The 139,416-nt window shown below is 39.0% G+C and overlaps 15 protein-coding genes across 25 annotated transcripts in view; 7 read left to right on the top strand and 8 right to left on the bottom strand.

Moving 5' to 3' along the window:
• Positions 1–2,356, bottom strand: part of LOC116260027 (serine hydroxymethyltransferase, mitochondrial-like) — a 10,379-nt gene extending 8,023 nt beyond the window's left edge. For both annotated transcript variants that reach the window (XM_031638090.2, XM_031638089.2), the window contains exons 1-5: positions 2,199–2,356; positions 1,820–1,870; positions 1,570–1,656; positions 304–425; positions 1–45 (exon numbers count right to left, since the gene is read on the bottom strand). The exon at positions 1–45 is cut by the window's left edge and continues 32 nt beyond it. In XM_031638090.2, the coding sequence (XP_031493950.1) occupies positions 1–45; positions 304–425; positions 1,570–1,656; positions 1,820–1,870; positions 2,199–2,288 (395 nt within the window). In that variant the 5' untranslated portion in view covers positions 2,289–2,356. The remainder of the gene's footprint in view (positions 46–303; positions 426–1,569; positions 1,657–1,819; positions 1,871–2,198) is intronic.
• A 12,488-nt stretch (positions 2,357–14,844) lies between these two features.
• On the bottom strand, positions 14,845–19,985 carry LOC116261206 (uncharacterized). Of its 3 annotated transcripts, none has more exons than XM_031639851.2 (6): positions 19,334–19,985; positions 18,390–19,201; positions 16,744–16,823; positions 16,409–16,673; positions 16,028–16,305; positions 14,845–15,294 (listed from the first exon to the last, which is right to left on the bottom strand). In XM_031639851.2, exons 2-5 carry the CDS (start codon positions 19,177–19,179, stop codon positions 16,040–16,042), a joined length of 1,401 nt encoding a protein of 466 aa, XP_031495711.1. In that variant the 5' UTR covers positions 19,180–19,201; positions 19,334–19,985; the 3' UTR covers positions 14,845–15,294; positions 16,028–16,039. The 3 variants fall into 3 exon arrangements, with proteins under 3 accessions (XP_031495711.1, XP_031495714.1, XP_031495712.1); XM_031639854.2 differs by having other exon boundaries at positions 19,394–19,985; XM_031639852.2 differs by having other exon boundaries at positions 14,845–14,943; positions 18,390–19,985.
• A 3,432-nt stretch (positions 19,986–23,417) lies between these two features.
• LOC116260071 (protein BRICK 1) lies at positions 23,418–26,267 on the top strand. The gene is made up of 3 exons (XM_031638152.2): positions 23,418–23,657; positions 23,925–24,102; positions 25,910–26,267. The coding sequence occupies exons 2-3, from the start codon at positions 23,970–23,972 to the stop codon at positions 26,029–26,031; spliced, it is 255 nt and encodes an 84-aa protein (XP_031494012.1). The 5' UTR covers positions 23,418–23,657; positions 23,925–23,969; the 3' UTR covers positions 26,032–26,267.
• Positions 26,268–27,861: 1,594 nt separating this feature from the next.
• On the bottom strand, positions 27,862–33,237 carry LOC116261193 (heat shock 70 kDa protein, mitochondrial). The gene is made up of 6 exons (XM_031639829.2): positions 32,934–33,237; positions 30,779–30,843; positions 30,612–30,690; positions 29,971–30,537; positions 29,255–29,875; positions 27,862–28,818 (listed from the first exon to the last, which is right to left on the bottom strand). Exons 1-6 carry the CDS (start codon positions 33,018–33,020, stop codon positions 28,198–28,200), a joined length of 2,040 nt encoding a protein of 679 aa, XP_031495689.1. The 5' UTR covers positions 33,021–33,237; the 3' UTR covers positions 27,862–28,197.
• A 1,047-nt stretch (positions 33,238–34,284) lies between these two features.
• On the bottom strand, positions 34,285–47,677 carry LOC116261194 (CBL-interacting serine/threonine-protein kinase 8-like). Of its 2 annotated transcripts, none has more exons than XR_004174250.2 (15): positions 47,334–47,677; positions 46,639–46,701; positions 46,480–46,551; positions 43,517–43,624; positions 43,360–43,434; positions 43,226–43,279; positions 41,795–41,920; positions 41,175–41,264; positions 39,999–40,121; positions 37,739–37,858; positions 35,790–35,906; positions 35,528–35,584; positions 35,378–35,452; positions 34,696–34,847; positions 34,285–34,597 (listed from the first exon to the last, which is right to left on the bottom strand). XR_004174250.2 is itself a non-coding variant. In XM_031639832.2 (15 exons), the coding sequence occupies exons 1-14, from the start codon at positions 47,490–47,492 to the stop codon at positions 34,761–34,763; spliced, it is 1,326 nt and encodes a 441-aa protein (XP_031495692.1). In that variant the 5' UTR covers positions 47,493–47,677; the 3' UTR covers positions 34,285–34,597; positions 34,721–34,760. The 2 variants fall into 2 exon arrangements, 1 of the variants encoding a protein (XP_031495692.1); XM_031639832.2 differs by having other exon boundaries at positions 34,721–34,847.
• Positions 47,678–54,091: 6,414 nt separating this feature from the next.
• LOC116261192 (glycine-rich domain-containing protein 2-like) lies at positions 54,092–68,031 on the top strand. Its single transcript, XM_031639828.2, has 9 exons — positions 54,092–54,349; positions 55,693–55,888; positions 56,199–56,316; positions 56,397–56,651; positions 57,505–57,954; positions 64,287–64,819; positions 65,580–65,796; positions 66,828–66,983; positions 67,096–68,031. The coding sequence occupies exons 2-9, from the start codon at positions 55,731–55,733 to the stop codon at positions 67,675–67,677; spliced, it is 2,469 nt and encodes an 822-aa protein (XP_031495688.1). The 5' UTR covers positions 54,092–54,349; positions 55,693–55,730; the 3' UTR covers positions 67,678–68,031.
• A 2,012-nt stretch (positions 68,032–70,043) lies between these two features.
• LOC116260856 (transcription factor GTE7-like) lies at positions 70,044–72,985 on the top strand. Of its 2 annotated transcripts, none has more exons than XM_031639375.2 (5): positions 70,044–71,877; positions 71,975–72,017; positions 72,115–72,267; positions 72,358–72,542; positions 72,674–72,985. In XM_031639375.2, exons 1-4 carry the CDS (start codon positions 70,267–70,269, stop codon positions 72,447–72,449), a joined length of 1,899 nt encoding a protein of 632 aa, XP_031495235.1. In that variant the 5' UTR covers positions 70,044–70,266; the 3' UTR covers positions 72,450–72,542; positions 72,674–72,985. The 2 variants fall into 2 exon arrangements, with proteins under 2 accessions (XP_031495235.1, XP_031495236.1); XM_031639376.2 differs by having other exon boundaries at positions 70,045–71,877; positions 71,978–72,017.
• Positions 72,986–78,174: 5,189 nt separating this feature from the next.
• On the bottom strand, positions 78,175–80,541 carry LOC116260097 (protein CHROMOSOME TRANSMISSION FIDELITY 7). The gene is made up of 6 exons (XM_031638190.2): positions 80,196–80,541; positions 79,752–80,037; positions 79,562–79,657; positions 79,394–79,468; positions 78,741–79,111; positions 78,175–78,611 (listed from the first exon to the last, which is right to left on the bottom strand). The coding sequence occupies exons 1-6, from the start codon at positions 80,369–80,371 to the stop codon at positions 78,479–78,481; spliced, it is 1,137 nt and encodes a 378-aa protein (XP_031494050.1). The 5' UTR covers positions 80,372–80,541; the 3' UTR covers positions 78,175–78,478.
• Positions 80,542–87,870: 7,329 nt separating this feature from the next.
• Positions 87,871–94,184, top strand: LOC116261153 (uncharacterized). Of its 4 annotated transcripts, none has more exons than XM_050079646.1 (6): positions 87,871–88,061; positions 89,184–89,406; positions 89,978–90,113; positions 91,343–91,434; positions 92,982–93,026; positions 93,912–94,184. In XM_050079646.1, exons 1-6 carry the CDS (start codon positions 87,980–87,982, stop codon positions 93,940–93,942), a joined length of 609 nt encoding a protein of 202 aa, XP_049935603.1. In that variant the 5' UTR covers positions 87,871–87,979; the 3' UTR covers positions 93,943–94,184. The 4 variants fall into 4 exon arrangements, with proteins under 4 accessions (XP_049935603.1, XP_031495643.1, XP_049935602.1 ...); XM_031639783.2 differs by having other exon boundaries at positions 92,903–93,026; positions 93,912–94,181; XM_050079645.1 differs by lacking the exons at positions 92,982–93,026; positions 93,912–94,184 and adding an exon at positions 92,107–92,754.
• Positions 94,185–95,162: 978 nt separating this feature from the next.
• Positions 95,163–100,382, top strand: LOC116260439 (sister chromatid cohesion protein PDS5 homolog E-like). Of its 2 annotated transcripts, XM_031638784.2 has the most exons (4): positions 95,163–95,237; positions 95,377–98,012; positions 99,504–99,595; positions 99,909–100,382. In XM_031638784.2, the coding sequence occupies exon 2, from the start codon at positions 95,472–95,474 to the stop codon at positions 97,998–98,000; it is 2,529 nt and encodes an 842-aa protein (XP_031494644.1). In that variant the 5' UTR covers positions 95,163–95,237; positions 95,377–95,471; the 3' UTR covers positions 98,001–98,012; positions 99,504–99,595; positions 99,909–100,382. The 2 variants fall into 2 exon arrangements, with proteins under 2 accessions (XP_031494644.1, XP_031494643.1); XM_031638783.2 differs by having other exon boundaries at positions 95,187–98,012.
• A 2,988-nt stretch (positions 100,383–103,370) lies between these two features.
• On the top strand, positions 103,371–106,748 carry LOC116260440 (heptahelical transmembrane protein ADIPOR2-like). The gene is made up of 4 exons (XM_031638785.2): positions 103,371–104,074; positions 104,254–104,337; positions 104,418–104,466; positions 105,827–106,748. The coding sequence occupies exons 1-4, from the start codon at positions 103,821–103,823 to the stop codon at positions 106,493–106,495; spliced, it is 1,056 nt and encodes a 351-aa protein (XP_031494645.1). The 5' UTR covers positions 103,371–103,820; the 3' UTR covers positions 106,496–106,748.
• Positions 106,749–108,209: 1,461 nt separating this feature from the next.
• On the bottom strand, positions 108,210–112,094 carry LOC116261018 (tubby-like protein 4). 2 transcript variants are annotated; one of them, XM_050079641.1, is made up of 9 exons: positions 111,539–112,094; positions 111,333–111,444; positions 111,073–111,249; positions 110,913–110,968; positions 110,739–110,838; positions 110,575–110,664; positions 109,159–109,290; positions 108,532–108,599; positions 108,210–108,422 (listed from the first exon to the last, which is right to left on the bottom strand). In XM_050079641.1, exons 1-9 carry the CDS (start codon positions 111,970–111,972, stop codon positions 108,347–108,349), a joined length of 1,245 nt encoding a protein of 414 aa, XP_049935598.1. In that variant the 5' UTR covers positions 111,973–112,094; the 3' UTR covers positions 108,210–108,346. The 2 variants fall into 2 exon arrangements, with proteins under 2 accessions (XP_049935598.1, XP_031495451.1); XM_031639591.2 differs by having other exon boundaries at positions 109,159–109,251.
• A 9,929-nt stretch (positions 112,095–122,023) lies between these two features.
• On the bottom strand, positions 122,024–123,333 carry LOC116259921 (VQ motif-containing protein 33-like). The gene has a single exon (XM_031637921.2). It carries the CDS (start codon positions 123,004–123,006, stop codon positions 122,332–122,334), a length of 675 nt encoding a protein of 224 aa, XP_031493781.1. The 5' UTR covers positions 123,007–123,333; the 3' UTR covers positions 122,024–122,331.
• A 10,952-nt stretch (positions 123,334–134,285) lies between these two features.
• Positions 134,286–136,532, top strand: LOC116260094 (50S ribosomal protein L35, chloroplastic). The gene is made up of 3 exons (XM_031638188.2): positions 134,286–134,659; positions 135,610–135,726; positions 136,162–136,532. The coding sequence occupies exons 1-3, from the start codon at positions 134,366–134,368 to the stop codon at positions 136,234–136,236; spliced, it is 486 nt and encodes a 161-aa protein (XP_031494048.1). The 5' UTR covers positions 134,286–134,365; the 3' UTR covers positions 136,237–136,532.
• Positions 136,533–138,186: 1,654 nt separating this feature from the next.
• LOC116261104 (monogalactosyldiacylglycerol synthase, chloroplastic) overlaps positions 138,187–139,416 on the bottom strand; it is a 5,110-nt gene continuing 3,880 nt past the window's right edge. The window contains exons 6-8 of the mRNA XM_031639719.2: positions 139,142–139,204; positions 138,979–139,053; positions 138,187–138,850 (exon numbers count right to left, since the gene is read on the bottom strand). Coding sequence (XP_031495579.1) covers positions 138,611–138,850; positions 138,979–139,053; positions 139,142–139,204 — 378 coding nt within the window. The 3' untranslated portion in view covers positions 138,187–138,610. The remainder of the gene's footprint in view (positions 138,851–138,978; positions 139,054–139,141; positions 139,205–139,416) is intronic.

The following is a 139,416-nucleotide window of genomic DNA, read 5'->3' as shown; positions in this document are numbered from 1 at the left end:
TCCAAAGCACGTTTTTGACACAATGATTCTGCCATGTCAATATACCTAGAGAAATATAACAACACTGCCATGTCAATATACCTAGAGAAATATAACAACATTGCCATGTCAATAAACCTAGATAAATAAACAACATGTGAAGACCAAAACGGAGGTGTCAAATCGACTCTAACAGAAATTTTACCAAACACTGCCAATGCATAACAGTGGAAAGGGGCAGAGAGAGAGTGTGAGAAGAAGTTTGAATTCATATGCCATCTCAAAAGCAACATAAAAAGGAAAGAAGTTTTTCAGGCTCCTTACTCGTTCCCACCATAATATCTTGCACCAGGATAACCTTCACTGTACTTGTTTGTCATAACAGATCCAACTGCTTGCATAACTGACACTGAAGTGAAATTCTCAGAAGGAATAAGTTCAAACCCCTGAACAGATTGACATGATGTTATCTCTTCAATCATAATATTTCAATTAAAATATTAATTAAATTAAAAAAAAGAGTTTGAATTTTGAAATAGGAAGAGGTGAGAGAGAGAGAGAGAAGTAAATAAATAAAATGAAAGAGGTAAGAATTCTCTCTCCGACCAGAGTAGCATTTTCCTCATCAACTATGCATTATGCAGAACCAGCAAAAAATTACATCCTAACAAGACAATCTATGCAAATATTGCCCAAATGATGCATTAGAAAAACAATTCTTGGATACCAATCAAGTATTTTTCTTTCGTAAACAGTCAAACAGGTTGTGTATGTAGAATATCTATTCCACAACATTTGATTCTTTTGCCCTTGGTTGGTTTAAGAAGTTATTTAAAGAAACACTATGACGTGCATATCCAATACATTAAAATTGGAAAAAAAAGGAGTTCATGACAATAACTACAAAAGAAAAAGTGGGATAAGAGATCAAAACGTCTGATGTACATAAAAGATAATGAGGGAAATTTAATAAATTAATACAAGAGAAGAGCAAGAGGTGAAAAATTGAACGGACAGGTCATGAGATTCTTCGAATGAAAAGCATAAACATGCATTAGAAATGAAACTTGATGAGTCATAGCTGCCCAAGAAAATCTTCAGACCTGTAAATTACTAATGCATGATAGCCATCAGCAGTTTCCAATCACAAGCACCAAAAGATCCACAACAAGGACAACCTTTCATGTTGACGATAGTTTGTCAACCAAAATAGCTAAACCTCATAGTTAATAGAATTCAATCCCAGATAGAGTGCAACTCAAAGAACTTCGACCAACAAGTATCACAAAGCAGTTGGCGGGAGCTCTACCATTGCATTACTCTGTGACGTCAAACATGAAGACAACGCATTCAAGTCCCCAATGAGTTGCAAGAAAAATAAGTTTCAACAAGTAAAACACTGCAAATCAAGAGCTCAAACAACGAATATCTCAAATCAATTTATTGGAGTCCTTCTGTTGCAGTGCACTCTGATCTCAATCATCAAGACGATAGATTCAAGTGTTCATAGTACACGACGGTCACAACAAGAAACTGCAGCATTGGAATTAGATAAGCTGCAGAATGGAAAAAAGTGAACTGTCCAGCCACCTTCCATTGTCTCGCTTTCTCGAGCTCGATAATGTCCGCAATCTCCGGATCTACCTCCTCAAGCGGAGCATTGAGTTGCTTAGTCCACTGCCATTCAATTCGCACAAAACCAAAATTTAAAATAAATAACAAAATTATATCACCTCTCTATCCATTTTAATGAACCAAACGAAGATTCTACCATAAAACAACAGATCAAATGGGAACCTGAAACTGAATTAAAAAAATACAAAAGAAGGATCCTACTAACCGTGATACGAGATTTTTCCTTCTCAAACGCAGCCTGATCGGGAAGAGATGACTGACATAACAAAAAAACGAGTTACCAATCTAACAAAAACTTTCATGTCCCATCGAGCAACACAACGAGAGTGAAGAACCAAAACGGGAGATCTTCACAATCACCAATAAATTGAACAAATCTGTATGTTTCACCGTTCTCGTTTCTGAGGGGAAATTGCATTAAGAAGATGGTGGGAACGAAAAGAGAGCTATAGTCATGTGCACAACACAGAAAACGAAATAAGAGATAATCTTCATCCCTGAGGTGTCTGTGAATAAGAAGAGTAGGATCGGTGAACTGACAAATATTCTTCATAGATGCGGTGGTAACAGTGAGGATGGGATACCAGAGAGTAAACGGAGCCTCCATTGAAGGGTGGCCGACAGTGCTTAGCGGACGTCGATAGCCTGCGGAGAGCGGCCCTCACCATCGCCATTCTCTCTCTCTCTCGCTGGTCTCAAACTCGTGTCAGCTCTGACGCCGAGTGTCGGTCGGGAAAGAAAATGAACAGACAAAAATTTCAATCAAAGCCCGTATTCTATTATGATATTAGAACAGACATTCTTATAGATCTTTTAACACAAGGAAATGTTATATTGACACCTTTCGGACAGTCCCTTATTTTATTTCACTATATGTATGAGTAGGAACACTTCAAGTTGAAAAAATATACTATTAAAAAATAAAAACTTTAGTTTTTTAAAGAAAATGAGAGATTAAGTTGAAGTCCTGTTAACACTTGCAAACAAATCTGACTTAACATGACTTCAAAAACAAAAAAAACTCGCCTATTTAAGGCCACAAAGAAAGGAATTCAAGATGAAGCTGTTTGAAGATTTTTTTTGTTCTAACTTAGTAGAAATTATTAATCTGATTGTCAATAAGTTGACGGATTTCATCTCAATACATGCATGGGAGCAAACTTTGTCATATCTCAAATCTTATTCTTTAAGAGGCGTTTGATTACTTCAGATTTGACAAAGGTCGGCCACCGGCGCGGACTAACACGTCTTCCCCTCTTACAGGCTAACATCTAAACTTCTCTAGTTCAATCTAATTTAAGGGCAGAATCGAACTAGAGATCTTAAATTCACAAATTTATGGTCCCTTTTTTAGTTACATTTGTAAGGCGGCCTTTGGTTGCTCCATTCTTAAATTGAAGCCTCTCATCTTTTGAGGTTCACTAATTTATTTATTATAGTTCTGAGAAATTGTACCTTTGTAATCTATGAACTTAAATATGTTATGAATTCATGGATCTCCGCCGGCATGAGGAGATCCACTTGACATCCAGTACCCCACTTGAGATCCGCCATTTTTACTGCAAGGGATAGAAACTTTGAGATCTAAGATCACCCTCCATCTCAAGCAGATTGCTCTTGTTTTTTTTTTTTTTATTATCAAACGACGGGATCTAGGCTCGGATTCATAGAGGGTGATGAAACATAACTTACATTCCTCATAAAATTTTCGTATCTCACATCTAAGCAATGCAAACATGGTGATGACATTTTTCACCGTTCCGGTTGTCTGTCAAATCTACTTTCCAAAGGGATGATGCATTGCAAATCTCACCATCTCCAACACAAATATGTGCAGTTCTTGGGGACTACGTGGTTACTTTTCGTATTGGTGATTCAACATCATAAAAAGGGAATTAGATTATATGTGTCGGATTTCTTTAATGGTGTAATTTGGCTAATTAAGGGGTCATTTGTGCTTAGTGGAAATCATCTCAGCTTTTGATTATAAGACGTTCAAAATCAAGTCGAAAATACAAAAGCCAAACTATTTTTTGAAGAGACATGAATACTCCCAAAAAGAGAGATGGGGTAGTGTCTAAGGGAAACCTTTCATTATTTAAGACCCATTGTGTTTTTTGTGGGGTATTTCAATCTCTTGTTTTTATTTATTTTTTACTTAATGTCTTCTATATAATTTCCTTATATTCAACAATGCATGCAAGTCTCATTAAGTTTTGATATATAAAGATCTAATGGTCATTAGACCCATTGTGTCTTTTGTGGGGTATTTCAATCTCTTGTTTTTATTTATTTATTTTTTTTACTTAATGTCTTCTAACTTGTTTTTACTTTCTAACTTGTTATTTTTCTGTTATTTTAATATTTTTTTGTGCGTGAGTTTGTTGTTGGCTCAAAACTTAGGCGTTGTTCTGTAATTTTTCAATTTAAAGAAAGGCCTCAGGAACCGATACATACATTTGTCATATGACGCCAATACTACTTTTTACAACATTGCAAAAAGCTAAAAAAATAAGAACAAAAAGAACAGGTAAAGCTTAGCGTCTTGGCTTTAGAATATTGCAATACAAGTGGGCAAGTTATGGGCCATTATCAACTTCCTTTTCATTTAGGCCATGACACTACCTCCCTCCCCCTCTCTCTCTCTCTCTCTCTCTTTCTATATATATATATATATATATATACATATAATATATATATATATATATAATATATATATATATATATATACTTATATATATATATATATATAAATCCTTTGACCATCTTGAGCTCTGTCTGGTCACAGCTGCTTGGCATGGAGGCAAGGAAGGAGAGAAAAAGGTTAGTAGCCATTAGATCTTTATATATCAAAACTTAATGAGACTTGTATGCATTGTTGAATATAAGGAAATTATATATAAGACAATAAGTAAAAAAAAAAAACACATAAAAACAAGAGATTGAAATACCCCACAAAAAACACAATGGGTCTAATGGCCATTAGATCTTTATATATCAAAACTTAATGAGACTTGCATGCATTGTTGAATATAAGGAAATTATATAGAAGACATTAAGTAAAAAATAAATAGAAACAAGACATTGAAATACCCCACAAAAAAAACAAGTGTTGTAGCGGATGCAAATTGGACAAGTGATCCAAATTAGACAAGTGATGCAAATTGGACAAGGACCCAGATCTATGAGCTGTTTATGACCACAATTCGAGCTTAGCTCGAGTTCGAGTTGATCACTAGCTCAAGATCGGCTTAGGTCATACTTAAGATGCTCGAACTGAGATTTAACTTAAGCTTAATTAGCCGTTTATTAAAAAAAATACTTTTTTAGCACGAACCGAGATGACCATATTTAAATTCTTATTAACCACAAAGAAATCCATTGCAACTATTTGTCTTTTGTACAATGCTTTCTACACATTCTTCGGCCACGAGTTTAATTAAGCATGCATGTAATGGCTCGACCCACTCTTGAGCTTAGGCCCATAGTTTGGCATATCTCAACCTGGCCCCATAACAGTTTTAATTTCAGTTAAAAAAAAGCTAAAAACCAAGACAATCAATTACTTTAACAATAGTTGATTAACCTACCCCGTAATCAGAACTTTTCAATCAAGAGAAATCATAGGAGATTAATTAAGTACTCTGACCGCTACTTTAGTTTGCCATTGACCTAGATACTAATGGTTATAGTGTACTTTTTGCAAGCTAACCTTACAGATGTGATGTTACGAATAAATTCTTGGGAAACATGTGTTGAGCCAATCATTTTTTTAATGTAATTATATTTTTATATAAGTAAAATTAAATGGCTTGTATAACATCCAAAATATTCATGATGGTGAAATCTCCATCTTTTATAACAAACAACTTAAGCTAAAGCATGTTTCTTGCCAAATTAGTTTTTATAAACATGTTAGGATGTTTTGTTTTGTTTAAAACTTTTTGTAGCAAAAAAAATAAACGGTCTAGTTTTATCCCTGACCTAATAGTTTGGGATCTACTATATATATATATATATATATATATATATATATATATATATATATATAGAGAGAGAGAGAGAATTCTAATATAAAAATATCAACGTACCCACTTGCGTACATTCATTCTATAGTCTATTTTGATATAAAAAAACTGTTGCTACATAATCTATCGCAATTGCATCTAAATGGCCCAAATGAATCATGCCAGCAAAGAATGTTAATTTTATTTTTTGGCAAAGTATTGAATAACCTCGTGTTATTGCAACGGAACCTTAAGATTTCTGCATCCGACAATTTTTTTTTTATTTTGTTTAAAAAATACCATTAAATGTCTAAGGCTTCGACATGGAAAAGAACAAAATAAATTGAGAAAAATGGAGGAACCGGCATGATGGAAAGGGACAAGGTTTTTGACCAAGTTAATTGCAAGCTTCACATGATCCGAGTTTCGTGCAGTCTTTGCTTTCACATGCATATTGACCGACCTCGCATTCAGCGTGACCGCGATCGTCGCTGAAAATAAGTGATCTTTTGCCACATCAGTGAAAACATGTCAGGTCAATCTATAAATCTAAGGCTACCAAACCTCCCGTGAAGAAAAAGAATCCAGCTCAAGATGGAAAGCATGCAATCAACACAAGTTTTTTCGTTGCAGGAACCAAACTATAATTTCAAAATTTTGTCATCAGCTGAAATAGAAATTTTCAAATCTTTTATTACATTCAACTAAATTTATTTGAAATTTGCATATATCTTTTTTTTTTTTTAACTTTGAGGGAGAACAAGGCCCCTGCCTCCATCCCATAAGCTATATGGGTGTTATTGCCAATGTTAGTAAGCTGAATTTTAAGAAAGGAAATAATTGCTATAAACCTTATAATCTAAAAGATAAGGAAACTAAGGGTTCTACAGGTGTCATTGCCAATATTAACAAGCTGAATTTAGGAAAAGAAATAATTGTTGTGAACCATTGAATCCAAAAGATTAGAAAACTGAGGGAACAAATTGTTGTACACACATAATATATAATAGAACCTCTCGCAAAATAACATAGAATTTGAGAGAGAAAATTTATCCCTGTGGACATAGAGACTCTCTCTCTCTCTCTCTTCTCTCTCTTTCTCGTCGAACCACTTAATTTCTTTCTTGTCTCTCTGGTATCTTTTTATGGTGTCAGAACCTAACACTATGTTTAGATAATAAAAAAAGAGAGAAAGGAATTGATGGAAGAGAAAAAGAATGGAGAGAAAAATGAGAAGAAAGGAAATGAAATGATCATCCCTTATTTTTCCTTCCAATCTCTTCATTTTGAAAGGGTTTGGAATTACATTAAAAACTCATTTTCTTCTCCTTCCTTTCTTTTCCTTTCCCTTGCATCCAAACACAACTATTAGTTCTCACTTCATTTCTCTCTATATTATTTAGCCATCCAAACACAGGAAAGATCATTTTTTCCATTCTTTTTCCTCCCTCTCCCTCCATCCAAACAGGTTGTAAGACTCTTGGGCGCACAGAAGTGTCTACATCATAGTCATAAATAACGTCTCGGAGTTTTAAAGAGCGACATTTTTCTTGCATATAATATGGCGATCTTGAAAAAAAAAATACAGTAAATTTTTAAAAATTTTAAAAAACTAAAAATAAGAGAAAAATAAAATAAGTGAGAAACTAATAACACAAACATCATAAGATAAGTAGATTTGCAACAACTAAAAATAAAAAATGAAAAAAAAATGTTTGGAATTAAAAAAAGTGGAAAAAATACGAAAAACTCTTTAAAAATGTGTTTTTTTTTTCTTTTTTCCTTTTTTTTTAACCACTTCATTAAGGTTTTTGAGATTGTTTTTAATTAAGGCTTTTAACTGCATTTGCAAGCGTTCGACCACTGAAGTTGAAGGTTTTTAATTAAAGTGGTCAAACGGTTGTAAATGCAGTTAAAAACTTTAATTAAAAACAATCTAAAAACCTTCAACCTACTCACCATTCCTGCGGAGCTGTTGTATGTCCAACTAATGCTGGGGCTCACACTCTGTAGACTGCTTTTAGTAGAAAGTGAAAAAATAATTCACGTCACCCAAACATGCCCCTGCTTATCCTTGGTCTTGTTCTCATGAATACCTCTTCTCTTCTTTTTTTAAAACAAGAAATCACCAAGCAATCTGATCTGACTACTTTTTCATTCTGAAGGATGAAAATTCGAGATGGAGACGCAGCTAAATCCCAATCTAATCTGAGTAAAAAACTAGCTCCGGCCTCCATGGACCCTAGAAGTTATCTTTTAGCAATGTTTTGTAATAAGGCAACACCTTTAAGCAAGCACAGTAAAAGGGATCAAAACCAAACAAGTGTTTTGACATGGCGTGGCTGTTTGGTATATGAATCTAATCGTATTACTACTGTTTGGTAATAAAAACGCCGAGCTAAGCTACCGAAGAAAACGCCCCTCTAAACGACGGGCTATATATACATGGTAAAAAACTACATGAAAAATAATAATAGAAAATGGACAATTATAATTAAATGTTTTAGGAATTTATATCTCGTTCATTTAATAAATTCCTGTGTTTCAATTTACATGGCAGTTATTTCAATTTACACACATGTGCTTCTTAAAAATTTTAAAATTATATGGCGAGTGTTTAGAATTATTAGAATTTTATGCTACCAAGTATAGAGACTTGCTGGCCAAATGCACGTAAGGTAAATACTTTTTAAAATTTTTCTTACCGACAAGCAAGCTAATATTAGGCAGCCATGTAATATGATAGTGATTCTATGCTTTTACAAGTTCAAACAGAAACCTTGCTGTTGCTGGCAACAAATAATTGAACAGATGACTGCAGCAATGTCCAAATAGGAAGAAACCGCCATAAAGCAAGGGTTCGGTGCGCGATGACTTACTTGTCTTCTATGTTTAATAAGACGGATACGTAAATGTGATTGGTTGAGTGGCAATCCATTTTTAGGGGTTGTTTCTCCGGGTTATATCCGAATCCAAAATGCAAATGAAGAAAAGTTATATCTGAATCCAAAATCTGATTTCACAATCTGAATTTGATTTAAATGTTAGGGATGGAATTGGGCTGGGAGAAACAACCCCTAAAAATGGATTGCCACTCAACCAACAACCCCAATCACATTTACGTATCCGTCTTATTAAACATAGAAGAAAAGTACGTCATCGCGCACCAAACCCTTGCTTTATGGCGGTTTCTTCCTATTCGGATATTCCACTTTTTGATTTCTTGCAGTCATCTGTTGAATCATTTATTGCCAGCCAGCAAGCAAGGTTAACCTTGCTTGAACTTGTAAACGCATAGAATCACTATCAATTAACATGGCTGCCTTAAATTTTGTTTTATATATATATATATACTACAAATTTAGTTTTGCTCCTCTGACTTAAATTTCACAGTGCCACTTTCTGATGCTCAACAATAACCAAAAGAAGGGAGATAAGTTATTTAACTTTTTTTATATGAATTGTCAAGTTTTTCTCTCTATAAGCATCGAGTGAGAAGAGAAGAGAAAAAAATTATGAATAAAACTTGCTTCCAAAATGTAAAGGGAAATGTAAGCTCAACTGCTGGGCATGAAGCTGCTCACGTTTCGAACCTTGCCGACCCAAGCAAGAAAAGCTTGAGGGAGGCACTGAGCACAACTGGTATATATGTTCGAGGCCCTGAAAACCTCAGCTTAAGAATGCAGCAGAGAATCAACTGTTGAGGAACCTTCAGCCCACCTGATGGAGAATTACATTAACAGAACAGCAAGATCAGAAATTAAGAACTGGGATGGGACGTTCACAAGAGAATGTAAACGAAATTTTCAAAAATATTAATTTGTCCAGTCTGTGGAGGATTAAGGATCACAAGAAAAGGAAGACTGATCATGTCGGACAAGAAGGATTGAGACAGTCGGCTGCCTATATATAGACGCATGTTTTTGCCTTTCCATTCTCCTAGCTCGATTCCTGCAACTCCTTGTTTCCAACGTCCTTACCAAGCATATCGTCGTATACAAACACCACCGGCCATCCTCCCTACTATCTTCCGTCTCATCACTTCCTTCTCAGCATTATCTCCTCGTTTCACCTACCAAGCCGTCCTCTTCAGGAGCCATAGAATAGAGAAACTTACGGGTTGGTTAACAACGATGCTGAGGAAGATGAAGGGGTTGCAACACCTGGTTTGCGTCTTTTTCATCTCTCTCATGGCAATCTGCCATGTCACGTCTTCTTCATCTCTCTCATGGCAATCTGCCATGTCACGAGCGTCGTCGCCCCGGACAAGAAACAAACCTACATCGTGCACGTCCAGCAAGATCTCATGCCAACCAGCTTTTCTAGTCCCGATATGTGGTATCAAACATTGCTTGAATCGGTGTCTGATAAACCAGATAAAAAAACCATCATCTACACCTATCCCACTATCCTGCATGGCTTCTCCACTTCACTGACTGCGACAGAAGCAGAGTTCCTGAGGGAGAAGTCCAGTGTCCTGGCGGTGCTCCCAGAGATGGTATACAAGCCAGACACGACGAGGACACCATCCTTTCTCGGGCTCAACGGTCGAGGCGGCCTGTTGGCAAGATCTACAGAAGGGGAGAACATCATTATTGGGTTGCTTGACACAGGCATTTGGCCGGAGAGCAGGAGCTTCAATGATGGTGGACTCTGCCCGATCCCATCCAAGTGGAAGGGCTCGTGCAAGGCCGGGACAAATTTTAAGGTGAGCAACTGCAACAGGAAGCTGATCGGTGCCCAGTTCTTTTCTGCTGGTTACGAGGCCGAATACGGCCCAATCAATGAGCAGAGCGAATCAAGGTAGCCGCGGGACGACGAAGGCCATGGGACACACACGGCCAGCACGGCCGGTGGTGCTGCTGTCCGGTACGCAAGCATGTTCGGCTATGCGCCTGGGACTGCTAAAGGGATGGCGCTTTTCGTCGGACATACTTGCCGCCATGGACGAGGCCGTCCGCGACGGAATGGACATCCTGTCGCTCTCCCTCGGCGGCCCCCCAAGCAGCTTCTACCGCAACAGCATTACCATCGGTGCCTTTGTTGCCGTGCAACTCGGCATTCTGGTTTCTTGCTCCGCCGGTAATTCCGGTCCCTCGCCCTACTCTGTTGAGAATGTCGCCCCATGGATCACGACCGTCGGAGAAAGCTCCATTGATCGTGACTTTCCATCATATGCGATCTTAGGCAATCGCAACAACTACGTCGGTTAATCACTCTATGGTGGCAAGTCCTTGCCCATCAGGCCAACGTTGCCACTAGGTTATGCTGGGAATGCCAGCAACTATTCGAGCGGCAAATATTGCCTGTGCGGGTCGCTCAGTTCCACAGAGGTTGTCGGGAAGATCGTTCTCTGTGAAAATGGATACGCATCTGTGCTTTAACAAAGGTCTTGCTGTTACGGCCGCAGGTGGCGTTGGGATTATCATGGCCGGCGTAGAGGAAAATGGTTTTCAACTTCTAGCTCGAGCACACTTCCTCCCGACTGTGACAGTCAGCAGCAAAAATGGAGAGGCGATCTTAGATACATCCTCTCCAACCCAAGGCCCACAAGTCTTTGATCTTAATACTCTTCGCCAGGCGTACGTGGGCAATGATATACATGTCCATGCACGTATATATGGCGATTCGTGTACTGCGTTCTCCTTTTCTGCCAACAAAATAAGGATGTGAAATGTAGTAATGGCAATAACGTCCATGAATAAAGAGAGAGCAATTTGAATACTGAATTAGTGCTGAAGAAGTACGGGTAAGATCCAAAGTGACTATGAATTGTTTTCTACATGTCTGCTGCATCTACTTTGCATGCAAAAATCCTTTTCTCTTTCTCTTTGTTATGGAAGTTGGCTACTTTGAAACTTGGTGGAGAAAGACACCGATCAATGAAAATGTTACAAAGTCCAAAAACTAATACATCCAACTGTTGAACCGACTTTCACCGACTCGCTCATCAACTATGCTATTACGGTCCTCAATACTATTTGTCAAATATTGTGGATCCTTGCATTTTTTTTAACACTGTAAAAATTGTAGCCTTTTCTATTCTTTTCAAGATTTTACGTGTTTCTTTAAAGAACTCTTTAAAAGTTCTTTGATTTTCGTGTTTTTTTTTTTTACCAAGTCAAAAAAAAAATACTCAAGTGAAAATATCTGATTGTGTTTTAATGCCTTCTATATAAGCTTTACCTATTCTTTTTGTTCTTCTTTTTTAGCCTTTTGCAATGTTGTAAAAAGTAGTATTGGCGTCATATGACAAATGTATGTATCGGTTCCTGAGGCCTTTCTTTAAATTGAAAAATTACAAAACAGCGCCTAAGCCTTGAGCCAACAACAAACTCACATCATCATCAGGCAAGAGCTGCACCCCTTTGTTCATCCGTACTCTCGATGAAATGTAGGGCCTCCTAATGTTTTTACGTTTCTTTTTGAAAATGCAAGCAATGGTTTCAAGGGCTCATCCATGACCAGAGGCTCAGTATTTTCAACGAGTTCCTTCGTCCATGGAGGAACAAAGCAGATGTTTCTCATTTTGATTGAGTCGACATCGCCGTCGCCAAATTTCTGGCCAAGCTGCTCTTCAAAATGAATTCGGTAGAAGAATTCCGAGCTCAGCAGAAATTGAATGAACCAAAGAAAGAATGTAGACTGAATGTATCGTCGACGGCAAGGTCATGGATTACTGTTATCCGTCCTAGCTTGAACGTCTGTCTAGCGAAGATCGCCACATCCTTTGCATTCTCAAGAACAAATCTCGTGCGCAAGTAGAGCTCACATTTTACATCATTTGGGTGAAGCAGCAAGGACCACCATTTGACAATTGCAGCCCCGTGACGGGAACACCACCTTCTAACCTATTCAGTGAGAAAATGATCCGAAAAATTACAAATGGACACTTAAAGTTTTGTGCCAACTTTTACAGGTGAACAAAGAAGCGCTTAACTTTTAACGTGAACACACAAACTAGGACCTCCATTAACAGAGATGGATGAGAAACGTAGTTATTTTTTCTTATGACAAAATTTCCTCTGCAGCTCTTGTTTCCGATCATTCCTCCTTCCCAGTCAACAGAGCATGCCAGATGGAAGAGCGGTCAGGCCCTCTCTTCTCGTCTCGGGCATGAGGTGAACTATTGGCCCTTTCGGTTAGGCGAAATAGGCGTGGCACGTCCATTATTTGGTGAAGTGCCTTCAAGGAACGTAATATCGTTTACAACAATGACAGACCGCTATGCTAAGAGGCAGTGGTATGATGTATCCGACGTCTTTGTTTGATCAGCTGGGTGAGAAGGATCTGGTCTCTTGGTTTGCTTTAATCGCTGTTCACGTGCATAATGGACAGCCCAATAAGATTGTTGATATCTTCTTCCTGATGCAGTCTAAAAACATAAGACTTGGACAGCCCAATAAGATTGTTGATATCTTCTTCCTGATGCAGTCTAAAAACATAAGACTTGATGAGTTTGTCACGGTGATTTTTGATATCTGCATGTGCTCTACTGGTTAGGTGGTGTTTAGTCAGATGGATTGACTGTTATGCTGTTGAGGGCATATGGATTTGAGGCTCAAGTGATGGCTGGTCTTGTGGATGCATGACCAATGTATGAACATGGACAGGACAGAACATTGCAGTCGTTAGATAAGATTTAGCGGAAAATGCTATGATTATCTTTGCATGGCCAGGGAAAGGAAGCTATTGAACTGTTCTTCCATATGCTAAAGTTGGCATCGTGCCAGATGCTACTGCCTTCACCGTAGTGCTTGCAGCGTGTAGCCATGCTAGGTTGTTCCTGGAGGGTTTCGCTATTTTGAGCGCGAGTAAGGACTACAGTATAACTCCAGCTGTAGATGGTTTTGCGGTGTTCCAACGAATTCAAACGCCCTAAAGGATGCATATGAACTGATAAAATCATGCCTGTAGAGCTACATGCCGATGCCTAGGAGTCACTTTTAGGTGGTTGTACACTGCAAGACGTCTCGTCATTATTAAGCCAAACAATGCAGGGAACAATATTCGTTATCAAATATTTATGTTGCCGCAAGAACAAGGATCGGCTGTACAATGGTGGTTGTTATTTCAACAAACAATTGGAAGGTGTTCGTAGCCTAAAAAAACTTCACAAAACTTCATTCAAACGAACAGGGCAACTTCACAAAGTTCATTGCAAGAGAGTGAAAGACATTGTCTTGCAAGGGATGCACCCACAACTGAGAATATACAAAAGATGAAAAAATGCTCTCAACAAGGATCATTTTCTCAATGGATAGGTTAGAAGGTGGTGTTCCCACCATGGGACTGCAATTGTTTGACCATCTGTATTGGTCAACATTTTGGAAGGGACAAGAAATTGAAAAATAAAAAATAAAAAATATATATTTATTTATGGGAAAGATGGATATTCAAAATATACTTTTAAATAGTAAAAAATTGACACGCGGCACCCGTATTGACCGTTCTGCTAGACAACATTGGGATGGGTGCGGGGAAAGGTATTGCCGTCGGCATCGCATCTCACGGTTCAGTTGCAAGTTGGTGGGTAGCGTGCCCCTGTCTCAGTCGCAGGGCCACTCACATGACTTACAATCTATGGACGTGACGGTTTGGCTCTTCTTTTGTCTGTGATTGCAATGGTAACCACCAAGCTTTTGTATACATGGAATTTGCCATGCACGTTTAACATGTCAGCTTTTTGAGGTTCGTCTGCATAGGACACTCGGATGAAGAAAATGAAACTTATCTAGTCTAAGTATGAAACTTGATATCTTTAGAAAGCTAATAATCCAAATTATTTCTTTATTTTATCTTCCAAGGTTCATCATGAATAATGCGCCTTCACACATTTTAAGTCCTACGGAGGTGATTTTTACACTATCAGTAAATTTTGGAGTTTCTTACCAGTTACCATGTTTCATCTGTTTCAAAGGCTCACTGAAAAGGACATACGTTAGCCAATGAATCGGCCTACTCAGAAATAACACGTTGGTAACCCCAAGGTCCCCAACACCAATATTCTCCTTTCACGAGCTACAGAACATTCTACAGCAGTAAGACATTTTGCTGTGGTGTACTTGCTAAAGCTAAAGTTTACGTTTTGTGAATTTCAGCATCCAGGAAGTAATTTAGAAACTCTCTAAGGGAGCATGATTCTCGTACTGACCTGAATGTCAGACTTTTAAGAGGGATTCATTTCAAACAACAACAATAACAAAAAAAAAAAAAAAATCAATTAAAGCTATGAAGAGATGAATAAATGGTAATTGCTTTACAAATTCAATGTCAGTGTGTCAGCCAGACTTTTCCCCAGCATTTTTGCATTCTGCAGCCTCTGCTATGCAACAAATGTAGTCCCAGTCAGTTCATCAAAATAAGTCTAGGAGCAGAAGGTTTCCTAAGAAATCTGTAGTAGTTTCAGTAACTAATGTGCTTCTGTAGTAGTTTCAGTAACTAATGTGCTTCCATTTGCTTCAACAGTTCAACCATACATATGTTCCAGGAGGTTTCCTAAGAAATCGCCACCAATGATGCAGGAAACAGGGTCTAACATCAGCAATATCAGTTTCAGATAGTTTTCAAGGTCATCCCATAGAGAATGATCGAAACTACTTAGAAATTGGCACAAGTCAATCCATTCTGACAAAGAAAAACCAGCTTTGGAATCAATACTTGTTCTGCAACCCTGCCATAAACCAATGTCAATGCACGTAGCCTACAGTTGTAGTATATGCGCATTAAACCAAACTAGTTAAAAGGCATGATGCAAGTGTGAATGCTGCAGAAACATGGATTGCTTAATAGCAGGAAAATTGCATTGGATGAGTGAGTCACATGAACAGTGATGGATCATGAGTCAAAAAAGTGGTTTGCAAAGTATAACCATGCTTGAAATCTGATATGTGCAAGCTTGTGCTTCCCTTCACGTGTTCTCTATTGCATGATACTATTAGACTACAGAAACTACCAACATTTTGTGTGTAAACAACATCCATGTGTGCACAGACTTGCAATCAGCATTTGCTGAATGTGAAAGCCATGCTAGAACCTAGGTACATCTTTATTGGTGTATCAAGCATGATCCATTTCCGGTTTTCCAGATTATCGGACTCAAAAGTATGGTTTCAATACAACATCAACATTCCAATGATTTCATATTTATACAGGAACCATAACATATGCCCACATGAATCATAAATATTTTAAATATCAATTTGTAACTTTAGTATGGGACCATATATATTCAGTGGATAAATCCTACTTTATGTTATACAACTTGAATTCAAATGCAGATCTTAACAAATTTCGGTGGAATGCTCCCTCACACAACGTGTCAAAACACCTACATGCCTGGTATACCACACAAATATCAGGATTGTTCTATCTTGCAAGAGAGAGAGAGAGAGAGAGAGAGAGACCTTTGAAATACTCTATAGACGAACATAACCACCTCCTTGAAACCCGCCACCAAGAAGTCCTCTCCTTGAGAAGGATCTCCAGTTCATAGACAAGCTCCTTCTGAATGTTCTCTGCCGACTCCAAGAAGCGATGCGTGAATAGAGATATGGAGTAGTGAAGCACAAAAGTAACAGCATAACTAATGCAAGGCAGAGCAACAAAACATTGCGAAACCCATCTTTTATATTGGGGTCTTTCTGCGGCGTCCATGGTACCCCTCCAACATTCATCCCAAAGACTACAAATGCATCAAAAAGAAAAACCAAAATGCTGGCTCATTTTAGTGTACTTAAAAGATTTAAGTTAATGCTAGTACCATATTCTTGGATATAATACCATACCTCCAGTAACCACTGATAAAGGAAGAAATATAAGTGAGAGAAAAGAAAGATAATAAAGCTTTCGGTTGATTTGTTCAGCTTGCCAACTATCAAGGCCTGCCTGAAGAGCCGTAACACGATTAGTTATAAAACCCACGTTTTCTTTTAGCCTCCTGAGTCTGCCAATCAGTTCTTCAAGGGCACTAACATCTTCGCTAGCAAACCAACTTTTTGTAGCACACTTCTCTCTCACACGAGGAAAAACTTGTTCTCCATGAGCAATTACCTAATCCAATCATAGCACACATTAATATTCAAAGAAAAGTTAGGCTAGAACAAACAAAACTGATGAATACCTGTAGTAGACGCTGCAAATTTAAGTGCATTTTAGGAAATCTTCTGTCATCCAACATCTGTTTCTTCAGCGCAAAGCTGCCTGCATAGATGTAGACAACTTATGAGTTAAAAAGAGTACCGTTAACATAACTTAGAAAGATGTCAATCAAGAGAAATGACTCCAGCAGCTTCTATCCTGCATCACTTTCTTTCCATTGAAGAATGATTCTATAGCTTCTTATGCTAGGGATTCATGTAGCCTTATTCATATGCTACAGTCATTCTGATTGTATTTAATTAACAGCCGATCTGAGTATGATTCATAGGTTTCGCAACTATGGCAGACTGAGAAACCTGGATGAACATGTTTTAGGAAGAAAAAAATAAAGTTTGAGCGATTGTTGACAACTGATCTTCACTCTTGATGTTTTAGAGAGACACCATGGCTCAAGAACAAACTAAAAGCAATGCCCAGCTAAGATCGATACATGAAGTAAAATTATAGAGACATGTCATTGTTACATGGTTAGCCTTAAGCTCTCTGAGAACATAAGCAAGGACCCTGCTCCGCAATCCAGCAGCTAGATCCGCAATAAGGATTGTACAAGGAAGATGACCACTAGTAGAAAGAAAAAGATTTGGCAGCACATAACAAAAATAAGATACTCCAACTTATGCACTCTACAGCGTGCTCCATGAAATAGCCATTCTTAGGTGGTTAGCACCATTGGCAAGTATGCCCCTTATACAGATTGTGAAGATGCGATATTGGAAACCATTCAACTGATTAATTTATCCCAACCTTATAAGCAAGTAATCTGGGGCATTTGTAATAGACAAAACAATTCCTTCCACGAACTACTAGCCTCCACAGGCCACACTAACACCGAACTGAAACTGATGACCTTCATTCCAGAAAGGCATGTGCTAAGAAAGCATCTGGTGTGCTAATGCCTCTGGGATAGCCTAATGCAAGAATGGACGTTCAAAAATGCCTTCAGAATTTAGTGGCTCAAGATAGAAAGAATAAGTCACAACAAGAGCTAGATGGTGAGTGGTGAAAAGGTAGGATGTAGTAGTTTTCTTGACTGCTGACATGCTGGGAAGGATTTTGAAAAACCATGAGAGGTGCCCATGCAAGAAAACATCTTTCTTATGGAAACATGATTATAGCAAGAGCTCTTTTCCAATCTCTGACATGGATTTGGAAGGCCAACCTAAAGATAACCAAGAAAAGGATGATGAATTTGCTGCCACATTAGGGAACTAATTTCACATTAGGATCTCGTGAACAAAAATTTAAACATATGAGAAAACCAGATTTACAAGGTAATAAGAAAAACCAATATAACTAAGCTGAGAAAGTTTTATTTGGGACAGAATTAATACACCAGACCCATCTGAGCTCTTAGACAACCAGACCGAACTAACAACCAACAAAAAGTATTAAACACTATGGAGGAATTACGTTTACTGAGTAATAAAAAGCAATCAATGCATTAAAATAAGAGAAACTTGTTTTAGATTCTGCAGCGCTAAGGGACAGCTAAACTCAACCAAAAACAAGAGATCAACCTACGCCTTTACGGAAGCCAAAAGTAACATGTTCAATAAGAGACAACAACAAGATCTGCTTGAAATTCTAATATGACGAGAAGAAATTCACCTTTATCCAATTCGAGCTCCACCGCATCCAACTCCAATTCGAGCGTAGTCACTATATCCTGCAACTGATCCATGTGGGTGTCAACAATATGAACAATAAGGTTCGAGACCGACCTGGGAACCGGATTATCTGCCTCCTCGGAGTGGTTCATTGTCAACAGAAACTCGAGCACATGCTCCTTGATCACTGTTACACTGGATTCTGATTCGAGCCTGCTTTCAGGGACCACAGTAAGGTTCGATCTTCCCTTTATCTCATCATAAATGGAATTGGGATTCTCCACCCTAGGAATCTCATAGAGGAGGGACTTCTCCATCCGTTTGAATCCCAATCTAGGGACACGGCCAAGAGAAACAGTAATGACACAATTCTCCGTCACCCTTGCTGCTAGCCGGTGTGTGAACTTGCTGGTGGCAGGGCCGGCAGAATTAACACGAAAAACCAGCGCGCCGTCGACGTATCCGCAGAAGGGTCCATTACTAACCAATGCAAGGATGTCTTGGAGTTTCAGAGGCGGGCAGAACACGTCGATCAGATATTGTGCGGACAATGCAAGCTTCTGGTTTCCCTTGGGGAGCTCCACATGATACCAACAAAACTCCTTGCCATAACCTTCTGAAAGATCCCATTCCTTGGTGAAGCAATTGCCCAAACCATCGAAATGGTAGGCCTTCTGCCTCACTGCTCCAGGGAAGCTTGTGTGATGGATGCGCGCTTCTCTAACAGGGGACGAGGCACGAGAAGCCTCCATCTCCACCTCCTCCGCATCCCCATTCCTGACGAGCTCCATGGCCGGAAAGAAACTCCAGGTCCTGAGAGGGACAATATCTCAAATGTTGTTTTCTCTTTGATCTAAGCGAAATATCTACTCACAACACATTATTTGACAAAGATCCGGTGCTCGTTTACTCTAATTCAATCGGTGAATAGACAATCTTGCACACCTAAAATCGACCTTCTAGCGCCACCAACGCCAAAACTTTCTGTAATTCCAGGACACCAACCTGCAAATCTTCTGATGAGGAAATAAACAGCACTCAGCCACCAACTTTTAGCATCTCCGAAATCAAAAAATCTCATATAAATCCGAGATGCCAATCCCGAAATTTCCCTCCGTTAATTGGATAACAAAAAACCCATGTCTAATGGGTCAAAAACAACTACGCCCACCATTCAACGAACCGCAAAAGTCATGTTATTCACTCGTTCCAGAGGCTAAGAGCACAAGGATGCTTCTCTCCTTCTCAGGTATGGAAGAGGGGAGGCGTGGAATCATTCAACCTCATATAAGCGTCTAAATGTTGATTTAGAAATCGATGGAGGCTGAGAGATTTAATAAATAAAAGATGAGACAACGACATAAAAAAAAAAAGCCTCCGATCGACGTGAAGACTCTGAATTTTGTATTCTTCCGTTCCCATCCGGGGATGCGCGCCAACTCTGCATCTGCACCGCTGTTTCCTCGCTATTTCATGAATGGAATTCCGGAACGAGTCATGTTCATCCTCAACTGCTCTTTTGGTAAAGAAGGTTCGTTGGATGACTCAATGGTGATGTCTCCCAGCTGTTGGTAAAAGCGAAACGGATGGGCTTTTTTATCTGTTCAATAAAATCCCGTCGTTCGGATAAATGAATCAGCGGCCCTTGCGGAAGTTTCCACTTTCCACCTTCTCTTTCCATTTCTAATCGTTCGTCAAAAAGAGACACCGTTAAAATCTATTTTACAGGTCGACATTTTTTTTATAGTCCTATGTTTCACTATCCTTGAAAACCATTACATATTTCATTTTTATTACTTTTTTAACGAGCTTTCTGAATGTCGTTATTTTTCTCTTATATTTTTATGTTTCTGACATCTTCTATTGTTTCGATTCGAAAAATTTCTCTCATTTCTGATTTTTTGACTGTTGAAAAATGATCCCATTGAAAAACTCATTTTGACTAAGTTGGTCCAAGCTCAAAGGTCACAAATCTCTCTCTTTCTTTCTAATGTCGTTGGAAAGGCAAATCTGTTTGCTGTAAGTTTTTGTATAGCATTATTTTTCATGTCTCCTTTGCTTCAGCGCAATGTCTCATTAAGTAAAAGCAACACAAGTTGAGACCCATTTTCTCAGTTCAGACTATTACCTTTTTAGATGTAAGACAAGCATTAGGATAAGTAGAAAGGGAGCCATGAGGGACCTACCCACTTATAAAATTATCGGATTGAGCATGTCATATTAGGCTTTCAAATGTATCCGATCTGATATAAAGATTTCATCAATCCTTTCCTGTACTGAATAATACGATTTGATGTCATCTCTAACTCTGATGTAGCTAGTCCTCAGCATCCGGAGTTATCCCAGATCATATGATATCCCGGTTCATATTCCAAAAGCCTCGAACAATCTTTACCTTCTATTTTGGTGCCGAATACTTGATGCCCAGAGGCTGTCCCAGAACTACATAGCCATGGATTTATATATTTCAAACGAAATCATCATCACCCTGCTGGATACTTATCGATAGGAGTAGGAGCATTAATTATGTGCTCTTGAATAGGCCTCACCACTTGGTATGAAGTTGGAATATGTCTAGATCTCTTTGAAAGCAATGCTAAGAATAACCAGATCTGCTTTCTTTCATTCTGACTTGGTGAAAGAAAGAAAATGAGCGCAAGTATCAGGTAGACTTCTTCTTTCCGTGTTAAATATCCAAGTACTGAAAAGGAATTTGGAATTTGGACGCAAGGATAGGAAAATCAAATAAAAAGATCAGATGAAAAACTAATGCCCAAAAACTTATTGAGTAGCCAAAATCATCCAGCCATCCGTCGGTCCGTCCATCCTTATCCTTCACACACACAGCCCAATGTCCATAGGAATGATTCAAATGGATGGATGGTTAGAGGAATTCATAACTATATATATATATATATATATGTGTGTGTGACCAATTGTCGAGTGTTGCTAGGTAGATTTTTTTTTTTTTAAATCCGCCGTGAAAATCCAAAAAGCCACTACGAGCCAACAAAAACCGTTCTAAATACACTTATTGCAAAGGTTTTGAGTAACAGAGTTTAGAAAAGGCATCGGTGTCACCACTCGCAGACACCATATTTCAATTTCTCTATGTATGTAGAGTATTCAGATTACTATGGCTAAGTTTGGCTTATCAATCCTACAGTCACCTACACATCTGTCTCGATGTAATTACATTGGTTGCGTGTGATAACACCTACTCAGTAAAATACGTGGGGTTATTAGTGGAAGGATAGTGGGGATCCACTTTCTCTTTCTTCTTTTATATATATATATATATATATATATATATATATAAAAGAAAATTGAATGTTTACCTCAGTTCGATCTATCTTGATTCATCATGATGGACTGTTAAAAGAAAAACAATGAGAAAAATGTGGTGAATATTTTAGTCACTTAGTATTACTTCTCATATTTTTTTTTCATGTTTTTTTTCTCAATCATCTATCCACATTGATTAGATGGTTATGTGACTCTAGATATCAAAGTCACTGTTCACTCAATTACACACATATATATATATATATATATATATATATATATATATATATATATATATATATATATATTATAAGTTATGTGTGATGGCCTGTGGTCCTTGTTTTCTTTTTTTTTTTCTTTTGAAACGCGCATAGGAGGGGGACAGCCCAACGCCCCTGCCCTCAGCGATGTAAGTCAAGGTTCACATTATATATATATATATATATATATATATATATATATATATATATATATATATAGAGAGAGAGAGAGAGAGAGAGAGAGAGAATCCATGACTTCGTTTTATGAAAAAGGCTGACCATGAACAAGAAAGAACTTACATAATTATATACAACTGAGATAGCATTTTGTCTGCCTGCTACGTCACTTTTCTATTTAAGTAGTGACGGTAAGATTCATTATATATAAATTGAGATGCAAAAAGAGTAAACCCTGGCTTAACCACTTGTTAAGGCTATAATGTAGAAGTTTCTTGGAAGAATGGTTGCTGCCTTATCACTATACAGCAGCAAATTCACACTTTCCCTTGCCCTATCGTGTGATAATTTTCATTAAGACCTTACAGAACAACCTTTGAAGGGCCTTTCATGGCTAAGCGAATTCCTTGGAGTAGTTTTTGCTAAAATTTCGTCACCTGCTGTAGGTTTGCACAAAATGCAGATTTTATTTGTTAAAGCAGTAAGCTTTGGCTCTCTTTCTTCAAAGTTTAATACCTGCAACATGTATTTCATACTACTGCGAGTTTTTTTTTTTTACTGTCATGTAGTTAGAAAAGACCAATTTCATAAAGTGTGAGTTCTGAAAATTTTATTTTTAAACTCATCATTTAAGTTATATTCTCCAAATTAACCATTGAATTAGATCACCTGTTCGATACTATAGGAATCAATATCATTATTATAAATGAAAACTTGAAAGATGAACAGATAGACCATCCATTCAAGGCCTCAAAAAATATGACTTATACATATGAAAGAACTTATGTTCTATTCCTAAGTGTCGAATATAAAGGCCACATTCATATAGTTTGTAAAATACAACCCAAAAATATGAGTTTCAATTAGGAAGCTTCAACGATTAAGATTAGTGGATGTTTCCTTCGAACTTCTTACAGTTACTGAACCATGATCAAAATATTAATATGAAATATGACTTATACATATGAAAGAACTTATGTTCTATTCCTAAGTGTCGAATATAAAGGCCACATTCATATAGTTTGTAAAATACAACCCAAAAATATGAGTTTCAATTAGGAAGCTTCAACGATTAAGATTAGTGGATGTTTCCTTCGAACTTCTTACAGTTACTGAACCATGATCAAAATATTAATATGGCACTACTATTTTTTTTTTTTAACTTTGAAAATTTGCAAGAACTACGGTCTACTGGTGCAAAAGACAGAGACCAGTTGGCGGCACCACACAAAAGGGCATCAACTATTTCGTGCTGACCATCTTCCAAACTAATATAATGATTGTGTCTTTAAAAAGGCAGTCAAACCGATTTGTGCGGGTTATTGTCTTCACCGGGGAGGAGTCTTCAAGGCATCACTTGCGGATGGAGTCCCACCACTGAGTAGAAACTGCGAAACCCAGGAGTCATGCCCAAATCACTCCAGCGGAAACACTGGGAAGGAAGGAAGCCGATCTTCTTCTCCTTCTAAGTTAGTTTTCCCGCTGGGGCACATCTCAAGGGAAACTGAGAGGTTCTTTGAAGAATGAACGCCTCAGAATTGGCAAAGGTGAGTCCCCATTGTTTCCCTTAATAGATGCAGTTCCTTTTTTCCGCGTTTCATTTTTCATTGTTTTTCGGGTTTTTCTTTTTGTTGATGTTCTCCTTTTGTGATCAATTTTGTCTCTGCTTCTCTTGCTGGTCTTCTGCTAATTTGCTTCTGCTTCGACTGATTTCGATTTTGGGGTACTTCGTGTGGATCTTCTTGTGGATTTTTTAGTAGAATGGAAATTTCGTTTATGGGTGTTTCTCTAACTTGGTTTTTACGGATCCGAAGGACGATTGAAGAGCGTGACTTGGTTGGGTCGATAGGAAGGGAGAGATGGCTAGAGCTGGGGGGATAACTAATGCCGTTAATGTGGGCATAGCAGTCCAGGCTGATTGGGAAAACAGGGAGTTCATTTCTAATATGTCCCTCAATGTTCGTCGGCTCTTCGAATTTCTTATCCAGTTTGGTGAGTATGATCTTTCTTCTCCCGTTTGTTGTGTAACGGATTATAGTACATATTTGATATTATCTTCTCCTTCTCTGGTTTTGGTGCTTTCACGTCTCTTCTTACAATGGCTTCACCAGGAACTTTGCTTGTTATTTTTTTTTTTCAACAAGAATTTCTGGTTTATATGCACTCAAGGGACGCTTACAGCGATTATTCTGGATTCATCAAGTTGTAGATTTTTTACTCTTTAATCTCTTTGTCTGAGTGCTTCCATTTATGAAATATGCATATGCAGTCTGTCCTTCGCATCTTAAAAATGTTGGAAAATGTAGGGGACATTCAAAGAACCAGTGGATCACCCATTTTATCCCTATCTGAACTCGACCTTCTTGCTTTATAAGCTTCTTCATACTTTGGTTTGTTCGTTCCCTCCATTGCTTGAGTTGCCAAACCAATGTTTTATTTCCTTCCTCATTTATAGCCTTGGAAAACAATGATTCATATGCTAAACCTGAAAAAGGAAGAAGAAGCGAGATGGAATAGATGCGTAAACTCATGTTCGAGTCAACCTTTTTGCCGTGTGGCACGTGATAGCGTAAACAGAAAACGAACATGGCACATGATAGCATAAACAGAAAACGAACATAGTTCTCACATGAAAGAACTGAATTTGTGTAGTCAAGCTAAGGCTACCATTAATGTTTAGGATCAAGTGTGCTATCGCTGCATCTGAGCAATGTTTAGGGTACTTAGGAATGAGTGAGAAAATACAGAATGTTCTAGTTTGATGCAGCTAGGACTAGCGACAAAAATTTTTGACAGGCGACAAATATTTGAAATAATTTCGTGCAGACAGAGATCTTTGCTAGCACATAATTTCATAGTCATACTTATACTAACATGGAATAGTATTGTGTTTAAGGACTTCAATTCTTTTGGAGTCCAGTGAGAAGAAGGTGCAAAAGAATGCAATCCATGAATACTACAGCATTTACTGCCCCAGGTGCTGGGGGTGGATAATGGTGTGGTGCTAGGTCAAGCGTTAGGTAACTCTCAGTAATAATTCATCAGTGCAGATTCATGTGTAGAACATTCTCAGTTACGTATATCCATAGTATTAATCCTGTAATCGATTGAACCAATTAGTTCTGGATTGCATTATCATTTTCTGGAGACATGAATAGCAGGACTAGAATAGCTCCGAATAATCCTACATCTAATATGATTGTGCATTTTGCTACAGTTATAAACTTGTAATCCTAAAACAGATGCAGATGTCCTATCATCGATTAGTATTTTGTAAACCTCTAGTTAATTGAGCTTTTCCTTGAAGACCTAAATAATTTTATGGTTGAACAGAATCTTTGATGTTCACAAACAATAGATAAACATTATTTAGAACTTAGAAGTAACCACTAAAGTAAATATGTATGCATCATTTTAATATCTCAAATAGCTCTCGGTTGTGTTTCTTGTCTGATGGTTTGACATGTTTGAGTGATTGAATTGGCGTAAAAAAACCACCTACCTTCTGAAAGTGAGGATATTTTATTTTAATTTTCCTTTCCATGCTGAGGAGTTAACATGCATTTGGGCATTACAAAATTTTTGTGCTTCTCACAGACGAGTCATCGGTCAATGATGAAATTTAATTAGTTCATGTCATTTAGTACAGGTGCATTATCATTTTCAGTTTGAACAAACGCCTCTTGCCTTCTCATCGCTCCCCCTTGCTACCAGCTCTTGAACCTCAGACCTAGTGATTGCCTGCTCATCCTCACAACGACCAGCTTTTTCTTCTAATCATCAACTTATTGTTTTTCAGAGGCAACAACAAAGAGCAAATTGGCAGCCCTGAATGAGAAGCTTGATGTACTTGAACGGCGTCTTGAAGTGCTTGAGGTCCAAGTGAGCACAGCTTCAGCCAATCCATCTGTTTTCAGCTAATGCATTTAAGATCCCCCATGTCATGATATGGTCACAACCCCTTTGCACTCCAAAAGCCAAAAAGGAAAATGCAGTTTCCCTGTGCCTAGCTTCAGGATTGCATTAACAAAATGTTTGAACGCTTTGAGTACCATGTGTACCTATTTTGATGTTCTGGATAAGTGTTTGAACAGATAGAACACCATGTGTACTTATTATAGATATAGAAGTTCGTATCTGGTTATCTTTTCTTCTTATTCATGAAGTTATTTTGTTCTTCAATATCATGATGAAATAGGGGTTCAATTTATTTCTCCTGATTAAAGGCATCTTTTTTTTTTTTTTTGTCTATCTTTGGATGACCTGAACTAGTGCTTGAGGTACTCGCTCGCGAGTAAGTGCACCTAAAGCATGAAATTAAGATATATTTGAACTTGAGATTTTCAAGTTTAAGGAGGTGAAGATTAACTGCTCCAGTTGCTTCTCTTCGTGGTACTAGTAGGAACCTAGAACGGTTTCATGATTTTTTTTATTTTTGATCGAACAACTTAATTTTGCTGGCTATTCTGTTTAGATCTGCCTGGTGATGACTTGACTTAAAATTTTTCAAGCAAGAATCCGATGATTCGTTGAAGTTCAGTTTCCAAAATCTTTTGCATCAGCATCGTCGATTAGCAATGGCTCCTACGACTCGGTTTGCAACCATGTTTCCTTAGAAGATGCTGTCAATATCGGTATTGGACCCTGTTGTTTAGGGAACAGTATGAATTGGCCCACATTAGCTTATATTGATTGGCACTGATTGCTTCTCTTAAAATTGATCTTTTGCTAAACAAATTCGAAGATTAGATATTTGTAACTATTTCGTTCGAAAATAAGATTATGTGTGCTCAATTAATTGAAGGATATTCGCTCCGTGCACAGACCATTTTAGCCGTTGGTGAATGAAATTACGGAAACGAGTCGGAGAACATGCGATATTCTACAACTCGCCAGTGCCTTGTTGGCTTCCAGCCTGGTGTTGCTTCGAGTGCTTAAGATGCAAAATAGAGTGGCACAAGGTCAAATAAACATGAATGCTTGCTTTTAAGTTAACTGCACCACGTAACAGCCGGAATGTGTTTAAACTGCATCCGAGCCGTTTGCGGGGGTTCGGTGCTTAACTTCACCAACAGGAAGAAACGCTCCTATAATCAAGCGCCGATTTTTGAGAAGGTATGAAGGGGAAAGTCGTGAAAAGCGTGAGCATGCCCTCTAAGCTTTTGCCTGACGTTGTCCCTCCCAATCCCACCCCCGCCACCCTGCACTTTCCATGCTCTCCCCTCAAAAGCCATGGTTGAAGGTTTATCTTAGACCTCCTCCTCAGACTAGTCTGGCCTATCGAGGACGCTCCCCAACCAAAGATTCGAAGAACAATTTAGAGAGAATTATTGAACAACCTTAAGATGATGATACGGATTCAATAAAAGATTGTGGGTAACGATTCAGATAAATATAGGATCCACCACCAAAAGGGAAAAGCATGCACCGCCAAAACCAGGAAACGATCCATGGCAGGGACCCTCTTCAACCATTAATAGTCAAACATCTGTCAACCCGCGCATCGTCCATCTAATTGACACAACCGAGAGTGTCCCCAGCTATAAAGCTTTACCACTTTCAGCTAAAGAGGGTCTTGAGCCTAACCCCCTGGAAGTAAAATGTTCAAAATGGGAAAGCTCCACTTATAACCTCGTCTGTAGAACGCCAAAATGCCAACAAATGAGATGAATTCCTTTACGTGATATGATAAAGGCACAATATCTCCTCTAACTCAAAGCAGCAGCGAGAAAACAGCTATCAAATGCGAACTTCTTTAGAAATTGAAAATGAATTTGGTTATTCAAGTGGACAAGTTCTAAAATTCGCAGAAAGTGTTAATCTGCTTGACGGCAAACTTGGCCTGTTTCATTGCTTTCGTCAAGCACCACGTAATGTAAAAAAGGATCATTATTCTAATTCTCAAAGGGGTATGCTATCCCTATCAAACAGATTTTTCGGGCCTACGGCTCATAACAGCCTTTCCCTACAGAAATACATACAAAATTGCACTGCGAGTCTAGAAACAAGGGGCATTTCGTACTTAAAAATAGATGGAACAACGTCTCAGACCCTAAGCTTGAAGCAGTATGGACAAAAATCATCAACTTACTTCTTGACCTCCTCATATTCTGCCTCTTGTGCATGATCGCCCTGAGCGCCACCAGAAGCAGCACCACTAGATCCACCCGTGTTCATGTGCTGGCCAATCTTAGAGACAGCCTTGTTTGCAGCATCAAGTTTTGCCTTTATATCATCGACATTCTCACCAGCCATAGATTTCCTTAGATCAGCTACTGCAGATTCTATCTCAGATACAACTTCTGCAGGAATCTTGTCTTTGTATTCACTCACACTCTTCTCAATACTGTATATTGCAGTGTCAGCACTGTTCCGTACATCAATCAAAGCTTTTCTCTCCTGATCCTTTTGTGAATGCAACTCTGCTTCCTTGACCATTTTCTCAATCTCGTCTTCTGAGAGGCCTCCTGAGGACCGGATTGTAATGGCCTGCTCCTTTCCAGTAGCCTTGTCCTTTGCAGAAACAGTGACAATCCCATTGGCATCAATGTCAAATGTAACCTCAATCTGGGGCATGCCTCTGGGTGCTGGAGGAATTCCTACAAGCTCAAATTCACCCAAGAGCTTGTTGTCTGCAGCCATTTCACGCTCTCCTTGCAATACCCGCACACCTACCTGAGTCTGGTTGTCTGCAGCGGTGGAGAAGACCTAATAATAAAAGTGCAGATGCATTAGAAACCAACTCTCAGCATACCGAAGCAGAATTATTGACTCACAGGGAGTATGGTTATAATTTTAACATCAAACAGCACTTAGCAAGTTTATGTCATAACCTAGCTACATTATCTAGTGAAACAAAGATATGATGCAGTTCAGCAGGTGTTCGTGAAAAAAAAAACCTAAAAACAAAACAAAAAGGTATGATGCAGTTGAGACACTGCCACTATTTTGGCAATGTGGGAAACAGCTGCAAATAGTAAGTCATCACAAACTCGGTTGAATTACCCTCTTACAAAAGGCTATACCTTCTCGCAGAATTACCCTTAACGACATAAAATGAATGCAAAATCTGTCTTGTTCCATTCCCTACCATATTCATATGAATGTGTGATCTATGAAGTCAAGGTGGTGGTGTCTATATTACCTGACTCTTCTTTGTTGGAATGGTGGTGTTTCTGTTGATCAACCTTGTGAAAATACCACCAAGGGTCTCAATACCAAGTGACAGTGGAGTAACATCCAAGAGAAGCAACTCCTTCACATCACCACGAAGTATGCCTCCCTGAATTGCAGCACCCATTGCCACTGCCTCATCAGGATTAACTCCTTTGCTTGGATTCTTGCCAAAGATCTCTGTGACAGTTTCTTGAACTTTTGGAACTCGTGTCATTCCACCAACCAGAAGAACTTCATCAACATCCTTAGTGGATATGCCCGCGTCCTTCAAGCAATTCTTGCAAGGATTTCTTGTTCGCTCAATTAGGTGATTGACCAAGGTCTCAAACTTAGACCTTGTCAGTGTGATATTCAAATGTTTTGCACCAGATGCATCTGCTGTAATGAATGGCAGATTGATCTCCGTTTGGGCCGTTGATGACAGCTCTATTTTTGCTTTCTCTGCTGCTTCTCGAAGCCTTTGCAAAGCCAATCTGTCTTTTGAAAGATCTATTGCCTCAGTTCTCTTGAACTCACTCACTAGGAACTCCAGCAATGCATTGTCAAAATCTTCCCCACCCAAAAAGGTGTCACCATTTGTTGCTTTGACCTGGAAAAAACGGACAACAATTAGCACAGCAAAATAATTATTAGCAGCTCCAAATTCCAGATAAGACACGATGATTAATCATAAAAAAGAAATACCTCAAATACACCATTGGAGATCTCCAGTATTGAGACATCAAACGTTCCACCACCTAGATCAAAGACAGCAATTAGGCCCTCCTTATTGTTTAATCCATAAGAAAGTGCAGCAGCTGTTGGCTCATTAATAATTCTCTGCACATCAAGTCCTGCAATCCTTCCTGCATCTTTTGTGGCCTGCCTTTGAGCATCATTGAAATAAGCAGGAACAGTGATCACAGCCTTGCTAACAGATTTGCCAAGGTATGACTCTGCAGTTTCCTTCATCTTTGTGAGAACAAAGGCACCAATTTGACTTGGTGAGTACTGCTGTCCATTTGCTTCAACCCATGCATCCCCATTGGGTGCCTTTACAATCTTGTAAGGAACCATCTTCATCTCTTTCTGAGTTTGCGGATCATCAAAACGTCTTCCTATAAGCCGCTTGGTTCCAAAGAGTGTATTTGTTGGATTAGTTACTGCTTGACGCTTAGCTGGAGTTCCCACAAGCAACTCTCCTTTCTGGTTGAAAGCAACAACCGATGGGGTAGTCCGTGCACCTTCAGAGTTTTCTATCACTTTTGCATTCTATATCAAATGCAAGAAAATTAGCATTTTCACAATTCACTTACTGATCAGAAAAAAATAATAACCATAACAACCTTGCCCTCCATAACTGCTACACAAGAATTAGTGGTACCCAGATCAATTCCAATGACATCATTTCCAGCAGGTTTTGAGCTGCAAAAAGACACGGTTTATGTTAGCAGGAATAAAGGAAAAGTTTCAAACGTTAAGGGCCCACAATGTCTGGTAGCTGATTCAATACCTGAAGGCTCTCATCCATCTGTGGTATGAAAAGGAACTTCCATATGAACTGCTTGAGCTGTTAACCTAAACAAGTAACACAGAAGAGCAGCAAGCAATCAAATTAATCCATACATTCCACTAAGCATTATTCTAAGAAAAGTCCTACTACGATCTGTTCCGAGTGCAAATCTCCTGGCTCATTTGAAAAGTATTGCATGCTGTTTAGGTACTAAGATACTCGTTGTAAAATGATCTTAACATTTGCATAGTCAAGATAGGTGCCCAAGGCCCCAAACAGTTGGAAAGAATCCCAGTAGCAGACATAGAGAAGATTCACAAGGAATGTTTCATAAAATTCAGGAAACAAGCATCAAATTTTATTAATAGACCACATGAAAAATAGGTATCAGCATGATCACACTAAAAACTATACTCTCATGGACATCAGATTTACAGAAAATGTAGAACAAAGGCAGGCAGGCAGGCAGGCACCAGTCTGACAGAGAACCTTTTTAACTTCTGTAGGATGTGATCTTCGTTTAAAGAAGAAACGCACCTGCTAAGACCAGCCTATCTCTAAGCTTCTGCAATTAGTTGTCTCTCTCTCTCTCTCTCCCCCTATATATATATATATATATATATATATATATATTATTTAAAGGACAAATAATTTTCTAGCGCATCTCTTTAAATTATGTTACATACCATTGTCAATCTTTTATCCTTCATCATGTTTCCTACTATAGATATTAGAAACAACTTTTTTTCCATTCTGAAAAGAAAAAAAAGACACTGGCACATTGATATGCTACCTGAGATGAGTTCCCGGACGAAGGAACCATTATGACATTATGTGGATTGAATTCAAATGTCACAAGGATGATGACATACATAAACAATAATATTCACAGCCATATGGGATGTTATACTGGAACTGAGATTTCTTTCTAATTCTTTCAGATATCCAGTTTCTTTCATCAAAGTCAACGGTTACTTAAAACTTAAGAAACATAGCCTCCATGTAAGCATGTCAGTCCTTTGTAAAGAGATAAAATAGCCCGTGTAGACTTGCAAATATCCTCGCCATAGAGTATGAGAAAGAAAACGACACTACTAAAGAACTTGAGGACTAGACCTGATGTATCTAAAATAAAGAAGTTAGCAGTGTTCCAGAAGTATTTTTGATGATGATGCATAAAGGAATAACAGGTCAAACTTTAAGAAATGTTGGGTAGAAGAATAAGGTGCATCAAGACGGAAATTCAGTATGTTAACGTAGATAACATAAAATTTGCACGCCCGAACGATTTAGTGCAGAAATAGTTTCTGTTGCATCAGAATCACTTATGTGCTATATCTACAGTCTTCATGCATGGTATTGCCGCTCCAACACCAGAAAGTGAACATCCTTAGGAGATGAGGATTTCCGATATAAGAGATCGAGGGATGGCTTTCATTTAGCTAATCCTGAAGCTTTCCCATTCACTTCTTTCTCACCAAGGCAAGGGCGGTGGGCTTATAGCACCACCGTCTCGCGGGATCCACACCCATGCGCTTGTTTCTGGCGGAGAATAAGTATTACTCTTGGAAATGCAGATACCCTCTAAGAGTGAAAATCCAAGAGCAACTGTGAGTAGTAAGCAAGGGAGAGCGAAGAACTTCACTTTTGATCTTACCAGACAGGGCTAGGATTGCTTGGAATTGGAAGGAAAGAAAGATTTTCTACCCTTAAGCATAATTGATCTCATGTTGTCTTGGTTACTTTCTTTTCCATACCATAGGCAAGACAAATAGTTTGTCACTTGATGATAAATTGCTTAGGTCATATCCCAGATGAAGTAGATCGGCTAGAACGACACAAAATAGACTAAAACCACCAACAACCAATAACCCCAAATTTAAAACCCGTATTGAAGCCAAACTAACACGAATTTCATCACCCTATCGCCGAACAAAGGATAACGAGAGCACTAATAACATATCAATCTCTTACCCACCGATTCCGGAGTTCAGCCTCATCCACAACTCGGATCACGGCAACTAATTCCAGCAGAGCAAATGAACCAAAATCCCAAAGCAGAAATACAAAAAAAAAAAAAAAAAGAAACCAAAAACCAGATGAAGTGCGGAAAAGAAGAAACCCAGCCGTAAAACGAAAAAAGATAGAGGCTTACGGAGCGGCAAAGGTAGCCGAGAGATGGAGAAGAACGAAGAGGGAGCGCACGCCTCCTTATCGCCCCAAGCATCGCAGAAGCCGCCATCGCCTTCTCGCGACTTCCCGCGGGAGCAGAGTAGCAGAACACGCAAGAGAGAGAGGGAGAGAGACTTTGCTTTTAGGTTTTTTGTTTGCCCTAGAAATGAGGTCGAACCAGTGCCAACACTTACAGTGGTCGCCTTTTATAGGAAAGTAAGCGTTCGCCACTCGTTTCGGGCTTCTTCGGTTGATGCGATTGGTGAGCTCAGGTTATCCCCAAACCCAGCGTAACCCCAGAGTGAGCGAGGTTTCTTAATAGCAGCCAAATCGTACTCTTAAATAGATCACAGAATCCTCGTCCTCCATCTTCCTCAAAAACGGTCGCCGTCTTCCCCCCAACCAAATAAAGCAAAACACAATAGTTTTTAAATTGAAAAAATACTATATAAAAATCCTTCTTAAAAATTTATGATAATAAATATGTTGCTTAAAGTTAAGCGAATCGAAGTTAATTAGAATCACTGAATATTTAAAACGATAAACGAATTTTCCACCCTAAAGACAAGGGAAAGAGATGGAAACTTGGGCTTTGCGCGCTAAATTGGTAGTTTCCATTATTATATTGCATCATTTCTTTATGGATTAATCAAATCAGCCGAAGGTGGTCGATTTTAATGAGACTGATCAGCAAAGTAACAGAATGACAGTGTTCACTTCAGTTATGGTTGAAATTGGCAGACACCGCATCGTTACCTGACCAGAATCAGGACTCTCTAGATCATTTATAGGGAGATCTGTAAAATATTTTTTTGATTGGCAAACGAGATCGGCCCAAAATAATAATATTTTCAGATGTTCACTGCAAAGGAAAATTTGTAAGCCTTGACTGGAAGACAGCTCGGGTTGAATCTCTTAATCCGGTTTGACTCATGCCCCCCATATACCAACCTCGAATACATTAATCAGATCTATTCAACCCGTAAACTGCTGGATGAAGTAAGACCTGTGATCCAAAACATGCTTACGCTGTTCACATTATAATTACAAGTTAATGGCAACGATTTGATTTGGATCTATACGTCATCAAGCTGCAGCTTATGCTGCGTTTATTTCTTGAGTTAGATCTGATGGCGAATCTATGCTTTCCCGTTCCTTCACTGAAATATGCACCACGCTTTGCAACATGTGCATGGGAATCCATGGCCAACATCCACATGATTTCCGCAGCAGCCACTATGTAACTTTAACCATTCAATAGACAAAGTCTTGCTTGGCTAACATATTTGCCTCCACACACACAATTCTTGAAGGAAAAAAATCAAGAAAATGTATTTGCTAACTGAATACACATTCCATTTAAATTAAGAATTAGCATGTCGGAAAAAATAAACTTCAATATAGAAATGTACATAAAATTTGGCAAACCATTCTGTGATAAGATACAACCTAATACTGCTGAGGAATCATAATACCATGTTACAACATGTCGTAATTCACAAGATCTAGCTAAAGCCAAGAACAGAACCATTTGCGTGATGCTCTTGACAGTAAATTCAAAAATAGGTTGCTCAATAGTAAGCTGTACCCTTCTACCACAACAGGCACATCAAACGCCAGAAAAATATACAGCGAAGTCCATGGTACCTGAGAACAACAAAAAAATTGCCTGTGAATTTCTATACAAGGCAAAGAAGAAATTGAAGAAGGCCAACACAGATCGAAAAAGAAGAACAATAACCAACATTGAGTATATGGGAAATACTACACCCGGGTAAGAGAGAATGTAGTATCTTTCACTGTGAATTTTTTACTGCCACCAAAATCTCTGGCCGTTTCCTTCTTCGGGTGGTTTCCATATAATATCTTCTAAGTTGCTGCAGAAATTCTTATAGAACTGAAAATCCAAAGAGTAAAAGAAAATCAATTTGATCAGATTGACTCATCGAGACATTGAACTACTGACAAGAAAGACTTATGGCTCGTCCAGGACTAAGTTAAGGATCAAGTATTCTAAATCTCGTGTTAAACTACTTTTGAAAAATAATGCAAGTGTGTTCTCTTTCTTGATTGAATGTAGGAAATTCATTTAACCAGACCTGTTTTAAAACAGGAAGATAAATCTTCAATTTCTCTTTGGAGAATTTATATCACCAGCAATTTCTTAAATCAAGCAAACACTCAACCGAGAAAGAACAAATCTATGGACCAATACAGGTATCATAAACACTTCATTGACATCACTGAACATGAAATAATATTGGACATTCATACTGTGAAAACATCAAAAATCAAAAGGATATTAGGTTGTCAACACAATCAAAAGGAGGTAATCAACATCCAAGTGATGCCAGCCTACCCAAGCAACTTCCAATTAATTAAAACAAAAGTGCCTCAAACTAATATTGTTGAAAGAAAGAGCAGAACCTTGTGGTATTCAGCAGTGTCGCCTGCAGCTTTCTGAACATCTACCATGAAAAATGTAGGAGCAACTTCAAATACCTGATGAATTTCAGTTAATATATAGGAAAACTAAATATATCTAGTTGCAAATTGACAACCTAAAGCATAGGTTACCTCCAAAATCACAGAAAACTGCCACAATTTATTAGCAGAAAGTCCTTCAATTCTCATCTGCAAAATATAAAAGAAGCTACCAAGTCACATAAGATGGAAATACATCCTTTTCCTTGCATTCCTATACAGAAAGAACAGAGCGGCATATCTTGGACGCAATTGGTTCTGTGCTACATGACACAAAGAAGAACAAAACACCCAAAGCAATAAAATACCAAAGGTACTAAAGAAGACAAACACTCTGTCAAGCGCAAACATTCACCTTGAAATTACGGATATGTGTCTTGAAACTCATTGACTGTGCCACAATTTCCATGCTTGAAAGAACAACTTGTGGAGGTTTCTGGGTCACAAAGCGGGTTTGATGCATCACGTCATCCTTTTACCAGAGCGGGAAGCATGGATTAGGATGTTGCCAACAGATAAAATAAGCTATCCAGATATTGAATGCCAGAGTAAATAGTTAACGCTAATGGGAAGAAAAGGAGAGAATGCTGAAAAGTTTGAACGCATCATCAGAAAAAATACATCCTATATTTATACATTGTGAAAAATGGAAAAGTTTTTAGTTGAATGTTAACAAGCATCAGAAAGCAGAAGAAAATACTGGTGAAAATAACTATACTTCAACATCTTCCATATCATGCCAATTACCATTCACCTATATAAAACTAAAGTGAACAACCAAACTTTTTCAATTGGTATTCACGCCTTCCTAGAAGTAAATGTGGGAAATATACCACATTCAGATCAAAGCCAGGCAAATGGCATTATGTAAAAACAGATGAAATGACAGATTTTGCAACAAAGAGACCAAACCAACCAAGATCTTGTTATTAATGTACATATGCATTTCAGGCATCGAGCTGAGACTACTCAAACCATTTTATTACAATAAGAAACCTGTAGGTTCTTGGGATGTAAAACCTATCAAAAGAGCATGACAATGCCAATGAACCATATAGATCTAGAAAGCATGGAAAGGTTGAAAGTTGAAAGAGAAAATGAATGAAAGATTTAAGGTCTGAATAACAGGAACTTGGGCAGCTTAAGGCTTTGAGATAGCTGTTTCTGGTTAGTACTCTAACTCTTCTTCCACTTCTTTGAGTGTATACCTATGGGGTTAGGCCCATTGTGCAATTAACTTGTGTATATTAGCAGACTATATCCCTTTTCTTATGTGTTGTGCTTAAAGAGTGACTTCTAGTGACTATATTTGTGTGTCTGCTTTGTGTGATCTAAGGCATCTTTTGCAGCAAACTTGTGACAATAGAAGGGTACATGATTGCATCTTTTGCATCAATCTTGTGACAATAGAAGGGTACATGATTGCATCCTTAGAAGCACCAAAGAAAACAGGAACTTGTGGTGAAGAAAACAGTTTAGAAATGCTCCAGCAGCAGGAATAAAAGCAAGTGGACCTGATACCAGGCTTGACTGTCAAGCAACAGACTAGTCTGCCCAACTAGGTAGTCAACAGTCTGTCGGGTTGTGTGTGTGTGCACAAAGTTTCGTTTTTAGACCTGACTGATTTTAATTTAGTCAACTGACTTGGACCAACTCAGACAGTCAGTCCCGACTAGTCCCTTATGGCATTGGTCTGACTTCCAGTTTTGACATCTTCAGGATGCACTGGAGAAATCAACATTGAGGTGAGCCATTTGTACATTGTCATGGTGCCAGCTAGTGTTTTACTGAAAAGTTCTCATATTCCAGCTAATTTCAGAACTTATTTTTTTCATCAAACGTATTCTGCAAAAGGAAAACGAGAATGAGAAACTTTAGAATTTATAACTCTGCTATGAGTTCTCAGGTGATAATTTTGGATGATAAATTAAAAGGTTTCTCCCAAAGATGGAACACAGGATTCACCCTCTCATATCATGCAGGATAAAAACTCAAGGGAAAGACAAAAAACCAACGAATACTGATATGGCAATGCTGCACAAATTCCTAAAACAACTTATCTTGCTTTACCACTTGCAGATTATAAAACCAGATAGTGATAGTTTCACTACTGGCCTATCACTGATTCATATGTTACGGTTCATGTTATCGAAATGGAGATAATATGAACAAAACATTGCATTCCAAGTGTGAAGAATTGACCACCCAGATTAGCATACCAGCTACCATAATAAGCACAGGGTATGCACACTTTTAAATTCAAAAGCAATATCAGGACTGGCTCTTTTGGAAGAAAGTATGCACCTGACTCTTATCAAACAAAGTTGAGAGATTTAGTCCCTGTGAGAGAATAATCAAGTCAAATGCATTCAGAACTAGAGGACCTGCATTTTTATTGGTCGGTTGCTCAGAAAAGTCTTGAACCTGCGGACATTAAGAGAAAATCATTGGCACTCATCACATATAGAGAAAAAGCATTGAAAGAACAAGTCACAGAGGACAAAGAACAGACACATGAGATCTACAGCCATTCTAATAAAAAAATATACAACATATGAAACTAGAAAGGAATCTTCCTTCAGGTTGAAACCCCACTTGTAAGACATCAATGTTTTACATATACAGGTACCATGACAACACTAAGATTCAGCATCGGATTGGCCAATATAAAGTGGTGACAGGGGCAGGGGCAAGTTATGATTCTTTAATTATTTATTAAAAATTGATAAGATGTGTCTTTTTTACATAAAAAATAAAAACATATATGTATGTAACCACATAAAATAGTAATATGTAAAATAAAAGTGTGTGTGTGTGTGTGTGTGTGTATATATATATATATATATATATATATATATATATCATGATATAATAAGGAAAACGACAAAAAAAGGAAATTTGTGATATTTTCAAAAAAAGGGACAAATATTTATCTCTTTATATTTTCATGATTTTTCATTTTTCTATTTTTTAGCATTGATATTATCACATATTCAAATATAAACTTAAACTAAATAGTTTTCATCATTTTTATTACCATTAAAACATTCCTTTTATCACCGTTATATAGTTTTATTTATGCTTTCCTATTAGTTTTTCATGTACTTCATTTATACCTCATTTTTTTATGTTTTTAAATTTTTCGAGTTTTTTTCTAAAAAACAATTTTGCAATTAAAAAACCCGAGAACGATATTTGTGACACTGATATATATATATCTATATATATATATCTATATATATATATATATATATATATATATATTGGAATTGAAATCAGTCGGCTACCTCTCAGGCTGGGGAGCTTTTTCTATTTGTTGCTAAAACCATTGCAAAAGATGTATTAACGATGGTCAGTTGCTTGGCCACGGTTTTTAGCAACGGAGCGTATCTTTTCCGATGGTGTCTAGCAACATAAGATTAAAAGAACAAAAACCATCCAAACACAAAAGTAGCTGGCTGATTTCAATTTTTCTATACAGGTAGCTACCAGATCCTTATTATACCAGCATTTGATGGGAGTCATCTTGGCCATCGATTCTAAGGTCATCAGATGGTGAAGATTAAGTTGCAAATATAGAAGTCAGACTATTTTTTCAATAATTCAAAATACCCTTTAAAAGAGGAGGGAAACAAACAAGTTTCCATAAAAGAAAACCTTTTCCCCTTTGAGGGTTACTTTGTACTCTTGAAAAACTTGGCTTCAATATTTGCAACTTAATCTTCATCCTCTGATCTCCTTAGAATTGATGGCCTAAATGATTCCCATGAAATGTGTTACATGAGAGGTTGGTAAACTACCTGTTTTGTGGAACTGTATACAAGGTTCTTCACATACCAAGAACTACAAATTGCTCTAAAATGGAAAGGGAGCATAGGGAGCATATCATTCAACCATTTTTCTCATGTTGGACAAGCTTGTTCGTGGTCAAATGAACTTAGAGCAATATATGGGCCAACTCAAGCAAGTCAACTCATGACTCGCCTATGCTTGCCACCCATGTTCACGAGGAGTCTAGCTCACAAGTGAGGCGAAGCGGACAGACAAATATCAGTGATCTTGCAAAGGTACCTCAGCAAACATCTGATAAAGAAACTTACTAATACCTTCAGCTAGACTGAAATTGAGCAAAGCACCACTTTTTACTTGTCTAACAAGATTGTTATTCTGCACAAGCAATGGATGCATCCATAGTCTTTGTTTGATTAAAAACAAAAAGTATTTTGCCATGGAATTAAAAGAGAGAGAGAGATTCTAAACCCAATCGCATAGAATGGCTTCCACATGAACTTAACATAACAATTCTTCCCTTCTGGTGAACATGGATGCCATATTTGGAATGTAAATGTTTGCATGATGGAAACAATGATCCGAAGTCATAAAGCAGATAGACTGGGACTAACCAAGGAGAACAAGAAATCATCACAATAAGTTTTCTACTTCAGGTAACCTAAGCTCTCAGAAAAATACTCTAAGTTCAAATAAGAATGCAAAGTTAGGCACTGTAAATATACAACTTCATCAGCAATTTGTAAAAATACATAATGATCAAAGAATGGCAAACCTCAGGATCAGTAAAAGCAGCAAAAACATCATCCAGATTAACATCCTCGCATTCAAAGTTCTTTACTGGTGTATAATTTCTTGCAAACCATTCATCGTTCCTGATATCTTCAATCCTAATGCGCTGCAAAAGCAAGCAAGTCAAACTGTGGAGACCCCAACTCATAGAAATAGAACATAACAAACATGGAAGTAGATAACATTATGGTAATACAAACTGCTGTGCATTCATAAGAAATAGGATGGTTCTAGAGAATAACATATCTTGCCTCAATGCCAACCATAGTTCTTTGTTCTTTTTAAGAAATTAATGAAAGAAAAATCTGATAGTAGATATTGGCTTGCTGTAATTTACGTTTGAATTGGCAGAACTTTCTATAAGAGAGTATCTGTATATAACTATATATTGATCAAGCAATAAACAAGAAACTCATTAAGTTCCACATAAATACTCCCACATAAACAAGTTGCAAACTCTTGAAAAAAACTTAGTCTGGAAACAAACACAAAAATAACTGGCTGAATAACAAAAGTTGTTGGAGGTGGGATGAGATAGGGGCCTATGCTCAAGATCGGTGATCATGACACAGGCATCTGACCTACCTCCTTATCACCATTCCCCAAATTGTACACACCTTATGAATTTAGGCAGCTTATTAAAACATACATGATGATCCAGGATCACCTCTTCTGTTCTCTCTTTTCCCATTTTTTCCCATCAAAGATCAGATAAAAGTTAAATTTGATTTTTGTGCAGAACTTAGGAATAAGATAACGACAAAATGACCACAGTTAGCAATTATGAATGTTGAAATAATACGATTAGAAAAGAAACCAGAGAACATCAACTCAATCAATATTGGCCTTCGCCTATTGGTCATGCACTATGACAAAGTTTCACCGTAGTCATAGGCTCCAGGTTAGCAATCAGGATGTCCATCATGAAGCCAATAGGTAAAGTTTAAGGCCTGACAAGAAGGGGATAAAATTTAATTACTAATAAACTGCGTTATGCACATAAACCAGGTCTTTGGCATGATTGTCAATGTTCAGATGTCATAAACCCCACTTAATGAGAATTTTTCAAGAAAAAAGTGGTCTGCACAATTTCCAGTTGGACTTGTAAGTTAGTAAAACAAAGCAATGTGAACAGAGAAAAAGGCAAGTCCATACATACAGTATCAGGGTTTGGGTCCAAAATTTTGCATATTAATGCTTTTGCCCCAACAGGGAACCAGGATGGACAAGAAAATTCTGCCTTTTCAATCTGCATTGACGCCAGATATTGGATGTCAAATCATATGCAATTACAAAAACAAATTACATGCCAAGACTATCATATAGCAGAATCTAACAATAGTATGTCCCAGTTCTGGATGCCAAAGATCTCTACATTACCACCTATAGTTAATCTAAAGTGTACATGTCTTTATAGCTAACTACATGTAAAAGAATAATTAACAAAGTAACTAAAATGAAGAAAAATCGAAGGAGCCTAACATTACCTAATTAGAAGATATTATCATCAAATTTGAATTATGATAATACAAGAAAAATAATTAACTTCTTGAGTATGCAAAGTTACTTGTATCCTTATAGGCCAAGCCATGCTTTCCACCTTATACTTGTTTGATTAGTTACTTAAATTTAACAAAATGCTCCAATAGGCATTCCTATTTTCTAAAAGAAAATACTAATTTGGCTTATAAAATAAGAGGCCCTCTCAATGCAGGCCAAAAAAATTATCAATCATGTGATAATATATAACAAAAACCAACAGCACAGAGACCATCATACTTTGCCATATAGAGTAGAAAGATCAATCTCATCAAATGGAAGATAACCAGCCAGTAATACATAAAGGATCACTCCACAAGACCACACATCTGCCACAGAACCATGATAACCTTTGTGGCTGAGTACCTGCAGAAGTGCAGAAATTAATATCAGAAGTTGGATAGAAACAGCATACATAATTTTCATGTGTCAAATTTTGCTAGAAGTAATTAGATGATAGAATAAATTAAATGACAGGGATAGAAAATTAAACACAAAGGACATGGATTTCTATGTTTGCCTACATAAATGGAACCAAGTATTTGTCAAAGAGATCTAACCATTTCTTAAAATTTCTTCCATAGTACAGCACCAATTATTCATCACATCAGTTTTAGCTTGTGTCAAAAATCAATAAATTTAAAATATGGTATTCTAGTCTGTTCCAAATTCCAACCATCAAAGATGTTTAAAATTTTATTCTGAAACAAGGATCAAAGTGTGTCATGGGGTCTTGCAACTTCATCCCAGCATCTTAAAATTGAATATGCAGAAACTTGATGTTGCAATGAATATTCCTAGAAACCGCAGGCTGCAATTCTCATGCTTCAAGATCGCTTTTGGATTGCTCAAACAACTTGTTTGGATCACAGTCTTAACTATCTGAAATTGGTAATCTACCTAAGATCAGCTTCCAGGGGACTGATTAGGATGTATAAACAAAGGAAATATGTATTTCTTTCTGCCTTTGTGATTCATAGCAACTGCAGTGTCCTCAACTACAGCATCAGCCCCTGTTAAAGAATATTTAGTCCTTGCAAAAATTTAAACAGCCCAATTCTCAAAAAACCACATTGACTTGATCATACAAGGACTACAACAAAAAATGAGTTTATTTCTCTCATTTTAGAATATAAGAAACAGTTCATGTTTTATTTAAAATATTAAACTTTAGCTATTATTACTGATGAACAAAACACTACGGATATATATGTGGCCACATGACGTGAAAAGATTTCGTAAGCAACTGGAAAAATAACACAAAACAAAATTAAAAGAAATAAAAAAAATCAACAATTTATAAATCAAAATAAGACTAGCAAATAGTAATCATAAGGAAATAACTGCATAAATAAACATTGTCACACGATTTCCTGCTGGCAAATACAAACATTTGGGAGATTATTTCTATGAACTCCTTTATCCTTCATGTTAGTACATTGATGTACTTGATTGCATGGAAACAGAACAGAGTGTGTCCTCAACTGTCGAGACTAAAGTAGCTAAAACCGTAAAAGGCACATAAGAAGCATACTGGCATGTTTCAAACAGCTATGGATAGCATTACATATTTTTCTATGCAATTACAGAGAGATGCCTGCAAACTATGATACCAACACAAAATTTGATGACTTTTAGGAACTTCAGATACTAAAGTTCAAAAGCAAGTACCTCAGGGGCTACATAATTTGGAGTTCCACAAGTGGTATGAAGGAGATCAGCACCCTGAAGAGCATTGAAACAGTCATTCCTGGTTCACATTCCCATTAACTCAAGAAACTACCAGAGAGAAGCAGCAGACATACATGTTGTGGCAAAGCACTGAGGCCAAAGTCAGAAATTTTCAGATTCCCTTGAGAATCGAGTAGAAGATTTTCAGGCTGCACATTGAAATCAAATATTATCAGGACTTTATAACATAATATGCTGAATATTTCTAAAAGAATACTAGCCTTACAACACCTTCAAATCCCTATGATAGACTCCCTTACTATGGCAATAATCCACCCCATCAATAAGCTGCTGAAAATATCTCCTCGATTCATTTTCACTAAGTCGCCCCTGACGGACCTAAGCCAAATAAAGGCTATCAACTTAAAAAGCCAATAAAGAAATAATCTATGAATAAACAAAACCCAAATTCAGGGCAGTAGATTTAATTACATCAACTTGTTTTCCAACAGGACAAGGTAATATGACATACATATACATGGCTGTGCAATGAATACCAGTAAATAACTTGGAAACTTGTATATGTGCTCTTGTTACACAGGCATGACATTTTAGAAACATGATCAAGATAAGGAACCAACATTTACCACTATGTAGAGCTTCATTTTTTCCCAATTGTTTAATTATAAACCCTTTTGATCCATTTCAACTAATGCTGAAACTATTTCTCATACTATCCCAGGACCTCGTGTGCAATTTCCAAGTTTGGGGACAAATAGATCATGGGACTCATGGCACAGTTATGGCCAATGGCATATGCCAGATTTTCTTTTCCTGTCCATGATTATTCATAACTAAGTTAGGTTTAAACTTTAGACTCACTTTAGAGCAAAATCATCCTTTTTACAAGATCAATGAACACAAAGCAAACAATAATTTGATGAAATAATAAATTTAGTACATGCCACCAGAATGAATCAAAACCTACAATCTAAACTAGACTTTTACAATTTCGAATCAAAAGCCCAAGATTCTAAACTCAATATGAGATCCCACTTTTCCTTGTGATAGGCATAGGATATTTTCTTCAAATGAACCAAGCGAGGGAAACGAATGTAGCTGTTCTCTCCTAATATATAGCAATAGCAATGTTCCCATGCAGTTTCTTTTTCTTTCCTGGTGAAAGCAGTTACAGTTGATATGTATAATTGTTGAAAGGTGTACAAAAACCATAACTTGAAGGGACAACTCTAAGACTTACTGAACTTAGATCAATTAAAAACAGGTAAGACAGATGCATTGTGCATCAACTCGTCTATGAAGACTCCTCATTAGGGTCATCCACCTGCTCCCAAAGGTGCAAATCATCCAACCAATGTTGTAAAAAGCGTATCGTAAGCCGTATCGGTTTGGCTTTAAGATACGCTGTATCGTAAAATATCATAACGTATCGTAACCATATCGTATTTTTTTAAATTAAATCAGAAAAAAATATAAAAAATCAGTAAAAAACAAAAATAATATGTTCTTCATAAAAAACATGTTTTACAGAATGATAGACTTATTATTGCTATAAAGTTTCATCATTTGATTCTCATATAAAATTTCTAGTTACCCATATGCTTTATATTTCTTAACAATATATCTTTAACGTTATTAGCTTGTAAAAAAATGAGTAATATTTTAAAAAAGAAAAAGTCTTTTACCGCGATACTAGCATGTGTCTAATTGCCAGTCTATTCATTTGGCACTACGTGCCTACAATATCGTAGATACAGGACTCAGGCGGCCGGAAAGGATGAAGGCCTCAGTGAAGGGGAAGTACGAGTCCCACAGGCGGCTGGTATCTGCCACGCTCGCCGTCAACGTGAGCAATGTGAAGCTCAAGGCCAGCATCACAGACGCCACATTCATCAGCGGCCTCAACTTCAAAGGCTTCTCTCTCTCCGTCTAGAAGCCCAACACCTTCATTATCAACTACGACGTCCCTATGAAGGTTAAGCCCTTCCCTCCGATCTCTCTTCCCTCTACCCTTTCCTCCTCAGCCTCCTCTTTTTATTTTGATTCTTGAATTGAGTTTTTCCCTAATTTTGGGGGGTTCCTTTCGTCTTTCTTGTTTCCGGCGATTGAGGGGAGTTAAACGTAGTGGAAGGGGGCTTTTTAAGCATTAAAAACCTAAAACATCCCGTATCATACGATACGGTACCTATATCGCACAATACGTGCAATACAAGTACGATACACCTCCTTTTTACGATACAGGGGGTGTATCGTATCGTATTTTACAAACGATACGTACAACACTACATCCAACCAATCCTAAAGACTTTGAAGAAAAAAGAAGTGCCCACAGACAGCTAAATTGGAATGGTGAATGCATTGGATGGAACAGCATTACATCAAATAGGAAAAGAAAATTTACTACACTTATGACTTCTGAGATACGAGACAATCATATCAAAGCATGTCAACCATGAGAAAACAAAGGCAATGACATGCTTAAAAACTAAAATCATGTAAACCAAAAATGCTCACAGTTTTAGAATAATAAAAAAATGGTAAAAAATGACCTGCATTAACGTTCATAGGAAAGGAAAAACATCTTGGCAAAAGAAAATAAGCATGCATGTGAAAACATATGGTAATAAAGTTAACAATAAGAATTATACAACTCAAACATGAATGAAAATGATCCCAAACAACAGATAATGAATAAGGAAGGCACCAGGATAGATCCAAAACTGGTCCTACCCATATCATGAAGTACAAGTACCAGAACTCAAGTCATGCCAATTTGACATTTATGGCACCCTTCGAGAGGTACCCATGTCATCCATTCATCTTAGTAGGCCTGCACCAAATGCCTTTCCCTTTAAGAAGAAAACCCACATATATAACCATCAACAAGAAACATCGCTGTCTAAAAACTAAGAAGGCTGATAAGTGGTAATAGAAACTTGAAATTTTGCACGATTAGTTAATACAAGCTACCACACACTAACGTCTAAGAGAGCTGACTCATAAATTCTCCGGAGCACAGTCAGACAGTAAACACCTTTACCATCTAAGTAAATGTGAAAATATGAAAAAATGCATAAAAATGATACTCAGATTAATATTAGGTCGGAAGCAGTAAGCAGAGACTGGAAACTGATTCTGGCAACACATACTCACAGGAGAAATATGGAAATAAACTAAACTTTAAGAATTGTCAGTAAAGAGAAAAAAATCAAGTAGAAACCACAAATCCTTACTATTTTATCAAATAATTCGCCGCCCGTAATGAATTCCAAAATTATATAGATCTTTGTGCGACTGGCCAAAACCTAAAAAAGCCAAAACTTTCAAGCTCGTAAAGGGTTAATAACATAAGATATAATAAACAATGTCCAAACGTTGAGAATAATACATGCCTCGTGCAGACGTACAACATAAGGGTGCCTGACAAGTTTCATAATAGAAATCTCCCGCTTAATCTAACAAAAGGAAACATGAAATTTAGAACCGATAAAGGGGAATCAATGTAATTTTGTCATTAAGAGAAACTCCAACGCTTCAAGAATCAAATCTCACGAGAAATCAACGGAAAATATGATAGTCATTTGTTCTTCTTTTTTTTTTTCTTCTTCTTCAACACTGAGATGGGGTAGTCCCAGGTAACTAGTGGGATCTGAAACCACCTTCGCCATTCTAATCAGTGCACAACTCCATTTCTCTCAATCTAATTTTAATGCTTATGGGATGTCGATGGGGATCGTAACGCAATTTTCCTGGGAAGCATTTATAAGGAACGAAGTTCACAGCAGAAAATGGGGACTAACTAACAAGATCAAAATTGATGGTCACTATTATCGCGCTATGTAAAACGCACTCAACATGGTAACTAAAATTCCACGGACTCCCCAAACAACGAGATTGAAACCATACAGAGTTCCTTGCTTATGACAGGGAAAATAAAGAGAATGAAGGGGTCGGAGATTAGAAATTTAGAACCAGCAGAAAACCACGGACCGACTCCCTCCTACCGGAAATATTCGCCGAATTATCACAAATCCTGCCGATACCAGTGGCGGTCAGTGGAGGTAAAGAGGAGAGAAAAGAAGCGCACCTGATCGACCATCTTATGCTTGAGTATGGTGGCGCGATCGAGGATCTTCATGGCTACGCTCTCGCCTGTCTCGGTGTTCTGCGCGAACTTCACCTTGGCGAAGGTGCCTTCGCCGATCGTGCGCCCGATCTCGTAGCGCCCAACCTTCCGGACAACCATCGCCTCTCTCCGACGGAGTCTCGATAGTCAGTTCGCCGGCCGGCCGACCTCTAGCCGCTGCCTACGGCCGTTGGGATCCAAGAGGACGAGAGTAAATTGATCGGATGTCACTTGTCAGTCAGTTGGAAGCAGATGAAAAGGAAAAGCAGGGAGAGGAGGAAAATGGCGGGTTCCCTTCAAACGGATTAACGGAGCATCTTTCCTTTTTGCTTTTCCATTCTTGTTCCAATAATATCCCCGATTTTCAATCAATTTACCAAATTGCCATTCATAGAACGGGTCGGATTTCATCTACCATTCTCTCCAAGTCCCACTCTTAGAATGCTGAATTTGGATTTGCTTAGCCAGTGTATTTAGATATATAAACTGACAGTATGTTGGTTTTACTTATCATCAGAATTCGCTATATACGATTAATATGTGTTATTTGAGAAAAAATCAATCCTAAAACCGGCAAAAACCCATTGTTTTAATTTCTCCAGCAAAAAACTTCTTTCAAGACGAGACCAAGTAAGTTACTTTTGATGGCCTTTAATCTAAGCGCAGATCTAACATCTGTTCATGTCTAACATTGCAAAAATTATATATCTCAAAATCTGTCCAAGATGTTACAGTAGATATCTCGATTAATCATTTTGAATCTTGAATCTAAAGCTATCGAACTCAACCTCAACAAAGTCTATAGATTACATCTAGTCATTATAATCCTCTTACGTCGCAATTTTGCAATTGCTCCCTCTCTCTATAGATGTAAGGAGATCAATGTTTACATAGATACCAACCTGTTAGATGGAAAAACACAACACATGCATATGCACTTAAAACAAAGTTCAAATGCCGATTCTTATCAAGCCAACTGTGTAAACCACATGAGCTCAATGAAAAAGATTGAGATGCATAAACGCGTGTTTGGCATCAGGAATATTGCATCATTGGAAACATAATATTTTATGCATGTATTCTAAAAATATGATATATTCATGAAATAGAACATATTGTTTCTTATAAAGAACTTATTGATGTGCAAGTTGAAGTATAACAGAGGTGTTCTTGTAAGACACATAGAGGATGAAGGTTTCAGTTCTCTCGTTGAACACAGAGAAGATGAAAGTTTCAGTTCTCTCGTTGAACAGTATGATAAAATACTCTTATTATTCACCCAAGTACGGCGGCATTTGGTATAAGTAATATCTAGAATGGTGCAGGGAATCGGATCCTATCTGCTTTTATCATGCACCAGATCCAAATCCAAAAACAATTGTGTAAATAATCTCCACAAAAGGGGTGTTTCCACAGGAAAGTGCAGCTTTATTGGCACTGTCGGGAGAAGGCGGTTGCTTTCTGATGCGGAAGATATTGGCTACGGAACGGTCGGTCGTGGAGGGTTGAAGTTGAAGCCACACCGTTATTATATATGAAAATGGCGCACTTTAGAACGCTGATGTAGACGGCCAACTGCTGCCCATTATCGTGACATCTGAGAACGCCACGAACACGTTTTTCTTCTCTTTTGTTGATTTTTTTAATTAAGTTTAATTTGTTTAGAATGTTCTAAAACAATTAAAAGCTATAAGAATATGGGCTGCTACGTAAAAATTTTTATCAACCGATGCGAAAATGATACATGATGTTTACAACATTGCTTTTTGGTCGTTAAAAGTAATAAACGCGACATTCAAGTTGAATGATACATGATTATAATGCGACATTCAAGATTATGAAAGGTGGACTTTCTCATAGAATAGAAAAAAAAAGATCTTTAAATGACAGAACGCAAAATAAGAAAGTTAGGATTCGGCCATATGACATGGTTTCTAAACTTGATTTTAACTTTATTAAGATGTTAAAATTAAAAAGAAAAAGAAAAATATTGTTATCTTTCGGTGGTCCGGCTAAAGTCACCATCTTTAGCGATCTTACAGACTCATTTTCGCTATCAGCCAGACACCGTGGTGGCCAGTTTCCAGCACCTGGTCGAATGAGAAAGCGGGGCCTTTCTTTTTAATGAACACTTTTGAATGAGCTATGACTACTAAACGTCTAGAAGCCAAAGCACGAGCTATTTCTAGACTCTTGTGCTCTAACCATAGTCGGTAAACTTATTACTTGAATTTCGATCCAGTTAACAAGTTGACTCATCGATTCGGTCAAGTATTAAAAATAACCATAATGTAAATCACTGCAGTTGGATCGGATGAACTAGGACAAGTCAAGCCCAATCATGGGTGAGTTTGGCCGAGTTAGGGTCAGTTAAGGGCAAGTCATAGCTGGATTTTTTTAGCGAGTAAGCATATATATATATATATATATATATATATATATATATATATATATATATATATATATATATATATATATATATATAAAGGCGCTTTGCAATATTATAAGAAGAAAAAGTTGTTCTACTGATTCTCTTTCCAACTCATAAGAGGTGGGTTCATAGATCGACTCCTCTTGTCCTTGCCACATGAAAAATATTATTTTAATAAATAAAAGCTGAGCTAAGCTCAAGTCGAATGTATGGGTATGGCCTTGAGGATGTCAGCTGATCATATTTGTATCATATTTGATTTATCATATAGTGACCATGTTTGATTTATCGGATGTTTACATGTCCACATTCAATATTCAAACGTGAACTAAGAAATGATTAAACAGTACCCGGACCTCAAATTTTAAATTCAGAATCCAAATTCGATCCAAATGAAACTTTTAAATTAAAACTGAATATGAATTACACTGTTGACATGACAAAAAATGACTCAAAATACATGCATGCTGGATAAGGAAACTTGTGTTTGTATTAATGACTCGGATTTGAACTTTGTAAATCATGCTATAAGCAATCATTTATTCCTGATTATCAAATTAATTCACATATATGATTCTTTTTCTTTTAACCATTGATTACTCCGGATGGTTTAAATAACCTCACTAATACACGATTTCAATAAGTTCAACTAGCGACTAATATTCAACACATTATTGCTATTGTTGTTGAGTCTTTTTTCATTTTCATTTTTAACCACTTCAAAGCAATTTATGTAAAACTAATGAGTAAGACGATGGGTGTGTTTGTGTTATATGTCCTGTCGTTTTATGGATTGAAGGAAGTTTTTCATCATGAGCAAAGGAGTATTTCATCATATCCCCCACTATACTTCAATTTGCATGTCAGTGACCCTATTTAAAACAAAACAACGCAAGAATTTGACACTATGGGAAATTGAAATGGAGATCGGCCTTCCATGAGTAAAAAATTTAACCAAGGATCACATTTCTAAAGAAACAACTGCCTGTGAATTTTTCTTGGAAGAGAAATAGTCGTCTTAAAAACTTTCATGCGCAACTTTTCCCGATTGTCATTCCTAGCTTCTCTGTTTACTTCTCTTTGTCCATTCCAATCATCGGCTTCAGTGGTCTGACCCCACACAAGGCCACCATGTGCCCTTCTCATGGGTGTTCCATTTTGTCATTTGTTTGCCACTATACTGTGTTTAAACATTTTGATCATTCGACGGTTAATTGTTGAATCTATTTCATATAAATAAACTGATTGCCATTAAGTTTCAAACTACTTTAGTGTGAGACTGCAATAGTAAAGATAAGCTCGTGCTTGCATTTAAGTTGAAGAATGCACTGTTCTGTCGCTGACACCGACGCAGGTCAGAAAATAGCACAAAATGCATCACTAGCGTGACACTGAAGCCTGCCACTTAAGTTTCAAACTTTAGTGTGAGATTGCAATAATAAAGATAAGCTCATGCTTGCATTCAAGTTGAAGAATGCATCGTTCTATCGCTGACATGAACGCAGTTCAGAAAATAGCGCAAAATGCATCACAGCGTGACACTCAAGCCTGCCAGCAAACTACACCCATCGAGCGAGTTAAAGATCAGAATGAAAGGGCCACTTTTTCAGAAATGGGTAGAGATCAGGCACCTATGCAGACACATACAGAATACATGGGAGCCAGTTTTCTGCTGGAATTATTAGTCTTGGACCTGTTACTCTCCTTGGGAACTGTGAAGATTCTTCCACATAAAATGCAAAGTCACAAACTGCCAAACTTAGACGATAAGAAGACAAAGCATACTGAGCCTTGTACTGTGCGTACTGCCAGTCTGTGATGACTCTGTCCTTCTTCATCAGCACAGAAGAAAATAACTCTTTCCCTCCTGCGATGACTCTATCCTTCTTGATCTGTTACTCCTTAACTTGCTTACTCTATGAATTTCTTTCACTTAAACAAACCCTGTTTGGCCTTTTCCCATCTTTAAAAAGCTGGTAACATCTGACCGTCCATAAAGTGGTTCCACGTTCATCTTGGCCATACCGCCTCTGCACTCTGCACCCTACATTTCATCTTCCTGCAGAAAAGACTCTCCAGTCTCTATCATATGATGTCACAGCAAATATTTAGAGTATCCTGTTCGTTTCATCTCACCTAACACCTGCACCGCTTTTATGCTTCCAGAATCATTCCTTGTCTATCACTAACACTCCACATATATATATATATATATATATATAGGATAGCTGCTCAATGAAATGTATTGTGACTAAACACAGAGACTCAAAGCAATACGCTAGGAGTTCAGATTTGAGTGAGTTCAACCGTTTGCCCAATCAAATGCGATTCAATCGGACCCTATGGAATCTTAATTTAATTATATTCTAATTTGGTTAAGGCAGTGGTGGAGCCATAAATTTTTTTTGTTATGGGATACTGTTATAAAAATTCTCATTTTTGAAGGGGCACGTAAATAATTATAAGAAATCTATGTAGAAATAAATAAAAATTTTATTGCTCGCGTGGGCAACTGCCCACGCCACTCTAATGTAGCTGCGCTACTGGGTTCAAATCTTACTATATAGGATGTACTTCGGATCCGAATAACATAAAAACCCAACATTTGTATGCATTTGGGCATCTCTTTATTGGATCCCGCTCAAATATCATACTCAAATCCAGATTCAGCTAAAGAACAACACCTCAAATCTGAATTAACCGATTAGTAAATGATTCTGAATTTGAGTAATGAATCTAACTAAACGGATCCGAAACTGGTTACAAGCAATCCATCTAATTCTGTAAGTGACGAAGCAATCTGTTGCCCACTTTTCCCACAATATCTCATATTTCTGGATATGTGGATATATCTAGATAACAGGAGTTACAACTGATCCCAATGGTCTTCTTTCAGATAAGACAAAGTTGCCAACCAATTGTTCTTTGGGGGCACTTTGATGCCGTGGGATTTAATTTAGTGGTTAGTGCCCAACAACCTTAGGGTCCGCTGCATCGCACCATATGGACATGGATTCAGTTGCAATTAAATGCTAGTGCTTGTTCTAAAATATCAGATATAATTTAAAGAACACAATAAATTAGTTTTCCCCATTTATTTTGTAATTTTTGTTGTTGGTAATTTATATTGGTTTTCTCTGTGCTTGCTTTCGCTAGGGTTGTGGAATTTATTAAGTTTGACGTGATTAACAAAAAATTTGATATCCAACAAAATTAATTTTAAATCAGTAACAACTATGCTTTGACCCTTCTAAAATTTCATGAACGTACATAACTTTATTAACACAGATCGCTTTCCTCGAAGAACTTCAAGTCACACACACATATATATATATATACACCAAGTTTTGCAAAAACACTTACTCATAATTGGCGAATTAGTAAGTTTAATTCTTGCTGGATGCACGCAAATTGACTAAAACTAGGCTAGTTTTTGAGTTTAAATTTATGCCCAGAATGTTAAACTAGTCGAGTTTGAGCTACAAGATTCCGATTCCTTTAAACTCAACTCTCATTGACTACATAAATGTGTCATGAATGAGAGATTTTCTGTTGTTAAGTTTTCATTTGAGGGATGTTTAGATGTAAAATATTTGTTTCTTTTTTTTTTTTTTTGGATTTTTGTTAGATAGTCATTTGTAGTTGAATTAGTTAAAAGAAACCATTTAAATGAGTTAAAACAAGAGATCGATTAAGTTAACAAAAACAAGTTAAGCAGGTCGAGCTCAACATTATATGGTCAAGTGGAACTCTAGTTTGTTACTTTGTTATATGAATCTCCACTAGACTTTGAGCTGAACTCTAATTCAAGCTTTAATTTTCTTAAGTGGACTTAGAGTTGGCCCCGCTTGACTTGGCATGTATACAGTCTACAAGTAAGGCTAGAATTTTTTTGTTGTATAAGTCAAATTATAATTATATATATATATATATATAAATACATATAAGTACTAAAAACAAATTAAAAATATTAAATTAATACAAAAAAAAAATCTCTCCGCTAATGGCTTTTGGCGATGCCGATTGATTGTTCTATTAGCACACAACATACACTCTTTTATATATATATATATTTATATATGGCTTTTGGCGATGTCAATTGATTGTTCGATTAGCACGCAACACACACTCTTTATATATATATATTATTTAGAGAATGGACGAAGAGAATCTTATAATGGTAGTTGGGTTCTAGCGAGAAAAAAAAGGAAGCATCTGGGTACCTAAAATTTTGTACCGTTATGAGGTGACTGTAAATAATAGTCTAGGCTTGCCTGCAGGGTTATTGCTGACGGCAGGAAGAATAGTTTTTATCGCCGTTCTCAGTTCACCGAGAAGAGGCTGAAGAGGAGTAATTTTAAGAGGAAGCCGATGACGAAGAAGTCGTCATGGATAACTTCGGCTTCGAGGCTGACAGAGACATTGGTGTGTGGACTATAAATAGCTGCCCCGCTCCAATTGTGATGGAAAGGCAAGCCAGGAAGTAATCGGGGAGGTGCAAACTTGAAGTTTCAGGAGTGCCGGAAACTCGACGGGAGGTTGGATCGTGAGTTTACTTCTCCCTCGCTAGGAATGGAGAAACCTGTGATAGGGGAAAGAATTCTTGCGGCTTTTTTTTTTTTTTTTTTTTGCTCTTTTGCTTCTCCGTACTTCGTCGCTATCGTTGAGTTGACCCGCCGTTCTGGAAGCTCGCCGGAAAATTCTCTTATGGCCCGTTCTCATCTTCGAAGTTTAGAGAATGATAATTACTGAAGAGACTGCTAACGTGGTTTGCAATTTCTTTGTCTCTTCTTACTCTTATAATAGCACTGAGCTTGGTTCTGACTTGCAAAGGTGATCATTCGTGCAGCCGGAAGATCTCACCGCGATCCGGAATTTTGATCTAATCTCAATGATTTTAATGATCTTTTGTTGTTGTTATAGTTTTCGGAAGGTACTCTGTCTTTGACCTTTCTGATGGCGAATATTTATAGATCTTCTCGTCCCGGATTCCTGTGTCACTAAATGGTGATTTTTGGATGTTAGTTTGAGGGGAATCTTGAAGTCATTTCCAAGATTTCTGAAACTATATAAGCATAGATGTATATTGTTGAAGTTTGCTTCCAGAATCTCGGCGGTTTTGATGGAAGAGCGCGGTAAGTATGAAAAAATCGAGACCGTGAAGCAAGGTTTGCAGGTAAAAGAGAAAGGAAATGTAGTGATAGGAATTCCAGTAAACCGGCGAAGTATTTTCTGAAGAGACGATAATTAGATTGGACCAAAAATTCCAAGAAGTGGAGTAAGCACACAAAGATAACTATGGGACGAGAAATATAAAAGCTGGGGAAAAATAAGTTACCCCTCAAATGTGAAAGGGGAAAAGAGAAAAAATAAACTAAGAGACAGCTGCTACAGTGACTATTAGTGTCCCGTTTTGCCTCTGCATGTGTACTTGCTATTTTTTATAGGCAACCTGATTGAATTTCCAATTGTTTTGACTTCCTGAAATTTCTAGGAGAGAACGATAGCACAATTATGCAGATGGTTCATTTTTGCAGTATAATCTTCCATGATTTGTTCTCTTCGTTTCTTCAAATATGAGATAATATAATTAATAGTTTTTTCCATCCATGAATCAAATATTTAAAGTTTCATGTAACCTTCCTATGAATTGGTTTTATTTCTTCCTGTTTTAACTTTTAACGGTAGTCATTGCTTTGAAGAAGTATTATAGTATCTTTCATTTTTATACTTCGTTGAACTTTGCTACACCAAGCCGATGAAGTAATTACTTCCCAAAGTCACGGGATCCTATTATAATCATACGTGGTTTAACATGTATCAATCTTTCTTTTTATTACAAATTTATTGAAAGCGACTATTAAGTATTGGTATAACCTCTTATGGCAGGAGGTGGGCTCTTTCTTTATTTATTTGGAGTTATAAAAATGGATGAAGCACAAGAATTAGAGTGGCTTGAAGCTCAAAATATCGTAATTAGTCGAGATCTGGTTGCAATCGCCAAAGAACAACTGCTGTTTCTCGAGGCAGTCGATAGAAATCGGTGTCTCTATGATGGTCCTGTTTTGGAGAGAGCCATCCACAGGTAGTTGGCCTTATTTCAATCTGTCATCATGCTGTGATTTTTTTGGTATGTTGCCCTCAAGTACGTTTTCCTTCACAGACAATACCTACAGGCTACATGTGCTTGGAGTTGTTTTGGCAGATATTTTGCTCATACCTGCATGAGAACATCATATCAATTGTAGGATGCTATATTCAGGCATTGAGGCAGTCAATTACAGGAGACCTTGTCTCTATTGCTCTGACTCTTCTTCTGCAGCTTTTGGCCAAATACAAGCTAGTTGACAAAATTACCTTTCTGAATTCTGATTTTTAAGAACACTGAATTCCAGGTACAAGAATTACTGGCTTCCATTGCTTGCGAAGCATAATCAGTCCAAGCTCACGGGAGGCCCATTAGTTGTTCCTCTTGATTGTGAATGGGTTTGGCACTGTCACAGGCTTAATCCAGTAAGCTCTTCAATGAGTTACATCATGCAATGCTTTCATTTTGATGATGTGGTAAGGACGTGACAGCAGGTATTTTTCAGGTGCGTTACAAATCCGACTGTGAACGATTCTATGGAAGTATCCTTGACAATCATGATGTACTGTCCACTGTAAAAGGGACTTCCAAACAAGAAACTGCAGTGCTTTGGAACAATTTGTATCCAAATGAACCATATGAGCTTGATTTCTGCTACAAGTCCACAGAAGATAATGCTGAAGCAGTTCCTGCTGCTGTTGCTTCCATTACGTATGATCTTGTTTCTGCTGTTAAGAGGCAGAGCACTTTTGGATATCAGGTAACTGATGTTTCTTTCATTTAATTATCTTCTTTTTATATTTGTCTCCCCTGTGGTTATTTACTTTAGAATCCCGTGGTCATCCTCAGAGTGTGTAGTGAGTACTAACTACTGAGCATCTTAATATAGATCAGATGACATCTGGACCTTAAAGTTGGTAGATGCATACATTGAGGAGTTTTTTCCTTCAGAGAATTCCCACTTGGCTAATTCTCCCTATTTAAGAAATTCCATGAAATGCATGCAATTTAAATTTGTCTAGTACCCTGATAACTCGATCTTTATCCTGTTTGCTTCCATAAGTGTCAACATCATATTGTGCATGTGCATATGTATGTGACGAGAGTTTCTTAACTATTTGCATTCCAGGCTGGTTGGCCTGATCTGCATAGCCATTGCAGTGCTAAGGGTGAATGAACCTTGAGTCCTTGATTTTTTTTTTACATGAGATTGACATGCAACATTGTAGGATCTCTCTCTCTCTCTCTCTCTCTGTCTATGTGGAAGCTATAGCATGTTCTATATGAATTGGATTCAAACTCCTATTCACAACACATGAATGCCGATGCTGTTACAAACATCTGAAACCTACTCATGATCTATGAGTGTAGAAAACTATTAGCATATATGCATCAGATTCCATAAGAACCAATGTATGTACTTTTACCAGCCAGTTTGCTTCCAAAATCTGGTTAAGCACTATGATTTTTTTTTTTTTTTTCTGTGGCTTTTCTCCATAACCCCTTTTATTTTCCTAATAATTTTCTGAAAGTTCTTTGTGATGATATCTGCCTCCAGTTTTTTGTTAGTGTCTATCTGGTTAGAACATTTTCATGCCTGTTTTGGTGGATAGGTAACTAGACCTTGCATGCATGATGTCCGATTTCTTCAAGAAGCTGTAGCCAGGTACAAGGGTTTTCTGCATCTGATTAAGAGAAACAAGGAAAGGTCTATCCAGCAGTTCTGTGTACCAACTTATGATATTGATTTGATATGGCATTCACACCAACTTCAGCCAGCTTGTTACAACAAAGACCTGATTCAAGTGGTTGGGAGGGTGTTGGAACATGATGATACAGATTCTGATCGGTCCAAAGGCAAGAAACTTGATGTTGGGTTTTCTAGTACCACTAAGCAGTGGGAAGAGACATTTGGCAGGAGGTATTGGAGGGCTGGTGCAATGCACAGAGGCAATTCTCCATCTCCAGTGGTAGTCAATCCTATATCGCATGCTGATGAAAAAGTGCTTGTATCTTGCAAACATGACAAAGTCTTTGATCTTACAAGGGTTGAAACTATTCAGGTATGCTTTCAAAATTTCATTTTTCAACTGTGTTGCCATCTTTCTAGTTTCTCTTTCTTTTGAGACTTGACGTTTAAGTGTTATCATTGTGTTGGAAAGTGCTCGTACTGCAGGAAGGTGCATGTCTAGATCATTCTTCAGTTCATACATAAATTTGATGCAGTGATTAGCATGCGTTACTCTTATCCCCATGGGAAAAGCACCAGAAAGCATAAAACGAAGGAAAAATCACGTTAAAAAGGAGGGAATTCAATAACAAAAGGAAAATTAGGGTTTTTCTAAAAATCAGTCAGGCTAAAACAAAAGAAAAGAGGTGCTTAAGGGGCTTAAGCCCTATATCTGAATGGGTTCTTAGACCCACTAAACAAAAGGATCCAAACCCTAAAGATCTTCAACGATAAATAAAACCAAATCCAAAGTCTAATTGGATCTGAATCTGGGATCCAGTCTGCCACTAACCACACTGCGTCAAAATTGAACAAGGTATTTCCCATTGTAGAAACACGAACCACAAGGAGAGAGCAGAGAAAGAACACACAATATACGTGGAAAACCTCAGAAAGAGGTGAAAAACCACGGGGAAGCTCTGACCTAGGGGCAAACCGCAACCCTAGGAGAGAGAAAAATAATATTCACTTAACTCAACAATTACATGTAAGTGAAGAATATATAGGAGGGAGAGAAAGAGTGCCGCCTAGGGTACCGAGTCCGCCTCGGTATCCGTGCCCATAGGACCGGGTCCATATATGGACCCGGTTCCCAATACAATATATTCTAACACTCCCCCTCAAGCTTGGCATACATGTCAAACATGCCAAGCTTGCTAACATTTTTCTCAAATTGAGATGTACATAAAGACTTAGTTAAGACATCTGCAACTTGATCTTCAGACTTCATATAGGGCAGAATCAACTCCTTTGAATCTATGCGTTCCCGTATGAAGTGACGATCGATCTCCACATGTTTGGTCCTGTCGTGCATGACCGGATTGTTTGCCAAGTTAATCGCAGACTTGTTGTCACAATACATCCTCATCTTCTCTTCCATTTTAACCCCAATATCTGCTAAAAGAATTTTGAGCCATAACATCTCTGTAACCCCCATAGCAACCGCCCTGTATTCAGCCTCAGCACTGGACCTGGAACAAACTTCTTGACGTTTACTTCTCCATACCACAAGGTTACCTCCAAGAAATATGCAGTATCCTGTGGTAGACCTCCTAGTATCTGTGCATCCTGCCCAGTCGGCGTCAGAGTATCCTTCAATGCTTAGTTGATCTTGCCGAGTGTAGAGTAGTCCTTTCCCTGGGTCATTCTTTAAGTATCCCAATACTCTTTCAGCACTTTTCCAATGACAATCAGTAGGAGCATGCATAAACTGACTTAACACACCCACAGCATACGTAATATCTGGGCGAGTAAGAGTGAGATAAATAAGTTTACCAACCAGACGCTGATACCTCCCTTTTCCTTCCTCATCCAAGATAGTCCCAGTTTTGATACTTATCCTTGTGCCAGACTCCATTGGGGTAAGAAAGGGCCTGCATCCCAGTTTACCTGTCTCTTTTAGAAGATCCAACGTGTATTTTCTTTGGCTCATAACAAGCCCAGTCTCAGATCGCGCGATCTCAATCCCCAAGAAATACCTTAGTTTACCCAGATCTTTGAGATCGAATTCTGCAGCTAACGTTTCTTTCATCTTCCTTTTCTCCCCCTCGTCGTCGCCTGTGACAATCATATCATCAACATATACAAGTAAAAGGCTCACCAGACCATTTCTCTGCTTGATGAAGAGGGTGTGATCACCATTTCCCTGTTTATACCCATTAGTCTTCATTACAACCCTTAGTCTTTCAAACCAAGCTCTAGGGGATTGCTTGAGACCATACAAAGCTTTCTTGAGATAGCAACACTTCCCGTTCCGAGCATACCCAGGCGGCATGCTCATATAGACTTCTTCCTCAAGGTGACCATTCAAGAAGGCGTTCTTTACATCAAGTTGGTCCATTCTCCACTTCTTTTGCACTGCAAGAGCTAAGATGACCCTTACGGTCTTCAGTTTCGCCACGGGAGCAAACGTCTCAAGATAGTCAATCCCATATTTCTGGCTAAACCCTTTAGCAACAAGACGAGCTTTATAGCGTTCTACAGTGCCATCAGGTTTGTACTTCACATTAAACACCCACTTGGAGCCAACTAAGTGAGTTCCCTTGGGGATATCAACAACCTCCCACGTATTGTTCTTTTCCAGGGCGTCCATCTCTTCTGTCATGGCCTGTAGCCATTTACGATCCTTCCTTGCATCTTCCACTGACCTGGGAATAACAGCCATAGATAAAGAGGTAACAAAGCACTTGTAGTCTTTACTGAGTTTTGCATATGAAACAAATCTCTGAATAGGATGAGAAGTACATGACCTGGTGCCCTTGCGCAGAGCTATGGGAAGTTCTTCATTCATTGGACTTGGATCATCCGGGGAGGTCACAAGATTGGGAAGATTGGGATTGGTAACATCAACATCTTCCATCACATCCTTCTTCTTCTTGCTGTAAACCTGACCAAATAGGTGATCTCGAGACTGTTCTTCCACAGGGCCCCCCTCCATCTGACTGTCTCTGTCCTCACTGACAACGTTTTCCACACTTGGAGAACTCACCGTATAATCCAAGAAATCCATGAACTGAATCAACTGATGCGAAGAATACTCTTCCCTTCTGTCACCTAAACACTCCCCCTGAAGAGGATTCGCAGGAAAGTATGCCTCATGTTCATGAAAGGTCATATCCTTGGAGACATATACTCTGGAAGTGCTAGGGTCAACACACCTGTATCCCTTCTGGGTGGAGGAATATCCCAAGAAGACTGCTTTGATGGACCGAGGATCAAGTTTCTTGAGAGTGGGACTATGATCATGGACAAAACAAACACACCCAAACACTCGAGGGGTTAGAGGCCAGGGATTCTGAGTGGGCCACAACACAGAATAAGGGGAATGACCATCCAACACACGAGTAGGCATACGGTTGATAAGGTGGGCACTAGTGAGAAGTGCGTCCCCCCAGTACCTCTTAGGGACATGACGTTGAAACATAATTGCCCGGGTAACATTCAACAAATGACGGTTTTTTCTTTCAGCCACGCCATTCTGAGGAGGGGTGTAGCTACAGGATGTTTCATGAATAATACCCTTGCTTCGCAAGAAGTCATCAAGGGATTGGGAGACATATTCTCGGGCATTGTCAGTGCGGAAGGCTTGAACAGTGGTCTGGAATTGAGTTTCGACAAATGCCACAAAGTTTTTGACAATGTCGGGAACTTCACTACGTTCTTTCAACAGATACACGAACGTACACCGGGAGTAGTCATCAATAAGAGTCATAAAATAGTGAAAGCCACGACAAGTGGGTACTCCCGAAGGACCCCAAACATCAGAGTGAACCAAAGCAAAAGGACGGTTGGCTTTATTGAACGAAATAGGGTACGAGGCCCTAACATGCTTAGACAACTGACACACTTCACAGGCGAAGGTGTCCAAAGAAACATAATGAAACATCCTAGGAAACAACTTTCTAAGCAACTGGAAGGGAAGATGACCAAGTCTCTCGTGCCAACGCATAATGACGGATCTGGCCTCCACGCCAGGCAACTGACCACTGGTGGCTGAAATCAAAGCAGAAGCAACTCGAACGGGCAGTCTGTAGAGCCCATCAATAGCCGAACCAATCCCAATCTTCTGCCCCGTCCCCAAGTCCTGCAGGAAACAACAATCAGCAGAGAAAATTAGATTACAGTTTAGCTCTTTGGTAATACTGCTGACAGATAACAAATTTACGGGAATATTGGGAACATGCAGGGCATTATGAAGACAATATTTGTTCAGTAGTGATAAACTCCCTTTTCCAGCCACAGAGATAGAAGAACCATCAGCCATAGACACACGCTGCTGCCCAGAGGTCAACTTGTACTCTTGAAACATCGTAGGGTCCCCTGTCATATGATGAGTAGCCCCACTGTCAACAATCCAATCACCGAGAGAAGAATTACCTTGATCACTAGTAGCAACCAGAGCCTGGGCTAACTTAGCACCCTCAGAAGTAGAAGCATCATCCTGGGTGGACAACCGACTAATGTAGGCTTGCAACTCTCTGAGTTGATCTGAGGAGAGCTTGGATTTGGCAACATTGGACGACCCCGGGCTAGGCTCTGGCACAGAAGAGGCTCGGCGATGAGGAGGAGGACGACCGCGGACGAGACGCTTCTCAGGATGAAGATCCCAACAAAAATCAACAGAATGACCCACTTTGTTGCAATGGCTGCATCGTCGAGTAGGACGCTGCCCCGTCCCAGAAGTATGGCTCACAAAGGCTGCTGGAGAACTCCCCTGATGGGAGTCAATATGCATAATCTGGCGCCGTTGCTCCTCAGACTCAATACGGGCATACACCTCTTCGATTCCAGGAATCTCATCACAGTTAAGAATCTGGCTTCGAATGGTTTCAAACTCATCACGCAAGCCTCCAAGGAAGATAAAGGTGCGGTCCATCCATTCCTTTTCCCAATACAGGGCATGATCTACACCACATTTCCAGTCATCATTCACATGATAGTCAAGTTCCTCCCATTTGGTCTTCAGGGCGGCATAGAAGGAGGCAACAGATAAATCTCCCTGTTTAAGAGCATATATGCTACGTTTGATTTGATAGGCACGTAAAACACGCTTCTTACGACCATACATACGGGCAAGAACAGTCCACATATCATACGCCGTCGATTTACGCAAGATCAAAGGCTGAATATCTGCGGAAACCGAACTAATAATCCATACTTTTACCTGACTATCCTCCAACGCCCAGGTCGGCCATTGCGAATCAGTTTTAGAAGGTGCAGGCTTCTCCCCAGTGATATAGTGCAGGCGACCACGACTAGTAATTCCGATTTCTAGGGCAGCAGACCACGAGAGATAGTTATCCTTATTCAGCCGAATGGAGGTGACATGAACAGGCAAGTTCTCACCCTTGGTATTGCTGCCCGTGTCGAGGGCATCATCAAGCTTGGGCATCGCTGCATCAGCCATCGCAATCCCCAAAGGTCACAACCGGCGGCAGAGAGGGCGCAACCCACGGCGGCGGAAACAAGACACCCGGCGGCGGCGCAGCTAACCCAGGCGACGGCGGCAGGGCAGCACTGGGAACAGCGACGATAACCCAGGCGACGGCGGTGCTGGGAGCAGCGACGGCGGCCGGGCAGGGCAGCGCTGGGAACCACGGCGGCGGCGTTCCTGGTCGGCGGAAAAACGACGGCGGCGCTGGGAACGATGGACGGCGGCGGCGTTCCTGGACGGCGTCAGACGGCGTCAGCACTGCAAACAGCAACAGCAGCGGCGCTGGGAACAGTGTCGGCGGCGGTGCTGGAAACGGCAACGGAGGCGGCACGTGAACGGCGGAAAAAACACTACTTGCACACCAACGATCTCACACGCGGTGGCTCTGATACCATGTAGAAACACGAACCACAAGGAGAGAGCAGAGAAAGAACACACAATATACGTGGAAAACCTCAGAAAGAGGTGAAAAACCACGGGGAAGCTCTGACCTAGGGGCAAACCGCAACCCTAGGAGAGAGAAAAATAATATTCACTTAACTCAACAATTACATGTAAGTGAAGAATATATAGGAGGGAGAGAAAGAGTGCCGCCTAGGGTACCGAGTCCGCCTCGGTATCCGTGCCCATAGGACCGGGTCCATATATGGACCCGGTTCCCAATACAATATATTCTAACACCCATGTTATTGCATTTAGGGTCTCCAATGGACCCAGTGTGGTCTTCAACTTTCTTTACAATCCCTTTCCCTGCTAAACATCATGAGAATGGGAAGACAAAAAAGTTGTTAACTGAAATGAACTGACAAGAACGTGAAATTTCAACTTGGAGAAAAAAAAAAGTTTAACCTCAATGATCTTATCGAAGATGCTTGTGCAGAATTTTCTTGGCAACATCACAGTATTTTAATTTATAGAATTTGCTCCCTAACCAAAAGGTCTAGCAGCAAAATGGTAGAAAAAAAAGTAAAGCCAAAAAAGAGGAACACGGAGAAGTTTCAGCAAATGAAGAACCTTTGGCCATTTTATTCTTAAACTTATTCACTTTCTCCACAGTTATTATAACGAGTGTCAGACCTTGTACTTACAATATAACCACTCTCCCACAACTACACCCACTTCCCACCTTGTTCATTACTATGGTTATTGTCTTCGTTTTTTTTCCCCCATCTCCACTTTCTCTTGTTTAAGTCAGATTAATATCCTTAATCTATATTTGTGCTCCCATACAGGTGTATTTGCAGTTTGTGAGGATAAAAAATTTTACAGCAGATCCTAAGGGCTCATTATTTGTCAATTGCAGTAAAAAGCAGCCTGACATTTTTTTCGGTTCTCGTAAAAGAATAAGCATTGAATCTGAAGTTGGCAAGAAGCACACGGTTTCTTTCCAGTGTGAACCTACAGGAGAACTTGTGTTTGAGCTCGTATCTTGTACATCTTCAAATTTACACCTGAGCAGGCAGCTAAAGACCATTGGAACAACCTCTTTGTCTCTGGAGGATTTGGTTAAGTCACCTGCATTATCTGCGGAGAGATGGTTTGAATTGGCAAGTGATCTACTTTCAGATCCTGAACCCATTTACTTACATATTGCAGTCTCTGTCACAGTTCCTACTTTCGCACCATTTGCCTTTCATGTGTCCCCATCTCGTCAATATGCATTAAACTCTTGTCTACATCCACTTTTGGGAAGAATTCAACAGCTCAAGCGATGGACTCGTTTTGTAGATGCTAAGGGGAGTGAGGTTATTAGCATGCAGATGAGGTGAGATGAAAACAGTGAAAAGTTGCTTCATATGTGTGTTGCCCATCAGTTTTTAAATATTTGAATACCCACATGCGCAAGGCTGATGCACACACATGCACATGCATGTATATTGTATACCCTTGAAGTAAAACTTCATGGGAGGATAACTGCATCTGTCATCTAGATAAAAGAAGCATTCACTTGAACACAGTTTATATCATGCTTGTGTGCCATGTAGTTTGAAGCAGGAAATTCTTCCTGAATGGTAATTGATCTTATTGGATGGTCTTCAAATTTGGAAGATGAGATTGACCATTGGATTTTGCATCATATGTCCTTACTTTGATTCTGGTATTGATTTTGCATATTTTCATTTTTTCCTTGCTTATATAGTTAAGAATTATTGTGTATGCTGCGTTCTGGATTGCAGGCTTTAGTGATTATAGTTATACAATTATTTGACATTGGTGATCAACTGATCATAATAGATTGTGGTTTTAACTATTTTTATTTCATTTAAAGGCTAGCTGCCTAGCAAGTTTAGTCAAAATTATCTCTGAGAAGCTTATGTACTCATTTTATGGCAAAAGTGGCATGATTGTTCATGAAAGTTATAAACAATTAAATATTTCTGTTGCAAATGACACGATTGTTGTCAAAAGATATAAATGCTTTTCAGAGCCTTTGGAGCTAAAAGTCACTGTCTTTTTCATCTCAGAAATTTCTGAGAAAACTGAAGTGCAACTAGACTGATGAAAATACCCCCAAATTGCCTCAGGAACTTTAACAAAACAGAGGTGGATAATAGCTGTTCCTTGAGAAGAGGAATAGTTGGTGTGTCAGGATGCTCCGAGCAAGAAAAGGTCCTCGCTAAGGAGTTCATTGAACATGGCGGCCTCACAAAATGGCTGTTCAGTGACTCTGATTGGTGCCTTCAGCTGGAGAAGAAAAAAGGTGTTGATGGTTATCTTATTGAGTTTCAAGGTCATGGATTGGTAAGCTTCCCTCTTACCTTTTAACTTGAGTGCCTTAGCTTACTAGTATGTCATGTCACAAGAGGGCACCACTTGGGCTGCATGTCCTAGTTATGCACACGGACTTGCAGATTGCAGCTGTTATATGTGTGTATGTGCACGTGTGGTTGTGAAATTTGGCTTATGTCTACAAATTTGAAGGATGTGTATGTAAGTAAATTTGAGTATAACATCAAAACTCGACAGCCACACACTGCCTTACTGCACTGGTACCCGAGCCAGACTTCAGGTTGGCAGCTTATTTGTTGGGTCTGCATAATATAGGTTCCATTCTATGGGATGTACTTTAAGATATCAATAAGTTTGCCATTTACACAATTTAGACGCTATGGAAATTTTATTTTGCCTTGAGGAAAGTTTGTAGCCAATTCCTTGAAGAACTCGGGATGCATAGCTAGTTTGGTTAGAGTAACGCGTTCAGGATGGAGATGCTATGATGCATTAGCTAGGTTCACATATTTTCCATAAGGCTAATCAAGTAATATTCCCTCTGCAAGTGAGGAGGAACCTTTAGAATTGTGTAGTGCAGATGCCACCACAGGGCTATGGGCAAGATGAGAGCTCTCAGCCCATATTGGGCGCCTGATCCCATCTTGATTTATTAAAAAAAGACAAGTTTATATAGCAAAAAGGGGCAGAAGAAAAAAATTACTTTTTTTTTTTTATTGTGTATGAGCTTGCGAATTTTGTGGAATGACAGAAGCTTTAGTGCCCACAACAGGTTTCCCCAGTCTGCGAGGGCTTGGGTTTCATTTTGTTTTTTTTCCCAATATTTAGGACATTCATACTTAAACTTGTAAAGGTACAAAAATACAGGTAATTTCTTACAAGCATCATTATGCCATTGCAATGGGTGTGTAGAACCTCTCGCTTCGTTTGCCTGAGGATGTTTGACCTGGTCAATGCTGTTTCTTCTGGTTGATAAAATATTATGGTTCTTGTAATCGTTGACCCATATGATTACTCACCAAGCTAGCTTCAGTGTTAAGCAGGTTAAGTTCTTCCTTGGTAGGAAGCTAGATTTTGAGCTGGAGTATTATAAGAAACAGAAAAGTGAACAAGATTTCATAACGATAGTGGAATTCTCTTCAGAATATCCATATGGCAAAGCCTTGGCGCTGTTCAACCTGAAATCTGGCTTTCTCAAGGTAGATCTTCTTGGTTCTTGATTCGATATGGATTCACCCAATTGTGCCCCGTCATAAGATACAGACTACATTTCCTCTTTCATCGTTTACAATGATGTATGATCCATTGCAGATCAATCAAGACTGGTTTGTCTTCCCTGGGCTTGTTCTTGCCTTCATACTTTCAGATACTTTGAGAAAGGATGGAAAGCTCAAATTTATCACCAATGGGATCGCCAACGGCAGCACTTTGGAATCTTTGGCATCGGAAGGGACAATAATTTCTGATCTCGGAAAGAAGTATGATGGTACCTATGGCAAAGAGAATGTCGTCAAAAGTGGAGCATGCAGTGGTGGTTGCAGTGGCAGTTGTGGTTCTGCATGCAATACTGCAGTAACTATCACAACATGCGGTGCAAACTGTAGTGGAGAGTGTGGTGTTGCCCAAAAGAATGGTCTAGAATTTCAGGGATATGTCATTATTGGGAATGGCAGCGGCAAGTGTAGCGGTAAATGTGGTGGTGGCGGCTGTGGTGGCGGCAAATGTGGTGGTGGTTGTCGTAACAGTGATGTGCTTGAGAATATTGGCCATGGTGGATGTGGTGGAGGTGGCTGCAGTGGGGGCTGTGGTGAATGTGCTGCAGGCGGCTGGAGTGGGAACTGTACTGATGATGTCAAAAACAAGGATGCACCTGCTGCTGGAGCCATAGCATGATACAGCTGAACTTCATCGGGTGACTTGCTGCATCTAGTTAGGAGAAAGAATGATGTTGCATGGGAGGAGTTGGTGTTATACAGTTCAATTTGGTGTGAGACCTGGCTTGAAATATTAGAAGTGTGTTTGAACCTCAGGTACCAATAGAAAGTAAATAAAGCTTGTGATATTTATATTTCATGATAATATGAGTAGCAGACAGAAATAGTGGACGAGCTGTTCTGTTCTGGCTGTTTCACTAGTGAAAAGTTGGTATTAAATGCTCTCCCAATCTTGTTTACCTGATGATCCAATGTGTACGGTTGCAGTAATAAAATTTGTTCTTGTGAGAGAGAGAGAGGATTTTATTGACAAGATGATCCAATAGCTTTTATCACGTGTTTAGATGGGCCCCCAAAATCAGATCGCAGGAAAGGGCCAATAAGAGGAGCTAGGAAGGAACTAGTTTGGACTTTAACTGGAACAAGGTGATCTTTTCTATTTCCACTCTTCAACTCACTGGGCAGGCTTGACTTTTGCTTCTTTCCCAGCACTTCGGATGTGTAGCTTATATTAGCATTGGTTGATTTCTCAAAAGTAAAAAAATCTGAGGAATGATGATATATGTCGTGTCAAAGTGGAGCTCCTTAAATAAAGTTTCATGCAGCCTGACGATATTTTGAATTCTTAAGTTTGAGAAACTGAATTTAAAGCTGAAGTTGGGTAGTACTTCCTTCCCCTGTAAAATCATTCCGTGTATAGCTTCCTTTTCTCAAGAATATTATCAGCACTTGTGTGTGAATCATGAAAACTTTTCTATAGGTCATTGTGATAATTGTATTCCCCAAAATCATCACTTGGAGAAAAGACAAAAACAGAGAACAAAAATGTAACATAATAAACTTCAATGAGGATCTCTTTTTTTTTCTCATGTTTAACATAAAAACTTAAATCGTTTTTTAAACAGGGAAAAGATTATGTTATATTCCTTTAGAAAATCAAAAGGCAAAGATAAGTAACATGTGCAAACACTTATGTTTTATGAATCTTTCTAAGAAATTGGTGCACATTCATGGAACAGTTTGATCTTGAGTCTATTCATGCTTCTAGCCTTCCACTTATATAAGGAGTTGACGCTCAGGACATATCAGACCAGAGATTAGCTTCGTACTATCCACTATCCTTACTAGCCAAGCCAAACCCCTTAGCACATACATATTTGCATGTCCTTACACTATTGAATCATATAGGTTAAGAAAATATGGTTTCTGTGTTTTTATTACTTGACTCTTTTAGCATTAAAAACAAGTTTCTAGTTAGCTTTATGCCACAATGATTCACTTTCACCATAACAACATATGATGCCTGTTTAGCTGCAAGGTTTAAAAAGTTTTTGCCGAAAGGCAACAGGGTGTTTTCTGACATCTAAATAATATTTTTTTATTTTAAGAAATGTCGACAAAAATCGTTGTTAAAAGTAGCCCTTAAAAAATTATAAAACCATTTAAAACATGTTAAATTAATTGCGAAGCATTTAAGTGCTTCAATGGAATGCTGACCAAAAGTCGCGTGGCCTTGTAATACAAAACTAGAACACCACGTTTGCGAACCTTTCCTCTCCCTTACAAGCGATTGAGGTTCGGAAGAAATATTTCGTAACTTTCATTGTCGCCATTCCAGAATGGACTCGTAATAGCTCCTTCCTCACACAATGTTTTTTCATTTTATAAAAAAAAAAAAACAAATTGCTGATAATATTACCATCCCAAGTAAAATAAGAGGCCAATCTGGCTAAATTGCCTGATTATAATAGCCGAAAAACCGCCAATATTGAAAAAAACAAAAAGTAAAAGAAAAAAGACATCGCGTCCCATTTTAGTGAGGTCCCAACAACAATATTAATAACGTTAACATGGTCCAACCCATCCGAGCCACATCGAACCCACCCTCGGACCCGGCGCGGTTTAGCTGCTTGGTCCGGAGGGGCGGTGAGACGGCCATTGGCTGGAAAGTGGAAAATATCGGCCTCCGTCGCATAAAACAGAAGCGAAAGATATTTTTTGCCTCTAGCACCTCGATCCGCCACGTGGACCAATGAAAGGGCAAAGAGCACGTCAGCCCTATGTGGGCCCCGCCACGCTTCCATGGCGCGAAAAAGGAAAAATGGGGGAACTCCTCGAATTGAGAAGCACAGAGAGCTTGACACGTGTGCATCAGAGCGGATCTGGGCCGTCGCGGCCAGATAGGACGGTCAGTTCCCTGGGCAGAAGGTAAATAACGAAGACCGTCGGATGGCTGCGAGGGTTTTCAGATGGACGGTTGAGGAAAGGTCTCGGGGCAGTCCGGGCAGATCGTCTGCCTTTAAGAAGGCGGTGGTGGAGAGCTCCGTTTTCTCCATTCGCGAAGGCAGGCAGGACCAAACCCTCGCCCCTCTCTCTCTCTCTCTGTCTGCCCCTCTTTCATTTCCATTTTCTCCCGGGTTTCTGTCGCCTGGGTTCGCCGGAATCCGGTTGGTTTCCGGCGCCTCCCTTCATGCAATCCCGTTTCCAACCTGCGTTATTGGTCCGGGATCTCGCCGGAACAGTGATAACCTGATCTGCTTGAAGTTTCATGGCGTCCGCCCTTCTCGTGAGCCGTAATGAGCCTCACTGGGGAGAACGCAAAGTTTATATGAGAAAGAACCCTAACAAACCCTCGTTCGACGCCCGTGGTGTCGTTCCTTTTCCGGCCGCCGCTGCTGGGATCGGGGCTTCCGGTGCTATAGACGGCCTTCGCCCTGATCTGGGACGAGCCACCTCCGATGACTCCTCGTCGCTCAATAGAAAGTCCGTTAGCCTCAATCACAGAGAGGTTATGCCCTCCGGCGGTGGAGGCGACCCATTTTCTCGCGCTTCTTTTGTTTCCTTCGACGTTGCCTCGTTATCCAGGCGCGGGCTGAAGGAACTCCGCGACCAGTTGATCGAGGAGCTTGCGCAGGTCAGGGACATGCTCAGCCGGATTGATTCACGTGAGCATTCCTCCAGATCTGGCTATGGCACCGCACAGTTTTCTGGTGGTTATAGGGAGCTGGCTCCTACGGTGCCCCCAGCCCCGCCATCACGGCCGCCTCCCCTGAATCTTGAGGTTCTTGATCAGCCAATAGATGGTGGGGTGAAGGAGAAAAGAACGCCAAAAGCGAACCAGTTCTACCGTTCGTCAGACTTCATTACTGGGAAATCGAAGATTCAGCATGTGGAAGGCAAGAAAACCGCCGGAAACAAGCGTCCGTTGCCAACAACTCCCAATGCCGCATCAAAGAGGGCGTTCCCTCCGGATCTGATGGCTGACAAATTTCTTGGGCAGATCATGAAGCGTTGTGGCCAGATCCTGTCCAAATTGATGAAGCACAAACATGGATGGGTGTTCAATGTTCCGGTGGATGTCGTGGGGATGGGTCTTCACGATTACAACACCATAATCAAGCGTCCTATGGATCTGGGCACGGTAAAGAAGAAGCTCGGGTGTAACCAGTACGCCTCGCCGCTCGATTTCGCATCTGACGTGCGCCTCACCTTTAACAATGCGCTCCTTTATAACCCTAAGGGTCATGACGTGAATACGATGGCTGATCAGCTCCTCACTTACTTTGAACAAATGTGGGGTCCTGCATACGGGAAATATGAAGAAGAACGGCATTTTGCTGAGGAGGAAACCCCCAGGAGCTCTTATCACGAAGAACGGCTGGTGCCTGTGAAGCGGGTAACTCCCGCACCAAACGCCGGCCTGTGGTCTGGACACATTCAGGCGCAGCAGACTCGGCTAACGCAGCCTGCTGAGATGCCAGCAGCCGCTATGGCGAAAAGCCAGTCGCCGTCAACGGCCCCTGCTGCAAAGCCAAAGAGTGGACAAACATCAGCAGGAGGAAGGTCGCATTCCAGCAAGCAGCCGAAGCCTAAGGCCAAAGATCCGAACAAGAGGGAAATGAGTTTTGAGGAGAAGCAAAAATTGAGCACCAACTTGCAAAATCTCCCGCAGGAGAAGATGGACCAAGTGGTTCAGATCATCAGGAGGCGGAACCAGAACCTCGCCCAGCATGGCGACGAGATCGAGGTAGACATTGATGTTGTGGACACAGAAACGCTTTGGGAGCTTGATCGTTTCGTTTGCAACTGCAAGAAGGCTCTTAGTAAGATGAAGCGAATGGCTCTCATGCAGCAGCAGCGGAATGCTACGGCATCGGAGGTGTGTCATTTGCAAAAAATCATTAAGATTTTTTCTGTTTGTTTAACTAGAGGAACGTGTTGCGCTAACTGTGCTTGTGCATTGTCTGTTTTGCCAGCAGGTGGCAGAAGTAGCTGATTCCGCAGCTGCAAAGAAGAAAGGTAGGTGGTTTTTTTAATAGGAGAGTTTTGTTATAAAGAGTATGTGGCGTAAGTAATTCACTTCTCTTTTTGTTCCTCTGTCTTTGATTCTTTACAGGTGAACAAGGAGAGGAAGATGTTGACATTTGTGATGACATGCCTTCTACAAATTTCCCGCCCGTTGAGATCGATAAAGATGAGAAGGACGCTGGTTATGCCAGTGACTCCAGCAGCTCCAGTAGCTCCAGCAGTGACTCATCATCTTCAAGCGGTACATGGTTTGGGGATTAGAGCATCCCAATCGTTTCCTCTGTTTCACGCTTTGAAGGCCTGAATTTTTTGCTTCATTTACTTTGTACAGATTCAGATTCAGGGAGTTCATCGGGCAGCGACTCTGAAGCAGATGATGCTCGGTCTCCGTTCACCGGCCCGAAATCCCCGTCCAGAAGCTGAGATGAGAGCCGTAGGGGGATGGCGATCGTGTCCCACCGATCATGAACTCAGAGGGAACACACCTACACAGTACTTGGGAAGGATGCAAGAAAGGTAAGCAAACGCTTGGCTCAATTAAGACGATTTTGAATGAATGGATAACTGAAGCAGGAAGAGAGCGGGAGAGAAGCCTGGGTTTTGGTTTTTGTTGTAGTCTGAAACATTGTTGTGCCTTTCTCTTGCAGTTTGCGGAGGAATTAATAGGGCTAGAGTAGATCGGCCGGTGCTTTGTACCATATGTAAAGCCAAAAGGAAACAGAGCAAAGTAGTCGTAGGGCGTAGCGTTAGGAAGTGCAGAAAATTTTGGTGGCTCTCTGATTGTGTATTGTGAAGGAGAAGGCACCAAGGTGACTGGCTTTTCTTTTTTATTTTCTTTTGGTTCTTTTTGCCTTCCCTTAACCCTTTTTTTTGTTGTTTTCCACACGTCTTGGGATGTTCTTTTGTATCATATCATGTTCAGACTCGGCGCAATTTCTTAAGAATTTTTTTTACTTCAATGATTGGCGCTACTTCTGGACACAGGATGATTGCTTCTGTTTTATCGCTGGTTTGTTTAGAAAATAAAGGGACGCATAAGATCTGAGATTAAACGTTGTCTGCTTGCGCCTTTCATGCGAGGACTCTTCCTAGGAGGGGTGAGAGAGTGAGGTTGCGCCAATTTCTCATTTGAAAGAAGTTGGTATTCTGCACTCACCTTCAAAATGCTCTCTTGCCCGTCTAGAAAAGAACCACCGACTCCAATACTCGTGTACTTTATCTTCACTTTGAAGAATAGTCATGTAGTGCAAATGTGAGAATTGTGTTTTATTTTCCCAACATAAAATGCAATACACTATCATGTTGGTATCATGTTAAAACGGTTTGGACTATCCATGATTGTCGTCGCGTGCCCCTAAGCATGGGTTACACACCAGAACTTCTTTTATGGCACCGTTAAATTTTTAGTGTGATCAAATGTGAAAAAAGATGGGGAGGGGGGCAGGTTTAGGGTCATGTGAAACTCTGGGAACCTTCTTTTTGTGTGCAACTGGTTTAATAGGAGGATGAATGATGTCAGATCATCATGGCAGGTCTGGGGTCACATTAAATGTTATTTTGCTTTTTTCGTGTGCACTGATGATGGTATCACAATGCCTTCGGGCTAAAGCTATGGGTATAAAAAAGCAGGGGAAGAAAAAGTCTGTCATCTTCCTGCCAGGAAATGGATTTGTGGGCCCCCAATCTGTGCGATGCGGAGCTGTGTGGGGCTCTTTTATAACCTGACCCCCATGCCATCCTCTTTCTGCGGAATGGATTGGGCTCCAGCACTCAGGCTATTTATTTATTTATGGGGAGGACTGGTGCAGAGAAATATATACCTGGATCAGTCAGGGTGGTGGTTGAGAGGTTGGCTTAAGACATTCAACCTCTTTGTACATGATCAGAAGGTCAACCTTGATTAGCTCGCTCCTTGACAATTCACATAGAAGCAAAGCATAGTTTCCGCATAGAAGATTAATCAGGTAGAACGGTTCCTGCCTCAAAGCCTTTGCCAATCAAAGGGAAAAGAAGATTTTACAAACGGATCTAATTGGGGCTTGGACTTTTGTTTTGAATAAAATGATCGTCTATGTAGGCTTTCCCTCCTTTTTGCGGGTACGTTTTCTAAAACATGGGCAAGGATGGAGACACAAAATAGCCACATAATTTTTTGTTATTTGATGATGATTTTGCCTATGAAAGAGAAGATATATTTAACGAAGCGGCATAACGTGTCATCAACAATGGGAGACCACATCAAAGAGGTTGACCATCTAGTATATTCGCTATGGTGCTTGGCCACGTTTGAGCTCCAAGTTTCCAACAGGACCATGAATAATTTATTCTCATGCATGACATGATTGAGAATGGTAGCACGTTTCCCAACTTACGCGGAAGGAAAATGCAGGCAAGAGCTAGTATGGCCCTTGAAAATAAAACAGGATCCACAAAGCCCTGCCCGAGAAGTGCAGACAAAAGTTTGACCCTTGATAGAATCTTGAGAACTCGTAGAATTCAGTGCGTAAAAGGATATAGAAGGAACAACTGCTGCCCTAGCTGAGCTCTTCTTGAATGATGGAGAGAAGTTTTCAGATGGCAATAGTTAATAATAGTCCACAATTTTTAACAGGCCGCAAGTCATAAGAAAAAGGTGTTCTATTCAAGAACTGGATGACTGCTGAATAAGTTGACGCCCACCTGTTAATTTAATATCGATCTGCGTCAGAAAGGATTGGAATGATTAAGACGAGAAAATGTCATTCACACACAAGAGAGAGGCTGCCACGCACTTTGCTTTCTTCTGTTTAAGTCCTTATAATGATGAGACAGTACTATTTAATAGAGAATCCACCTCATGACGTTTTCATCCTTTTGAAGATGCCCCGTGGATTTGACAGACAAGAGATGTTTCGGTTTCATTTGAAGAAATTGAAAGCCATGTTCCCGTGCAGCCAACCTCCATTGTAGTCAAACCGCTCAGGCGCACTGTGTTCATGCCGCCACAATTATTCAAGTCCATGCTCCTACGGAAGCATTATGTGCCCCAACAAAAAGGAATGGGCCACACCCAATACCGAATAGTGATTTGGAACATCAGGATATTTATACTGCCAGTGATGATGAGACAACGTTTCCTTAGAAATGCATCTGGTCCCACTTGGTACAGTCTGCCTTGAAACGGCAGTAACATGATGAAGATCACATATGAATGGGCCAGTTTGTACACTGCCAAGATAGGTCAGTTAAGATATGAAGGAGGCTTGTTGCTGTGGGGGCAACTGAGAGCCTCCGATTTCTAGACCTGAGAAACATGAAGTAGCACGTACTTGACACTTAATGGCCTCACATCCAGATCCACAGATTCTTAAGCATGAGAACAAGGATGAAGATCCTCATCTAAAGCGGGCCGTATATCCATGTATCTGGAGCAGTCTCGTCAGATTTGAGAGAAATCATGTACCATTAGTTGGTAGAAGTCTCCAAGATAATTCTTTCCAAAAGTGGTTCCAACGAGGCTCTTTAGAATTATATTGGAAATACGAAGCCACAGTTGGCCTTTGTGCGCCTAAACATCCAAGTCTCAGCCTGTCACGCCGTTTTATCCCAGTTAATGAGTACAGTATCAGTCCAGAAATTTTCAAGTCTTTATGGATCTAAACTAAGCATCCTTCCTCTCTGAAAGTCTCGCATGAACTTTTTAAAACAATGACATCTCTTTTGATATCTTCCAAACAAAGTCATCAATCGGTTGTCCAGTTAATCTACCTCATTCTCTCGCCGTCAGCCACCATACATACTGCAAAGCAAACGCTATGGCTATTCTTCTACTTCACTAATTTGCAGTACAGTCATCTTAGTTCTGTCTCTACAAAGTCATCACGTCAAATTCTTTATCTTTGTACATCACACTATAAGCGAAGGAAACCGGCTATCTTAGATAAACAAAAGCGGTTTATTTTCCATTCTTCATAATCCAACCGTTTGCTTTCAACCAAACCAATGCATCATCCATTCATCACCCATTCCCCATAGCCATCAATATACAGGGTCAGAAAGCAAAATTTCAACCGTTCCACAGCAAAATGGTTAAGGGAAACAATAACAAGAAGTAGTGAACGCTGAAAATAGGAAGTAAGAAAGATAGTACGATCGAGAAACGTCCATGGAAGTGCATGGCAAGGGAAAGAAAAGTATCTAGGAAGCAGAAGCAAGGAAGAACCAAGATCAAAGCTAGCAGAGAAATTTGGAGATGAGTATGAAATCGGTAAAGCTAATACCTGAAGTTATTGTGGCAAAAAAAAAACTATAGAACACGATGTAAGTGGGTGAAAGAAGTGTGGAATTATAGGAAGCAGATGAGAAGGCTAAGAAGCAAGCGAGAACTGAGATTGAAAGGAAAAGAAACAGCAAACAAGCAATGGGGGGATTTTGCATTTGATGCTTCTCAATCCAAGGCAATTCCAGTAACAACAGGAGTTCATAACATCCAAAAGCTAGCAAACAGATCCCATCTCATCCACTAGAGATAAACTCTTCTTGTTTTCATGCTCTCTGACGTGAGCATGAACTAATTAGAAGACAATTATTGAGTTTTGCAGGCGCCAACATTCTTCTTCAACCTCAAGTTACAATCTCCCATGGACAGCTGGCCTTATCTCTTAGCCATCAGTATGGCATGGCTGCAGATTATTTCCTCACATGATGATGCCACCATCACTAGCTGTTCTTTATGAATTTATGCACCCAGTTGCAAGTTTCTTGATGACAACAAAAACTAATAAAAAACATAACAAGTTATTGTGCGACTAGTTTCCACAAAGCTTTTACTTAAGAGGAGAAACTTGCCTCTTTGGATAGTGAGTTTTGGAAGCCAGGATATCCAAGCAGTGGCAGGAGCTAGAAAAAATCTATGGAGGGGGCACTCTTCACAGACTTTCATGCCTGAAGGGGCACTCATATATATAACATAGCAAATATTTAAAGATATTCATTTGAAAATAAAGAAACCTTGAGCTGCTCACACCAGCCCATATGTGATTCTGCCTTTGTCTCCAAATTTCCGTCATAGAGGGAGAAACTTGTTTATTTATAATGGAAAACCTGCATATTAAATTTTTAATAGATTTTTTTTAGTTTTTTAGTTAATTCTCGTTATTTTGTTGTTTTTTCCCCTTCTGTGAGTGTTGGAGACAGCTGAATGAGTATTTGTCTACCTAAACCAAACCCTTAAAAGAAACTAGCAGAACATTCTAACTTAAGTTGGCCTTTTGAAATTGGAAAAAAATATCCCACTAAGAATGAGACGGTGGTAGTCCAAGCACCTAATTTACTGACCTCCCTCAATATGCTTTTTGCTGGAAAAGAGGATGTAGCTCCAGAGCTTGCAGAAGTTGAAATGAATTATAACCTGCTCTGCTAATTTATTTGTGTTACGTAGCGGTTAGCAAGGCTCCACCAAAATTGTGTGCATAGAAGCTAAGAGTTGGATCAACATAACTTCGGCAAGATGATAAAAATCAGATAACCAGAATTTGCTAGTGTGATGCTTATAACACAATAAGGTTGAAGAGTGCAAGTGTATAGCCAGAAGGAGTCAACAAGATTACAACTGCTAAATGTGTTGTTGAAGTTGAAACAAATACGATAAGGATATGTATCATGGGGTCTGCATATTTCCTGGTTGAGCTCCATCTTGACACATCAGAGATTTGTTGGATAATCAGCCAATCTGACCACTTGTAATTTCATCCAAATCAAGAAGTGAATTTTCATGGAACCTAACCACCACAACTGGCCACCATGGATTTAATTTCCCTATTAGCATTATCCATGTTTCTTGACCATCAAAAACAGGTCTTCCACTTCTTTAAGCATTCAATTTGTATGTCATTTTCTTTACTTTTATGACTCTTTAAGTGTACGAATAAATCATTTGTCATTCACATTCCTGAAAACAGGCTTGGCACAAGCTGTCCTGAACTTCAGCAACTACCCTAACCTCAATGAGTACTCAAAACTCCAAGCGCGATCATGCTAATCATGCTACAAATTAAGAGAAAGGATTTAGAGTATACTGATTCTGGAAGAAGTAATGCAGGGACTAGGAAGGCAAAGATTTGCATTTGATGTCCATAAAAAATAGACAAACTTCAGGCACATATTCAAATTAACAAACCAATCGATCATTCTTTAGATAGCATGTGTATCAAGTATCAACTAGTCAAGCAAGCCTTTCAAGTTTGTAGGATTCCATGAAACATGCATTTTTTTCATAGCCTGTATTTGATAAGCTTCAAGAAAGCATATTCGTGCATTCAGAAAGAACAAGAAGAGACAAGAGAGACAGCAAACCAATATACAAACACCATTTATAAGCATTTTAAGGTAGACTCTACAATTGAACCCTAACTATAGGAAGACAACAAAGAGAAAAATAAAGCAGTGGGATGTGGGAAGCACCAGTTAGCATTTTAATTTCCAGCCTTGTATATCAAGAAAGCTTTGGTGCCAGTGTAGCTGCATGCCAGTAATCTGCCAACAGAGGTGGTTTGAGTAAACGCACATTCAGTGGGCTCTAAAACATAACCCATGCAGAAACTTTTCCTGAAAGAAGGAAAACACAAGCGTTAGGAAGAATGGAATCCATCGACCTGCTGTCAAACAAGGAGACAGAGAATAACCCACCAAAAGAAAACAGGCCATGAAATATATAATAGAGAACAAGCATCATACCTTAAAGCATCCAATAAATGTGTAGCAACATGCTGCCTTCGCCTGGAAGGCACCACCCAAATAGCCCTTATCCCACAACAGGTAGGTATTGCTTGACTTTCGCATATGATTGTACCTGCATTTGTTTCAACAGTTGCATTTCCCTTCTTCACACAGGAGGAAGCCTTATTATCCACCTCTCTTTCAAAATTTATCGACCCAAATCTTAAGATTGAACTTGATGTGGGTGTTTTTGTATCTTTTACATCTGTCTCTCTACTGATTTGGGGAGATTCAGCAGTTTCAGAGCTAGGCCTAACTCTGTATGCAGATTTTATTGGCTCGGCCACCAGGACACCAGCAACCCTACTTTTAGAAATGAACATATATACCTGCAGAAAACAGGCAAATCCCTGTAAATTTTGGGGGTTTCCACGATTCTGGTTAAAGATAGCAGCTTCAGGTTTGCCATGATCATGCTAAAAATAACAGTTCCATGACCTACAAAATTAGAAAATAGAACATTTATGTTTCTGCCCATTTCTCAATTAAGAATTGGCATTTACCAGCACCTAATATTTTCACTGCCTACATGTACAGTACAGCGGAAAGAATGTGAGAGAAGAGGTTTCATGTTTTTAAAATCTTTGTTCACAAGCAAATGCAGGGATCACCTTGCAAAGGTCATGTAGAAGCCACCCGTCATTCAAATCAAGGTCTCTTTCCACTATTCTAACTACCTCAAGAACCTGTAGAATTTGAAGAGTCGCCCAAGCGGGCGTCAAGATAACATCCAAATCTGGTTTATAGCTCAAAGAAACGCATACTGGGGCGTGGATTACCTTGTCTCTGTGACCAGGAGGGTCACCATCTAATACCAACAGGATACGTTCCTTATTATCCGGAAGAGCGACGACGACGCGTTCGCTTCGCCAACCCTTTGGGAAAAGGAAACAAGACTGAAATCAGATGTCTCGACCGGCAGATCCTTACAACAATCGTATAGTTCGCGCAATTAAAAATGATATATACCTTGAATTGGACACCATAAAAGTAGTCCTTGTGGAACGACTTGTGCAGCTTCTCGTCTTCTTCGTCTCCTCGGGAATACCGCAAACCACAAACGGAACAAGTGCACAAGAAGAAGTCGGATTGCCCCAACTCCAGATGGTACTGAGCGTAGGTTCTCTTCTTATTCGGAACTCTGTCCAACTCCTTCGACTTCAAACAGGGAGATTCCGTTATTCCCGCAGAATGATCCTCGTCTTCGACGGTCGAAAGATTTTCCGACGCCCCATTCTCCCATCCATCCTGTCCTCTGCACGACCAAACTCCGCAAAAACCAGGTTAACTCAAAAAGAAGAACCAAGCAAAATCCAAGAGAGAAATCAAATTCTTTCATTCTCAACAGATCGGTCACGAAGTTGGCGAGAAACGAAAACAGAGAGCTCGAATCGATGGTCTCCAGCGACTTACGGGTGATTGATTCTCCTTTGATTCCGTCTTCTGTAGGTAACACGAAACTTGTCTTCGTCCAACGGCGGCGACGATGAAACGGCTGGATGGACATGGCCGGGAACCGCTGGTGGTGCCGGATAATGGGCGTTAGCAGAAGAAGGCTTAAAGAAGGAGATGATCTTCGATTGGGTCATCGGACTTTTCGTCGTCTCACGTTCGTTTCCTCGCTGGAACGACTGAAATCGAGTTGGTTATTTTTCCTTCCCAGATTTCCCGTTCCCGCTTATGAACTTCCTTCTTCCCGCCATCATCGTCTCAGACCCTTGTTAGGAATCTCGTTCTCCGAAACTTATCGGTACTATATCTTCGGACTAAAACATTTTGAACAACCGAAGTGCAAATAGTATTAATATCACGTTAATAAATATCACCGTCAATGATACCTGTCATACCATAACAAATATCAATGCCCATAATAAATGTAAATAAATAATATTTCTGAAAGATTTACTTTCTCTTTCTGAATTTTGATAACAAACTGAAATAGGCTAGCTAATACTCTATATTTGAAATAAATCATTTTCTTTTAACAAAAAAATTAATGATTATAGGTTCAAGGTTCATACAGAGAATGTTCCAGGTCCGTCTAGTGCATAAGCAAAATAATATAATTGGACGTTATGTCTCTTGTATTTTCAGCCGATAAAATGAAACATAAAACGATAAATTTTTAAATTTTAATGATATGGTAACATTTGGCATATGGTAATACCGGACTCATATATAATATCAACATCCATGTCCTGATGGTTTTTTGTTTTATATTTATACATATATAAAACTTTTACTAACCCAACATCCTTCCATAGGAAGTTTTTAAGTTTAGTTTGGAGGATTGAGAATAAACAACAAATTATGTTTTAATATCACGATAAATTCCCTATACATTTCGGGGAACACGATATTCTCGGGACTTATGGGCGGAACGACGAACGAGGTGTCTGACTCTCCAGATGTTCCCTGACCTTTTGACCTTCCCGGTTCCGAGAAGCCAATAAGAACAAAGGATCTGTCCATTTTAAATTAAACTTTCTTTCGAGGTGGCAAATATTTAGTCTTAATTCAAATGTACGCATGGATTTTCTAAGCTATCGAATGTAGGCTACAAAACTTATCGGTTTCTTATCCAAGGAATCTGTAGAGAAGAGTTGCCACATTATGCTGGACTGGGCTGCTGTTATATAGAATTTTTTTGGTCTCCCAGTATCAATAGGTTGATTGTTTCACTCCTGTATTTTTTAAAAGTGAAAAAGTCTTTGAGAGTTGTTTCATAGATCAAAAAGAGAGTACTTGGGTCATTCCAATAATAACTTGGGTTCGCGGTGGTAAAGGAACTGGGTCGAAAAAAGAAAAAGAATTCTAGTTGTAAGATATCTAATGAAACAGTAGTTGGAATTGAAATCTCATTTAAAGAAAAAGATATAAAAAATGTGAAGTTTCTTTTTGTATCCTATATGAATGATCCGATCAGCAAGGACCATGGTTGGGAATTGTTTGAGATATCGAATCAGTTTTAGAAGGAATCAATTCAAAATTGACAGGGTTGAAGATAAATTGAATCTTACAATGTCAAATGCATGGGAATTGGAATTGAAATTAGAAACCCAATACTAAAATTTATCAGGCCTTTGTTATCAGATTTGGGTTTTTTATTTGTTATGGCATTAAACCTTTTTATGCAAGAAAATGGATCAAAAATCACCTTAAGCTTGTTAAAGTTTTAGAATCAAGTGTATCTTAATCACTACATTGTGTTTTGATTTGCGACTCTTTCTGGCATTGAACTAAAACAAACTAAGGTCTAAGTTTAGTCCGAATTGTCAAAATAACTCGAGATAAATCTCTCCTCTTCCTAATTTTGGATAAATCTCGATCAAATTAAACTAAATTCTGCGGGTGTAATCTTACAAATCATTTTTAACTTAAAACAATGACTAATGATCCTATCTTCCCCTCCTCTCTCTCTCTCTCTCTCTCGTTCTATTTCTCTTAAATTATAGGACTTGATTGTCGCCGTTCTTTAAGAATGCTAGTAGATCCAATCATTAGAGTTTTAAGCCATACGCTGAATGCCTGAATCAAATTCGTTCATATTTTATGGTACTTGGTAGTCGTCAGCAAAAGTATGGGTAGTATGAAAATTTTAGCGTACGATCACACTACCTCTAAAATTAAGATAAATATTTGGACTTACCTGAAAGGAGACTCCAGAAGCGCGTGAATTTCGGTCCTTTTTCATCCTGCCCACCTCCTTTCCTTGGCCGGCAGTAATCGGTGTAGCTATATCCTCTCTCTCTCTTTCTCTTTATCTCTCCCTCTCCTTTCTGAGATCTGTTGTCATGGGTCCCGACTCAGAGGCAGAGGGGAGCCCTGCTGTGCATTTGCTCTTGGCTGTGTCGGAGATCCGGTGGATTCTTTAACGTATAGCTTCCCTCTTCGAAGATCTGATCTATAGGTTATCGTATTTACAGCAGGTACAGCTGCAGAAATCGCTTTTGTTTATGTTATTGTTGGTTTCTTACGGTTTTCGTGGCGGTAGTGATGGCGAATGAAGTTTTGGTTTTTGCTGATCTCAAATATAGACTTCTTTGTATAGAAACGATCGCAACCCATCTCTTATTTTTTCTTGTTTTTGATGATTCTATGGCCTATATTGCGAGTTGGATACGTTTCCTTTTCTCTAACAAGTCTGGAAGCGATTGCAGAAGAATTATGTGTGCCCTTACTCTTAGATGCTGAGAATTTTCGGTATTTTGGTAATGGGTTATATGTACTTTCTTGTTCCTTTAACAATCTCCTTTTTCAGGACGAATTATGTTTGATGGTTTTCCTTTAATGTAAGTGGGCCGTTTGTCGATGTTAGGCCTGTGATCGTCAAGATGCTAGATTGCGTGTACTTGGTGTGTTTTCCATTTTTCTCTAGAATTCCGAGCGTGCTCTCTATATCCGTACTGTGTATTCAGAGGAAGGCAGTACATCTCCTGTGTAGTACATTAACTACAGAGAATTCCAGAGCAACGCATTTCATGAGAAGATATGGAAGTGTTAGTTAAACCGAACCCTTTCTGGGCATTCTCTTTCTTTTGTTTCCCGCGTACTGGGAGCAAAAAAGTTGTCTTCATGTTTATCTATAGTCTGGAAAGATCGAATGTATGTGTTCATGATTTATGGGTTGATGTTTTCCAATTTCCACTGATTCATCATCACATGGTCTTTAGCAATCTGAGTTCCGTTTCATCACAGTTCAGGGGCCTCTTTATGCCAGTTTATGTATTTGCTGCTCTACCCATTCACTCCTATTTGGGTAGCTTTTGATTCTTCAGTTATTGAAGAATGTATTTCAGTTTCAGTTTTGATACCACATAATACATATCACGGTACAATTCTTCATTCGATCTCATCATCCAGTTTGATGGATGAATGTTTTGAGGTCATTAGAGCTAAAGGAATTGTGTATGTGAGCGCTAGTCTTTATTCAGCCTTCTATGAATGCAATAGCTCCAGGTAGTTAGTCTGCTAAGTTTGTTCTGAAGGAACTGTATACAGTGTGTGGAGAAAATGAAGATAACTCATGATTGAGTCAGTTCTGTAACTAACAATTGTGAGGTCAAGTGATGGCTTTTTTGGTTTGTGCTTGTTGTTCATGGTTGCCTTTGTGTTGTAATTGTATGCACGTATGCATGCATATTTGTGGTTCCATATATGGCTTTTCAATAGAGGAGTATACTGGTTGCCCTGAGCAATGTGGTGCTAAATCTTGGTTTACTTGGTGTCATAGGAGCCTGCTTTATTTTTACATTTTTTCCTTTTCAAGCAATAACCATTACAAACTTTCCTTTGGTTTGGTTTTGTTGCCCAGCTGTGTTCAAAGTTGTGGCGATGGGGATATTTCTGCATTTCCATCATAGTTGATTATATCTGCAGTTTCTGGTACCAACCGAATAAAGTAAAAAAACAGAGAACACTCTCTTGAGGTTTCGTACAAAAAATATATTTGCTGTTGGCTAAAATATTTGTGCAAGTAGAGATTAGCAGACGAGCAAAGAAAAGTTAGGATAGATCAACCATGGAAGTCCTTATGCCTGATCCGTTATTGATGGGGTGAATCCTACAGAATCTTATTTGCTTAATTTTTTCATTAAGTCACCACTAGACTCTAGTTAAGTGTATCTTAATTTTCTTAGCATTTTAACAATGCTGATAACTAATTGTGTATTTTGATATTTCAGTTGCCTACTTTAGAATTAGATCAGTCACCTTGGGTAAGTGTTATGGCCAATTAGCATATAAACTTAGTTTTGTCAGCATGACTGTGTCACTTTGAAAACAATGATTAACTAGTCCGGCACAACCCCACTTCTTTTATCCTATGATCGCAAAAATTGTTGTGTTCATGATCTATCCTGTCCAGGATTCTTTTATTGTTCTAAAAGTTGGACCCCGATGATGGAACCTGTATTTTAACGGCAATATTTATCAATACAGCGTGATTATCTGTGACGCAAGGACGAGAGAACCAACATGGGGCTGGATAACGATCCAGCTGATCCAAGTCCAAGGCATAGGAGACCACAGACTGCATCTTCCTTGTCCTCGACATTCAGGAGACAGCCTCAACCTCGCGATGATGGGGAGGGATGGTCAATTCTGCTTCGTCGACATCGCTTTCTGTTAACTATGCTTGCACTCCTGGCCTTCTTGTGCACCATCTATCTTTACTTTGCAGTAACATTGGGAGCCTCAGATCCTTGCTCTGGCATGACTGGTGCTGAGAAGGCATTGTGCCAAAAAGCAAAATCTTCAGTGCGTAAAGGGAAACTCAGGTTCCTTTGAAGGAGGAGCTCTTGTTTCCTTTTTCTTTTCTTCAATCTGTTGCCAAGGCAAGCCACATTCTTTTGGAGAACTAAAACAGAATTCTGCTATACTATTGCAGGATATGAAATATTAGGATTTGGCATGGTGTGTCATTGTGTATCATTTCTTTAGTTGTATGGCTGTAGCCAATTGATGATATCTTTGTATCCTGGTAGAAACTGCGGTTGGTTTTTTTTTTTTGGTCATGGACTATGAATCTGTTTCTGAGATTATGGGAATAGTTTCATCTTGGAATTGCTTATTTGTTAGCTGTTTTCGTGATGTTTTGATGTTGGAAAGTGGTAACAACCTGACAACTGAGTCCATTCAAAGCAGCAGCTAAGGTATATGGGTTTTTCAGGTTTGTCCGACGAGTTTGTTGCAATTGAGCCTATCTAATATGTTGTACAGGGTTTTTGGGCATTCAGAGCTCAACTTCACACTGAAGTAAGACGAATTTTGGACTTGGATTTCATATATGACGGCATTTACACAGCTGTTTTCATGTTTTCATGGATAGTCCCAACCCTGACATGTCTCTGCCTGACCACCCTTTGTCCTTGCAAGGCTGGGTAATGGGGGCTTAACCGGAGCTTTCCTTTCAGAAAGGTTTTGTTTATAACATGAGGAAACTGCACTTAAGAGTTAAGATATGAGTTAGTGTCCTCATCCTCGAGCAAATGCTGCTTAGGCTGGCACAAAAGGTAGTGCTCATGGAATATATTATATATGCATGTTTTATCCCATCTAGTAACAATTGCCCTTCAACTCTAATTTATTGATCTACTGTTGAGATATTCAAAAGGGTCTTTAGCTTCAAGAGAATACTCTGAATCCTGATTCCCAATAAAAATCATCACTGCATGCACGCCCTAGTTAAAACCATAACCAAATCGTTCTCAATAACAACAATCGCCTTTTGTTTATCTAACCAATCAGACAATGATTTACCATTTGCTGGCATTAAAGGTTGTTTGAATTTGTGGATGTGGCCTTTTCTATTAATTGCTCAATGAGAGTGGTGCGACAGGTAGAATGATCTCATGGTGTTCCATAGAAGTTGTTTTAGATGTTCTATCATTTTAGAATATTGCAAAAAGTGAATCTTTTAAGGAAGGTCTTGCTTAGAAAAAACATTGTATTTGCGGAACGGACGTTCACGTGATCAAAAAATAGTGTGAAGTATACCTGTTAGCTTTGTACCACACTCTACCCCTTTTCAAGATGTAAGAACATAGTACCCATGGGAATTAAACTGGCAAAGTTTTCTTGTACAACCCAACCAGCTATTCTATACCTCTTGAGGTTATCTTTGAGTCTCCTTTATAAGTAAAAATATGAAGCAATTTTTTCCTCACTATTTCATTGACAATTTATTTGAAAAAAAGAAGTTAAAAAACGTTAAAAATGAACATAAGAAAAAGGTTGAAAATAAATTAATTTTCATTACATGTTTTTTCTATTAAACTAAAATTCTCAATATTCGTATCTCCCCATACAGTCACTGCCCGGAGCAGGTTGTATCAGATAAAAATGGCTAAGATGACCTTTTATGGAAAAAAATAGGCTCTTCCTATGAGAACAAAACTGACAAAGGGGAACACCTTCTCCTTCCAGAAGAACTAAAATAATTTTATGACAGCTGCTTGCGAAAGGTCAAGTACTAGTGCAAAGTGGATATGACATGCAAATCAAAGTTGATTTTTCGCAGTCATTTTCTTTTCCTTTTGAAGTTTTTTTTTTTGTTTTACCAAATGTAATTTCTCATTTCGTAAAACCAAAAAGAGCTGTGAGAGAGAGAGAGAGAGAAAGAGAGACGTGAGGGTTTAATCCATTGGCATCATTTCCAGTCTTTTTATACCCAATCAATATATAGCACCTATAGGAATCAGTTAAACTGACATGTATTGTGCCATCGATCGAAAAGAAAAAAAAGAGAAATGATTGTGCATCTACTTCTACTAAACCACTTGCAAGGTCATTGAACGCCTTATGTGAGATTGTCCATGAAAATCATACACATGAGCTCACCAATTCATCAGTTTCTGTGGGCGCTCAACAAGAGAGATCTACCTTTTGGGTTGCACGTAGTTGACTAGTGCTTTTACACAAAATCTAACATTTCTGGAGGTTTATAAGATTTTGTTGCTTCAAATAATTATGGTAGAAAGTCTGAATTTGCTTTTCTTCTTTATGCTTATAGATTGTTAGCGTTTTCAGCTTGCCACGAGCGAAGGAATAAAAGGAAAAATCATGTGGTTGAACATAAATCACTATATTCAGTAAGAACCGAGCTGAACTAAAAGTGCGTGATAGCAATAAAGAAAAAAATTCAGCTTAACAATGCTTTGGTTTTGATGGTACAGTTGTGCAGAAGTGTTGATGGGGCATATGTTGATAAAACTATAAAACATCAATAACTGTTTTTTCCTGCTTGTTGTTTATTCTTTGTCAAAGTACAATTTAATGCGATTTAAGCCTTTATATTAGTTGCATTTAATTTTAAAATATGTCAATTAATAATATGATATGTTTGAATAACTAAAAAAAAACATTTCATCCTACCATTCAACGGAATTCAAATAACTAGAATGTATATTTCATCCTAACTAAGACACGACCAAACACAATATTACCCTCTTATTGATATTTTTTTTATTATGCAATTTTTGTTTGATACGGAAATTTAAAAAAAGAAAACATTTCTCAGATTCGCATACCTTTTTTCTGTTTTAATACACTTGTTTGTATAGCCACTCTATATCGAGAAAGAGTCGTTGCCTGGTCCCTCTGCGAGCTCTTTACTGAATGGTCCGTCAGCGAGAGAGAGAGAGAGAGATTTCTTCTCGAGGAAGTCAGCCTCTCACCCTTCTTCGTCAAGGTTAACGATGAAAAGATTAACTAGGAAGGTGACAAAAAGAAGAAGCCGCGGGATAGCCAAGAAGAAGCATATGGTCATCTCAAAGCCAGGCTCGTTTTTAATAATCGTTTTTCTTTCGTTTTCGCATTTATCATTTGCTTTTTTGAGAATACTTTATCCCCTATTGAAATGTTGGCATAAGGCCAGGGCTTTTTTTGTGTTGAGACTTGTTTATGTGTTTATGGGAAGTTGGGATTGGCAACCCCGCTTCCTTCATAGTCATGACGCCACCATGCGTTTTCTCGTCTTTGTGAATAGCTCTTGTGTGTGTGTGTGTGTGTGTGTGTGTTCTTCTATTTTCTCACTTCACATTCTCTCTTCTTTCTGCATATTTGATGCTTTCAAGAAGTTGGCATTTGATTTGAAGTCATGCCACCGACCCACCAGATCATGTGATATAAGTATGGATTGAGGGTTCCCGGTCCTCTCCCTCTTTGAACTGGTTTTCTCTTTCCTGGAGCTTGCCATTCAAACGTGAGGCTTAAATGCTGAAAAGTTAAGTGCATGAGTTATCAATGCACTTTCAGCATTATGATATATAATCGAGGAGAAAAGTAATGTCCACAACTTTTTGTAAACAAACTTCGCTATCAACTAGCTAGTGGACTAGCAATAGTGAAGTTACAAGTGTTCTAAGTAGCATCTGAGTTAAATAATCGAAGCAAAGATTTATACTTGTTAAGTATGGGTGGTACTAGTCTGATAGAGCTAGAACTCAGGATGGTGGAATGTGCTGGATTCAGGGAAATCGAATCGGTTGATTGATATGGAAGGTGTTTGAATTTGGTGAAGGTATGCAATAATGCTTAATTTTTCCTACTCTAAAGGAGGAGATTCCTCCAGGTCTCCAAGTTACCCTAATTCTAGAAAGGGTTAAAAGTTAAAGCTCCAATGTCGTCTTAATTCCTAATTCCCAGGATTAAGCTCATGAAAAAATATCGTTCAATACATAATCATTAAAAGTCAAGATGAACACATGTAGATTTCAGTGCGAACGTATATCATAATTCTGTTATTTCAGTTTTTTTTTTTCCTTGCCAAATATCAGACCTCTCTGATCTGGAAATGCTCATCCACGTTCTTTTACTAAAGTCATTGAATCCTCTTTTTCATGAATTATCCAATCTCTCTTGCAGAATTATTTTCTGGTTTTGATTGATTTTTTTCTTTAGAAATGGCAATTGCAAGGGAAATCAGCCCTCTTGTAGCAAAATATTGGACACAGAGGTTCAGTCTTTTCTCAAGATATAATGAGGGCATCAGACTAGATGAAGAAGGATGGTACTCCGTGACACCAGAAGCAATTGCTTCCGATCAGGCTAAAAGTTGTCGAGATGTACTTGTGATTGATTGCTTCTCAGGAGTTGGTGGAAATGCTATTCAGTTTGCAAAATCGTATGAAATTTTTTGTCTCCAGATTTCTTTGGCTCATCTGTTGAATAATATATGCATGTTGAACTTCCAAAATAGCATGGAAAAGGATGATAAACTGGTGTTGACATTGGTTGTTCAAGTAGATAAAGTGCCAAACAAATTGTCCTGTTTCATTTATGAGTCGTTGATTCTTCTGTTATGGTCATTGTGTTACTGATACTTTAATAAAAAAGCTAAATACGCAACTTTTTTTCTGGTGTAATCAACAAAATTTAGATAAGCATACAATTAAACTGTAAATAAAAATTAACCAACATAAGCAGTAGGCATGGAATCTCTTAAAAAACGAGAATGTACTGCAGACAGGTGAATGCCAGGTGGGTATCATTAGAATAGTTTGCTCACAAACATCTTTGGTATCACTTGCAACCTTTCAGTGCTAATGATGTATAGTATAGCTGATTAGTGACATTTTTTTGTTTGCTTCTCTTAAATACTATTTGCATTTGGATAGGAGGTAGACCTTATTTGTCCTTGCGGTACTTACTTTTTGAAAGAAGTTCTGATATTGTGATAAATGTGTTTATGTTAGGGGCTGCCATGTCCTTGCTATTGATGTTGATCCTCAAAAGGTAGAATTGTCCCGGCATAATGCCAATATATATGGAGTTGGGGATTACATTGACTTCATTGTCGGAGATTTTTTCCTCCTTGCTCCATTTCTGAGGGTATAATTATAAACACATTCATCTTCCTTGAGGATAATGTTTCTAACATATTGTTTATTAGTGTATGGGGGAAGAGGTATATGCTATTGTAACTCCATAGTCTTCCATGCAACTTCTCAGTTCAGCGAAAACAACAATGTGTCTTTGTCTGCATTTTTGTCCTGATGTGAAGGAATGCCTGAAACTCCATGATTCTGTTAAAGGATTATCTGCATAGAATGACTGATTTTCTAGTATTTCCTTGGGTTCAAGTTCAACTATGCTCTACAATCTGATTTATATATAATGGTTCCATGCTTTTCACATGATTGCTCTCCAAATCAGATGATTGTCAGTTACAAATGCAAATAGTAAAAACTAAAAAGTACGCTTTCAAATTCAGTGGAACATTCAGAGTAGAAGAACTATTAGTTAATGTGATAAACTTTTCTTCCCTTCTATATTTTCCAGGTTTGACAGATTTAGTTTTTCCCATCATATCTAGAGCTACATGAAAATATCCTGGTTTACTTAGCTTTTTAAGATGATTTCAACATGCTAGCTTTGAAAAGCAAAAATGGGCCAATTTTGCAGTTTGTTCATAGCAAAGCAATTTTATGTGCTGAATTATTGAGCCCTGGTGATGCTTCTTATTGTAAATATTATTGCTGTTCTAGTTCTGCATGCAAGATATTGCCTATGTTTGGTGTCTCTGCCTTCGCATACATAAAACGGTTAAAATGGTGGAGTGCTGCTTTATGATACGGTGGAGGTTTATTAGAGTTTTTTTATCCCCTCAAATTGCCAGATATTCATAAGGTTTGTACAACAGGGTCCTTATAAGGTCCATTTCTCTGAATGATATGTTGGCAGAATTCATAGTTTGTTACATGCTTTTCAATCTTTGTTTTATATATATATATATATATATATATATATATATATATATTTATTTATTTATTTTCTTATACTTTTCTACTGCCATGAAAATGCCGATGAAAATATGTAGGTTGTTTCGAATATTTGGTGAATGAAGTGAAACTGATAGCATCTGCTATCCTTTCAGTCACCGAATCATGGAAGTGTAAACATTGTATGTTTTTCCATACTATGAAATCTCTGTATGTAATTTTTTTTTAATGAATTATATATGATACCATTCTGGTTTTATGAACTGCTTCTTATTTGCTAATAGATGCCAAAATATGTGTTTGAGAGTTTGGTTTGATTAGATTTTTGTATCCTTTCAGGGTAATGTTGCCTTCCTTTCACCCCCATGGGGAGGCCCAGATTACAATAAAATTGAAACTTTTACCCTTGGAATGCTTAAACCACAGAGTGGGTATGTTTCATCCATGTAGTACAGCCCCTTCTCTTTATCCTTATCTGCTGTTGAAGTTGACATTATTTGGGTAAACAGTCTCTTTTGCTTCCATAGTTCATTGTTCAGGGGCATCAACTTCAAGTATGCCATACCTTAGAACCATCATTTGATTTAGCCACAGTTTTTTAGTACTATCGGATCGGGTGAATTAGATAGATAATAGACATATATAGGCATTCGAATAAAGGGAAATAATGGATGCCCAAATACAGTCAATCTATCTAGCAAGATGAGTGTAAAGTGTAAACAGACTAGAAGAAGCTGAATAGTCCATTGGAAGTTTCATATATATTCTAATCACATACATTGGCTAGAGAAGGGTGAATTTTGTTTGTTCAATAATAATGCATATATAATGAAGAGGTTTACTTAGCTGTATGAACAACTAGACTACCATTGAATAAAGAAAAGTAGTATACAGCTATGGTTAAAAAAAAAATAAATGCATGGCAATGTAAACATACCAGTGAAAAAGGACTTTATGGCAAATAGATGTTACTTAGACATACTACACGACTGTAGTTCACCATTTTGGAGTCAGAACTTACAAGTAGCATCTTGTGGAGGAATGTTTGTAGACTGTAATTCACCATATTTGAAGTCATAGCTGACTGCCTTAAAGAACGACAGATCAGTGCAGCCGCCTTATAGAATTGCAGACTGTCACTCCGGCAGGAACGGTGATCCTGATCAGTGCGAAAACCACTCTCCCAAACAATGATGGAAACTGGGGCAGGTGGAGGACTGCGAGATGAGAAGGGAAATTTGCTGTTCGCATACTTTCTACCTAGGCGAGGGCTTGAGCGGAGGCTGGCAAAAGCTGTGACGTCGACCAAAGCGGGCCGTCTCTGTGAGTCAAGATAGAGACATGGATAGGAAGAAGGTGCTTCTACGAAACAAATGTCCAAGCAAGGGATAGTGGAAATAGAAGGACCCTTCAGACTTTCGGGCCGGTTTGCCTTCCTTGGAACAGTTTGCCCAACAGACGGATGGTTGAAATCGAGAGGCAGTGAGTTTATGTTTCGGATCCATAACCAGTGGATCGAGTTTCCCGAGTCAACCATCGGCTTAAACGGCGGACCTACCAGACATTACAAGCAGAATTCTGTGAAAGAATATGTCAAAGCATAATATTTTCTGTGATTTCATAGCTAAAATTTATCGTTGTTCTTAATTGGGTTATCAAATACCTCTCTGCAGTTTTCTTTTTGGGTGGATTATGGATTAAAGACCTGCCTCCTCTAGCTGGCTGACTAAGGATTGCATGATTTCATTTTAGTGTGGCACTATTGTGTGCAAAACGTGTTCCTTCGTTGCTTGACATCATCCATCGTTGCTTTTCTTTCCTTACCTTTGGGAGCCTCACCATTCTTATTGAATATCCCACTTTTTTGTTATGAGGTGACTTCTGATGGTTCTTTTGCAGATACTCAATATTTAAAGCTGCTCTGCAGATAACACCAAATATTATATTTTTCTTACCTCGTAATATTGACTTTAACCAGATCAGTGAACTTTCTTGGCTATCTTCTCCACCCCTTGATCTTCAGGTAATTTTCATCTGCTGTCACTTGTCATTGTTATATACCAATGAAATAGACTGAACTTGTGGGTGAGTCGTACTTTCAGTTTCCTGCTTGATAATAGTAAAACTAGGACCCGGTTGATGTTCCCCGGGTTGTGCTGCAAGGCATAGAAAAGGTTTCCGTCTCTTGTCACTTGGACTTTTTATATCCAGCCAGCTAGAGCATGTCAGTTATCATTTTAATCGATACATGCTCGTTTGAGGATTGAATGGCTCTGGAAAACAACCTCATTCATAGCTTGACAACATTGTTCCAAGTTGCTTTCTGCATGGTATTCAGTAGGCAAACCATTGAGATGTTGTTCATCGCTTGGCTTTTCTCTTTCAGACCCTCTTTTTCATTCTAGAATCATAGCTGAGAGAAGACTTCCATATGATCATAACCAAGTTGACATGATGCCACAAGTTTGAAGCCCCAAGGCTATGTGTTGTACCTCATCCCAGTTCCATGAAACTGATCCTGTATGTACTCTGGTGGCGAAGGGGGCATGGAGATTTATGGAACTCAATGGACAACGTTGCATTTCACTTTACATGCATACACACACAAAAGAAAAAAAGCAATTGAAATGTGATTTGGTTACTCAAAAGACTTGTTTATAGTAGAGCTTCTCTTGCTGGTCACTGATAAGTGCTAAGATATAATCAACGCAAAATGAGTTAATGTGGCTTCCTTTAGATAAAAGATTCCACTGGAAACCACAGTTGTTTAAATATCTGCGCTGTTGCATATTCTGTTACCAGGCCCAGTGACTAACGACGCCATTTATTCTAGAAACTTATTTAACTATTCCTCTTATGAGGGTGATCCTATTTCATGGACCAGTGATTCCGAGTTTTCATTGTACAGGTCCAAGAGAACCATGTCTTTGGCAAACTGAAGGGAGTGACTGCATATTTTGGCAGCTGTGCGTCCACTTGTTCATCTGTACCTTGATGCACCTACTTATCTAACCTCCCAGCAGGCTTGGTCGTAACATGATGGGCATCTTGCATGTGCTTTCTTCAAAGCTGTGGATCGGTGATGGATAAAGGTGTAAAGAAGATGATGGGGATAACTGTAACTTTTATGTAATATTTTTATTGGTTGGAAATGAAAAATACGACTTATTCCAAGGCTTAGGTGAGTGCTGTTGAAAATGAAGATGGTAAAGATGTAATGATGATGCCAATTAAGATCAAGAGCGGTGTGGGTGGGGGTGAGAAGGGAGAGAGAGTTCGGACTCGGACTTTGTTTTTCTAAAACCAAGTTTGTGTTCAACTAGCACAAGGTTCGATGGTTCTTTGTCTGATCTCAAAGTTGGATCCGAATTTGGTTGCAGAGCTGGATACAAACTAAGTTACTTACTATATCCAGATTTTTCGAGGGGCGAGTAAAGGGATACGAAATCCAAAGATGCAAAAAAAAGCGGTTGGGCTTAATCAGAAAGTGGAAAAATAACCGTAAGAATTGACCACCCACATGAATTGGACTTGATTGAGTGCCATGTATTTGCATTTACAAGAAATTATCTTGTAAAACAAAATCTGCATATGCCATTTCTTGACAGAGTGCTGTGTAACTGCAGTGTTCCGAAACTGTGTTTTAAAGCCAAATTTACTTGCATTATTGTACTAGATCAGCTTATTTTGATCGATAAATGAAGTTTAACGAATGATAATCTTCAACGAAAAAACTCAAAAAATTGGGTTATTGGATTTGTTGATTCTATGTACGCAGGCACATAAAATGATTTAATAATGAATGTACAAGTTTTAAACCGTAAAATCACTTTGAGAAGAATGAAATAAAGAACACTTAAGAGATTGATTTCTCATGTGTAAACTCCATAAGCAACTCAGATCTCTTTTGGGTTCCTTCTCCGTATGCACCATGGACGAAGATCCACCTTTTTTGTTTGGTGGGGAAGGGGCAAAATGGGAAGAAATAATGAGACGAAAGTGGATATGGTCCCACTGATTAACCTCCTGGTCCACTAAAACGTAAACACAAAGGAGCTACGCCAAAGGGTAATATTGTCATTTAGAATACGGGCCTTTTGTGTCCTCCGCGGACCTGTAACTGCTGAGTTCTACGTCGTAGTTATGTGTACAACCGTGTGGACGTTGGCCACATGGTGGGCGGCTTCCTTGCACGTAAAAAGAAAGCGAGAGAGAGTTCTTTGTTGCTTGGGAGGTACGCTTTAGTCTCTCCCTTTTTCCTGTTTTTGGAGTTCATTCGTGCAAGAGTTTGATCGATGATACATGCAGAAACTCCGATTTCCTGTACTTCCTACTTTCTGTGATGAAATAATGACTTCTTCTTTTTCTTGAAGAAAACTGGTGCAGGGGACTAGGATTTTAAAGCAAAGGAAATTTCTGAGTCGGTGACCATCTTCGCGGATTTCTTTTTTTTGGACCTTTTGAATTCATGGGTGGAAGGAACAGGAAAAGAAAGAGGAACAATGGAAATTCTGTGGGAGAAAATGCCATTGTGGCGAGGGACTTTGAGGAGAAAGAGAATTGCATTGTTGGTTCTTCGAGAGTGGGAACAGACGGGGGCAAAGATGACGGTGTTCGAACAGATGAGAAGTTGGTCACAGTATTCAAGAAGAGCAAGAGGGGAAAAGGGGAAGATAATGAGAAGATGGTTGTTGCATGGGGAGGGAGGGTAAAGGAAAGGCTGAAAAGCGAGCAGTTGGATAATCCTTCTTGTTGGTCGCCTCGATTGAGACCAAGGAAGGAGGCTTATGCATATAGAAAGCTTCAACTGGGAGTTGAATCCGATTTCATAAGAATTGTGGGAAGAAGGGTCAAAGTTTATTGGCCTTTGGATCGAAAGTGGTATGCTGGGCATGTGGTTTCATTTGAACATGACAAGAAAATCCATCAGATTAGATACGATGATGGCGAAGAGGAATGGCTGGTCTTGGAGAATGAGAAATTTGAGGTAGAAGTGCTCAAGGGCGAGGTTTCAGGTAATCGATTTATTTGTAACCCCGAAACTGTTGATGACAATCTTAAGGAGGGTGATAATAGTGTTGAAACAAGGACCAAGACAGAAATCTGTGCTAATGATGATAACAGCAATTCTGAAGAAGGGCATGAGAGGCAACAGTCTGCTATTGATGTTCCGGGCAATGAGGAGGAAACTGGTAGTGCTAAGGTTGTAGCCGCTGTTGAAGAGGGGAATGAGAGGGAACATGTGGTTAGCACAGATAAGAGCAACGGTAAACAGAAGAATGAGATAGAATTAGGCAAGTTTGTAGGCAATGTTGAGAGGGGGAATGAGAAGGAACGTGGTACTGGTACAGTTAAGGATGAGACCGATTTTGAGGACGGGAACGAGAGGGAACATAATCATCCCAGGGAAAACAACGACGTTGAGGAAAGGAATGACAAAGTCGATGAGTCTATAAAATTTGGCGGTAGTGTTGTAATAGGTTATCGGAACATGAAGCAGAAGAACAGAAAAAGAAAAAGAGACAAATCCAGGCATTCGTTTCGAAAGGTGGAGTTGAATGAGAGAGATTATGAAAGAATCTTGGGGAGAAGGATAAAGGTTTATTGGCCTTTGGACAGGAAATGGTACATCGCTCGTGTGGTTTCCTTTGATGGCACAAGCAAGCGTCATCACATTTTATATGAGGATGGGGACACGGAGAATCTGCACTTGTGCAATGAACGCTTTGAACTAGAAATTGCAGCTGGGGAGGCATTTGGAAAGCAGCGTAGGTTGGTTGTTGCATCGGAGAAAAATGAAAAAGAGGCTGACTTCCACAGTCATTCAGAGAGGAAGAACGAGGAGACCATTAAAATGCTATCATCAGAATCAACTAATACCGACTCCTCAATGTCCAAAACCAAATTCAGATTAGAAGAGGCTGATGAGAGCCCAAGTAAAGGCATTGAGAATGAAGTTGGAGTCTTCAATTTGTTAAATGAAGATCTCATGAAGAGTGGACCGTCAGAAGAACAAGGTAATATATCAGAAGCACAAATTGCAAACATATTGAACAAAGAAAATAAGGACAATTTAGTGACAAACACAAAGCCTACGGCAGAAGTTAGAGATAGTTTGGGCGAAAAGGCCATAGCAACAAATAGATCTGTTTTGCACTCTGGGAGTAATGCTAGCAACAAGCAGGCCAAGTCTGCTCAAGTTTTTGGACAGCATGGACCTGGCCAAGTGAATGAGTTGGTAGTGCAACATTCTTTATATACAAGTGAAACGGAACTGGGTAGTAGTCTCTTGATGACAACAAAATTCCATGAGAATGGTCCAGATGATACTGAAACATCGAAAGAGAAGCCTATGCAGGAAATAAGTTCCATGAAAAACTTGGGGGCACTGAAATCTCCATTTTTTGTTGTGTTTGGAAGAACAGAGCATCTAGACTTTGATAAACAATCGGAAACTGAAACAAGCGGAAGTATCAAGGACCGACTTACTGTTTCAGAAAGCCATGACTTTATGTTTGGGGAAGAGCATGGATCAGGTGAAAAAGTAAATGAGTTGGCAACGGAACTTGCAGCAAACAATAATGAGGTAGAAGTGGATAACAGTGGGTTGACGACAAAAAGGATTGACTTTGCTGTTGGACCGCTTGCAGAAGATACCATTCAAGGAAGGAACTACTTGAAAATGCAAGAGGTATCTAAAATGCCATTGCTTGATATGCTTGACAAGGATGAGATACAAAAAACAGTTACTAAGGTGAACCCTGTAGGTGAAAAGGGAACAAGTGTTCATGCAGAGGAACCAGCTACTATTCTGACTGCCTTTTTTAAGCATGAAATGGACAGAAAGAGACAAGTTGATACGGAAGAGAATAGTGAAAAGCTTGATGCTGTGACAATGACAGAAGAAAAAATTCAAGTACTGGAGGTCACAATGGATCAAGGAGAGCGATCAGACTCGGCTGAAGAAAAAGATGGAGAGAAACTTCTCCAACATTGAAATTCTGCAACGGTAGGTGCTTAGTCTATTCTGAACAGTTATTCAGACATAAGTACTAGAGATATTGAAACATCTGCGGAAAGGATCTGGTAATTTCAACCATCTAAATTAAGTTAATCTGTGAGGACAATAATCGCACACTGCAGATCAGAATTCAGCCTCTTGAGCTCCTACCATGGTCATACAAATATGATTGTCATGCTAATATGATGCTAGTTCTCATTTGAATACAAATCCGCTTGTTCATCAGAGATCTTTGTAGAGCTGTATGGTCCGCTCTTTGCTGTGCCTTATATGCACTGCTGAAGGCAGGCACCTCCAGTTTCTATTATGATGTCTCGAAGTTGATATCCTGTCTTATACCTCGTCAATCATCAGTCTTCTCCCATCTTTACATGGCCATCTCAAGTTTGCTGCCTTTCTCCTTTCCTGCTTTCTGATCATTTTTCCTTGCATCTGTATGAACAACTTGCTATTTGCTACCTCTATGACACTCTTTCTCCAAGTCACAAGGATGTAAAATCACAATTTGCAAGTCATTGTAGACATTTCTTACTGTTATATTCAGCATGGCTCCGCTAACTTATTTATGTTCCTCTTTTCAACTCTCTCCATCTCTGTGGTCAATTATCTCCTAGTTTCTAGCTTAGGTGGTTGAGTGAATGTGATCTGAGAGGATTCTGGAGCTAGAGGCTTGACTGGTATTCCATGAAGACAGCAACCATAAGTACAAAAAAGTTGGAACATACCATGTGTAAGAATTCCCATATGGATATCACATGGTTCTGGAAATGGCTATGTAACTTCTTCCCTATCCAGTGAGTAATTGAAGCACGCCACATGTAAGAAATAATGTTCCAGACCCTAACTCACACACGGATATTGCATGGTTCTGGAAATGGTTATGTATCCACTTCACTATCCTCTTCCCCAAGCACCCGTTATCAAGATTTTCCCTCCTTCAACCCTGGATTGGGGAGACTTGTCAAGAACATAAGTTGGTGACGGCTGAACAAAATGCAGGAATATAAACTTCCTACATTAGCCTAGCCCTTTGATTGAGATCAAATAGTTGTACAAATTGTCTTTCTAAGAAATTGCATATGGGGATTGCATCATCGGATGCATGACATAAATACATACTTTGGGGTTTAAGCCTGTTTAGCTGCACATTAAAAAATTTATGGAATGCCATGTTCTCAAAGAATAGTTTTGTGTAAAGCATTGGCATAACCTGGAGTGAGCAATATTCTAACCTATTATTTTCTTTCCTGTGAATCTGGCTTTTTCACCATGTCAGTAACATATCTGCCAACCACTTAAGGAGTTATGATTCTTCATTCAAGAATGCATGCTCCATGGTCCAACATGGATAACAATTTGTATGTATAGCTAAAGAAGAAAACATTCCATTAGTAATGTCTGAAGAAGTCATATCTTTTAGCAGTTGCTTGGTATTTGATACGATGAATATGATATTCATTTTCTTCTATAATTCCACAGGACTTGCATGAACTCGTATGGAGAGAGGGTGGAGAGGAAGAACAGTGCTGCTGTCACTAATATCAGATAAAAATAAACTGGAAACGCTGATGGTAGTCACGATTCTTCTTCATTCTCTTGAAATTGATTTTGTCACTGTCATCCATTTCTTCCAGCAAGTTTTTCCACTACAAGCTTGTCAATTAAAATGTATTGAATCGTTGATGGACTTATGATTGTTGCATATTTCCGTTTAGCATTTTGAGTATTATTATATTGTGGATTTATGCGCAACTAATCTTACGGACTAAGTACTTATTTGGTTTTCCAATGTTCAAGATGCATATTTTTGTGATGCGCCCAATTTGTTCTTATAAAGAATTCTCTTTCATCAGTGATTCTCATTTGATTTATCTGTTGATCCAGGCTACGTGGTTCAGAAAAGTGTATTTACAAGAAAATTAATGGACTCTACTTTCAGTATTATAGTTGCAAACGCGTCAGCAATTCTGGAATGCGGATGGTTCTTCACTTCTTTGCTCATGTTCATGCTCCTGTTCTGACAACCATTACTCTAAGGGTCTGAAGATTTTGGTAAACTTCATTGACTTGTGCAGAGGATGTCAGATTTTGATGGTGCTTCTAAAACTTGACGCCTCATTTTTAAGGACACAATCACCTTCGACAGTCACAATCACCTTCGACAGTCTCCTGATCAGAACTTGCGTTTACGAGAATGTCCGTAGTTATGCTTTGAATTAACAGTCATTGTACATAAGATGTTTTCTCTGTTTATGTGAATATGCGTTGAGTTACTGTACATAAGATGTTTTCTCTGTTTATGTGAATATCTAGTCATGCGTTGAGTTACTGTACATAAGATGTTTTCTCTGTTTATGTGAATATCTAGTCATGCGTTGAGTTACTGTACATAAACTGTTAAACATGTTAAATGGAAGTTCAAATTTAAGTGTCTCTCAGAATAATAACTTGCATTTTTCTCTTTCTCACTTTGTGATCTGAAAAGTTTTCAATTTCACCAGTCTGAAGCTTCTTGTTCTTCCTTTTTCGTCGACTGGACTGCTGGAGTTGGTCAGACCAATAGCAGGTTTTCTGGCACTTTCTTGCAAAACTACAAAGACATGGTTAGGAAAATTTTTAAAATATAAAAATCTGGAAGGTTAAACTTATTCATAATTCATTCTCTCTCTGAACTTGACATTCGATATCTGGCTTCGTAGGATCAAGTTGGCGTCTCTCTACGCAAAAACATATTTGAGGAGCACATGTCAATCGTTGTAAAATATGATGCTGTTTTGTCTGCCTGCAGGAATATTGAAATGTGCTTCTACCTCAAACCGGCATCAAATGCAACTGAATTGCAGCCACCAGACTATTGTGCCCATATAAGTACTTCGCTGTCATATTTAGAAATTAATGGTCCAGATTTTGTTTGCAAGTTACTCCGGAAATGACGCACTGAAATCTATAGATATCTGTAAAGTGGTAACTTGTAACTGCAGCCACATAAACTATACGATTCGTTTCACATATGCAAGACTGTCAATGTGAAATTATCAACTAAATAGAATGAAGGTGATCCAGTTTCACTGCGGACATGCCAATGACATGACAGTAATACAAGTAGCTTCCAATATGGTCTGGGGTACAGGATTTGTGTTGCTCAAACTGTGGGAAATTAAGGAGTCAGAAGTGTATTTTGTCCAAGATTACAAGCCTACTAAAGCAGGCATCAAACACAATTCTCGATTCTGCACGTATAGAACCTAAAACCTTCTGAATTTTGCCTACAAAATGCGAAGGGAAAATGAACTGTAATTTTGCCAGGACAAATAACTAACTGGTATCCTCAGCCACCGGAACTCTCTTTCGATGAATACAACACGTGACTGACAAAAATAGCCAGATCGCAGTCGGCCTTGTTAACGAAGATATATGTTTCATCACCAACTTGATTGTTTCTCTTCTATTTATCTTGTTCTCCGTTTGCATTGTTAGATAATCTCAAAATCCGTGCGATCCAGTTATCGAGCTTGTTCAACTCTCTTTGTAATCCATTTTACTTTTCCTTTTCTTGTTGCATTTCTTTTCTGAACTTGACCTTTCCTACTCACTGCTAGTCTACCACTTATCGGCATCCGCTTTCACGTATTTGCTGATGTATTCTTAACGGAAAAAGGACTTCTGCTGGAAGTCTACCTTGTTTTGAATCTGTTTGTCAATTATCATAAAGTAGGAGCGTTAGCACCTTTACATGAAAGGAGTTCTGGATCCTGATGTTGCTGGGAAAAGCCAGTTTTGGATATTGTAAGCCTAGAAAATGTCCTGTACTCGGTCATAGGTGTCCTCCTATGAATCGCATTTGGTTCTTGACTTCATTTCTGGTTGAAATTTCAATGAAAACATTGACCTTTACATGTTAACTTTACATTTGGGGTCTGGTGTATATTTGAAACAGAATAATTTTCCAAATCCAATCCGATTTCGACCTTAATCCCACTTGGCAGATCTGTATTTGATTCCAATTCATGTTGAAATGTTAACTGAATTGAGAAGCGAAGAGTGGAAGTCCAATATCCTGCTATATCCAATCGCTTTGCCAGCGTACTTGAGTCCCCCAGAGCTAGGTAGAGTACCTCGCCCCTCTGTGCCCATACTGTTAACTCCTTCAAGATGCAGGAAAGCCACACCCTGATGTTCATTTGCTCATACCTCATTCTCAAATTCCCAAGTAGAGAAGCACATCATTCTGATTAGCAATAGACACACATACTGCTAGATCTGACTCATTTGCGACCGTATCCGAAAGTTCTCGATGCAGTCTAAGCTGTATCCATAAGATGATTCACATGCTAAGTTTTCAACTTTTGAATTGGAAAGTGAGGTTAAGCACATCCACTAGATGATGCCAAGGTGTGAGCTCTCTGTAAGAAACTAGCAGTTTGTTTTTCAGCTCAACTGATTACTTCTTGCAACTTGAAGGTTTATATGCTAAAGAGATGTGCGTTACTATTGTTGACACGAGGCCGAGAAGATGACAACTTGACAAATCTCTGCAAACGTTTGTAGTTTGAGAAATTCATGAAAATGTAGAGGACTTGGTATTTCAAATACATCGAACGGCCTCGAGGCTATTTACGACAAGCCAATTAAGAATTCTAGGACTAGCATATTTAGTTCTGTAAATTCAACTAGACTTGGTCAGGTAAGATCTTACTAGCCGTATGATTAATTGAGATCTTAAACGCAGATAAAAAACCCATTATATATAATGGATTGAAGTTGTTCACGTTTGGCAATTTTGTGGGGAGAGAGAGTGTGGAGAGAGAGAGAGAGAGAGAGCAACAAGAGCCTCGTCTACTTGGAAGGGAGTTGCGCTTAAAGCTTTTCAAGTTGAGAAAGTTCCAAGTATTGAATACCAGGGTGTGTAACTATTCAAATAAGCCGGTAAGTCTTCTATATATATATGAGAGGAGAGAGATAGATGTGTTAAAGGCAAGTCAAAAGAAGAATTTATTGTCTAAAGTTTCTCAAAATGAGATTAGTTGAGTTCCTTACAAAGTCTTTCCTTCAACTGATTTTTATGGATCAGTAGTTTGCAAGAGGGAGCAATAAAAATGACAATTAAGTTATGTCTCATCTGCCTAACTCAACAGAATGCTCGGGCGGAAATTAAATGTTCAAAAATTCGGTAAAAAATAAGTTACATTGAGAAGCTGGACAAATATTTGGAAATTTTATCGAATTCATTTGAAATTAATTTTTAAATTCCCATTACGACCTTGATTTGCGTGTAGAGATGCATTCGTGTCATTCCGAGACGGGAAAAATGGTTTACAAAATGCTGTGCTATATAATGGTTAGAAATAGAGGAGTCAGAGGTTGGTGGAGGCAGGGGAAAAATGGTTTCCGGAATTTGATCAAATCATAAGGAGGAGGTGGAAGAGGAGGAGGAAGAACAAGAGGGTGTCATCTCTGGCAATCCCCTAGCTCATGCGGAAAATCTCGGCAACGAATTCACAAGATTATTCCAAATTATTGTGATAGGCACCAAAAACTTGTGGAGAAAGAGCTGTTCATTTGAGCCTAGAAGGAGAAAACTAGAGAAGGAAAAGGTGGATCAGCTAGTTTCAGGAAGAGAATAGAGGGAAAACCCATTGGTTTTGTTTTTGTGTTTCTGGTGCTGCAGTGCCCTTAGAAAGAGTTGAACCTCAGGCTAGAGAGAGAGAGAGACAGAAAAAGGGAAGGGGGAGTGTCAATCGATTGCAGGAAGAGGGAGAGGAGGAAAGCCTATAAATTCCTTTTGGGTTCTCGGCGATGGGTTCGGTCATGGATAGAGAGGTAGTTTGCAGGAGAAAAGGAAAGGGAGAGAGGGAGGAATCCGTAATGGAAGGCAGGAAGGGGGATGAAGGGAAGAAGAGGTTCGAGCGTAGATTGGTGAAGTATGAGGCCTTGCCAGAGTACTTGAAGGACAATGAGTTCATATTGGATTATTACAGAGCAGAGTGGCCGTTGAAGGAAGCCATCCTCAGTATATTTTCCTGGCATAATGAGACGCTCAACATCTGGACGTAACTCTCTTCCCCTACCCTTCCCCTTTCACTCTCTGCTGATTTTTTCCGAGATCTATTAATTTTGTTCATGTTGGCATTGTTGCTTTTGGCATTTGGCTTATAGGTGAATGAATGATATTACCATTGTACAGTTGTTGTTGCAAAAATGAACACGCTGATTCCAAATATGCTTGCAGGCATTTGGCAGGTTTTTTCCTTTTCTTGATCCTTACCATCATTGGCCTCCTGCAAACACCAGAGCTGCTTACCAATTTCTCATGGTCTCTCTCTCTCTCTCTCTCTTTCCCTGTGTGTGTGTGTGTGATTAGTTTAATTGATTATGCCTTTTCTTATCTTACAGGTCTCTACCGTCTCATGCCAACATGAATAGCTCAGACGATTTGTTTCGTGTAAGTCATCATTTTTACTTCTTCACTAGAGGGAAATTTTTTACTCTTCTCTCTATCTCTCGCATGATCACATCACGGGTGCTTTAAGTTATATCGTTGTCACATCCTTGGTCGCTCTTTCTTGTGTGTGCGCCTTGCAAAGTCTTCCATCTTTCCGTGGGGGCTCTAGTTTTCTGTTTGTGGAGTTAATGGGCACCAAGAAAAAAAATAAATGGTTGGCTCTTTCTTTGAGACGAAGATTTCAGAGTCTCGTTTAATTTTATTCTCTGCTTCTAGAAGAAAAAGGTAAATGGGGTCCCTCTTTTTCCCGTCGGTGTTTGTCCATTCTCCGATTCATTTAAAGCATGGTCCCTGTGAGTTGTTAATACTGACGATGCATGGCTGTCGTTGTTTTCTATGTGCATTTGGTTTAGGGAACTGAGGCCAAAGTTTTTCACTAATGTCCACAGGAAGAAGGAAGCAAGCAGCCGACCTGCTTTTAGAAAAAATAAATACTGTTACGTCAGTATTGCTGCATTTTGTGTCAAGATTTTCAGAACACGGGAAAGGGCCTTTAAGGTTTAAAGTTTAAACAGAGTGAAAGATACATTTATACAATGTTTTACTGTGAGTCGGTAACAAGATATTTTTTGGTCGCACACACTTTATTCGTATGATAGTTTTTGGTCGCACACGCTTTATTCGCGTGACATTTAGGCATCTTAACTCTTTTGTCTCTAGAGGTTGGAAGGCACTTGTAAGGACTTACTGCTCCTTTCATGAAACTTTAAGAATTTTCTTCTAAGAATGAAGTTTTATTTTTATCATGGCAAAGGTAAGGGATGACAAAACATCAGCGGCATTATGCTTTTAAAATAAAAAATATTAAAATAACAAGAACCAAGTTATATTAAAGAAGACTCAAAGTCTGCAATGTACGACATATAAAGTTCCCTTTCAGAAAGGTAAATGACAATTTTGTTTTGACTTTGAAAAAATAAACCACAAGCCATATCTTGTGAACTTCAATTAGCTTGATTGGGCGGCTCAATAAACAAAGCTGCCCTCAAATTTTATGAAAGCCAACTGCAGGGACTTGATTTATATTAAACAAAGCAGACGCTAAGTTTTGCGAACACTAATCACATGAATGCCGTCTATATGTTAAAGACAGCTGCCGTGGATTTTAAGAAAGAATGGCATGGAAGTTATCTAAATGTTCCACAAAAGCTGACGCCAACTTTTGTGAAAACTAATGGTATCGAGGTGATTTACATGTAGAAGAAACATTGAATTGACTAAACTCATAAATCTTTCTTTCCATATGTGATCTACATTGACCTATTTGATCACTCTGATACAGTTTTCTCTTGATTTGTAGCTGGTCCACAAGAATGTGATACGATCAGAAGCAAGAGGAGGCAGCAGCAGGCTAGGTGCAGTGCCAAGATGGCCATGGCTAGTCTTCCTTGTGGGGTCAATGCTGTGCCTCCTCTGCAGCACCCTCTCCCACCTCCTTGCCTGCCACTCTCACAAACTAAACCTCTTCTTCTGGCGCCTTGACTATGCTGGAATCACCCTCATGATCGTCTCCTCCTTCGTCCCGCCAATCTACTATATCTTCCTCTGCCAACCGCTCTGGCGCCTCTTCTACATATCCTCCATTACCACTCTCGGGTTACTTGCCGTCCTGACACTCCTCGCTCCTGGATTGTCCACTGCACGGTTCCGGCCGTTCCGCGCAGCACTCTTCTTGGCCATGGGCTTTTCAGGCCTCGTACCTGCGGCGCATGCTCTGTGGCTCAATTGGGACCAGCCGCATTGCCTGGTGACGCTGGCTTATGAGGTGGCCATGGCCCTGTTCTATGCTGCTGGTGCTGGGTTCTACGTCAGCAGGGTGCCGGAGAGGTGGAAGCCTGGTGCCTTTGACATTGCTGGTCACAGCCACCAGATCTTTCATGTGTTGGTTGTTGCTGGAGCCCTGGCTCACTATGGTGCAACGCTGGTGCTGCTCGACTGGCGTGACCGCGCCACTTGCCTCCACATGTGATCTTGGTTGGCCCAATGATGTTCTTCTTTGTGTTGTCATAGGCAGTGGGACTTGCTTCCTTTCTTATCTTTGCAATGGAACTAAGCTAGACTGATTTAGTTACATGAAGCTATAACTAAGTTAGAAGCTGAGCGTTTGTCTTGCCAACAAGAGCTTCAGCTCCTGATTGGAGGTTAGATTTGAGACTTTTAATTTGAAGATGGTGATATCAAACTTTCAAGTTGAAGAAGGTCAAGAACAATATTTGAGATAATCTGTTTACTGAGGCTGCTGCTTAACCCCCACCTTGCCATGAAAAAAATTTGGTTAATTTTCCTTTCATTGTATACTTACCAGCAAACCAAGTCTTACTGCATTGATCAGAGAGAGAGGTATCTTTTACATACTTTGGTCTAGTCCCATACTACTTTTTGAATCTTAGGACCTCGGATCTAAAGCTTTGCATAGAAGTGATCTGATATGGGTCCCTCGTTACATTCTTGCGTACATTATATTAAAGATTTTTGTGAGAAAGAACATTCTAGGACCTGACGACTTGTTATGGGACTACCTCGCCTATGTGGCTGTTTGATCCGTGTAACAGGCAGGTAGAATGGACACCTGCACAGGTTGGTGTTCCCCACACAAAAGGACGTGGAAGAAAGGGACATATACGCTCTTCCAAACCAGTGGAACAGCAGAACAAAGCGAAGCACCCTGTGCACGCAAAGTTCTGTTCCTCACATCAAATGACCTTTAGGAGGATGTTTGCTTCTTTGTTCTACGAATGCTAGAATGCCAGAAATAAGCGTTCTGCTCTGGTGTTCCCAAGAACAAGACGCACAACATGGATTTAGGTTGGGCCATGTCTGTGGCGCCAGTATTTCTCGCCGTCCCTTGTTGTGGAACTCGGCGTTGCCGTCTTGCCGACCTCCTGTGGGCATCCATCTGCAAGGAGGAACACCCTTGCAGACATGCTCTAAGAGGGCGCTTGGTAACAGGAATTCTGCATTCTTTGGAACAGATCCTTCCTGTCACCAAACGCCCTCTAAAGGACCAGATGAACCCCAGGCAGCCTGGCACTACCCATGCCATACGTGGGCCCTGGTTCATGTGAAAGCTCAGGATGAAGAGTGGCAAGGCTGGAGAATCAGTGGGTGAAGAAAATAACCCAGAGAAGAGTATCTCTTTTGCTGTTTTACATATGTGGTGTGTCATTTATAATGCAACTTGTATCTCAGTTTCATCCATGAAATGTTTGTGGATTGATGAGTTTTACAAAAAAACAGTGTGCCGTCTGGTCTAGAAGTCCAAATTAAAAGGGGTCTTGAGTTTCAATACATCTGGTCTGCGAGTTCTTTGCGCCAAGGCCAATAAGGCAAGGAGTCATTCCTGGTAGCATGTGAGCAGAATAAAACTGTAAAAATTACGTCATCTCGCCAAGCTGAACATGTCGAAAACCCTGTATGCTTTCTCTCTTCATAAGAAAATAGGGGTCTGTTTTTCAATTTATTAGTAGCATATTGCTGTTTCTGCACGTCAATTGCCCTGCATTATCTCCATGTAACCTTTCAGCTTAACCCTTCGAGATTTGCTCAAGAGCCTACTTTCTTACTTACCACAGCAAGCCTGGTAAATGGAATTGGCTGTCTTTTCTATGATATTTACATATCACAAGGGAATTCAAAAGAAATGAGGAACTAAATTCTTGACAGAGAGATTCAGAAATAGCAGCTGTGTTGAATTTCTGTACCATGTTAATATAAAGTTCAGCTAGCTCAAGATCATGACAGATCACTAGTTATAACATGCTTAGTAAATTGTATACATCCAGAAAACAGTATGGTTGTATGAGCCTTCTAGTTTGTGTAGTCAAATAGTGCAGCAGAGTTTGGAATCAATAGATGCTAAGCATATAGCGAAAGCTTGGTAACCAGTCAACGGATATCTGCAGAAACATGGAAAATAGTCAGAAGTAAATCTTGATCAGATTGTCAAGGGAAGGAATCTATTAGGAAGATAGGCGTATCAGGAAATATGAGAAGTTGATGCAGTACCCGTAGTCAATTACATATTTTGATTTCCCTACTCTTGCTAGTAGCAGGATGCACTGCTCTCCATTTTCCTGATCAACATGTAATTGAATAAGCTTCAGGATAAAGGACCATTCAAAGAATTTAAATGTGCCAAATAGCTGTGGCAGATATCAGTACCAACTTCTCAAGGGAATTACTAAAGCCAGCAGTTTTATGTACAGCTAGCTTTTCCAGTGCAGGTGGAAACATGCCTGGTTTGCAAAACAGTTAGATTCGAAAATAATTTCTAAATTAGCGCAGAAGATACGTGGGCAACAGAAAACATTTACATGGTAAGAGAATGCCTGAATAGTTTCACATTTGAGAACATGATTTGGATGTAAAAGCTGTTTTTTTTTAAGCAATTCAGAAAAATTACACTGTCGAAAGCATTTTCTGTCAAGGTTTTCCTCATTGTTAGTAGACTAAGAACAAAAGGACATTTCACGGTGCAAAAAATAAAAATGGAAGAAACTTTTCTTTCGCCGAAGAAAATTATATTTTGTACAGCTTAACCGAATAATCTGCTGGACGTCTAGCAGCTTTTCTTTTCAACTCGAAGCTTAATAAATAATAACAGAAGCAACTAAAGGAAGCAATGTGCAGTACCTCCATTGTGAGTTGAAAGTTCTTAACTGAAGGTCGTATCTGCAGTCCATCGTTTGTTCTCTCTCTGAAATCAAGTTCATATCTCTTCGAACTCTGAAATTGAAGAGAATACGTAGATACAATACTCTCAAACTGTACCGTAAAAAATTAAATTTACTTTCCATATGTATATCCATGTTAGATTCATTTCAAATTGTGTGATGATTAATTTAAAATATTCAAACAAGACTAATGTAAAGTGGCCTACCTGGTCTAGGACTACAAGAATTGATCCAGAATATGTTTGGGTGATAATACTACATTTCAAGAAAGATTGTGGTGTGCTTATGATGGAAGCAAGTTGGGTACACAACTTCGAAGCTGGTTATATACGCCGTACTCGTATATAAAGTTTCATGCGCCATTTTAGTAATGACAAAAAATGCTCAAGATTAATATAAAATGAAATTTTTTGTAAGGACAAAAAAGAAAACCACAAAAAAAAAGGGGGATTTGATAAAAGTAAAATTTATTAGTCTGTATATGCATATTGTTATGACCAATATACCCCTCTAAGCAGGAAAAAAACATTTTCTTTTTCTGTTCCGCTCATAGTGTTATCTCATTATTTCATAAATATTTTATTATCTCTTAAACGTTATCTCATACTTATGTTTAGCGTTATCTCATACATCCGTCCATTATCTTATTATTTCATAAATATTTTATTATCTCATAAACATTATCTCATATTTATCTTTAGCGTTATTTCATACATATGTCCGTTATCTTATTATCTCATAAATCATTTGCTATCTCATAAACATTATATCGTACTTATGTATAGCGTTATCTCATACATCCATCCATTATCTCATAAATCTTTTGTTATCTCATACACATTATCTCATGCTTATTTGTTATTTCTTACCTATTTGTTATCTCATGCACATGTACATGCAATGTTTAGGCATGAAAGTAAATATGCATATTGATATTGATGGTAGAGTTTACATCTGGCGTACGCTCATTATCAGCATATAGAACTTCCTCTACATACGGTAAGCATCAGAAGCAAGAGACATATTTTATGTATACAATAAATCATCATTAGGATATGTTATCAGGGGCGCAAGCATATATTAGGCAAAAATTTTGACAAAGATAGTAACATTGTTAAATTGGTAATTTTGCCAAAACAAGAAAAAATTAATTGAAATCTTTCATATGGTTATAAATTGAATCATGATTGCAATTAGAAGAACCAAAATTGGGTTGAATGCAACAGCATGGTTATCTTATAAGACCACATAATGTTGAAGTGCACAGTTAAATCCTGATGCACATTATTGTCAAAGCAACGGAAAACTATAATTCAAGTAAGAAGGGAAGAAAAAAAAAAAGAAACAGAAGATGCTTCGAAGAGAAGAGAGGTACTTGATTATAATATGGAATTTTGGAGAACAGTTGGTCAGTTTTACTAATTTTGTCCTGCCAATCAATTGGCAAACCACCGACATGTCGAATCTGCAAGAAGAACCGAGTGAAAAGCTGCTTATACAAATTTAAAGTCAGAACAGTAAAGCCAAAAGACTTTTAACCTGAGTTCCTGTACTTTTTAACAACATTGACTGAGTTTTTGGTATCCAAACACGCATGCTCCTGAAACTTCCAGTCCAGGTGGTAACAGTTGACACAAACCTGAGAGTATACGACAGGATTTAGGACATTGTAATTTCATCAAATTCTGCAAGGTTGTGAAAATGTTCACTTACGCGACAACAGCAAGCAGACGCTTACTTTTTGTTTTCTGAGAGTCCAAGGTGATCCCCTGTCACAGATTTGAAAATTCGAGCAGTGCAGCTATAAGATATTCTTTCCAGAAGACAAATTCGAAGAAGCAGGAACAAGGCAAATATACGAGGGATAAATAACCTGATCCCATATGTTGTACTTGGATCCCGTTAGGTTGGCAGTCATTGTCCCCAGGAAACTTTCATCCGAACTGCACACAATTGCCTTTGAGTTCTGTGCAATGGCAAACTCGGAGCGACCGGCTCGCCTTCGGTGTTGAGCAACTGCAAGCTTCCGGCTCTGTCTTCCTTGGCCCTCCTACGAACGTTAAATCAGTCAGTAAAGTAAGAAACAACAATGCCACAAAAGAAAATCAAAGAGGGTTGTTCCAAAGATCTCACATTAGTATAGAGAGAATAAACAGAAGCCCCATCAAGTGCGGATGATGATTCCTTCACTATCATGCATGTGCAGTGCCCAATATCAAGTGGAAGTGGTCTGCACAATAAAGATCTAACAAAACCAACAAGCGGAAACAAGAATAAACAAAATTTAAGACGTTAGAATAGAATGAGCACAAAATTTGTTGAAGAGTTTCACAACCAACCTGTTAGGAAGAGTAGACCAGGAAGAAGCTGGCGCGGCCTCGGAACCCGAATAGTTCCACACGTTCATCGAATCAGACATCATTAACGGATCTCCCAAAAGCGACGACTTCGAGAATTCGTGCTCGCTCAACTGCATACACCTCTGAAGAGACGTCGGCTTCAACGCCCTTTTGCTGGGAATTTCGCAATCTACGTCTCTCCTGCAATTTTTGGGGCCTTTTTTCTGTCCGTTGGTGAAGATGGTGATCGCCTTTCGTCGGTCTTGTTTGGTGGTGGAGCAAGTGAGGGGAGGAACATCGTTCTCCTTATCATGGTCATCTGCTACAGAAGAGTAGGTGCAGTGTCTGGCGTCCTTTTTCTTCAGAGAGCTGGCGCTCACTGGTTGATAAGAGAATTGGCGAGGTGCCAAGATGCCTCTTGCTGGAGTAGGCATGGAGATGGCGATTCCAAATTGAAGGGCTACCAAATGACAGTGCAAAGACTGGCAGTGCTTGAGTTCAGGGTCTTCTGATAGACAGGAGAGAGAGAGAGAGAGAGATGGAGGGAGAGGGAAGATTCAAATTTGAACATCATTGCGCTTTAATTTTTGGGAAATGCCCATATAGGGGTTCACCTTTCGGCCGTAATTTGATAAGTTGCCTCGCGTTTGCAGCATTTAATATATTTTGTTTTTTTTTTATTTAAAATTTTCCACGCCTTCTTCATGATTTGTTTTTCGAACAATTGAATCTTTAAGTAAGAAAAAAAAAGAAATTTTGAAACTTTGTAAAATATGTTTTCAATATCAACACTCAGCTTTTTTAGCATCGATATTATATAGTTGTTTTGCAAAATGCAATTGCCGGCTCCGACGAAACCGGTTCACTCCGAGGATTATCAATATTTTTTTATTTACGAAACATTAATGAAATAATTCATTGAGAAATTGATAGGTACCAAACTCTTATGAACAATCATTTGGCCGTCAGATTTTTTTCAGGTGCTTGAGAAAAAATCAATGAGGAAAAGTAATTGCCTTGTAGTAAATGACTCAAATGTTCAATCGCATTTTTCACCTTGATTTTTAATCGACCGAACCATTCCAAAAAAAAAAATGAAAAAAAAAATTAAATCAAGAACGGATTCAAATTTAAGAAATGACATCTAATTGGACGAGTCCAGATTCAAATATACATAAATATCCAATTAGATTCAGATTAGATTTAGATTTAAACGAATATCCTATACCCCACACCCTTACATTTTGAAAATTAGCGAGTCATATGTAATTATACAAAGTCATTTGGATTATATGACTTTTCAAATTTAAAACCAAATATATGAATATCCGAAAATGCCAAATGTCATTAAGAGTATATTAGATTCTAATCCGACCCATTTTCATCCCTACCATGAACAAAAAAATATTTAAAAGAATAAAAAAAAAATAGATAGTGTATGAAACGTGGCATTCTGGTATTGGTTGATATAAGAATCGAATTGATTTGCTATCTGTATACTCTGAGAAAGCCGATCCGAGCCGATTGAAGTCAATTGCGGCCCCCTTCTCTAACATACTTTGGAGTTTGGATCACTTGGAACTTCGAAACTACTTGCGGATCTGAACTTAACTCGTTGGAGTACTTTTTTCTCTAATATATTTCTTTTTAATGAAAATTTTATGTTTCAATTCGCCGATTTTCTCAGGTACATAATGCACTTCGTATCGCTCATGAAATATGTTTTTTGTGGACGAACTCGAAAGATCCAAATCTATCGGTTTGAAAGAAATATGCGTCTGAAATATAATATATAGGTAACCTTGTGCTGATCTGTTTAAAAATTTTTACATAGCTTTGATTTTCCAAAAACATTTGGTCTTTTGAGTTTTTTTTTTTTTTGAACTTATAAATTTGAGTTCATTGGTTGAGTCTAATTCCCAAAAATTAACTGTAAGACAAAATTGTTAAAAAAAAAACAAAAAAAAATCGATGGTTCCTTATCAGTAGTGTAGCACCTAAGAATCTAATACCTACCAATGTGTACATTATCAGTACACCTTCTATTGGAATCCTTGGATTTCTTCATTCGGGGTTGGACGGAGCCCGATGAAATATGATTGGACGGAGGTCCGTATTATGCAAGTTATGAAGAGGTCTTATCAGGCGAGGATCTTGACAGTGTACTCACTCTTTCTTTCTCATGGAGGAAGAAGACTAATCTAGTGGATGTCAATTTTGATGGAGGATCGTGACCATATTCTGCTTATAATTTTGTCTCCATTTAAGTTGGGTTCTAACTGAAAGGTGAAGCACATCAAACTCCTTTATTCCATCCCTCTTTTCTTCCTCCAATATGATTGTGATGCCACTGCAGAAAAGGCAAATCTTTGCTCTGTGGAGATGCTCTAAGCATGACACCATTACCTCTCTCTCTCTCTCTCTCTCTCTCTCTCTACTCTCTAAAGTTTTATCACAAACATGAATAGTTCTAAACGCACGAAACAGTGTTTAAAGATTCAAACATCAGAGGAACATATGCTACAAATCTCCCTTTTCCTTTTCTTCCTGTTATAGATACTCGCATCCACAACGTTTTTCTACTTGAATAAGTTCAGGCCAATCACTTTGTTTGATCACAAATAGACTAATGATATGAACTCAATGCATTAGTAACATTCACAATTTTAAATTTATGAGTCGATCCCAATAGATGTATATATATATATACTTCTACTATAAAAACTCTCTCTCTCTCTCTCTCTCTCTCTCTCTCTATATATATATATATATATATATATATATATATATATATATATATATATAGAGAGAGAGAGAGAGAGAGAGAGAGAGAGAGACTTTTTATAGTAGAAGTGAGAATTATTGGATCAGCAACAGCAAAGTAGATTGTTGGTCAGGTCAGAATCAGACCCATTGCAACCAAGAAAGGCAGGAGTGAGAGAAAGAGTTTATGTAGTAGAAGTGAGAAGTATTGGATCCGCAACAGCTACGCAGGTAGTTGGTCGGGTCAGAATCAGATCCGTTGCAACCAAAAATGAGAAAACCCTTATACCAGACGCTGCCTATTTGCAGCCGTAGGTTGTATAATTTAGCCCACTTTAGATAATAAATTGAAAAAAAAAAAGGCAGTTGTTTTGAATAAACTTATGTGGGGTGTCTTTTCATCTTTTACTTTTCTTTTTTAATAAAATGAAAATAGATATGCAATTATATTCATAAAATGCGTGTGCAGAAAGAAGAAACAAAACTGGACATTCGTCAAACCTTTCAGGAATCAACCACTCTTGCTTTTACTTTTTATAATATCTAACGTTACTATCATTCATGTCAAAAAGTTGAAATTGCTAACATTTACTATCAATAGTGAAGATCAAAGCTTTGTACTTCTACAAGCATGTCCTTTAATTTCACCAAGGGATGAAGATGAGACGCAAATAGCCGTCTGAAAGCTTAAATTCTTAATGTGTAACAACCATGTCTGCTCCTATTTCGGGCTCCGGCTCCGTCTCTGGTCTGGTGGATTGTAATAATCCTCTAGCAGCTTCGGCACCAACCATGACAACCAACCATTTAACAACTAAGAACTTTGACAATTTTCAATACCAGACTAAACTTTTCAAGATAGAGCAATACATATATAATGTTTCAAATCCATAGATTATGCCGATTTGAGATCAAACTCAGTAGTTGGAAGATTTCAAATCATTTGAGATCATCTCTATCATTCATCAAATGTTCTTATTTGCTACAACTCCGGCGGTGCCGCCGCTCGCAGAGAACGCAATCAGCAACAGCGCGTTTACCGGCCTCAGTTGGCCTTAGATCACTTGAAAACTGAGTTCACTTTATTTGGTGACAAAGGATTTCAACCGATGACTTCTAAACACTGGAAAAACCATTAGGATGCATGCACTCGATACAGACGTTGTTGTGTTTTGGATGCATGTGCAGAGGGCATTGATACTGAGCTCAGCAGCAAGTGGTGCTAAAGCACAAAACGGTACCTACTCTTTGTTACCTTACATTAGTATGAGGTCATTTTGCTTACGATGATAAGCACAATCGTTCTAATTTAAGTACACAATGCGACAAAGTTTGCCGGCGAACGGTGGCCGGTGGCCGGAATATTCACGACGCCGGCGAGAAAGCCTTTTTCATCTGTGTGTCATTTATGGAGAACTATACTGTTCCAAGGCTTGAACTCCACCTAATTAAGCAACCGGCTCGCCATTGAAAACCAAAAGAAGGGAAAAATAATACTAGCATACAGTAAAAAAAACCTACTTAACTAGTAATTCTTTTTTACCAAACAGATTAAGTGGATTCACCTGCTCTCCCTGATAGGTGAAACTCGGGGTAAGTCGGGACAACCATGCCTTACGAGGACAACACCATAAAAAAGCTAATAGTGACGAGTGCCGGGGGTTTGAAACTTGGTCCCGAGGTTTTGGCTTGGGTATCTTTTCCTACCAACCTACTCTCTACAGTGTCTAAAAGAAAAAGGGGACCAGGTGGTGCAGGGTTTCAAGTTTTCTGGTCAGGTGTTAAAAGTGCTTTCAATGAATTAATGGGTCTCTCTCTCTCTCTGTTGAAATCTTTCAATCTTCATGACCACTGTCCAATCATGGCCACCCGATTCATTTTATTAGGAGAGTATCATTAAACATACCACACAAAGTGTTGTGAGAGGCCGAAAGATTTCTTAGTCCAAACCTACACTGAGAAATGCATGTATATATATATATATATATATATAAAAAGAGAAGAATAGAGGAGGAGGGAAGTACAATATAAGTTACAATGATATGATTATTTAATAGCTAGCTACTGTTTTATAAAATTTTTCAAAAAGGGTTCTTGGCTTTGGTGCATTGTGAGTCATCACTTGTTGACCTTATTGGATGTGCTGCCATTATATTATTCCCAACTTTCTTTCAATAAAGCAAATGGTGTGCATTGCCTTTGAGATCTTTTTCTTTTTTGACCATCCAATCATTCGATTTATTGATTAGAAGCCTTGCAGTTTAGGTTAAGCAACCAAACACCATACCTAGAAGATACAGCATGTTCATCACCGATCTGACCATGACATATCTACTTGGGCACAGGCTAAGTAAGTTAGGTAAATATCAGTACATTTCTTGTGTGGGCAACAGACCCACAACCTCTGCTTATTCACATATTGGAGCCCTTCAGTCATCGATTTTTGAATGGTTCGCTCCTCAGCCGGAAATTTCTAGCTCCGCCGCTAGTAAGAATTTGGAATGCAACTTAAGATCCAAGTTGGTGGGTGACAATAAGTCCCCCTTCTAACAATGTCCTCCATTTTCGGTACTTTAAAGTAGGGAATGCAAAGGGTGGTAGTGCTTGAGGCTTTTCGCAAAATCTTCTCCACCACTTTCAATCTTTTATGTCCACTTTCCTTCTCAAAATGAAACAAGAAAAGATGGATTCAAGTGAAGAGGAGAAAAAAAAGAGAGATCCACTTCTGAGGAAGTGACAAATAATCAATTAGGTAATGCATCCCCAATCATCATGAGCATTGAGGAACTCACACTTTACAAAGAAGCTGAAGAAAACAAGGGAAAGAAAAGGAAAAAAGCAAAGCAGTCCCAGTTTTCAACCTCTTTGTCCACTTTGAAATGAACAAGAATCAATTCAAACAAGGCAATGACACCTGCCTTCATGTCCCTTGTGGAGAAATTTATTTTGGGATATCAAAGTCCAATTATCTATAATTATGAATTTGGGCCAGTGGAGTATTGCTCCAACATTTTTGGATATTTCCTCTAAATTGTTCAATTTATTTTGTGTCAAAAGGACATGTCCCCACGTTTGACTCATTGATAATGGAAGCGGCACCATATTAAATGGCTCCATACTATCACCCCCTCTCTAGTAGAGACTTGCTTTCTAAGGCATGGTAGTTTCTATACTTGACATGACACCCCGAAAGTTCAGTCTTATATTTATGATTGTGAAAAATCTTGAAAGACTTATAAATAGGGTTGTAAATGATTGTTTTTTAATGGTTTCTAGTTTTTCTGTGGCAGAAAACAAGACTATTAGGGGGCGGGCTGAGTCTGTTTGACCAGAGCCCGAGCTTGTGTTAGAGTGAGTCGGGTCGTTATAGTGGCATCTTAGTACAATTCAATGTCTGGACTTGGGCCCCCACATGCAAGGGTGTGTGTGTGTCTTAAAAGAGGGTTAATTATAACACTCTAAAAGTTTAATTTTATATTTAAGATTGTAAAGAAACTTGGGATAATTTATAAAAAAGTGTTGTTAAGTGGTTGGTTGTTTTGGTTCTTAACTTCTTTTTCGGAGCTGAAACCAAAGCTGTTAAGGGGTGAGTTGAGATCTGTAGACCAGGGGCCACAACCCAGTGTGGGAGCAGGTCAGGTCGTTGCACTTGATACTTACTCCCGACATACAAAAGCAAATTTTGAACTCATTGGCATTTGGTTGGTAAGTTCAAAGCATGGTAAACTGTTGCTAAAAACACTATAAATCATTCATTCACCATAAACCGTCATTAATGCTTCCATGATGACTACTTTTCTAATGTTAGAATTTAATTTTTAGAAGTTTCACATCAAATATAATGAGAGAGAGAGAGAGAGAGACAACAGTAAGAAATGATTTGCTTCACTAAATCTGCCATCAAGTCAAGGTTTAAGATCAAACCATGAGTGGGACTTCACCAACCATCTTGTTGACCAGATGGCCTTCCAGTATGAGAAATGAGGGAGCAAGTGAAGGACAAGTTTCCTCAAACAGTCCATTGTTCTTTACTGCCTTCATTTGCATTGGCACATGGATGGGTCCACTTGAGAGAGAGATTGGTTGCTACCAAACAAAAACCAAGTCTGCTAACTTTGCTGTTATTACAATTACTCTTCTTTGCTGTTCATGGCTCATGAATTTAGGCATCACTGTCAAGTCAATGGAGAGACTCTCAACTTTAAGCCCTTCTTCTTAAATACAGCACTTGCATTCTAAAGAGAAGAAACAAAAGGAAATGTGAACACTGGAAAGTGGTCCGGTGCCGTATGGACCACAAAACTCGGTCAAGGCCTTGAACTGGGTCCGCGATTGAACCCAGCTCACGTTCATGTTAGTCTATCCGAGGCGGCCAATAGTCTAAAGGCAGTTACGACTGGTCCGGGACCGTGGCTCGTGGGACATACCGCGATTCGCGACCGAGATTCATGGTCCCAATCATGTTTATACAAAAGTTGCTAGATTATTGGACTAGTGGACATAATTGCCAACCCAAGATGTATATGTTTACCACACTCTGTTTTGATCGCCCGCGTTTGATTTTCTTGAATGAAGGTTTTAGGGTGTACTGGACGAGTGAAATTTCACCAAATAGATGTTCTTTCTGCCATATGCGGAGAGAAGTTTTCTTCTTCACATTTCTTCGTACCTATAATGAAGATGTGTGGTTCTTTTGGCATGTAATGTGAAAATTCTAATGCGGATGTTACTTTGACCAGTTTGTTTGACTGGGTCAAGGTGAGTTTGGGTTAGACCCAGTCTAGGCCCTAGTGGGTCCAATATCTTTAATAGGGCCGGGGCCCCGAGACATGCATAAATGGATTAGAATCCTAAGATCCAATGTGTAACTCAATTGTCATCACACTTGTTTTCGGATATGATCTACTTGCAGCGGCAGAGCCAGAATTTTTTTTCATGGGCCTTTAGATATGTGGTTAACAAATTTTCAAATTGATCGTGGGGTAGTGACTCGGATCCTAAGTTTCATCACTAAATTAACCTTCCAAAAAATGGGCTCTATGAGACATACGGCCCAGAGAGACCCCACCGACCTCCGCCTCTGTCTACTCACTAAGTTAATCATCAATGGTTCGGATATAATTTAATAGTGATTTGAATATCAACTTAAGAGGTTGGATTTGGTAAGAAAATGGGGTTTGATTAATGATCAGAATCGATTTTGTGTGGACTTTTCTATCGGGTCTGAAGGATATCCGACCCGGAGAAGGAGGTCGGCCATGTCTGGACTCATGAATGCGTTCCTCTTGCAAGCACGTTTCCTCCAGTTTTCTACACATTATATAAGAATCAGTTGTTGGTTGTCAATATACATGAAATACCAAAAATAAATCATTTTTTTGGAAATACAAATAAAATTATTTGCAAAAAAAAAAAAAAAACTCTTGTTGGGAGGTATATATATATATATACTAACTTCTAAACTTTATTCTTTTTCGAGAAGCCAACCACTCAGAGACGATCCACAGTTTGAAGACTCAGGACCACTTCATTTAAATGAGCAAACATATTCATAAGTTATAAAGTCATATTTAAAATAAAATATCTCAAGGGCAGGATTTCTTTAAAAAAAAAAAATTGATTATTTATTATTATAATGTTGTAAAATTCTATCTAATTGCCGTTCACCCGATCCAAGGAAACGCCTTGGGAAGCTTCCGAGAAGGAGAGTCAACACCAAACCCCGACCCAAAAGAAATGAAGAACCGAACGAACGGGTAATTTTAAAAAGGTGAAAGGGGAAAAAGGTGTTTGATGGGAGCGCAAAAGTCAGAAGCACAACACAGAAAAGTGGGCGTTGGGGAGCGAAATAATTCAATAGTTTTCTGAAAAGTTTCAAAGCTCGCAACGAGTGGTTGGTGCGTTGGGTGTAAATAAAATAAAAGCAGCAGCCTCTCCCCTGCAGTTATTGCAAGTTAACGTTAAGACCGTGACGTTACCGTTGGTTATTAAAAGTTTGAAATGGGTCTTCTCATTTTCGCAGTTATTGCAAATTGGTGTTTGAATAGTTTAAATTAATGTAGGTGGTTCAATTCTTTAATTAAAGAGTTTGGGGGGTCTGTATTTTTGAGTGAGTCGGAGGAGTGTAATCTAATTTGGTGCTTAGAGGTGTTGCTTCCATTACGCTTCAACTTGTGCATCGGTGACTTTCAATTTGAGGTGTGTATCGAATATAAAAAAGATAGTATAAAGTTTTTGGATTAATATGTAAGTCTGACAAAATTTTCAGATCCAAAGCATAAGATTGTAAACTCTTGGATCACCCAGTTTTTTTGGGGGGTTCACTATAACCAGGCTTAGACGTTAATAGATTTGGATCGATCATTTAATTACTGATCCGAAGGAATTTGATCATGCTTGCGGCGTCTGGGGATTCATTTTTTACATAATCAAATGAAAGCATGTTTTTACAAACTTAGAAATTACGTCACCTTTGTTGTTTTCTTTCCGCCGCTAAACAACAAACTCATTCCGATCTACACTTGGTATTCTTGGAACAACACAGGTTTCACATTTACTAGAGAAGTTAATAAGATTAAATGACTAATTACTCTCGGGTGAGTTGTTAATCCACAGATGCTCATTTTCATGATGTTGAAGTCATAGGCTGTGGGCATCAACAATGACAGCAGCATACCTTTTTATTGAAGCATGCGTTAATTTCCAAAAGATTTAGGTAGTTAAGTGAATTAAGGGATATAAACTGGGTGTACATGTGGATAGCTCTTGGCTTATGACTAGCGGTAAAAGCGTCGCAATTAAGAGAAGAGAGAGAGAGAGAGACGTGTGAGAGTCGAGCAGAGAGTGTGGGGACCACAAGAGCACCCCCCATGTGAACGGCGGTTCGGGGGGAGAGAGAGAGAGAGAAACTGAGATGGACGGCGAAGGCGCCGTCTCTCTTTCATTATCCAACGGCAGGAAAAGGGATCCAAGGAAAAAGAAAGCACACGTTACAATGAGGAGATTGGGGAGAAGGGGCTCTGGCATGTGGGCCCGCACGTAGTGGGGGAGGGGACGGCATGTGGGCCCACGCACCTTAAACGGACTCGAATCTATCCGCCGGCTCAACGGCGGGGACGGCGACGGCGACGGCGACGGCGACGCGGCCCGCCGTGCACCACCACCATCCACCCCCTTCTCCGTCTCGCGGAAAAGGAAAGCAGAAAGAGGAAAACCAACACGACCAACGTTCTCTCTTTCTCTCGGGGAAGCGCAGAAATAGATCAGCAGTGGAGAGTGTGATTGAAGAAAATGGCTTCCTTCTGTGTTTTGCTTCATTAGGAAAATGGAAACTTTTTAGTAGGTCTCCTTTTTACAGTCCACAAAGACTGTGGTTTTCCCCATTGAGTTCCCACTAGAAAAACGAACAAAGCCCCCAAAAAGGAAAAAGTACGAGCGCGGTTTTGATCCTTTGGCTAGTTGAAATAGGAACACACTTGGAACAAAAGTACAGACACCGATTAGATCCATCACGCTGCTGACTTGCAATCTTAAACAAATTTGTTCTCCAAGATAAATTATGCAACATGTTTCTACCTTTTAGAGAAACAAGTGCTGATTTTTTTTTTTTTGTGTGTAAAAGAGTTGAGAGAAAACTTCTTGAGTTGTGACGTGATAACGATAAGCTTGATGCCAACAACAGAAGAAGCGATTGTGCAGTTAACAGAGAAAGTAGAACAGAGATAAACTCATAAAGAGATGAAGAACATTGTGATTGATAGCCCTCAAAAATCCAAGCACAAAGGTTGCTCAACAGTCAAGTACATCAACAATCAAAGCCTTAAAGAGGAGCTCATCAGAGTCCCATCTCCGAACAAAGGACTTCAGATATTAGTCAAGATGTGGAAGGCAAGGGATGAATCTAAAAGGTTGAGTTCAATTGGTTTGAGACATTCAAGATGACTATGCGATTCTCTTCCAAAGACCTCGGCACAGAGAGAGAGAAAGAGACAGAGAGAAAGAGGCATACCCATTTCAAAGCAAATGACCACTTAGTTAGGCACAGAAGAGGCAAGAAAAGAAGAGGAGGAAGAAGATTGTCTGGGGGACTGTAAGGGGAACAACGGTAGCAATTCCGGCTCGGCGCCTCTAGGGGTGTTGAGTGGGGAGGGATGGAGGTAGAACCCTTTCTCCGCGATGGCCTTCTCCTCTTCCGATACCGCTGCGTTGGGCCCTGGCGGCGACGACGACTCGCTGCCAGAGCTGGGGCTCGCGATCCGGCGGAAGCAGCCGGAATTCGGGCTGTAGAGTCCGTTCTCGAAAGGATCCAGAGGAGTGACGGGGCTGGAGAGGGAGAGGTCAGAGAAGGCGGTGGTGGGGGAGAGAAGAAGCTGCTGAGATCGAGGGGAAGGGTGGGGCGGCCGGAGCGCCGCGATGCCGAGCTTGATATCGAGCTTCCTTAAGCCCTGCCGCCTCTCGTGGAGCTTGAAGGCCGGCCGCCGGGGGCCAACGTCGCCGGGCGCCGCCGCCGCATTGTTGACCCTGTTGGCGAGCCTCGCCGGGACGGTGACGGGCAGCTTCTCCTGGGAGTCGTCGTTGGCGCCCGTGAGCTTCTGAACCAGCTCCTTGAAGGTGTGGGCGTCGGCTTGGACGAACGTGGTGGGGGACGAGGCCGTGGTGATGCTTATGTTGGTGGTCGTCGTGCTGGTGCTCGTAGACCTTTCCATGGAGAGAAAGAGAGAGAGATAGGGAGAGAAAACGGTCTGTTACTAGGGATGGTGACAGTAAATGGGGAAGAAGAAGAAGAAGATTTTCGGGATTGGTTGGGATTGCACACAGATAAAGATGACACAGGTATTTGGGGATAGAGAGAAAGAGACGAGGTGCCGGTCAGGTGGGGAAGCAAGAGGAAGAAGGTGCTTGTTAGGATGTAAACATGGACGAGTTCATGGCCTGAGAAATGGGGAATTGGAGAAGCGAGCAGCCATGGAGCTACTGAAACCCGCCGTGCATTATTTTGGAGAGAGAGAGAAGAGACACGGTATCATGTTAGTCATCTGTTTATATAGACTCTGCGCGTGTTTCTTGAGAGAGAGAGATTTCCTTTACATATTATTATAATGATGTAAAAAAAAGTAGAGGAAGAGTCCTCGAGGTGCTTGTTTGAGTTGGAGATGTATCCATCCAGAATTATTGAAGGAAGAGAGAGAGAGAGAGAGAATGGACTCGTCTGTTCTTTGTCTGATGATTATTTTACGAACCTTCTTCGACGATCAATGGCGTTATTAAATGGGCATTCCGAGAGGTTGCGTAGGTTACACGAGGAGTCCTCTTTTGTCAAAGCCAATTAGGTGATCTCTCTCTCTCTCTCTCAAGAAACAACGACGGAGACTCTTAGTCAATCTCTCTCTCTCTCTCTCTCTCTCTCTCTCTCTCTCTCTCTCTCTCTAGAAGGGCATGTTCAACACAGTCAACAAGTGTTAGGCCCAGAGGTTGTGGATTCCTTAATGGATTGCCAAATTTTCCCTCAGTGGTGGATAAGATGTTGACTCAAATCTATTTTCTTCCATACAATTTGAAATATTTAAGATGTTGCTGGTTGCTTCATCGATCCCCAAGCTTCAAGCTTCAGTATTTCACGCTCCCAATGAAAGCACAGTTGCACAATTTTACCTGTTTGGTTTGAAGTATCACACCAAAGGTCTCTCCCCTTGGGGAAGTGAATGGAGTAGGAGGTACAGGAAGCATGACAAGAGAGAGAGAGCGAGTTTTCATGGCAGATTGGGAATGAAATTCAGGTTTAGACGAAGAAACAATGTAGAATGACAGTTTACCGATGCAAATACTTGTACAATTTGGGTGGAAAACTATGTCGACCCAAATCCAAATTTGGTCGCTTTACCGCTAATCCGTGCCGGGTTTGATTGAAAATTCGGTGAATTTTGATCCGTTGAAACGGTCTCCTTAACAACACGACGTAAAATGGGAAATGTCAAGATAGCAAAACGTTGTCTCTGAGGCCGTTGATGCACGATCGGGGCGAGGGCCAGTAGGTAGCCAATTCTTGTTTTGAATATCCATGACATCAATTCTTTGTGTTGTAAAAGGAAGCACTCAGCAAGCACCAAAAGCATACTTTGTATCTTAAGGGGATGAAGGCTTGGGTGAAAGCTTCGACTTTTGTCTAAGCAATAGAATGAAATACTCCTTCTGCTCACCCAAAAAGATGACAATACATTCTTTCTAGTCATTAACTAGACTTAGATCATTTTAAATGGGTCCGAAGAAATAGGCTTGTAGGGTGAGTCATATACACAAGAAGAGTCCACCGATGTATATAGCCTAAGAAGATGCACTTCAGAGATTGAACTCTTGACCTTCTTCAACTTCCATGTCTTTCGGCTGAACCCAAACCCCTTCGCGGCTCAGTCGCATTTGCCATTTAGAGTTTGACTTGGGCAGTCCTTGTACATTCCCAATCCAGGCCAGTGGTTTTATTGGCTTGGCCCAGCCAAATCAACCAAAGGAAACCGATTGGTGGGTTAGGGTTTGGTGAGAAAAAGCCAAATTTGCAAATGCGAGAGTTTTGACTAAATGAAAGCAGCCAATGATAGGGGTCCCATTTGGGGCTTCATTTTTCTTAAAAGCAGCAATTAGCATCAACTGGTCCTACAAAGACTTTTAATAAGATGAAAGGCACTCGTTCATGTATTAAAAAAGGGGAGCTTGACCAAGCCTGGACTCAACCTGGACTGTTAAATTAGACCTTATAAAGAGACAAAGACTCCACTCAGTTGAAAAAGAAAAGAGGAAAACTTTGAGCAATATCTGCCATAGAAACTGGGCTCATGTCACTGGTTGGCCACTTAGCTTGGCGCGGCTGGAAAAAAGTGGGCTCAGGCCATTGGGTCCACTTTCGAGAGAGTCCGGGAATGCGGCTGAGCTTCTCTCGCTCGATGCGTTCAAATTCGCATTGGCCGTTCATACTAGAAGCGCGCTAGTGAATGGGGCTCCCCGATTTTCGCCGGAAGTGTCAGGTTTCGATCGCCGCCGTCACATCTAAACCACCTATGATTAAGTCTGCAAGCAGCGCTGCTTACTGGGATCCGCCGCTAAATGCACTAGAAAAAATACAAAACTGAAATCAACCTGTTTACATTATCTCATAAGGGATTTGTTGCCATCAAGATTATAGAGTAGCTGGTTGGATGAGAAGGTTGGTGAAAATTCAATCATCAGTTCAATTTTTGTGGGTGTACGATGCTCTAGTTGATAGATATACCGCTTCATATCCAAGTCACCAAGCAGCCATGAAACACGATGCTCTAGTTGATAGATAATCTCAAAGGTAAGGATTAAAAATAAAAATGGAGTAGCTTTAGCCTTTTCGAAGTATCTTTTTATAAGAGGTTTGTTTATTTTTGCCACATATTTCTTCAAGAAAAAAAAAAAAGAACTATGTACCATGAAGCAGGTATGGGCACGGAATCGCCAATTGCACACACGGACACATAAAATATTTATTTCTATATTAACACCTGAGAATAATTTTTCTCATTTATATATTGATGCCTCCTAAAAATTTATTACTAGCGCTGTTAGCCAGAAATTTCTGGCCCTGCCCCGGCCATGAGGTGAGTAGACGCTTGAGATTTTAACATGGAGTTTTGTGATAACGAACATCAAGAACCCATAAATTTTCCAACGAACAGAGGATCTTATATGTCTGATTGGGTGGAGAAGTATTGAGGGTGGCTCTATGGGGAATGAAGCCTAGCCCCAGATCCAATACACACACACACAAATACTCATGCTTCAAGAAAAATGAGTAAACATTTTGAAACCAAATACATGGATTCATGGGCAAGTTGAGGCCTGACCTAAGCACTATGCAACTTGGGCTTCTAATACTTCAATACCTCTGAAAACGATATTAGACTAGTTGTAGATTTTACGTTTTGATAAAAAATATTTGTGGCCGTAGATCCACATCAAGCCATTTAGGTCGCGTCAGGTCCGCGGGTTTCTACATCATGGAGGGTTGCGTTTGATAGCTTCAGATCTTAGATCCAATACTGCATTAAAAATGTGCTTTTCAAGATCCGATCCATGTAACGTGAATTTTACGTTACGTGTTAAAAACCATGGATTTAAGATTGGATGGGAAGAGAGTCCGATCATAATCCATGGATTTGAGATCTTAGGAATGCTGAAATCCACATTGGGATTTCCGCTATTGTGGATTTCAAATTCCCTCAAACCTAAGATCTATGAGAATCAATCGCAACTATTTTTGTATGTCATATCTCAAAGCGATGATATGTTTGGCACCATATAATTGTGGTGGAAAAAGTTAGGCGGTTGGATTTTCATACCGCTTGCTTTTCTTTTCTTTGTTTCTAGTCCTTTTTAGGTATAAATTGAAGTCATATCGGAGGCAAGCTAGATATCTATATAATGGAGGCATTCAGAGTTTAGACAAAGCTATAAAGTTTTGTATCAGAGTCAAGTTCAATACTCAGACGTAAAAGTCAGTCTTATAAACAAGAGAGGCATATAAAAAACACATTAATTGTAGCATCAAATAATTGAACTCTAATTTGCAAGTTTTGACAAGCCTTGCGGAATTTATATACAATCACTGATCCTCGTTCATTGCTTTTTGCGTGTCAAATGAATCTAGCTACAAGACAAGTTGGTATTGACATATTAGGCGCTCACCAAGTCTTGAGTTTGGCAGGCACATTTTGGTGCCTCTTCTATAGGGTTTAACCTAAGTAGGTCTGAAAAACTGCACTTGGGTCGAGCAGTGGTAGAGTCGGGATTTTTTTTTTTCTGGAACGTACTTTGATTCATCTATCCGTGTCTGATGTGGGCATCGCATGTGGCTGTAACCGGGTCTAGCTTCACTGTAATTTAGGGGTGAACACGAGCTGAATCGAACCCGAATTTAGTCAGCTCGAACTCCACTCGACTAATAAAACCTCGAGCTCAACTCAGCTTGAACTCGAGAATCGCTTGACGGAAACAACTCGAGCTTGACTTGGGAGTTACGTGTTGAACTTGATTGAAGCTCGACAAACTCGTTTGAATAGAATTAATATTCATCGTTATGTGTTGAGCTCGAGCTCGACTCGATTAAGGCCCAACAAACTTGTTTGAATATTATTGATATTCATCCTTACTTGTTAAGCTCGAGCTTGACTCGATTAAGGCTCGACAAACTCGTAAACTCGTTTGAATACATCAACTTGATTAAGGCTCGACAAACTCGATTAAGGCTTGAGCCCGATTCGACAGTTACTTATTAAGCTCAAACTCAACTCGATTATTTGAATGAGTCCACTCATGAACTCGAGTTTGACTCGTTAAGCAAATGACTCGGGTCGAACTCGTTCATGAGACGAGCTTTAATGAGTCGAGCTCGAGTAGCTCCACTGGTTGTTCACCCCTATTGCAATTGGATTTTTGATGGTCTGGTATGGGCGCTTGCCTACACCAACCACACTGTAGCTCTGCTACTCGGGTTTAGAGACTTGGACATTTGAAAGCCATTGGCAAGGACTTGGCCAGAGAAATTTAAATTTAATCAGTAAACTTGGTTTAGAACTGTGTTCATGAATGGTTACTCGCACCGAAGCAACCACCATATTTGAATGAAAAAAAAACCCATTTCATCATTCTCAATATAATCTATTTGCTAAGACAAAAGTTAGCCACAAGTGACGTTTCAAGTTATCTTAAAATAATCCTCACGTCTACAAATTTTCAGTCGGTGATTTTTCATTGTCTAGAACATTGAGTTTCCTATTGACTTGGTCATGATATGAACTCACTTATGTACTAAATAAATAATGCTCAAGACATTTTTAATTGGGTTCAACGTTTGGTTTGGTTGCTTGATTCATTTAAATAAAGATACATATCACAATAGGGTGACGCATATATATATATATATATATATAGTATTCTATTATGAAGATTGAAGATATATGTAGAAAGGTTCACAATGCTCTCTTTTCTGTTTCAACTAGGCGCCTGAGATCAACTTGCTTCTTGGTTTCTTCACACGCCCAGAGGACAAGGTCAGCCATGGCTCTTCTGGACTCACTTCAAACTGTGGATCAATGCCCATGGTTTTATCTGAGAAATGTTGCTTTCAAGTACTTTTGAATGTTCCCATTACTGTTTTTGGGCTTCTTTTGTTGTGTGTATGTACTTTTCGTAGGAAGAAAGTCACGTCTGAAACTTTGGATGCACACGGTGTTCTTCTCTTGGCAATGGCAAAAATGGCGCTAAAAACGAACAAATACGTAAGTCCATGTCTAACTTTGAGGAAGGTACTTGGACATATTATATAATTGATGAACTGCCCAAATTCTTAATCATGTTAGATCGAATGACTTGTGTATTATCATGTCGAAAGTGCTTTTGAAAATTGGTACTGACCTGAAATAATGTTGAGGTGTGATATCTTCCTGTTTGCTTACATTAATACTCTTTTATTGAGTCAATAAAATAGAGAATCTTGAGAGAACAGGAGGAGCCTCTTTGAACCGTTCAGATTTTTAAGTGTTGCCAGCTAAGTTGTATTTTATAAGTTAAGAGTAATTTATCTGTAAATTTGGCTTATATATGAGCCATGAAGATCAGACAACTTGCATGCCTTTTTTTTTTTTTTCTTTCATTGGAAATAGATCTTACTCACAGTGGCTCTCACCGATTCTTATGTTTCTTATTTCCCTTATACTAAGATGATATACACGTGTGTGCGTGCATGCATGTGTGTTTGTGCATGCACACGCCATTTTTTCATATTTTTTAACATTTGCTTTTATTTTACTACTGATCACATGCACACTGCACTACATTAATTAGCTTAGAAACGACGATCAGTTGCAAAGCTATACATGATAAGTAGGATAGGCTCCTCTGGCTTGCCAAAATACTTTATATATATATATATATATATACATATAAAGTTAGAAATCATGATTTTCTAATGCATAAAAGTCATATATTCCCATTTGAAACGTTGCCTGTCACACATTTTAGATTTTGGCATTGCCATGGTTCGCAATGGTATTGAAAATGTAAACGATCTGTTGACAAGAGTTTGTGTTGTGAAATGCAACATGCTTAATTTCCAGATATGTTGTCTTCTCACTTTTCTGGAAAAGTATTACCAGGCGGGTCTGCAAGGAATCAATAGGTACATGTACTTGGAAATTTTTATGGAGCCACCGAATTTTACTGGCGCCTTTTTTTTCCTTCTTGTCATATATAAATCGAGAAGAATCGCCCTAGAGAAAGGTTGCGGCTGCTTGATATCTTCAAGTTGAGGCCTGATGGACATCCACATATATCATATTGCTGCCCAATATATGAACAAAAATTTAAAAAGTTGTTGCTTAAAAGAACCATAAATTGTTATTAAACAACTAGTATACATCATCGCCTATTGTCAACATAGTGACTGTTTTTATCAACAATTTTTTTATCAACAATTTTAGTCATCTGGCAACATCCATCATTTAACAAATTTGAAATATATATATATATATATAATTTAAAAAGTTGTTGCTAAAAAGATCATAAATTGTTAATAAAACTAGTATCAATCATCACCTATTGTCAATATAGCAACTTTTCTTATCAACAATTTTAATCATATGTCAACATCCGCCATTTAACAAATTTGAAATGTTATATATATATATATATATATATATATATATATATATATATATATATATATATATATATGAAATGAAAATGAAAGAATAAACATGAAAGCTTTAATTCATGAATTCTAGAAGGTTAATTATCTTTTCATCAAACAGGTCATTTTTTAAAATCTAGAATCAAAATTCCATACTATCAAACTCAAAAGAAAATTGGAATCGGGTTTAGGTGCAAATTTGGTTTTTAAATTTTGATTCCATAATCAAAATTTTAAGATATCAAGTACCCCCATGAAAAATATAATCTTTATACTTATACTATTTGAAAACATCCAAGAAATTCAAAGAAAAACCTTTGAAATTCTCCAGACTCAATAAATGAGGTTGGGGCCATAGGGCTGGACGAGCGCAGGCAATGCCCAACCTTAGAGGCATGGCCAGCTAGCTTGGCTCGATCCCCAATATGACCTGCCACCCCTGACCATATGGGCCATGCACCTCAGCTGAATCAACTGATTCATGTGAACCTTTGAATACCGCTACATGTCAACGTTTACTATTTTCAAAAATACTTTATGTTTTTTTTATATGTTTTATTTATTTGTATATGTTTCATTATTTTTTAAGTAATTATTTTTCCTGTATTTTTTGGCCAACGTACAAGCAATTCAACGGAATCAGTAAATTGGCCGATTTACTAAATAGACGGCGGATCACTTATTTGATATATAAATTGATTTTTACCAGATCTCGACGCAACCCTGAACCCAAAGTTTGTAACACTGATAAGGTTTTGGTTGGGAAGCCCATGTTCAAACCTTCTCTAGCCTTTCCAACCTAATTTATTGGGTGGGAGAGTGTGTTCCACCTTACTATTGGACTATTGGAAGCCATTGTTGTTTTCTTCATGTTGCTTTTACTTGAAGATATTGGCACGCAAGTTTCATTCTACCCAATGGGCAATTCAGCCACTTTGTTGAATCAGCTGTGAATTAAGGAAAGAAAAAATCATTAAAAAAAAAAGACAAATATATAAGAAATAACTAATAAATAACAAAAAACTTTGAAATATTTAAAAAGTCATTGGAATGATCGGTGCGACAGATGCAATTCTAATCTAAGTCACATGAGTATGGGTAACGAGCAGAAATACATGTATGAGCACGACAACTTTAGAAAATGTGAGTGTGAGGATATGGCTATATATATATATATATATATATACCAGACTACTTGGGTAAGAGATAAAAATCAAACCTCTTAAATTCATATTTAAACAAAAAATGACCTCTTAAATTAGTTCAAATCATTTTTACAAAAAAATTGATCTTTATATCGTATCAAATCACTCTTAAGATCATATTTATAAGGTTATATTTCAAGCAAAATATCTTAATGATCAATTTCAATATGTCTAGTTTTTGTGACTTACCCAAGTGGTTTGGTTTTTACCAACTTTTCTCTCTCTCTCTCTTTCTCTCTATCTATATATAGATCAAATAATCAAAATGGAAACAATATTTAAATTAACAAATGATATAAATAAAAACATTATATGTTAATAAAAAAACTCTAAAAAACAGAATGAAAATAGAAACAAACTAAATCAAGTAATTAAGTAGTTTGACTAAAAAATACCCAACAAGCATGGGTAGAGCTAGGAGGGCCAGTCCAGAATGGGCCTTGGCCCTCCTTCAGAATTAAAAAAGAAAATTACATGTAATTTTTAGAAATTTTAATATAGCCTTATATAAAAAAATTTTAAAAAATAATATTTGAGTACTTGTTAAAATTTCGAAACTATAGTTCAACTTCTAATAAAAAGTTTCTTGTTCCGCCCCTGCCAACAACAGGTATGACGACACAAGTACATGAACCTTACTAAAGTTCCCATGTGACTTAGACATTCCAATCGACCAATTCAAGCTGATTTTTAGAAATGTGGCTGTTTTCACTGGACAAGTCTGAGTTCTTGAGCAGCTGGATGGCATGGCGAGATCTCATTGTAGAAGATCGCGAGCCTTTTTCATATCTGGCATCAAATCCGCCGCAAAACACTAAAAAGCGAAGCAGAAGGTGATTCTGCGAGCTGCTGCAATCATCATCCGTTCGAGCAAAGGCAAAGCGTGGATATCTCTTTTGATCTTCTTCTATGTCAGCGAATGTGTTCATCAGAAATCTTCTTTATGAATAAGTTCTGCTTTGTCACTGTCCAGTGGAAGATAATTTTCCACCACCATTACTCCATAGAAAGAAGTTCAAGCTCGTTGTTTCTCATGGAAAAAAGCTTACAATGTTACTGTGTGCAGTTAATAAAGTAAACTGGAGTTTGGAGATCAATGTCATATCCGAAGTTTATAAATAATTCACACAGTGTCCCCAAAAAAGTTTTTTTTTTTTTTTTTTTCATTGCATTAATGTATAGAAAAACCATAAAAGCAACTTCAGCATATTCTTGTTCAGGTGTAAGTAGTTGTTAGTCAAATCAAGGCACATAACTATACTTTTGAAATAATGTTATGCTTCCCTTTGTGGGAAAAAATGCGAATGGTATAACTTGTCCAGAAAAGAAAGTTTCACATGCATGGAAGCATAATCCTTCATCATCTAAAGGTAGAGACAATCATTTCCACAATCTCAACAGTTACCCGGTCTGAAGATTCTTCTATCTCACTAAAGGAGCTGGTTTGATGTTTGAAAGTGAAAGGTTCAAATCCATGTTCTGAATTAGGGTCTCCACGGTTTGGATATTACTTGACGTATACTGGATCTGAACCGAGCCTACTAGTACGACCCGATAGAAAATTTCCGAACTCTATTTCTATTCGAATTGTTTCAACTCTGGTATTTCATTTTCCTCATGGATTGAAACTTGTAAATAGCTATAAAACAGGCTGCAGTTTTGGTTCCTTTTGTTCAAATTATTGGGGAGAGTTTGATTTGAACAAGTGAATAAAGATGAATTGGCAGCAAAAATGAAGGGAATTTTGAAAAGTTCGGATGGAAAATGCAAATAAAACTGGTAATGAACCTTCCCGTTTGAAAATATTTTTCTTTATAAGAAAGAATTTGGTTAAATTTGTCTGCATGAATGTACATGAAACCAACGGCCTAACGTTAACATTTTCGATAAACTGTCTTTGTCATCAAGGACCCCTGCCCGATAAGGAGCCGGGCTCGGGCTGCCTCCACACCCGAAACCTGGGCCCAACTTAATTAAAATTAAAACATATACATTTTTAATATAAAATAATAAATATAATTAATTGTAAATAATATATATATATATATATATTAATACAATAAATATTAAAAAAATTATTGAATTCGGTCGGCCCGTTGCTTTTTTGGGCTCGGGCCCGGGCAGGAGTGAAGGGAAGGAGGACCTACCTAGACGCTGCCCCATCCAAGCTAATTAAAAAAAATACATTAAAAAAATTGAAAAAATTTAGTTGTGTAGTGTATTTTTTGGATTCAGGTTAGTTTGACTCTACCCGTATAAATTTGTTGAACCGTTTGGCTTGCCCCTGAAAAAATCCTCGCTTTGTTCTTGGGCCCGGGCCTAAGTCGGGTTTAGTACTGGATACCCATCGGCGGCCCGACCTAGTGTCCAACCTTATGTGTTATGCTCTCTTATGAAAGATAAAAGGAGCATTTCCCTATTGACACACAAAACGTGATGCATGCATGGTGCATTCGAAGCCACTCTTTTCATGCTCTCCATAATACCAGAAGCGCCTATGGCTATTTTTGAGAGGGTTGGTGCAAAGTTTGAGATGGTAAGTAGGTAGGTTGTCAATCTTCATTTTTAATTATCGACAAAAAGAGATACCGATATCCAACTTGAAACACATAAACACAAAGGAGGCTTAATACCTTAAAAAGATTAAAAAAAGTATAAGGAATTTCGACCTTGTTAGACACTAACATATTCACCTAACAAAGCATTAATTTCTAATTGCTTTTGTCGTTCGCCATTCTTCAAGCAATTTCCAAACAAAAGCATACCTCTAACTCTTCTAAGACTGTGATACCAGGCAAATCAATTGAAATGAAAAATGAGACTTCTTTTTTCCTTCCCGTAAGTGCGAGAAAGGTTTTCATTCAGTTTGAGGTCCTTGTTTAGCATTACCAGCAAAGTTTTCGCCTGTTCAAAAGTTGGGGGGAAAAAATGTCGGCTTTTCTAATTAAGATAAAAGGAAGCCGGCTTAAATGAAAAATATTCTGCAACTGATGAAACGTGGCAAGAGATGCATGGAGTTACTTGTTTCAAAGATGAAAAGGAAGTCGCATAGTTACTTGAACACTCGTGACAGGAGCTATTGGATAACAAACGCAAGAGCAGAGGGCGAGAGAGAGGGAGAGGAGGAGGAGAACTAGAGAGAGAGAGCAAAGGGGAGAAATGGCGTGCATGGCTACCGCCACCATGGCGTCTTCTTTGTCCTGCAAGCTTCCCGCCACTACCACCAATTTCCACTGCGTCCGATTCCCGCGTCTCACTCGCATTGCTTCTGTGTCCAAGCTCCCTTCCATCAGTACTCGGCAGCTGAGTTCGTCCAAGACGGCCAGTGTGGGGTTCTCCCATTTTGTATCGAAAACGAAGATTCTCGCTTCCCCACTCGTCTGTCAGCCTTCTCAGTCGCTTGCCGTTGTCACCGTAGTTGCTGCGAAGGGTTACAAGATGAAAACGCACAAGGTAGCCCATTCCGACCTCGTTGCTTCTGAGGGACTGTGTTCAATTTGGCGTTTATTGATTTAAGAAAACATTCTAGTCTCGAATTGGAGTAATTTCTTCGTTGTGGTCGTGTTTCCTGTGAGTAAATTGGCTTCGATGAAGCTGGTAGGTCTCAGAAGCCCTCATTTTGGGTTCCGGGTGATGTAGTGTGTTCCTAAGATTATTTCTATCCGTATATTGTATTCAATGAGTTTAGTATATCTCCGGAACACCTGTTTTGGATTGTGGGTGTGCCATTTTTCTTATTCGGTTATGAAAATTGAGTACTCGATGGGACATTGAGCTTTTTTAGGTGGTTGTTGTTCTTATTTTCTGGACATTGTCACATTGAGTACTGAAAGTTCTTTTCCCCTCGTGAAACCCATAATTTTTTAGAACAAGTAACGGCACTAGTGAAGAAAAAAGTGAACACCGAGCGGCTGGAAGAATCTACTATGTTGGCGAACGTTGTTTGGTTTACGATGAAAATTGGTGCAGTTTGGGTGGACCAGGAAAACGATCATGATATGTTTCTGTAGGACATGAAGAAGTAACTCTTACGTTGAAGTCGTGCATTTTAAAAAATGGATAAGGGTTGCATTGCCTAAACTTGTTGTAGTCTTCCTTTGAATTCATGAGTCTATTTGGATCTCTTTTAGTTTGATAACAATATAACAGATGATGTCTATTTGTGTGCATAATCTTTTTCATTTGGTTGTTGGGCGTGGTGTGAAGATTGTCTACTTATGTTAGTTTATGTACAATCTCTCTTCTCCCCTTGTCTTTTCATCTTTTTGTGTTCATGTAAAACCAGAGAGACAAGCAACCTTAGAGGCAATTATTCAACTACTTGCTTCTTAAATGATGCAATGTTCCTGTAGATTAATTTTCTATATGACCAGCACTTTTTTGGTCTCTTTTTGCTTCTCTAGGCTTCAGCGAAGCGTTTTCGCGTGACTGGCAACGGGAAGATAATGCGCAGACGCGCAGGGAAGCAGCATTTGCTTGCTAAAAAGAATACAAAGCGGAAGAACCGCCTCTCCAAAATGGTTGGCTTCCAGTTCCCAACATTTTGCAAGTTTTTTTGGATGGTTTAGTATATCTCGTTTCTTCCTTGATTCTGCATATCTAACTTCTCTGTGCATGTTGCATTGTATCATTATCATTCGTCAATGGTCCTATCTATGAGAGAATCTACTGGAGCATTAACAATTCCTATATCCTGTGAATGTCTTGGTAATATGGCAAGAAAATTTTAAGCGGCGCATTAAATTCATGCTTCAATACATAATCTAGAGTCTAGACCCAAGAATGCTAGAATAAGAATGAAATGAGGGCTATCAAAAACTCAAAGCAAGTTTCAAGGATCTCTTGATGATTTCAAGATATTCTTAGTAAATTTCATCTTTTGGGACCATGCTGCTGGTGTGCTTCATTTTGTGCTGGTATTTTCTTGCTCTGACAGTTTTCCTGTTTGATTGCAGCAACAAGTTAGCAGAAGTGACTATAACAATGTGATTGGTGCCCTACCATACCTGAAAGTTAACAGGGCTAACTGAAGGCATTGAGGACACGATAGTAAACCTATTTCATTTTCAGCTTTTCTATTCAAGCAGCAGAGGCTCGATGGAGGTTCTCCTTCTCTGTAATCTGACAATGTTACAGATGGTGCCTTCTTGTTGATAAATATCGAGAATATCAAGTATCAAATAATCAAAGTTTGCTTCATTTGTTCCATGTAATACCCTTCTACTCGTTACTCTGGAATTATTGATTTTTCTGTTTATATTCTGCACATGTATTGTACACTGTTCTTTCTATTCATCTCTTATCCTGGCATGTGTGTTCATTTTTCTCTCGTTCTTTATGTTATCCAATCCCTCCTTCAGATAACGATTTTTTCCTGTTTCTTGTTCTTCACAAGTTGTTGACTGCATCGTATTTCTCACTATGTCTTCATTTCAAAACTGAAAATCCCATACGGCATCGCCTTGTGACCCTGGGTCTTGATAGTGGTCCCTATTTGTGGCATCGTTTGGTTAACTCTGACATAATCCTCATATTTAACATCCATGAATTTAAGACCAGACCATTGTCTCGGAGTTCTTGCAAGAGACCTTTTGCAACACAAAAAAGGTAACGTTAGCCCATTTCATGCATGGATCTTAAGGTTTAAGGTAAGATCTTTAGCTTGACGATGAACCATGAATCTTAATATAAATCTTCAACAACATCAGGAAAGCCGCAAGACATATCATATCAGGTCAATAAACCAAGGATTAGAGGTGGTCGAATGCTCTGATGATATGGTTGAAGCGTGTACCAGATTTGAGGATGACAAAACCATTTGGCGTTAACAATTTGTTACTATTTCCATGAATTTGTTTCGAAGATTGGGGCAGATTTACAAAATGGTAATAAACTATGCCGTTGTCAAATGGGCCGCGAAAAGCCTGGCTTTGTTGATCTTGAGCCTGAATAATCTGGTGGAAAATAACCATGAATACTGAGTAGTACGCGGTTCTTTGGTAAGGATGCTATGGGGTTCTTGAGTATGTCAGGTACAATGGGACTGGAATCCAAAATCAAAGCAAGCCCAGCTCAACGTCCAATCCTTTAGTTGCACTAGTTTATTATAAGCTGGTTCATCTTTGAGGATGACTTTCCATTATATTTGATTGTTACCTCATCTTTTTGTCCATTAATAGATGTTTCCTTCTATCTGCTATTTCACTGAGCTGCCTCCCCTTTTCCCACGGAGAAACGACACCGTGCCTTGTGGTTGTGGGTTGGTTACATGTCATACTCATTCTGTTTCTAGTGGAAGTTGATGCGGATTTGAGTTTGATTTCCTTTTTTTCCATATTCCAAAGCTCTATATGAAGCAAATTTTGTAAATTGATCCTCTCTATCTCTCATCTTTTCTTTTGGTAGTAAGGTGGTTGCCAGAGCAGAAGTTTTGAACGGCCTGGTCAGACTCTCACTTTGCTTCTGGCAGAGGTGTGAGTAGAAGTTCTAAACAATCTGGTGAGACCTCGTTAAAAAATGCTGTTGAAAGGCGGCAACCTCAGCCCACAAAAATTAGTTAACGATGCAACCCATTTGCAGAGACGTAGATGTTGGTTGCAGTATGTGCAAAGGAACAGAGTGCATTTGACTGCCATAGCATTTTGGAACCGTGCATCAAACATGTTGCAAATGACGGGTCTCAAGTCTGAGGTTTTGAGCTGCGAGAAGTGCATGAGAATTGCCGGGACCAGATTTTACCTATTCAAGTGCATCATATTATCATATTTTTGAATTTATTACTTAATTGGGCCTGAGGACCAAACCAATCTAAGCAGCGGCAAAATTGAAGTCGCAGTTCTCAATCAGTTCAACATAAGTCGAAAGTGGCTTTACTTTTACGGGTAAAAATGCAAACCTTGAATTAAAACTATATGAAGATACCAACTGACGTTGAATAATCGAAAGAGGAATTGCAGCCAGCAGTAAATTGCTGCTCCAACTTAAAAGCTAATTGATTCTCCACTGACGAGATTGATATGAAAAGGATAAAGCATTAGTTTAGCTCACTGCACAGGAATAGAAATGCACATCACGAGGTCGAGACAGTCATAGTGCAGGTTTTACCATATAATTTCTGTGCAGATTGCTTGTCACTCAAGTAAAATTCTCTTACAAAACCGCATGGTATGATGATCACCATATGGTGCTAGTGGACCATAATGACAATGACAGACAACCAAAAAAGTGCAAGGTGGTAATGTGACGACTAAAGGCTAGCAGGATCAAGATAGACAAAAATGGTGACCTGCATAGCAGAAACAAGACAAGGGTGGAAGCAAAAGGAAATTGAATAGAGACCACCAGCGTGTGAATGCTCCTCCTGTGTCAAGGTAAATAAGACAAATTGCAAAATTGGAAATATTATCAGCTTGTACAAGCATATTGGGCTGTTAGTAAATTTCTCTGTGTCACCAGTTCATGAAGATCATTAACTATCTTAAAAACAGCATCTGGCCGCGCAAGCTTCAGTGCATTCTGGGACATGGCTTTGAGCTCATCGGATTTCGAACCAAACCATTGGGCAACGATATTTGCTATCTCTTTAGGTGACTTCGAAAACTTCCCAATTCCATTCTCTACAACATAAGGCACATTGCCAGCCTCCTGCAAATGTGACGTGGGATGTTTGTGAATTGAAATGCTAATAAGTCCTCTTTGGTTGTGTTTCTGTGGCATATCCATCAACCAAGACCAGACATACATCAAGAAAAAGAAGAAAATGAAGCCATTACCTGGCCAGCGATGTAATCATTAAGAATGATGGGAAGACCCCTTATCATAGCTTCTGCAATGGTCCCAGGTCCTGCCTGTACACATAATATTCACTAGGTATAATTAGCATTAGTATTTCAGATTACCCACAAATCATGCTTTGGAATGAATGATCATAAGTACCTTGGTGATAATGCAATCACATGCTCCCATGCATTCTTCCATTTTGCTAACGAAGCCTAATACCTACACAAGTATAAAAGCAAGCCTGGGTCAATTTACAATCACCAACATTTAAGAAATGACTAACCTGAAGAAACACCCTGTGCCTCTGCTTGAGTGTGTGTGGGTTTTGAGAGGTAAGTTGTCAGGAGAGGAAAAAAGAGAGATATGGGTGATGTGTCTGCATGTATGTGACTGTACAGTTAACGTGAACTGAGTTTATCCTTGTTTTTCCT

This window comes from Nymphaea colorata, chromosome 9, assembly GCF_008831285.2.
Source record: "Nymphaea colorata isolate Beijing-Zhang1983 chromosome 9, ASM883128v2, whole genome shotgun sequence".
Classification (NCBI taxonomy): Eukaryota; Viridiplantae; Streptophyta; class Magnoliopsida; order Nymphaeales; family Nymphaeaceae; genus Nymphaea; species Nymphaea colorata.
The sequence above is the reverse complement of the archived record's forward strand: the minus strand, read 5'-3'. Positions and strand labels throughout refer to the sequence as shown.

Excerpts from the sequence above, each read along its gene's own strand:
- LOC116260071 (XM_031638152.2), top strand. The coding sequence starts at position 23,970 with ATGGCTAGAGCTGGGGGGATAACTAATGCCGTTAATGTGGGCATAGCA. Across the intron at positions 24,103-25,909 it reads CGAATTTCTTATCCAGTTTG|AGGCAACAACAAAGAGCAAA; the intron begins GTGAGTATGATC and ends ATTGTTTTTCAG.
- LOC116260439 (XM_031638784.2), top strand. The coding sequence starts at position 95,472 with ATGGGTGGAAGGAACAGGAAAAGAAAGAGGAACAATGGAAATTCTGTG.
- LOC116260440 (XM_031638785.2), top strand. The coding sequence starts at position 103,821 with ATGGGTTCGGTCATGGATAGAGAGGTAGTTTGCAGGAGAAAAGGAAAG. Across the intron at positions 104,075-104,253 it reads GAGACGCTCAACATCTGGAC|GCATTTGGCAGGTTTTTTCC; the intron begins GTAACTCTCTTC and ends ATATGCTTGCAG. Across the intron at positions 104,338-104,417 it reads CTGCTTACCAATTTCTCATG|GTCTCTACCGTCTCATGCCA; the intron begins GTCTCTCTCTCT and ends CTTATCTTACAG.
- LOC116261192 (XM_031639828.2), top strand. The coding sequence starts at position 55,731 with ATGGATGAAGCACAAGAATTAGAGTGGCTTGAAGCTCAAAATATCGTA. Across the intron at positions 56,652-57,504 it reads AGAGCACTTTTGGATATCAG|GTAACTAGACCTTGCATGCA; the intron begins GTAACTGATGTT and ends TTTGGTGGATAG. Across the intron at positions 57,955-64,286 it reads CAAGGGTTGAAACTATTCAG|GTGTATTTGCAGTTTGTGAG; the intron begins GTATGCTTTCAA and ends GCTCCCATACAG.
- LOC116260097 (XM_031638190.2), bottom strand. The coding sequence starts at position 80,371 with ATGACCCAATCGAAGATCATCTCCTTCTTTAAGCCTTCTTCTGCTAAC. Across the intron at positions 80,038-80,195 it reads CAAAGGAGAATCAATCACCC|AGGACAGGATGGATGGGAGA; the intron begins GTAAGTCGCTGG and ends TTGGTCGTGCAG. Across the intron at positions 79,469-79,561 it reads CTCCTGGTCACAGAGACAAG|GTTCTTGAGGTAGTTAGAAT; the intron begins GTAATCCACGCC and ends CAAATTCTACAG.
- LOC116261194 (XM_031639832.2), bottom strand. The coding sequence starts at position 47,492 with ATGGTTGTCCGGAAGGTTGGGCGCTACGAGATCGGGCGCACGATCGGC. Across the intron at positions 35,907-37,738 it reads CTTTGTTTGATAAGAGTCAG|GATGACGTGATGCATCAAAC; the intron begins GTGCATACTTTC and ends CTCTGGTAAAAG. Across the intron at positions 34,848-35,377 it reads ACACTGCTGAATACCACAAG|TTCTATAAGAATTTCTGCAG; the intron begins GTTCTGCTCTTT and ends TTGGATTTTCAG.
- LOC116260094 (XM_031638188.2), top strand. The coding sequence starts at position 134,366 with ATGGCGTGCATGGCTACCGCCACCATGGCGTCTTCTTTGTCCTGCAAG. Across the intron at positions 134,660-135,609 it reads ACAAGATGAAAACGCACAAG|GCTTCAGCGAAGCGTTTTCG; the intron begins GTAGCCCATTCC and ends TTGCTTCTCTAG. Across the intron at positions 135,727-136,161 it reads AGAACCGCCTCTCCAAAATG|CAACAAGTTAGCAGAAGTGA; the intron begins GTTGGCTTCCAG and ends GTTTGATTGCAG.
- LOC116261153 (XM_031639783.2), top strand. The coding sequence starts at position 87,980 with ATGAAAAGATTAACTAGGAAGGTGACAAAAAGAAGAAGCCGCGGGATA. Across the intron at positions 88,062-89,183 it reads TATGGTCATCTCAAAGCCAG|AAATGGCAATTGCAAGGGAA; the intron begins GCTCGTTTTTAA and ends TTTTTTCTTTAG. Across the intron at positions 93,027-93,911 it reads CTCCACCCCTTGATCTTCAG|GTCCAAGAGAACCATGTCTT; the intron begins GTAATTTTCATC and ends TTCATTGTACAG.
- LOC116261206 (XM_031639852.2), bottom strand. The coding sequence starts at position 19,179 with ATGGAGCTCGTCAGGAATGGGGATGCGGAGGAGGTGGAGATGGAGGCT. Across the intron at positions 16,824-18,389 it reads GGAGCTCGAATTGGATAAAG|GCAGCTTTGCGCTGAAGAAA; the intron begins GTGAATTTCTTC and ends ACATCTATGCAG. Across the intron at positions 16,306-16,408 it reads TTTATCAGTGGTTACTGGAG|TCTTTGGGATGAATGTTGGA; the intron begins GTATGGTATTAT and ends ATGCATTTGTAG.
- LOC116261193 (XM_031639829.2), bottom strand. The coding sequence starts at position 33,020 with ATGGCGGCTTCTGCGATGCTTGGGGCGATAAGGAGGCGTGCGCTCCCT. Across the intron at positions 30,844-32,933 it reads TCGGCTACCTTTGCCGCTCC|GTTAACAGCTCAAGCAGTTC; the intron begins GTAAGCCTCTAT and ends TTACTTGTTTAG. Across the intron at positions 30,538-30,611 it reads TAGCAGTTATGGAGGGCAAG|AATGCAAAAGTGATAGAAAA; the intron begins GTTGTTATGGTT and ends CATTTGATATAG.
- LOC116260856 (XM_031639375.2), top strand. The coding sequence starts at position 70,267 with ATGGCGTCCGCCCTTCTCGTGAGCCGTAATGAGCCTCACTGGGGAGAA. Across the intron at positions 72,018-72,114 it reads CGCAGCTGCAAAGAAGAAAG|GTGAACAAGGAGAGGAAGAT; the intron begins GTAGGTGGTTTT and ends GATTCTTTACAG. Across the intron at positions 72,268-72,357 it reads TGACTCATCATCTTCAAGCG|ATTCAGATTCAGGGAGTTCA; the intron begins GTACATGGTTTG and ends TACTTTGTACAG.
- LOC116259921 (XM_031637921.2), bottom strand. The coding sequence starts at position 123,006 with ATGGAAAGGTCTACGAGCACCAGCACGACGACCACCAACATAAGCATC.
- LOC116261018 (XM_050079641.1), bottom strand. The coding sequence starts at position 111,972 with ATGCCTACTCCAGCAAGAGGCATCTTGGCACCTCGCCAATTCTCTTAT. Across the intron at positions 110,969-111,072 it reads AGTACAACATATGGGATCAG|GGGATCACCTTGGACTCTCA; the intron begins GTTATTTATCCC and ends AATCTGTGACAG. Across the intron at positions 110,839-110,912 it reads CGTCTGCTTGCTGTTGTCGC|GTTTGTGTCAACTGTTACCA; the intron begins GTAAGTGAACAT and ends GTATACTCTCAG.